The following is a 144,179-nucleotide window of genomic DNA, read 5'->3' as shown; positions in this document are numbered from 1 at the left end:
CATAAGGCAGCTCCCTAGGTTTTGGAATAGAGCTAAAAGACACACCCTTAACTTTTGGTTAACCAACACCCGGTGATTTTACAAACCAACCCATTAACGTCCCACATGCCAGCTAGCATGCTGATGGAAGACGCTAATGAGCAGGATGGAGCCATTTGGCGTGTTCTGCAGTGTGGATTGAGCCTCGCTGCGGCTCGTCCCCCCGGGGGCGACAAGATGTGTGTGGGGGGAGGGGGGTCTCACAGAGGTTCTTTACATGGTAGCAGGGGATGCCATGTGCACTACAATTCAGGTCACAGCGTTCCTCAACTTCTCACTATCAGAATCTACAGACGGATTTGAAGAGGAATTTCTGTGATTACTAACGGAAATGATTTCAGCCTATGAACAAATGCCAGTCTCAGCCTCAGACAGCACACCCACAGTCCAATTACTGACCGGTTGATGCATAAAACTGGCAAACACTAGAAGCAAATTTCAAATGAAATAAACAAATGAAGCAAATGAAATAAACTTTCATATATTTTAGATTCATTGCACACCAACTGAAATATTTCAGGTCTTTTATTGTTTTAATACTGATGATTTTTGCACACAGCTCATTAAAACCCAAAATTCCTGTCTCAAAAAATTAGCATATTTCATCCGACCAATAAAAGAAAAGTGTTTTTAATACAAAAAAGTCAACCTTCAAATAATTATGTTTAGTTGTGCACCCAATACTTGGTCGGGAATCCTTTTGCAGAAATGACTGCTTCAATGCGGCGTGGCATGGAGGCGATCAGCCTGTGGCACTGCTGAGGTGCTGGAGGCCCAGGATGCTTCGATAGCGGCCTTAAGCTCATCCAGAGTGTTGGGTCTTGAGTCTCTCAACTTTCTCTTCACAATATCCCACAGATTCTCTATGGGGTTCAGGTCAGGAGAGTTGGCAGGCCAATTGAGCACAGTAATACCATGGTCAGTAAACCATTTATCAGTGGTTTTGGCATTGTGAGCAGGTGCCAGGTCGTGCTGAAAAAACGAAATCTTCATCTCCATAAAGCTTTTCAGCAGATGGAAGCATTAAGTGCTCCAAAATCTCCTGATAGCGAGCTGTATTGACCCTGCCCTTGATAAAACACAGTGGACCAACACCAGCAGCTGACATGGCACCCCAGACCATCACTGACTGTGGGCACTTGACACTGGACTTCAGGCATTTTGGCATTTCCTTCTCCCCAGTCTTCCTCCAGACTCTGGCACCTTGATTTCCGAATGACATGCAAAATTTGCTTTCATCCGACAAAAAGTTCTTTAGACCACTGAGCAACAGTCCAGTGCTGCTTTCCTGTTGCCCAAAAGTGTCTTGACCTGGGGAATGCGGCTCCTGTAGCTCATTTCCTGCACACGCCTGTTCACGGTGGCTCTGGATGTTTCTACTCCAGACTCAGTCCACTACTTCCGCAGGTCCCCCAAGGTCTGGAATCGGTCCTTCTCCACAATCTTCCTCAGGTTCCGGTCACCTCTTCTCGTTGTGCAGCGTTTTTTGCCACACTTTTTCCTTCCCACAGACTTCCCACTGAGGTGCCTTGATACAGCACTCTGGGAACAGCCTACTCGTTCAGAAATTTCTTTCTGTGTCTTACCCTCTCGCTTGAGGGTGTCAATGATGGCCTTCTGGACAGCAGTCAGGTCGGCAGTCTTACCCATGATTGTGAGTAATGAACCAGGCTGGGAGTTTTTAAAAGCCTCAGGAATCTTTTGCAGGTGTTTAGAGTTAATTAGTTGATTCAGATGATTAGGGCCCGTATTTATCAAGCTTCTCAAAGTGCTATTTTAGTCTTAAGTGCTGAGAATTCATGACATTTACTCCTACTTTCAAACTTAAGTATAAAAGCAAGTTATCAAATTTCTTAAAGCTAAGAATCACTCTTACTCTCCCAGTTATTTAAGACAGCTCGAGAGGTCTCTCAAGTGGTTAGGAGTTGCCAGTAGGGGCTTGTGATGGCGCTATGGAGACAGAGACGTGCGCAAATCTTTCACTAGAGGGAGAATGTGTTCTAAATGTTTGACGACAAATAGTTAATCAAACAGTATCGTTTAGACAGAGCAGACATCATCTTTTTCAGCACTGGTTAATGTTGGGTTTTATAAAAAAAAAAATAAAAAAATAAAAAAAACACTGTTCGAGTAATTCAGCAAGCAGTAGCGATCGTTTCTCTCTCCTGCCATGTCGGTTTTCTTTTGGAATCCATGGTGGCTGATTATATGTATAAAAAAATCTAGGCTATATATAGGCAATTTAACAACAAACCAGTTTTAAAAAAAATAATTACATGGATGAAAACATTTTATCTTTCATTTAAAATGTGTATATTATAATGTATTCTCTTGAAAACTCTTTATTGTCAAATGTGTATTGAATATAAAATCCTCTTAGGAATTTCACCATTCAATGTGAATTTATCTTTATATTCTTAAATAAGGACATCTATTCAGTGATTGGTTCATGCCTATGACATCATCCAAAATTCCATTTGTGGCACAGCAAAGTGTCGTAAATCCACTCTAAGACTAGCACTTAAGATTTAGTCCTACACGTTACTTAAAGTATGATTGGGATGCTTGATAACTAACTTTTAAGCGCAGCTTTGAGCCAAGAATTTTTTTACTCTTAAGTCAATTCTTAGCAGTGTTCTTGTGAGTAATTCTAAGATGTTTGATAAATACGGGCCTAGGTTAATACCTAGTTTAGAGAACCTTTTCATGATATGCTATTTTTTTGAGACAGGAATTCATGAGCTGTATGCCAAAATCATCAGTATTAAAACAATAAAAGACCTGAAATATTTCAGTTGGTGTGCAGTGAATCTAAAATATATGAAAGTTTAATTTTTATCATTACATTATGGAAAATAATGAACTTTATCACAACATGCAAATTTTTTGAAAAGGACCTGTAATTGTTTTTAACTGTATTAAAGCAAAAAAATTCTAAGGCTGCACGATTAATCAAACCACATATGATTTGGCAAGGGCTGCAATTTTTTTTTTTTTGCGCAGCTTGTTAGTGAAGCATGGCTCTGGGATCAGCAGTAAATGGTGCTCCATCTGAAAGCTAGCGGGCACTCTTGGCCAGAAACTCTAAATATACCCCGCAGAAGTAGAATAACGCACGTCCAAGCGGCAACCTCCCGCAGTATCTCTTAAAGACAGATTTTTCATCGACTGGCCACTAGGGACAGGCTCCAGAAAGGAGCAGAGTATCACTTTACAGCAGGAAAAAAACATGTTTACAGCCTGGTACAAATTTTGGTTTTGGTCTTTACAGCTAATTCTGCCCTTCATGTCAACTGTGGGGGAAGTGATTTTTATTTAAAACTCAATAATTTACTTTATACAAAACCATAAAGTTCTGCATAATTAAGGGCGTGGCCACTTTAAGTGACAGGTGGATAGCTGTTTGTCTGCTGTCTGTTATTCATCACGTCACCTCAACTCTGCCCACGTCCTGCCTCTGCTCATTTTCTATTATCCGGGAGTGACGCATGATAACGTGCTGCTAATATGGCAACGGCCAGCTCGATCCTACTTTACGTTTCAGAACTGTTCTTCAGAATCCTTTGGGTGATAAGACACTAAAAAAAAGTGGACGTGTGTCTGTGACCTATAGTCCATGCACACGTCACTCCAGGAAATTTCTATAGGCAGATCTCTGTAGCTGAACAAAAACACAAGGTTAAAATGCTTTGATTGATTAAACATGACTAATAAACACCTGACTACAACAATATATGGTTTATCCTTCTTAAACTATCTTTATTTTAATGTTAATAAAGTTTATTAATACTTAATAAATAAATACTTAATACTTCAATGCTAATTGACGTAGCCTTTATCCCTGTATAAAATACTATGTTGTGTCCAATTAGCCAAATCTGGTTTAAAGGGGTGATGAAATGAGAAATCAACTTCCCCTTGAGCTTTTGATATATAAATAAGGTCATGGCCATATAAGATTATCCTGTGAATTCCAAAGCTGAAACCTTCCTTGTTAGTCAAAGACAAGCTTTTATAGACACCAGGCCCAGAAAACGATCATGTGCTTCATCCTGACGTCATCTAGTGGTCAAAACACTGTCTCTACAGAATCATAAGCACGTGTAATAAAGTAGCCACTCCCCCGACTCATCGGATCATGCTAGCCAGCAGCAATAAATACGTCGAAGAAGATAGCAAGATATTGTGGAAGAACAGTCCCTGCATAAGATTCCTTTGGAACATAATATTAGGAATGTTTGATACTACATTATTTTTAATGAAGTTCCAGCTGACGTGGGGAAGAACGTTTGTGTGTTCGCTTCATTTCACTACGGAATCGTTTGTAAACAAGTTGACTATCAGGGGCGGGGTTTGCAGACACAATGTTGTGCCTTCTTCTATATTGGTTCTGACAGGAATGGTGCAACAAACTTATGTGAGCAACATGTCTTTTTTATATGTAGGCTTATAGTAGTCCTGTGTGTGTGCGTGTGTGTGTGTGTGTGTGTGTGTGTACACGCTTATATTCACAGATTGTGTGGGTCATGTAATACAGAAATAATATTCCAATCAATCGTGGGTGGATGAGAAATAAATCATTGTGCTTGTTAAATAAAGACGTTTACGAGCCCGTTTTACAACGGTTACAAATCATCCCGGTTGCCGCTTTCAAAACAATCACTCCCTAATGTGAACTCAACTGAGAACATTTACATTTAATCATTTAGCAGACGCTTTTATCCAAAGCGACTTAACAAAAAAAGGGGAGAGCAATAGAAGCAACGAAACAATGGCCAACAACCTGTAAGAGCTGTAAGTGAAATAACACTGGAGTGGAGCTGAAGCTCATTAAATATGCAAATCTTATCCAATCCTAGCCGTGGGCGTTTACTTCCAAGTCTCCAGTGCGGCACGCCCATCAAAACCCAGCGTTTTGGAAAGAGCCTCAAAACCACTGTAGAAAATAGCCTATTACTTATTAGCTATGATGTTTTTGGATATAAAAACCACACAAACGTATTCCAGACAAGAATACTTTTTGTGTGCAAAAAACAAACAAAATCGACATGTCAGTGTTATTTCACTTTGGTCTAGTTTATTCTTGGTTTTGTGACTGTGTGTTCTGTGTGATCCCGCCCACTGCTAATTTACCCAATAGTATTTTGACTCTTGGCAAAAAACAGCGTATTGCAGCAGCCATGGAAGCCAGCAAACAAAGAGTCTCATTCTCTCAAAAAGAGAGTCTCACTCTACTCAACCTAAAAAGCCTCAGCGTTAATCTAAAATTCTCTGTGACCAGAGGCGTATTAAAACGCAGATACACTAGCTGACCAACTTACACTCACCTAAAGGATTATTAGGAACACCTGTTAAATTTCTCATTAATGCAATTATCTAATCAACCAATCACATGGCAGTTGCATCAATGCATTTAGGAGTGTGGTCCTGGTCAAGACAATCTCCTGAACTCCAAACTGAATGTCAGAATGGGAAAGAAAGATGATTTAAGCAATTTAGAGCATGGCATGGTTGTTGGTCCCAGACGAGCCGGTCTGAGTATTTCACAGTCTGCTCAATTACTGGGATTTTCATGCACAACCATTTCTAGGGTTTACAAAGAATGGTGAAAAGGGAAAAACATCCAGTATGCGGCAGTCCTGTGGGCTAAAATGCCTTGTTAATGCTAGAGGTCAGAGGAGAATGGGCCGACTGATTCAAGCTGATAGAAGAGCAACTTTGACTCAAATAACCACTCGTTACAACCGAGGTATGCAGCAAAGTATTTGTCATGCCCCAACACGAACAACCTTGAGGCGGATGAGCTACAACAGCAGAAGACCCCACCGGGTACCACTCATCTCCACTACAAATAGGAAAAAACAGGATACAATTTGCACAATTTCACCAAAATTGGACAGTTAAAGACTGGAAAAATGTTGCCTGTTCTGATGAGTCTCGATTTCTGTTGAGACATTCAGATGGTAAGGTCAGAATTTGGCGTAAACAGAATGAGAACATGGATCCATCATGCTTTGTTACCACTGTGCAGGCTGGTGGTGGTGGTGTAATGGTGTGGGGGATGTTTTCTTGGCACACTTTAGGCCACTTAGTGCCAATTTGTCATTGTTTAAATACCACTGCCTACCTGAGCATTGTTTCTGACCATGTCCATCCCTTTATGATCACCATATACTCATCCTCTGATGGCTACGTCCAGGAGGATAATGCACCATGTCACAAAGCTCAAATCATTTCAAATTGGTTTCTTGAACATGACAATGAGTTCACTGTACTAAAATGGCCCCCACAGTCACCAGATCTCAACCCAATAGAGCATCTTTGGGATGTGGTGGAACGGGAGCTTCGTGCCCTGGATGTGCATCCAACAAATCTCCATCAACTGCAAGATGCTATCCTATCAATATGGGCCAACATTTCTAAAGCTTTCAGCACCTTGTTGAATCAATGCCACGTAGAATTAAGACAGTTCTGAAGTTGAAAGGGGTCAAACACAGTATCAGTATGGTGTTCTAATAATCTTTTAGGTGAGTGTATAGTGTAAGGCTGGCCGCTTTCTACTGTCAATCATCCTCATTTCAAAAGTCTGGAGACAGTGAGAAAAAGACAGAAAGAATATACATAGGCAAATATAGATGATTGTGGGAAGTATTCACCAACTTGAGTGCACTTACTTTCACAGTGTGATACAGGCCTCGTTCTTACCCATAGGCCTCTGCGATCCCAGGGCAACCCCCTGGATAATAACACAACAAATCTGCAACAACTGCTCTCTCCATGCAATCTATCTCCAGTCAAATCTCTTCAACATCCTGTCTCTCATTCTTTCAGCCTCTTTCATACCCTATGAACACATCCCTTGGCACACTCTCACTTTCAGCTACTAAAACTCTCCCTTGCTCTCCATCTCTCTCTTTCTGGATTTGTTTCAATTTCTTTGTGGCTCATCCAGTGAGATGACAGGAAGTTGGCAAACACTTCTACAAAGGACTTTTTCCATCTCTTCATTCTCCCAGGATTCCCTTATCTGGCTTACAGCCACTGTTGTGTATTTGCGTTTATGCCTCTTTAAAAAAGGAACATCCCGTGGCCTGACCGCCATGGTTATGCTGAGATTTATGGTGCAACAACCAGAGTTAAAAATCTCATTTATGTCCAGTCAACCAGTTAACCTGCTTGTTCTCCATCACCACCTTTTACTAGACTAAGTCTAGTTCCAGAACCATCATGCTAAAAACTTTGTAACCAATGCAAAAAGAGTTTTTTTATTGAAATTGAGCAGCAGAAATTGCTCATTAAGAACGTCCACAAAATCAGAAACCACATCAACAACACCAAAAACTTTTCCCAGCCATCGTGGCAAGGAGGAAGTATGACGGATAAGCTATTGTTAATCCTAAAGACCAGAAGAACTAATGAAAAAGGTATAATGTGGTAAAGTCAAATCGTGTGCTATTACTGTCTGAGAGTAGCACCTTCTGCTCTGCAGAACCTTCAGAACCTTGCAGATCGTACCTGATCCAGCTAATCAAAGATTATCTGAGAACTACAGGTATGTGTGTTGGATCAGGGATCGTGGCCCTCGAGAAACGGAGTTTCATACCCCTGGTCTAGAAAAAAAAAAAACAATGCATATTATGATGATATGACCCCTTTAAATAACACAAACGAAGGCATGGCCTTGTGGACCAGCAATGAGAATGTGATCAGGCTTTGAGTCACATGACACGGGCAGCAGCTCTGCACATTCACTGTTCAGTATAAGTAACAGTCAGGGGCCAACAAGCCGCCGTGTTGTTGTGTAACTCTACACCGGCCGTTTGCACACTACTCTAGAAAAGATCAGAGGCCTCGTGACTGCATCCACACTGATACTACCCAACCATCACCCTCCCTTACATGACATCAGCACTCCGCATCTCTGTCGCTCTCTCGAAACTATGAATGGTGGATGTGTGTGTTTAAGAGGGAGGGATCAAGTGACTCACCTAAAACACACACACACACCAGCACCGAGGTGGCAGTCCGCTTTACGTCTGTGACTCATGTTTACTTCACTTATTGCACGGAATCGGCCCTATTTCCATGCTGCAGTGTTAATATTTACCTAATGATAGAAGCCTGTCTCCACGCCATAACAAAAAGAAATCCAGGGGCTAAAGATGCTACACGCTCGCTCATGTTTCCTGTTTGAATCATAGAGTTTGTGCATACATTCATTGCATAATGCTAGCAAATCACTAGCTGGGAGAAATCTGAGAAGTCCTGAGCCATAATAAGCCTTTGAAAACATTAGCTTGTTTTAAGAGGCGTTAAGAAATTGCAAATAGAAACAAAAATTTTCAACTATTCACAGACTTAAAGCTGATCAACTTTCCCCTGGTTTCACAGACAAGGCTTAAACCTAGTGTAACGCATTACAAGTAATTAATTGACATAATCAGGTTACTTTTTCAAGTAACTAGTAAAGTAAAATTACTTTTAAATTTACAACAAAATATTTAACAAAGTAAATATACTTACTTTAAAAAAAAATGTAATGGAAGTAACTTTATTTTACCAATTATTGACACAAATATACTTTAAATACTTAATCTCAATCTATTAAGCATTGACTTTGCTACCGACCTTCAATGATCCAATAAGCAAAACATGACTTTGATAAACATCACATTGAACTTTCCTGCATCTTATTCTTCTGTAATTCAGAATCGCACCACTGCGAGGTTTGTTTGAGCTGCACCCTTTACTGTACAGGTGTGAATTTGGATTTCCTTTAGCCTGAGGCTTATTTATTTCACTTATGGTGTGAAAATGCCTTTACATTAGCCAAAAATAAACTTTTTGTTATTAAAAACAAACAAGAAAGCCCAGCCCATGCAGCCCAGAGGAGAAAAGTAATGTAATGCATTAGCCTACTTTACATAAAAAGTAACTAAAGTCCAGCACTGGTCATACAAATCAAAAAATACTATTACAAATGCTTGACTCTCCTCTTTTTTGTTTCCTATTTATTTGAACTATTTAGTTTATATATGCATCATAAAATAATACAAAACCATATTGGCTTGCCTGCTGAAAGCCAAACATTCTATAAACATGAAACCAGACCTTTCTAAACATAAAACAAGAGACATGAAACAATACAATCCCAGAGCTAAGAATGAAGCAGTTTTGGTTGCACAGCAGGTTTTCAAACAGAACATTTTGAGAACAATAGTGGTTACTGGTTGTAAATCATGATTTTTATTCTATTGACACAACATTTTTAGTGAAAAGATGTACACATCTAATGTTACTCTGACAAAAGGTAGGAGAAGAAGATACAAAAGCCAATAATTTAATTTTGCAATGTTATTTATATATATATATATATATATATATATATATATATATATATATATATATATATATATATATATATATATGCTATATCTGTGAATGTTGTTACTAAACTATTACTCATGCAGTCTAAATGGGCCTTTATACATTATTATATTTATTTTAGTCCCTTACAAGGTCGTCAAAATATCCCTGGCATCAAGAAGTTTGAACCCCATGCTGTACTGAACCATTTCCTCACTTCCAGGAGCTAAACATCAGCAAATGTGAGCGAGAACACATTTCCGACAAAATCCAACCACTAAAGGAATATAATAGTATTTCACTATTGCAATTATAGTGTAAACAACTTTAAATGATCCATGTTTCACAACTGAGAACGGCATTCGATGGGTTTGTAAGTCAGTGGACAGCGCCGTCGTGCTGAAATCTCTGGCGCCGCAGCTTCAACGCTCGGGTCAAAACAACATTAGATATTCACATCGATTAAACCGCAATAGCGTGCTATTGTAGCCTACCATGAAGCTGTCATTATGAAGTGTACACTTGTATAAGGCAAAATGGCGCATAATACAATCCCAGAGCTGAGAATGAAGCAGAGGCCTGATCTCCACATGACTAATAAACACAAGTGTGATTCTGACTGAAAATTACCACCAAATTTGCTCTGTGTGTTAAATCAAACGAATATCGTTCATTCCTTCAGCTCGAGCTAGATTTCCCTCTCGCATATAGGATCCATAAAGCTCTTACTTCAACATGGACTGCTCCTTCTCCTCCTCTTTCTTCTGCCTGTCCATGACACCGAGGATGATCTTCCTCTCCTCCTCGGTGAGGTGGCTCAGGTCCGGCATCTCCGGCAGGACAGGCCCGCTGCGGAGCCCGGCTGGAGCAGACATCTTTACACGCCGATGCTGGAGAAGATCAATAACCAGACTTAATCCATGATGAATGCAAGGTCTGTTTGATCAATCATCATCATTTTGGTTGCTCAGGAATCAAAGCATTATAACCCGCCAAAGCAGCATCTCTGATGGCCGTTATGATGTTTTACAACACTATAAAAGAGGTTAAGTTATTATACAACTATTGAAATGATAACAATGCAAGCTCATGGACTAGATATAAGGTGGATTCTACAGCATTAGATCAATCAATGCAGGAATGGATAACCTACAGATGGTCCTTTTAAAATGACTATTGAAATGAACAATCCTGATTAATATCCTCCTCTTGCTCAATACAGAAATGAATAAAGCAACGATGCATTGTGAATAAAATAGCCAATCTCAGATGTTATTCCAGATCTGTGAGGATGTGAAAGCGCCTCTTGCCTTTTATTTGGCCATCATCCTGTTCAATCCTGTCTAGCCCATCGCTGTCATCGTCCTGGAAAAGTTCTTTTGCATCTCATAATAAATGTTTTTTTCCCTTTGGTGTCCCTCTGCTCCGGTGCCTCGCTTTCCTCCAGGTTTGGTAATTCTTGAAGATATCTTAAATACACAAAAATGGATGCAGCGACAGAGGATCCCAATTGGAAGAGTGTGGGCGGAGCAAAGCCGCCCGGCAAGGAGGAGAATCCACCAATCGTGCTATGGCGAAGGCTTCCGTGTTAATATTCATGAGGCGGCGTTCGCTTTTGGAATTAAACGACTCGACGTCAGCACGGACTATTTGATTTTTTTTTTTTTTAAATTCGCCATTGGAACGGATGCACTAAACGTCAGCGTTACATAGCCTAATTAATATTCAGGATCCAAGCCTTTTTCTAATTCAATGCTAGGAAAACAGGCAGGCTATTTGTAGATTATCAAGTTTCCCATGATAAATAATGAACACTACAACTTTCCCTGGGATTTAATAAACCTTCTAGAATACCCTTGAATATAGAGTGAAAAAAAAACAAATAAAGCGTTTCATTTCCCATGTAGGCCTACAAACTGCCATGTGTAAAATGCATTAAAATGAAATCCACCAAAATATGTTTATCCAGATAAATCCTTTCCCAGCATTTTGTTATTCGGGAAACAAAACAACACCATTGGAAGATAAGGACTCATCGTCCGCATGACCCAATGAATATTGAAGTATCGAGACTTGACCACTGGAAGGTCATGACGACACAACGTCAGTATGACATAATGAATATTCATGCAACCTTTGCCATAGTAGGACTCGCAATTTCATTGACAGCCAGTCGAAAATCATAGTGAAAAAACGGACTGGAATCTTCATTCGAGCAGGATTAGCCATGAGTTCTAAAAAATAACCTCAGAGGTGCTCCTTGCAATATGTGCAATAAATTCGCATATTATTGTTGTATACTTGTAAGCTGTAACCTACTACAAGTATAGACTAATAATGTGGGAATTTATTACAACATTCATTTATTAATACTACGTCCTTTTAAGAGCTGATAATGCTTAATTACATTTTTAGCAAAAAAATATACTACTTCAATTTAGAGGCAAATAAAACACCAATTCCTTTCATCTTAATATTTATGTTTTAATTATTAAATTAAAAATTAAATATAAATGTTATTAATTAAATATTAATGAGGTGATTCCTGATTCCAAATGAGATGATACATGTTTTACTACAGCAAAATTTAGCATGGCCATCAATATCATATCAAAATTTACTAGATTAATTATTGAATGTTTAGATCATTAGTCAACATTTAAACATAAACATTTTGATTTAAAAAAAAAAAGTGTCTGATGAAGAACCACTTGGCTCGAAACATCACCTGTGGTGATACCACAAAATAAATATTTTTTCTATTTTTGGAGATTTATTTATTTTTTGTGGTTGATCATAATTTAACTTTTTTGCACATGAATCTTTGTGAAGCATAAAATTGATACATCAGGTATGGATTTGTTCAACATTTTATAATGTTAATGAGTTATAACCCATTACCCAGTTCATCATTCAGACTGTATATTATTCCATAGCCTCTATTTCTCAGATCCTTTGGCTTGCACTGACTGTAAAGGTTTTTAAATGACAGTAGATTGAGATAATAGGATTATAGACTAAAAAGGTGAAGAGTATCCTATATCTCATTAGAGCATTAAGTGTTTTAGCCCAGGATGAGAAAAACAGCACTGGTTTACATTGGCAAACAATTGTACATGACACAAACACCATAAAACATCAGGATTGCATTTAAAGGCATTATGTAAACTTGTGCGAACTGAACTGACACACAAGTGATTCTTAACAATACTCACCAATCTTACCTTAGCAACTACTGAAGTACACCATCAGATTTCTGCTTCTTTCAAAGGCATTTCAAATCAATAAGAACACCAAGAAGGTAACTTTGCTCCAAGGTAAATTTATGTTCATTAATATACATACTGATAATAGTAGAACGTGATGTAAACACATTTAAAACAGTCCTGTTCTCATTTACACCAATGCAAACTGAAAAAATGAATATTCACAGATGAAGACATTTTATTGTTCATATTCAACCAATTATAAAGAGCAATTCTAGTATGATTTCCATGCTCAGGGTGCCCATGTAAAATTCTTAAGAAATATACAGCAGTATGCTGAAAGTTCTTTTACATACCAAAAAAAAGTTTTAGTATGGAAGTAAAAGAGTGGAAAAAGAATGGAATATTCTGGATCATGTCCATGTGTGAAGAACAGAAACCCCTCCATCTACAGCACCTCTTGAATTCGTCTCTTACTCCACAACAGCCACCACATGTTTCGCCTTTTCTGTCGGCTGAGGAACAGATCCTGGCTTGCTGTGTTTGAGGACATTTTGTTCCCTAAAAACAAACACACAGAAGCAAAAGACAATCAGAATGCTGATCGAACTTAAACATAAGCTAATTTCTTTTCGCTGACAGTACTATGGAGAGAAACGGCAAAATATTTAAGTTGAAGTGTTATTTTTTTCTATGTTTTTCCAAACAAGCGACAGTGAATATGTTGAATTTGTTATGCAATGTATTGCAAATGAGTTTACGGTTGCTGCAAATGACAAAATGTTTGTTTTTGAGTGAATTATACCTTTAACTCGGTTCTCTCAAAACCTGGATCAATGATTGTTCAAGATAATCATCAGCACTGAAAATGTCTTAACATTTGGTGAAGGAAACTTACTTCCTGCGCCGGGCTTCTTTCATTTCCCGCTGCTCTCTCTTCTGTTTCAGGACGTCTCTGGGTAGGTGGCGGTGACGGGCGATGCGTCTCACCTGTGGGTGGTGCTGAAATTTCTCTATCAGCTTCTTGCTGTAGTTTGCGGCAGCTTTTTCTCGGGCGGAGAGCTGTGAACAATGAGACTTGTGTCAATGGTCAAGCCTAGCGTCTTTGTGTATTAAAGGGTTAGTTCACCCAAAAATGAAATTGATGTTATTAACGACTACCCTATTTTAGTCGCAGAGCATATGCAGTCAATGCCCACTTTACTGTCCATGTCCAGAAAGGGAATAAAAACATCATCAGATTAGTCCATATGAGACATCAGTTGGTTGATTAGAATCTCTTGAAGCATCGAAAATACATTTGGGTCCAAAAATATCAAAAACTATGAATTTATTCAACATTGTCCTCTCTTCCGTGCTGCTCCAAAAAGATTCAAACGGTTAATGAATCAGTGAATCGATCAATGCTTCGGGTCGCCAATGTCACGTGATTTCAGCAGTTTGGCGGTTTGACGTGATCCGAACTGCTGAAATCACGTGACATTGGCGACCCGAATCATTGATCGATTCACACCGTTTGAATCTTTTTGGAGGAACGCGGAAGAGAAGACAATGCTGAATAAAATCATAGTTTTTTATATTTTTGATGCTTCAAGAGATTCTAATCAACCAACTGATGTCACATATGGACTACTCTGATGATGTTTTCATTCCCTTTCTGGACATGGACAGTAAAGTGGGCATTGACTGCATATGCTCTGGGACTTAAATATAAAATATCTTAAACTGTGTTCCGATGATGAACGGCGTTCTTACAGGTGTGGAACGACATTAGGGTGAGTCATTAATGACATCAATTTCATTTTTGGGTGAACTAAGCCTTTAATGTATACATTTCTTAGGAATACACTTCATTAACAACTTTAAAGGGTAATTTTGCCCAAAAATGTAAATACTGTTATGAATTACTCACCCTCATGTTGTTCCAAACCTGTAAGAGTTTTCTGTCTCTCCATTGACAACTACACAACTACCATTTTGACCCTTCAAAGCGTTAATAAAGATACGTAAAACAAATCCATATGAATTGAGCGGGTTAGTCCAAATTTTCTGAAGAGACTCAATCGTTTTATATAATTAACAGATTTAATTTAGCAAGAACAAACCTAATTTGCTCTTGCAGAAGCTCAAACATGATGCATACCAAGAATGAACCTCATTAGTTCTTGCTGAAGCTCAAACGTGATGCCTAACATGAGAACGAACGTCATTGGTTCTTGCTGAAGCTCAAACGTGATCCGTAACATGAGAAATAACCTCATTGGTTCTTGCTGAAGCTCAAACGTGATGCGTAACATGAGAAAGAACCTCATTGGTTCTTGCTGAAGCTCAAACGTGATGCGTAACATGAGAACGAACTTCATTGGTTCTTGCTGAAGCTCAAACGTGATGCGTAACATGAGAACGAACCTCATTGGTTCTTGCACGTCAAGTGAACATGCTTAAGCCTCCGTTTACCACAACTGATGTGCGAGTTGATGAATGTTTATATGTTAATAAAAGCCTAAAATAAATATGTTCATCATATAACGCAATCGAGTCTCTTCAGAAAATTTGGTTCAGTTCATATGGATTAGTTTTACGATCTCTCTATGAAGTGTTAAAGAGTTGCGTAGATGTCAATGGAGGGACAAAAAGCATTCAGATTTCATCATAAAGATCTTCATTTGTGTTGCGAAGATGAATGCAAGTATTATGGGTTTGGAACGACATGAGGGCAAGTAATGATGACAGAATTTCCTTTTTGGGTGAACTATCCCAATAGTAGTGGCAGCAGAAACATGCAACATCTTGAAAAGGCTTTTTTATTTGGTAATCAACATAACGCAGCACATTTTTCAGTAGAAGAAATGAACTGAAGCGCTCATCTATCTCTCTATCATAAAATTTCCATGGCTCGCGGGCTTTGGCGCGTCTCACTCCACACCCCTCCGAGGGCTTTTATTCTAATTAAAAGCAATGATTTTCTCAAATTCAATTTGTTTAGGGCAATCTAATAGCTGCTGATGCCATCAGAGCACTCGGGGGGGAAATCTGAAGGCCTGTTAACTCTTATTTACGAACTTCTTGACAGTGCTCACATGAGAGGGAAAAAACAAACATGACTCTGCTGTTTCCATGGAGACATCCCATAATGGAGCTATTGTGTTTGCAGTCGTAAAAACCAAGAAGGTAATTTGCATTTAAGCCATCAGGTCCCTCAGGAATTTCTATGAGAATATTTTGATTCATTAGTAAAATAACATTACTTGAAGAGACAGACATTAATTACACCCATTCAAACATGTGAAATTTAAATAAGTTGTTTCTAAAATTGCTAACAAGTTGCAACCCAAGGACTGAACACTTATCCAACAACTTTTAATGCAATGCAGTGTTATCGCTACCTAAACACTATTAAAAACATTTTTGTTCATTAAAATATTTTTTTTTAAATAGACAATTATTTCAGTTTGTTGAAGTTTAAAGGTGCACTATGTAACTTTTCCGTCCGCTAATGATCTTCTATTCAAAACAAAGGTGTAGCTTGATGACACCAAGTTTGAGTGCAGAATCTTTAGACATGTGGTATTTTCCTCGCAGTCGGTGGAAAATATTCGGGATAGGACTCTGGCAGTTATCATGTTCATGGATGCGGTTATTAACGTGAATGTAGTGTGAAGCAGAGCAGGACTGAGCGTTGTGGAGCTGAGCACGGCTGCCGGAGAGATTGTTACACAACACACGGCTCGCAAGCAGCGGGACTTCTATTGTGAAGGGACACAGTCGCCGGTGCCATTTCCATTTTTCCGGTCATGAGTATAAGGTAGTGCAGCTCTGTTTATCATATCAGATACATTTAAGTGTCTAAAATGATGTTATGATGTTACTCTGTGTGTTCACTCAGCAGCTGCTGTGACACGTGTTTCTTTGTGACACAAAGAAAACCGAGGGTAACGCGGATCTGATGCCACTGACAGGCGACTCCCTCAGACATCCCGGTTCCTTGGTTAAAATAGCAATTTTCTCACGATTTACAAATAGTTGGAAACATTTGGGATTGTAAGACTTCACCTGAACAAAATATACATCATTGGCCTGGTTGTTTTTGGATATTTTACTGCACAAATCCTAAAAAGTGCACCTTAAAGTACTAAATTTACTAACCGAAATAAAACTAAACTAGAAAAAAAAAGACTAACTCAAGAAAAAAAACGAATAGAAAATATAAACGATAATCCAATTACTAAAAATTATAATAGTGTATAAATATTACTAAAATAATCTGATTTTTTTCACATTATAATAAGAATTTAGAGCTAAACAAGTAATTAACTGTTATGTTAAGCCACACTAGAAAAATTCCAATGATCCTGAAAATGTGCTTCACTATTTTATATAAATTGCATAAATTATATAAAATGCAACACTTGTTTTTCCCCCATTTCCATGAGCTGAACTCAAAGATCTAAGACTTTCTATGTACACAAAAGGCCTATTTCTCTCAAAGATCGTTCACAAATCTGTCTAAATCTGTGTTAGTGAGCACTTCTCCTTTGCCGAAATAATCCATCCACCTCACAGTTGTGGCTCATCAAGATGCTGATTAGACAGCATGATTATTGCACAGGTGTGCCTTAGACTGGCCACAATAAAAGGCCACTCTCATAAAAATATATAATTAAACGTATGTATTTGGCAGACACTTATCCTAAGTGACTTATGCTGCATTCAAGGTATACATTTTATCCTACATTTTATCAGTTAATGCATTCCCTGGGAATCAAACCCATGACCTCGGCATAGCTGGAGCTATACTCTACCGTTTCAGCTACATGAATGCTTAATTAATTAAAAATGAAAAGCAATTCAGCAGAAGCTTTCATATAAAATATATAACATTACAAGTGGATTTAAGAGATTAAATAAAAGGCAGTAAAACATGGCCCCTTTAATTGAAACAACAGGCATAAGTGTGCAAAAATATGATGCTGTGAATGTAAAAAGCCACTTATAGAGGGTCTACCTCACGTACAGTGAATTTATATTAATATAGTAAAACAGGCACTCGATCAGATGGCAAAGAGAAACAAAAACAAACTAAACCCAGCTCCAAAGAGCTTCTTCCAGACAGCAGAGTCTTGATTCAGCATCTGTTCCTTTAATTAAATACTCTCATGTGTCTGATAGTTTAATGTCTTCATTATTTTTCCTGCATTAAGTGATTGGCTGATTCAAACTGCTGATAACTGCATTGAGTGTCTGATCTCTTTAAGTGAAACGCATCATGATAAATCTCTCTCTTAAAGTCCGGTGGGAGCCAAAAACTTGCCAACGCTGGACTGCATGAGGGAATCAGATGAACTAGAGCTGATAGGAGATGATGGGGAGAAGAAACTATGTTCACCTGGAGCAAAACCAACCTCTGCCTCAGCAGATCAAAAGCCTTGCTTCCAAGCTAAGGTTATTTAAAGGGATTTGATTTTGACCACATTTCTAACAATTATTTCCTCCCTGACTTGAATTGGAGCTCCTTAACACAGTGTCTTATTTTAAAGCAACTTTCAAGATCAGATACCATTAAAAGGTTAAAAAAAATGTTTCAGTCAAACAGCCTAGCACTAATCTATAGTATTTTTTTGACAGAGAGGAAGTGTTAAATGTCTCAATCAAACCAACATCTATGAACATGTGCGGATTTCCTTGTAAGCAGACTTCACTTTATGAAATAGGTGTAGGCACTTTGGGGCACTCTATTACAAGAGTTGCTTTGACAAGAGACATAAAACTCTAGAGCTTTTTCCTGGCCAGGTTTCAGACCGTGGCAACACTGCCATAGAAGTGCTTAATGAAAGTGATTTGTGGGTGTAATTCATTTTAAGTGCTTTGTGGGGTGACCACAGGGCCAAATGTGGCCCATATGAACCACCTGAGTGCATTTGCAACAAGTTAACACACTCACAAAGCTCTACAATCAAGGATGGAACCTGAAGTCAGCGAGTTAAAACTCATTTTGGATGGGTAATGCATATAAAATGGGATCAGGCACTCACCAATCCGAGTTTCTCTGAGGCGTTGGCCTTCCACAGCCGAATGTTCATTTCGTCAGAACCACTCATGATGTATTTGTTGTCAGCCGACCACCTCACACTGATGACATGCTGCATACGTTTGGTGTGGTACACCTCCCTGAGGATTGTGGGAAATTACACAATGCCAGAATATACAATAATAATAATAATAATAAATAAATTATAATATATATACATATATATTTTTTTTTTAATCGTTTGACAGCCCATATTTTATTTATTTATATATATATATATATATATATATATATATATATATATATATATATATATATATATATATATATATATATATATAAGGGCTGTCAAGCGATTTAAAGAAAATCAAATTAATTACAAATGATTCACACATCAAATTTGGCTAAAAATTACTCCCAAAAGATAATTTAAAGTAGCCTAGAAATCTAGATGGACCCTAGTGGCAGCAAATGTATTTTGCAGCCAGGGTTGTCTAGCAACTCTCCATTGGCTTGCAAGCTGGAAAAAACAAACTCTAGCCAATCACATCGTGTATAGACTCGGTGGGTGGGCTTAACATAATGATGGCAAATTTGTGAATTCCACATGAAATCCCTGCTACTTCCCTGCTAACAAAGAACGGCACTTAAGTCATTCTTAAAAAAGGAAGATGCGTTCTGAGTTTTGCAAACCTATCAACTAGCGCAGCTGATGGGAAAACGTATGGGACTCCGCCACAATCCGCTTGTGATTGTTGTCTCACCACTGATAGCACTCTGGCTGTTTATAGCACACTAGCGCTATCCTACTGCGTGCAGAGGGAGTTTGAAAGACAACCGTTTATCCTGCCCTCAGATTGAGCCCTGCCAATGGCCTGTTCCCAGACACAACATCTTGATATGGCTCTGGCTTATTTCAAGTCATTATTGTACAAAAAAACTAAAATAGACATTTATAAAAGTAGATTCAGAAAGATATATTTTTGGCTGACCTATACCTTTATTGTTTGTTTTTATTAATATGGACATATTCAATTATTTTTGGATGAAATAATACAGTCAATAAGTAACAAAAACTGCCATTTGGTGGCGGTAAATGTCTAAGGGAGTAAGTAATTCGGTCTATTCATTCAAATGGCTAATTAATTCAGGACATGAGTGAAGTAAATGGCAATATATCCATAAAGACAACACAATATTAAAGGTGCACCATGTAACTATTCTGTTCGCTTTTAAAGAAATCAATTTCTAAACACTTGATGAGCAAACAGCAAGTTGGGAACTACAGCCATTTCCTCCAGACTTGCTGACATCAGCAGCTCCGATATTTACATAAACCCCTCCTCCGAGAATATTAAATAAGGGGGGCGTGGCCATTTTTTATTGCTGTGGAGAATAGTAGGCTGCAGTGCGCTAGGCTGTTAGCGAATCACAACACAGCTGGGCTAGCTAACCAATCTGAGCCAATTGCGTATTCTTGAGGGACTGGCTTCATAAAACCAGGAAACTATCAGACCGTTTTTACAAGCAGAGAGTACAATAAAGTTAAAATGTATGAAAAATAATGCAATTTTTTAAAAACGAAGGATGAACATGTTATAGTGCACCCCACAAACACAGTCAGCCTTTGAAAGAATGTGTTTTACTACACCTTTAAAATAGCAATTTTCTCACAATTAACAAATTGTTGGAAACATTTGGGATATTGTAAATACTCAATTGAACAAAATATATGACACTGGCCTGGTGGTTTTTGTGTATTTTACAGCAAATATGTTGCATAGTGCACCTTTAACTTATTTATTTTATTAAACTGGTGTATAAGATCAGTATCGTATTTGCACTCATCGTGCTATTCTGGACTGAGATTTTTTTTTAAAATAAATTCACACTAGCAGTTTAGTTTCAAACGGGGCACGGTTTATTCTTTTTTTGGGGTGGCGCAAACACCAGTAAATAGACAAGCACAACTTTAGTAAATCACCTTGCATGATTTATTTAAATACCCTCACTCCATAAATGCTGCGCCTGAAAGGGAACTCCTACAAATACATATGCAATAAGGTCAGCTGCAAAAATATATATATTTTTTTTAATGACAAAAGTGGGTTTGCGTTGGCACAAGCTGTTAGAAAATCTGGCCCATATTTTTTTGCTCACCAGCCACTGGGGCTAGTGGTTTTCCAAATTTACTAGCCACTCAGCATTTTCACTGGTCACAATTTTGACATCAACACCATAAGAGAAAACTGACATATATATTTTAAATATCATCTCATAGTTGATGAGCATTAGATATTTCAGTAAGAAATTTTTGCAGTGTTGTTGTTGAAAAGCTCAATTTTGTTCAACTACAAAATACAAAACTATGTCATTTTGCATCATAAGCAAATGTATATTGATTTAAGGATGTTCAGATATTTTACGGGGAAATAAAAACACGCATTGGATTTTTTTTTGCCACTTGAATTTAAGACTTTCTGCTGTGATTTAGGAATTTTTAAGGCGATAATTTGAGGAACACTGAAGAATCTGTGACTATATTTTGACATGAAAGTAAATACTACTAGATCACTTTCTCCAGACATTAAAGATCTCCTTGGCCTTTCCACACCACACTCACCTACTGTGGCCTTTCTCTTTCTGAAAGATGCGGACAGTTTTGTCAAAGCTTGCTGATACAAACTCCCTTCCTGTAGGTGAAAAGTCCACATCCAGCACAGCCGATACATGATCCATGTGCACAGTCACAGGATTATCCAGATGCCTTATGTCATAAGTATAAAGGCTGTGGAAGAAACAGAAAAAGGTGACATGATTTATTTACTCTGACTGAATTTTTCATGTAAAGGTTTACGCTAAAATGAACTCACTTGTAATCTTCATTGGCACATGTAAAATAATACGCTTCCATTGGGTTCCAGCAAAGTGTGTTACTTCTCAATTGCATGATAACCTGAAACAGTGGAATTTCATTGCAGTCAAATGAAACTATTCAGACACGCGGGTAAAAAAAGTAAAGGCCATTACAAACCGCAAGCTTGAGTGGCACGCGAGCAGCGCATATTTTCAGCATCCATGTTAATAAATGAGTGCATTAACAATGGGAACAGGAGCGCTGCGTGAGCATCAAACATGAGCGTCACGTGAGCAACAGTGAAACGGGAATTTCGGTGCAGATTCTATATTTGCTGCGTTGCTCACACTCAATTAAAATGAAAGCACATTTTTTAAGGACAAAATAAATATGATTTTTCACATAAAGTGCTCAATGCACAGAATAAGCATGTCTAGTGTGTTTTAACAAGAACTGGAGTATGTCAGAAAAGAAAATGAAAAAGAAAATCTTTATAGAACACTTACTCATTTAAACTTGTTTTTAATTATTCTGTTTGGGTGAAAGTATGGTGTATTATAAAAAACTAAATGTAAACTAGCCAGAAATTATGATATATAAACTTTCTTTTAGTTTATCATGTAATACACAGAGCGGTATATAGGCTCTAGCACTACCCAAATCAACCCAGAGTTTGCGTGGTTCTTTTCCTGCTGAGTTTGCGGCCTTTTAAACAGATGACAAAAACACACTGTTTACCCCATTCATGTGCAGCAATGGATGACACGAGGCTGAACATGGAGGTTGAGAAACACAAAATGCTTTATGATCCTAAAAATAAATGCTATAAGGATATATATTTCAAGGTATAAGCCGGGGTTGCTTCTATTTCTGCAGATGGCAAGTCATCAAATTTATTTTTAACTATAATCCATTTCATTGGACTTTAGGACAACTTTAGGAAAGTTGACTACTAAATATTTTTTTCTGGCATCTCCTCAAAACATATCATCATTCACCACATATAACAATGTATTGAGTATTTTATGAAGCTCTGAATAGCTTTGGAGTCGCTGCTGTGACGCTGTACAAATGCTTCCAGTGTGAATACTCTCGCAAGTTTGCAGCTGCAGTGACGATGTCGTTCTGCTGATGCGAAGCTCAAGCTTGTGGTGTGAAATGGCCCTAAAAGCTGCGGTTGAAAACGAAAAATATTGCAGACCTTTCTGAGTGGTGCAGATTCTCTGGTGTCATACAAGACGATACTTCTGTCTGATGCACAGCTGGCAAGAAGTTCGGTCTGCAAAGGACAACAGGACAATTTACTAGTGACAAAACTATAAGTTAAAGAAGTGACATTTAGTGTTTAAACTACTCAATTACTTCCTTAACCCCCACTTGGATAGATTCTTGGGATTAAGGGAATCGACATTGGTTCATAAAAATGAGAATCGATTAAAGAAATCAATATTTTGTACCCAAAATACTCTGGACCTAGTAAAAAAATAAAAGCTCCCTATTTTGCCTCATATAACAGAGAGCTTGAGATTATAGTGGTACTCATCAACCCCATGGTGGTCACCACCATTGTAAAGCTGCTTTGAAACAGTACATTATGAATTTCCACAGATTTAAACTGAAATTTGAATTTGTTGATCACCTCCACAGGGTTATAGCGTACGCAGTTGAAGCTGTCCACACCCCAGCTGAAGGAGCGGATGGGACTGCTTCTCTGCTCATCCCAGATATCCACAGTCTGCCCGCAGGTTGCAAACGTGCCCTCCCTATGATGGTGGTCAATGCCAGTGAACACCGCCTGCGAAACACATCAGGCATGTTAGTAGCTGAAAACATGAGCTGGCCACCTAAAGTAAAGAACTCTAAAAGAATGAGCATATGAAAAAGTATGACTAAAACAATTTTATTTAGTGGAAAACATTGAGAGAAATCATATCTTAACTATCTACTGATAATATCTTGTATACATTATATAAGCCTTTCTGCATAGTAACATACACATAATTAGGGATGCAAATATAAAGTATTATCGGTATCAGCAAAAAAAAATTATCGGTGCATCTATTATTATTTTTTTAAATAAATTATAGTCATACACTTATAGCCCATGAGATATGCAAGCTGAAACTGTACCTTCCCCAGTATTGTGTTTATCGGTTCCTCCCGAACTCCATATCCTGGTGCTTCCATGTTCCACTGTTTGATGGTCTTGTCATCTCCTACCTATTTCACAGAATAACATAACTACACATTCATTTACTAACTGGATTGTCGTCATCTATATTAATTCCTCAACAGGAAGAATATGGAGCCTGCAGGGTTAAAATACCGTGAAAAAGGAGGTGCCACAAAAGCGGGAGCACATTCCTCGTACAAATCCTTCATGAGCCTGGACTGTCCTCAAACACTCCCGCTTAGGAAGGTTCCACACTTTCACCTATCAGAAAAGAATCATAAATCCACACTGATTCATTCATCCTGAATCTAAACGGTCATTTGCACACTTTTGATTTACTGGGCAAAGTAACTGCAAAATGTAAGCTCATTTACGTGCTCCTGGTCTTGTTGTTTACTGTATTATTGAATGTTGGGCTGTTCTTGTATGGTAAATGGAAACATCTTGATAGAACATGCTCAATAAAAGAGCTCCAGAAAGAGTCTTAATACTTAAATACCCAGGTAAAAGCCTTACCTCCCCATCACATGCACCAGACAGGACTGTTGAAAGGCTTTTGGCGTGTTTGACGATGCAGCTGATGCCATCTCTGTGCCCATCTAGTGAAGCCACAAAAGGTTTGGCAAACACCCTCTCAAGTTTAGTGGCATTCAGTGCTCTGGTATATTCCCTGGGCACCTCAAAAGGATGCAGAGTCGGGTCATAGTTCCTAGGCACTAGATAGGGAATACTACAGTTAGTTGACTTCCTAATACGCCAGCTTCATATAATTACTTCATGTTTACATACCTTTCTGTATATCTCTGGTTGTCTCGCGAACATAATCGTCCGGGTTTCTACAAAGCACTTTAACTTTCATCCCACCGGATTATAAAATTAAACACCCAAAATCTTGATCAAATCGCGTTCAGAGAAAAGTAGGACCATGTGTTTGTATGACGTAGCGCGCATTAATGTGACGCATTAAACATCCGGGTACTGCGAAAATAGAAAGATACTTTTTTTTAAAGTACTTTTGTAATTTTTTTTAAATAAACATTTGATTTTCATTATTGTTTATTGATGCACTATAGTAAATAAAAATAATTACACATTTATTATTAAAAAATATCGGTCACCCAAACGGCGTGTCACGTGGAACACGTTGTTTTTCTAAGCGCTGTTACATGATTGACCAAACACAGCCGTTATATATATATATATAACATGCGTTTTTAAGAGTCAGTTTTACATTTGTTTGTATCTGAAATAACTCATTTTGAAAGGTAATGAATGATTACGCTTAGCAAAATGAAACGAATCGTTCTGCGACTCAAATGAGGGATGGCCTTTTTGCCAGTAGTATATTTTTGAGTCACCATGCGCCCTCTAGAGGCAAATAGCTTATGTCTCATTGGGTTCAGTAGAGCTCCCTTCTCATTAAAGGATATTACGTTTTGATATATGAATTAACAAATAAACGAAGTTATCGCCTTTTCGTTGGATTCCTGCATATTACTGTAATGTTTGCGCAGTTGCTGAGGCGATCACGTGTTCCATCCATAGGTTATATCACGCGTTTCATGAGTGTGTGAGGAGAGTCTGACGCGTGTTTTCATCATGGAGATTCTGGGCAGCACTTTTGATGATTCTGTGTTTGAGGAATCACGGAATAGGGTCTCAGCTGCTCTGCCCACATACGAGCCCAAACTCTGCGAACCTCTGGTGGGTATCACACTGAACAAATTTAGGAGACTGTTGATAGCATGGTACAGAAATGGGACATATAAGTTACCCCGCTGTTTACATGGCATGCTACTTTCACTTCAAGTTACTTGAGTTGAAACTAAGTATTGGTAACGTTACCATGTTAGTATAGTATTAGACACAAAGAATTTTGGTCACCGTATTCCTAAATTAAAGATGTGCTGATGTTAATGTAACGTACTATATAACATTAGTTATAATTATATATGATTTATCATGATAATTACCGTATCATTATACCATATAATTATGCAGGTGTTTTTGCGGGGTTCACACGGTCATGGAGTACCTGGGAATGCCAGGAAATGCAAGGTGTGTGTGTGTATTATATATATATATAATGTATATGTGGAAAAATTAAGAGACCATATTCATTTTTATTTATAGTACCAGTCAAAGGTTTGGAAAGGCCTTATGCTATTCAAGTCTGCATTTATTTGATTAAAAATACGGGGGGGGGGGGGGCATAATATTGTCAAATATTACAATTCAAAATAATTGTTTTCTATTTTAATATATTTTATTTCTGTGTTGCAAAGCTGAATTTTCATTACTCTAGTGTCACATGATCCTTCAGAAATCATTTGCTGATTTATTATAAAATGTTGGAAACAGTTGTGATGCTTTTTCTTTTATAACCTATGATACTTTTTTAGGATTCTTTGATGAATAAAACATTTTAAAAAAAAGAACAGCATTTATTTAAAATAGAAATCTTTTGTAACAATATACACTACCGTTGAAAAGTTTGGGGTCAGTGATTGTTTTCTTTCTTTTTTGAAAGAAAATAATACTTTCATTCAGCAAGGATGTGTTAAATTGATAAAAAGTGACAGTAAAGATGTATATTGTTAGAAAATATATCTATTTTGAATAAATGCTGTTCTTTTTAACTTTTTATTCATCAATGAATCCTAAAAAAATATCACATTCAAGCATTGATTATAACTTGGTAATAACAGATCATATTAGAAAGATTTCTGAAGGGTCATTTGACACTGAAAATAAATTTTGCATCACAGAAATAAATAAATCATATTTTAAAGCTCATTAAAATATTATATTGTAATAATGTTTCACAGTATTGCTGTTTTTTTCTATATTTTTGATCAAATAAATGCAGGCTTGAAGAGACTTCTTTCAAAATCATAAAAAGTAGTAATATTTCCAAACTTTTGACCGGTACTGTATATATCCTAGCATTTCCTAGCCTTCCCATACCCCTTACATCATAAATAAAATCCTTATCAGATAATCAGAAAGTTCCTTTTCAGGTATTAAATAAAAAACAACTTCTGGTAGGTCACGTTTTTCTTTGTTTTATTGTATCTAGTGGTTTTGTGCAAATGGAAATGTTGAGGATGCATTAGAAGAACAAAAATCTCTCAAGTTTCGAGGTGATCTGGCCTACAGGAGGAAACAGTACCAGGTATAAAGAGCTAAATTCAGCATTTTCTTTCAATGTTATCTGATTCATAAGTTCATTTGTCAGCTGTGTCAATGACAGGCGGCTCTGGATGAGTATGTGTCCTGCCTCTCTCTGGTACCTGAAGGAAACACGTCAGTGAAGAGAGATGTGCTGGAAGGGATCGCACGATGCTGCTGTCATCTGGGGAAAAAAGAAGAGGCTCTAAATGCCTGCGAGAAATTGGTAAATATATTCTATCACTAACTCCAATTTCTGTTTATCCCTTTGCTGATTTAGGATGTTCACACTTCCCTGTCTTTTTTTAAGCTGCCAGCGTCTCTGTTTTATATTATAATCCTACGGAGTAAACTTTTTTGGCAACGTCTTTTTCAGAAACTCAGAGCATCTTTAAGTTGAATAAGTTCAACTTTTTTTTTGGGCTGGGGAACGGCCTATGTCAAAGCACCTTTACAGCTGACCAATGATAAGCCAGTAGCGAGACCAGTCGTTTCCATAAAAAAGAAAATAAATGGACAAGGTTCCTGTAGAATGACTTTTATTTAGTCTAAATATGCCGCAAACTGATCATCATCTAACCGGAGCTCCTTGACTAAATTATTGCAAGCACCATACCCCTTTCCTTCCCCATATAATGTTGTGCACCCATAAACACTGTTGTGAATGACATTCTCCTCCGTTAACTTCACTTGACATTGATCTCCGCACATCTTCCTCTTTTATTGACAGAGGTCAGAAGTATCCAACACCTGTCACCTCACCTGCGTCCTTCAGCTGGAACGGAGTATTCATGATCACTACAGGGAGCTGAAGAACAGCATCTCCAGCCTGCAGCAGCTGGTCTGCCTTCATCCGTATCATCCGTGGCACTGGCTGAATCTGGCCATGAGCTTTCAGAGACTCCTGGAGTCTGATAGCGGTCCAGAGAAATCCAGCACTGAGGAAGAACACAAACAGCAACGGGGGAAAAAGAGCATTTTAGCACTAAAGACCATCATGTGCTTGATTAGAACAAGGTATGTCAACCACTAGAGAACTGGCTATTTATTTATTAACTTTGATGATAACAGATGAACGAATTCACTGCTGAGATTGTTCATCTTGTGATTTGCTTCAGGCTGCTAATTGAAATCCTGCGGATTCAGCAGTTCTCATTCGTACTGGAGAACAGCCAGAAGGCTCTACAAGACATTGAGGAAGCTCTACATGCTCTGCAGCCAACGGAGAAAATGATTCAAACAATCTCTGAGGTCAGGCAACTATGCAACTATAACCACTTTAAAGGGCAATTCCGGCAAATTTTTAAGTTGATCTTGATCATTTTATCTTTGCGAGTAGGGCTGGGTTTCGATTCAAATTTCAAGAATCGATTCGATTACGATTCTCAAGATCTTGATCGATTATCATTATTCGATCCGATCCGATCTTTGAGCTTGAGCATTTTTTTCAGCTGTTACCTGAATGTTACAGGACTGTAGTTATGCAACCTATAGATACTATTATTATAGACATTCAACTGCAAATTAATGGAGTATTGATGGTTGTAAAGAACAACTGTGCGCTGTCCAGCAGCCCGAGTTTACTTGTCTACCTTACTCTAGTATTCTCTGTCCGCCGCGGTAACGAGAGAAGAGGAAGAGTGAGGGAAAACTCGGTCTGTCCGCGGCGCTTCTTCAGCATGGCGGCGCGGTATAGTGACGAGAGCTTTGGCTTGAGTTTGTTTACCTACTCTAGTATTCTCTGTCCGCGGCGGTTCTGGAGTTTTCAAAGCTGCCATGTTCATTGTTTTAATGCCCTTCCACCTCACGCGCATGCGTGAATTCAATGACGCGGCAAATTAATATTCACGGAGAAAATGTAGGCCTATTAAATCGATCCTCTGAGTTACGGATCGATCTTTAGAAATGAATCACTTCACTTTATTAATTAATCACATCACTTTAGAAAATCGATTCAGAATTGGTGAATCGATTTTTTTCAACACAGCCCTATTTGTGAGTACATTCTATAGAACCGGATTGGTCCTTGCAACACGGAGTTATTACAGTTAATGCCCAGAGCCCCCCCTCAGCTAAAACGGCAGCTTTGGGGGCATACACGTAAAGGGTGTCTTTGTGCCTCTTAACAGACACCAAATGCAATATAAATGTCTGTCCAACATGAACAGGACCTTTACATGACAACGAGATGCGTTTAGCCACTTAGCCATTGTTTAAATTCACCTAAACAGTGTGTTAGACGGCTGGCTGTCTCGTGCTGAAGTCCAGTGGGAACTCAGTGGTAGCTGGAAAAAAGGCACATAGTCCAGTTGGGAAGAGCGTCGTGTGTATGAAGAGAGCTCTGCTCATCTGCTCGGCGGTTCTCTGTATCGAACGTTTCCCAAAGAAACGGTTTTCGATTCTGTAGTGCTGATCCGAGAACTGCTGCTCGTTCAGTTACACACACGTGCTCAGTATGTTCATCAGATCTCTCAGCAAAACGTGTCTCAGTTCAGTGAACGGTTGGAGTTATAACATCTACTTCAAGACATTCGTTTATTTATATTCGGAGGGACTGTCACTCATGTCAGAAAGTGAGTAACTAAAGTAACTTGTGTTATCAGCCCTGATCATGAATGAATCATGAATTATTCAGTCCGATTTGGTGAACTGGTTCAACCGGTTCACTAAAAAGAACCGATTAAAAAGAATGATTCGTTCGTGAACCGGACATCACTAGAGTGATGATCCGATCGGGCTCACAAGTGAAGAAGAAATGGTTCACGTTTGTGCCTTTCCGAATTGTGGCAACAGAATGCGAAAATTAGCAGCGAACACTTTAACAAGGATGACTAACTTATACAGACACAACACAGCGGGGCCGAATGAAGAAAAATACCATTCTGTGGTTGAAGACGGGTGCAACCACTGTGGAGGTAATGTAAACTTTATTTATCCTTCCATTTGGGCACACACAGCTTGAGGAAAGATGTACAGTAATGAAACAATCATGCTTTACACACAAGACTCTCTTCCCAACTGGACTGCCTTTTTTTCCGGCTACCACTGAGTTCCCACAGGACTTCAGCGCGAGACACAGCTAGCCATCTAACACACTGTTTAGGTGAATTTAAACAAAGGCTAAGCGGCTAAACGCATGTCGTTGTCATGTAAAGGCCCTGTTCATGTTGGACAGACATTTTAATTGCATTTTGTGTCTGTTAAGAGGCACAAAGACATCCTTTACATCTATGCCCCCATAACTGCCATTTTAGCTGAGTGGGGGCTCTGGGCATTAAAGGGTCATGAAACCCCCCTGCTGCAGCTGTGTTTTTTCACACCTTCGATTTGAAAAAGCTTGTTAAAAGGGGAGTGGTCGACTGTGAAAAGGTGGGATGGTATTGTGTGGAAAGAGGGAATGTTTGCATAAATAGGGGAGTGTCTGTCAGTAGGTGCTGAGCGGTTCTGAGACATGTTCTTGGTTCACGTTGGCATTGTTTACCACAGAGAGATTAAAGGGTCATGAAACCCCCCTGCTGCAGCTGTGTTTTTTCACACCTTCGATTTGAAAAAGCTTGTTAAAAGGGGAGTGGTCGACTGTGAAAAGGTGGGATGGTATTGTGTGGAAAGAGGGAATGTTTGCATAAATAGGGGAGTGTCTGTCAGTAGGTGCTGAGCGGTTCTGAGACATGTTCTTGGTTCACGTTGGCATTGTTTACCACAGAGAGATTAAATGAGGATGTACAGCGAATGAGAGAGCTATGAGTGGCGTGCAGCAGAGATCGCAAATCATTCAGCTCTTCAAAGTTCAAACCAGCATAATTCAGTGAGAAATGAAAACAAATGTTATTCTGCATGACGAAATATTTTGCAAACGTGATAAAACTATATTTGTCCAAATATGCACGCTGTTTGGCAAGATGAACAACGCGCCGACTTGATAAGAGAACGTGAACCACCCAACATGCGATGTGATAAGAGATGTGTAATTCTAGATCGGGGTAAAAGCGAAGAGGTTTGAGACTAGTCTCGACCGCGCATTGCCGTGACGATCCGCGCTGTCTATCACTCGGCAGCTAAATCTATATTTGTCCAAATATGCATCACACTGTTTCACTAAGAGCCCGAACAAATGCGGTTTAGTGCATGGCTGTGACGACAAATAAAACGGAGAGGACGTGGCTTTTGTTTATTAGCCTACAGATTACAGATTGGTTATTTTGCACTCCTGACATAGATAATCAACGCTTGCAGGTTCGGCGTGCGATTCCTCAGGTGAATTTTACTTTACCGAGCCTTTGTAGCAAAGGCTTCCACAGACGGCGCCGGTTACAGCTCGCTCGGCGCCCTTTACGTTACTTCGTATCAGCACAACGCCTAGCTTTCCTCCGTGACTTTTCCGCACGCTGCTTTCAAAACTTCCCCACCATATCTCTACAATAATGATGTAAGACGAGCCTGACAGAAGTGACTGTCTCATGCATATTAACTAAATTATCTTGTATGCATACTACAGCGCAGGGATTGGACTGAATGAGCTTTATGTCATGAATATATATCGAGAATTCCTCAGAGCGGTCGACGTCAGCATGTGCCCAGCTGCCCATACTTGGGCCGAAAAGGCCGTGCCGACGTCAGCATTTGTGACGTTGCTCCGACTAAACTTTTCAAACCGGAAGACAGAAATCGCTCTGAAAAATGCAAAAATAACTATTTTCACATATGCATACCATTAATGAGTACCCTTAGTGTTTTCAATGATGTGCAGCCTATACATATCTGTTTACATCTCAAAAAAAGTGTTTTGGGGTTTCATGACCCTTTAACTGTAATAACTCCGTGTTGCAAGCACCAATCCGGTTCGTTTTTTTTTTTTTCTATAGACTGTACTCACAAAGGTATAATGATCGAGATAAACTTAAAAATTCCCCGGAGTTGTCCTTTAAAAGGTAGGGTAGGCAATTGCTGAAAGGCTAGCATTAGCAAGTTAGCTTTAAAAACATAAGATCCCACCATCACTTCAGAGCATCTCCAAAGCCACGCATGAAGGCACTCAGCAGTTTGCAATGCATCATATGAGACCGGTTAAATGTCCTCATGTCCTAAAAGCACATAACATTGTAATAATAATGAACATAAACAACTTAGAGCTCTTACTAGTACCAGCTGACTGCTGCAGATTCAGTTTGGCATTGATAGTGTTGCCAGAGAAATGCATAAATCAGCTTAGAGTAGAGCGTTATGTTTTTTCTGTATCTTAATTACAGTTACAACATGGCGTGAACGCAGCATAAGCTGGTTGTTTTGGTTCGGGAGCTAGTGTAAAAGGTGGTTGCTGTTTCAGTCGCAGTGCTTGTCTGTGCAAAGGTATGGAAATACATAAGTTGACAGGCAGGTATGACATTTGTATGGAATTTGGTCCTCAGACTTCCACAGAAGATGTATGGACATGTTTTAATATTTAGACCACTTCTATTAGGCTATTGATTGCTATCAGGATGGGAAAAGAGTTAAAAGAAGTATAACAAGAAGTGTTTACGAGTACCTATAGATTAGTATTGCATCCTTCATATCTCCGAAAAGTATTTAGTTTTATCATATTTATAAAAGAAATATAGGCTGTACCGAGTCTTTCTGGAAAAAAACGAGCGCCTGGAGGCGTATCGTGTGGGCGGAGCTAAAGAATGATGAGCGCGCACAAAGCAGTGACGTCCTCAAGCGTGGAGAAACCCATGGCTATCGATCTCAGCTAATACAGATATGATCCAGAATCAGATCCGGAGGCTGAAATAAATTGAACAGGAGAAACGGCAACAGCAGGACGTCCGTCTCTGTGGTATGTACTGTATTTAGAGGCCTGTCAACATTTGTGTGTGTTTACTCGCAGTTTATGAGGACATGATTCGGTTTATGGACTATTATATGCGACTAAACCTTCGCAGTAGCAAGCAAAACGGTTTTGCACGTCAGACTAGTGTAACGTTATACATAGAATAACAATGGAGTCCGTTAGCGCATCTGAATGATGAAGCACGCGATCGTGTCGTTCACTGATGTTTACTCACGCGACGATAGCCAACAGACATTTGAAGCCGTTTTACTCACCGACTGCTTCCAAAGCAGGACCGAACCTTCATCGCTGGGACCGCTCCATCAAAAACACACTTCTTTGGTATGATTTCATGAAGTCCTGTGACAGCAGTGAACGGTGGAGATCCACTTTGCGACGCGACTGAAGCGATGCTTTGAAGCTTCCCGTCATTTCTGCGTTTAAATCGGTTCAAATGCAGCGCTGCCTTCCCGGAATGCTGTGCTGAAGCGTTGAAGTCGCTTGATGTCACCCATAGGAATAAAGTGGAGCGCGGCGCGGACTATAACCGACATAAGTGTTCACGGACGACTGGATCTGCAGCTGAGAGCAGTGTTTACGGCCGTGCATTTCCTCTCTCGCTCTAGTCACGCGCGCACCCTACCGGGAGAAGAGCCCGTACGGCCCATACAAGGACCTTCCGCTCTATCGACGTCAAGCCGACCCATACTCGAAAAAAACTCTCCGAAACTTGTGAGAAACCGGAAGGAGTATTTTTGACACAGAAATACTCCATCAAACGCCCAACATTAGTTTTTGAAACTTTGTCTATGTTTAGGATGGGAATCCAAGTCTTTAACAGTGTAAAAAGCTCAGTATGCATGAAACAGCATTTCACCCCCCTTTAAACATTTTAGTGACAGTGACAATATAAAAGTCAAATATTTAACCTTTTTTATTCAGTTATTTAATTTACCAAGCAATATGATGTATACATAATGTAAGATTTTAAGAAGGTGTTACTTATTCCTAAAATCTTTGTTTTGAACATCCACATTAGAACTGATTTTATTTGTTCTGATTAATAACTAGGTGATGGCAGAAGACCTCAATCCGGAGAGAATGAGGGAGGAAAGCCAAGATGGAGAGAGTTTATCGGGCCTTTATATTAAAGACTTTGATGACAGGTGGTGGAACAAACTCCACACTAAACTGCAGGAGGAGACGGCAGCTTGATCCACACACAGAAAGCTGGAGGAGAAATATGAATTATATGGATATTGTGACTGTACTTGTATAAATGTCTTTTATTGCAGTTGAATGCTTTTACAGTTACAAAGAACAATAAAGTTGAAATTCTTTAAATAAAGTTGCTACATCTGCTCATTCAAGGAATAAGCATATATTTATTTACAGCATCACTGTTTACTAAAACTAAGCATCACTATAACCTTCTCTAGCTCCAGTGGGAAGCTTCAGGAACATCTCTGTTGATGTGATTGCCCTGTTTTGGGCACCAGTGTTGGCTTCTCATATTATAATCTTTGAAGAGGTGGGGCTGACAAGCAATGGGATGATGGATTGTGTTCCTCCGGGGAAGCCATTGAAATCTTTTTGGTCCAGTGACGCCTGGATAGCTGATCTGTTTGACCAGGACAGGAGGTGTCTGGAAACTTGGCATACCCGGCTTGCACCACTTCTGTTGGTGGTGGTCGGCAGCATTCCTGTGAAACCCTGCTGGCCACGTTGGGATCTGGAGTCTCTCAAAGGGTAGGTGGAGATCAGCAGGATTTGATGTGTGCCAGAAATATCCTGGCACTGGCTTAGAAAGTGCGTAGAGTCTGCGAAACTCCAGGTCGAAAGGTTTAACCCCGCTGCCTTTGAAGAGTACGGCCAAGCTTCTGTGCACCTGCCAGGACAGCCAGGTGAGACTGTCACAGGGTTAAAGAGGAATCAGTGAAAGAACTCACAACCAAGAGAGGTAAAGGTGAAGTTTCTGCATCACTAGCAGCACTAAATGGAGGGGCAATCGAGATAAATGCTGGTTTACACCTGGTAGGCTGATATTAAGAAGTGTTTCGGTCAGTCGGATTACAAGTGGACAATGCTAAATACAGGTGTAAACGGGGCCTAAAACGTTTTGCGCTTGTCCACTTTTGTCCGTAGGCAGTCAAAATGCATTTGACCGGATGGTTTTCATAGTGTTAACACTCATGTGATCGAATGCATTCAAAACAGCCACAAAAGACTGCCTACTGACCTAATGTATAATAATTGTGGGAAGCTCGCTAAATAGCTATAATACACATTGTTGGCTGGAGACCCAATTTTGGTTTGAATATGAAACGCGTACCAAGCACACAATTCTCTCACCATTCCTGATTTATAACACACACACACACACACACACACAGCGTTCGGCTAGTTTTGCGGATTAAAGCGTGAGGTGTAAACGGCCCAACCCAAGTTTGAGGTAGCCTACACGCTATTTGGCAGACGTGAGTATTTGCAATTATTATTTTTATTTTATTTTTGCATTATTTTTTTCATTTGTGTTTGATGCTGCTTGTGGTGCAGAAATTGACCACGTCTAGCTGTAACTCTAAATGTTGTGATTGGAAAGTTAAGAGCTGCTACTCAAAAGAAAAAAAAATCTATATTGTATCATAATTCAAGGGAACGTGTTTATGCTATGAAGGACTCGTCATTTTATTTCACTTATAATGTTTTGGACTAATGAATTTCTAAAAGTACAAATATTACTGTATTATTCTCTCAATTATAAAAAAAAAAAACAGCATGTAATTATAACTAGATTAAAGTTGCAAACTAATCTAGATGATACCTGTACGAGCCGACCAGCACTTTTGTGCAGTCCACAATGATGAACTTCTCTCTCATCTGTCCAGTGAACTTTCTGCCCGATTTGGCACAATATGTCTCACCTTGAACGCTTCGAATAGACATTCTCTGTATGAGGAGATGAAGACAAAGAGTTAAAAATACATGCAAACACACTAAATACAAGGAACTCATCCACTTGTTTATTTTCGCAGAACTGATAGAAATGTTGCGTATTTTCAAATAACATTTTGTGGTATATACAACAGCAAATATAAGGGCTCTGAATAGAATATAATCACTTACAGAAAGGTGTGACTTGTTGATTTTTACAGTTTCACACATGTCCTGAAACAGCTGAATATTGGTGTGGTCCAGGAGGAGATAGACGTACACATTGCGCTTTCTTGTTGCCTCCAGTATGTCACAGAAAATCTCCACATCGCTGAATGTGTCCATAACGATCGCCAAAACCTTAAATAGGCGTAATTTAGGCAGCATATATTACATTGTAATAGTGTGTTTTTAGACTTTTGCATAGTAAACAAAAAAAAAAAAGATATAACATAGGGCCTGAAAAAAGGATACAACATAGGGCCTGTTTTTTCCTTTTTCTTCAACAGATTAAAAGTGGTGCTCTAGCTTTAGAATTTATGTCAGCTTAAAAACTTTCAAGGGTTCTAACAATTGAACAGTTACAAATGCATTATTATTAACAATTTAACAAACTAATTAACATTTATTTGAAAAGTCTCATTTGTGTTAAAAGAAAATTGTGCCATTTTCTACAGATAAAAACAACCATCAAGATTAGATCATTTATAATACATTTATTAAAGGGTTTAGGTCACCCCAAAAAAGAAAATTGTCATTAATTACATACCCTCATTTCTTTCCAAAGCCATAAGAATTTTTTTCATATTTGTAACACAAAGAAAGATTTTTTATTTTTTTTATTTTTGTGAAATCTGAGAGCAGTCCTCAGTCCTTCTATTGACAGCTGCCACTTTCAAGACATCATTAAAGTAATTAATGTTACTTCAGTGGTTAAACCTCTATTTTATTAAGTGCTTTTGCACAAAGAAAGAAAATGAATTTAACAATATGTACAAAATATCAATCTCAAACGCACGTTCACGCAAAGTCTGCTCTCATGTCATCACAACATGCATGAACGCGCTGTGCTCTTCTTGTGAATGCGCGTTAGAGATAGTGGTAAATTATATAATTTTTTTGCACAAAGCACACGGCATTTCATAAAACTAAGGATAAACCATTAGAGTCACATGGATAACTTTAATGATGTCTTTCAGGGCTTGAAAGTGGTTGTTGCATAGCTGTCAAAGGAGGGACAGAAAGCTCTCAGATTTCATCAAAAAGATCTTCATTTGTGTTCTGAAAATAAATGAAAGTCCTACGAGTTTGTAACAACATGAAGGTGAGCAAATTGTGACAATTTTCAGTGTTGGGGGAACTAACTCTTTAATAAAAACCTTAATATGATGGAGAATAGTCAGTGAAACATGGAAACAAAAAAACATGCAGTTTGTGCCATTAATACACAAAAATAAAAGGTTTTTAAGTGTTTGCACTGTGCCTCTTCCTTGCATCACAAAATTAATATTTAAAACAATAATGGCAGTATACAATCTAAAAATGTTGCTATCAAATGATAGGTTCTTACGGTAGTTGCTTGCCTGATGAGTTCCCGCAGCAGGTCTTTCATGGATGAGGATTTCGCTGACTGGAAGAACACTTCCACACTAGGAATCCCTTGCAGATGGTAACTCCAGTCAGCCACCGGCCAGCCGTAATCAAGAACTGGAGGTTCACTCTCTGTGACTGCAGGAAAGTATGTCTCAGAAGAAACCGATGGAGAACTGGACATCTCTTCATCCCTGTCTGCCTCTTCGTCATCATTGAGAGGCTTTGTAATGTTGTTTAAGATGTACGTTTTCTCCTCCGCAGACAGGAAGTTTGCTTCATTCTCTTTGATCAGCACTTCCTGGTATCCCTCAAGCCCTTTGTCCAGGAGAGCATCCATAGCCAGTCGTGTGCTTTCATTGTGACTCAGATCCAGTGAAGACACCTGAGCGTTTGGGTTTCTCATCTCCTGAACTCTTCTTCTCATTTTTCCCATCAGCTTCGACTTCAGGTAGCACCGCACAGACAATCCATTACTTTCAAGGTTCATGTTGATCGCATACGAGTCCTCGACTGACAGTTGACTGGTTGACTCTTGCCCACTCAGCTTTACTTTTCATTGTCATCGACTTTTTCACTTCTAGTCATCATTCATGCTTCGCAAAGCCAGGCGTTCGTCCATTCAGGTGATCATCAAATGTTCACAAAATATTCTGCGAGACATTCATGCACAGTGCGTCTTTTTATCAGCAGTGTAGGCATTTCATGGCACAATGAGCGTTTCTGAACCAATTTGTCATGTTTTCATGATCTGTGAGCTTAAATGTGAACGTTAGTGCTGCCCTAAGGCTCTGTGGAAAATAGTTTGTGGCTCCTCCTCAGATTAAAGGGAGCAGGTAGCCGCATTCACAGATGGCTTTACCCGCCGGCATTAGTGGGTGGGGTCGTGTGGTTAGCAGGTGAGTTGTTGAGTGAATAATGAGAATGAAGTTCCTGTTTCCCATCACAGAAATGAAATGGCGTGAGTGGCAGGGATGGAGATACGTCTGTCAAATTCACTTCACCCTTGCTTCACTAGACTTGAGGAACCAACAGTCCTGTTCTTGTTTTCTTGACTCACCTTGTTTTCATGTAACTGCGTAATGGCTTTGTAGAGCACTTGTTATATTGAAAATTCAGTTTTGGTTATTTAAGAGGTAATTCTAAACCTCAAACACCAAGTATAAAACTTCAGCATACATTTTCCCGCAATATTTGTGCTACATACATAAATAAATGATACCGCAAAACATTGTGGCTTATTGAAGAAAGAGGCATTATTACTTTCTGATCACAATTGCAGTTAAATGGATAGTTCACCCAAAAATGAAAATGTGATGTTTATCTGCTTACCCCCAGGGTATCCAAGATGTAGGTGTGTTTGTTTCTTCAGTAGAACACAAATGAAGATTTTTAACTCCAACCGTTGCCGTATAATGCATATCAGTGAGGTGCTTTCTCATTGCCACTATGAGATTAAAAAACACATAGACACACGAATCTATATTAAGCCCTGTTGCGACACATTGAGGTCTTAAATGCTGTTGCTGTTTCATGCATACTGAGCTTTTTACACTGTTAAAGACTTGGATTCCCATCCTAAACATAGACAAAGTTTCAAAAACTAATGTTGGACGTTTGATGGAGTATTTCTGTGTCAAAAATACTCCTTCCGGTTTCTCACAAGTTTCGGAGAGTTTTTTTCGAGTATGGGTCGGCTTGACGTCCACCGGGCGGAATGTCCTTGTATGGGCCGTACGGGCTCTTCTCCCGGAAGGGTGCGCGCAACTGAGGCGAGAGAGCAAATGCACGCCCCATAAACACTGCTCTCAGCTGCAGATCCAGTCGTCCGTGAACACTTCTGTCACGCCGTGCTTCACTTTATTCCTATGGGTGACATCAAGCGACTTCAACGCTACAGCACTGCATTCCGGGAAGGCAGCGCTGCATTTGAACCGATTTGAACGCAGAAATGACGGGAAGCTTCACAACATCACGCTTCAGTCGCGTCACAAAAGTGGATCTCCAGTGAACTGCTGTCACTGGACTTCACGAAATCAACAGTTACCAAAGAAGTGTGTTTTTGACGGAGTGGTCCCAGTGATAAAGGTTCACGGTCGTGCTTTGGAAACAGGCGGTGAGTAAAACTGCTTCAAATGTCTGTGTTGTTGGCTATCATCGCGTAAGTAAACATCAGTAACGACACGATCGTGTATAACGTTAGTTAATTTATCAATAGAGCATGCGATCTATGGTGTGTGTTTAAATCCATTTGTTTAGCTGACCACTATAGGTGTCAGTTTGATTATTGTAAAACCACCCAAACATAAACCTAGCGTTCTCACAAAGCGTGCTTCGTCATTCAGATGCGCTTACGGTTACTCCATTGTTGTTCTATATATAACGTTACACTATTCTGACGTGCAAAACCGTTTTGCTTGCTACTTCTAAGGTTTAGTTGCATACAATAGTCCATAAACCGAATCATGTCCTCATAAACTGCGAGTAAACACACAAATGTTGTCAGGCCACTAAATACAGTACATACCACAGAGACGGACGTCCTGCTGTTGTTGCTTCTCCTGTTCAATTTATTTCAGCCTCCGGATCTGATTCTGGATCATATCTGTATTAGTTGAAACGCTGATTGATAGCGTTTTCTTCTCCACGCTTGAGGATGTCACCGCTTTGTGCGCACTCGTCATCCTTTAGCTCCGCCCACACGATACGCCTCCAGCCGCTCGTTTTTTTCCGGAAAGACTCGGTACAGCCTATCTTTCTTTTATAAATATAATAAAACTAAAGACTTTTCGGAGATATGAAGGATGCAATACTACTCTATTGGTACTCAAGATTGACATGAGATTGAGTGTTTTTTTACCTCATATCAGACGAATCTCATCCAGTATTGCCAATGCCATTACTTTTGCTGAAGGTCAAAATAATGGCACGATCATGGATATGTGTACATAGATGCCTCATTCGACCGATCTGTGCATGCACTAATGAGGAGTCTATATAAATATATATCTATGATTGTGCCTGGTTTTTGACCTTCTTCGGCGGAAGTAATAGTGTTGGGAATCTCTATTATATGAGATTTGTCTGATATGAGGTAAAAAAACATAAATACTGTTCAGTATAAACATAAATATGGATTCATATGTACAGGTGCTGGTAATATAATTAAAATATCATCAAAAAGTTGATTTATTTCACTAATTCCATTCCAAAAGTAACATTTTCTATATTATAATCATTTATTACACACAGACTGATATATTTCAAATGTTTATTTCTTTTAATTTTGATGATTATAACTGACAACTAAGAAAAATCCCAAATTCAGTATCTCAGAAAATTAGAATATTAAGACCAATACAAAGAAAGGATTTTTAGAAATATTGGCCAACTGAAAACTATGAACATGAAAAGTATGAGCATGTCAATACTCAGTTGGGGCTCCTTTTGCCTGAATTACTGTCGCAATGCGGTGTGGCATGGAGTCGATCAGTCTGTGGCTCTGCTCAGGTGTTATGAGAGCCCAGGTTGCTCTGAAAGTGGCCATCAGCTTTTCTGCATTGTTGGGTCTGGCATATCGCATCTTCCTCTACACAATGTCGATAGATTTTCTATGGGGTTAAGGTCCGGCAAGTTTGCTGGCCAATTAAGAACAGGGATACCATGGTCCTTAAACCAGGTACTGGTTGCTTTGGCACAGTGTGTAGGTGCCAAGTCCTGTTGGAAAATGAAATCTGCATCTCCATAAAGTGGGTCAGCAGCAGGAAGCATGAAGTGCTCTAAAACTTCCTGGTATACAGCTGTGTTGACCTTGGACCTCAGAAAACACAGTGGACCAACACTAGCAGATGACATGGCACCCCAAACCATCACTGACTGTGGAAACTTTACACTGGACCTCAAGCAATGTGGATTATGTGCCTCTCCCATGTTCCTCCAGTCTCTGGGACCTTGAGTTCCAAAGGAAATGCAAAAGTTACTTTCATCAGAGAACATAACTTTGGACCATTCATCAGCAGTCCAGTCCTGCATCCAAGCCTTACATCACCAAGTACAACTCATAGTGTCAGATGCAGTGGTGTAAAGCATACTCTGGTTTCGGCGGTTGCCAGGAGAACGGTACTTGCCTGCATTGTGCAAGTGTAAAGTTTGGTGGAGGGGTTATGGTGTGGGGTTGTTTTTCAGGAGTTGGGCTTGCCCCCTTAGTTCCAGTGAAAGTAACTCTTAATGCTTCAGCATACCAAGACATTTTGGAATATTTCATGCTCCCAACATTGTGGGAACAGTTTGGGGATGGCCCCTTCCTGTCCAACATGATTTCACACAAGTGCAAAAAGCAAGGTCCATAAAGACATGGGTGAGCGAGTTTGGTGTGGAGGAACTTGACTGGCCTGACATAAACCCAATAGAACACCTTTGGGATCAGGATCATCTCAGAGCTGAGACTGTGAGCCAGGCCTTCTTGTCCAACATCAGTACCTGACCTCACCAATGTGCTCCTAGAAGAATGGCCAAAAATTCTTCCATAAAGAAATTTAACCATAAACACACTCCTAAACCTTGTGAAAAGCCTTCTTAGAAGAGTTGAAGCTGTTATAGCTTCAAAGAGTGGGCAAACTCCATATTAAACCCTACAGATTAAGAATGGGATGTCATTAAAGTTCATGCGCATGTAAAGGGAAGTGTCCCAAAACTTCTGCCAATATTGTGTATCTATTGTCCAGAATATCAGAGACAGGTTTTAAGTGGGCTTTTACATGGTTCTACAAAACTGAACATTTAAAACCAATGTCATAAATAGGGAAGAAAAGAAAATCCCATACAATATAAAAGCTTGCAAAAAGTTACAATATTTACAACCTCACCTAAATGCATAAAATAGTGCATTTTTTTTTGCAAATCTGGTAGTGTGCAGGATTTTGTTGATAAAAAATATATAAATTAATACATGTAAATATATATATTTAAAATATATTCCTAAATAAAAAAATTTGGAAGATATGACAAGCCCGAAAATTAAAAAGTAAAAAATATAAAAATATTAATTAACAGCACATGCAAAAAAACAAACAAAAAAACACTTTAGTTGCATCTGACAATGGTGGTTCTCAAATAGGGTTTAAATATGTGATGAGTAGTTAAACAAAAAGAAAAACCTCCCTAATAATATATTCCTGAGTATAGAAATATATATATAGAGCTCTTTTTTAATCTTTTTTTTAAAATTATTATTATAATTAATTATTTACATGAACTTGCAAGAATCCGATCTTTTCCAGAAAACATCTCCGTTCAGTTGCTTTGATACATATCTGGCAAGAGCGACTTTCTTATGACTTGGAAAGGCTGAATTCAATGTCTCTTTTAGTTTGGGTAAGTCCAGGGTTTCTGGATGGTGAGCAGACACCAAAAACAAGCTCTGCTGGAGACCCAGTTTACCCAAGACTCCCTCAGCCCACTGCCTCAACTCTACGACAGACTTTTCCTCAATCAAGTCCGCCATGGAGACCACCAGGTAGCACTCTTTCCCCAGGGAGGACGCTTGCTGCAACAACTGTATGGCACCCAATCTAAGCCTTAAAGGAGACACCAGTATGTATACATCACACAAAGTGAGCACAGATGCTACAGGTTGGGCTTCAGAAGCATTGGACACAGAGGACAGGCTGTCAATATCACTTATTTTTCTAAGCCCAGGAAGGTCCCAAAGACGGATGTTGGGGGACTCAGGGTAGGGATACTCCACGGCCTCTTTGGTGATTTCAATGACACCGGTTGAGGCAGCTCGTTCATCACCGTTCTCCAGGCCCAAGAGGGCATTGACCAGGCTGGAGCTGCCGCAGCCAGTCTCACCCAGCACACCGATATCCAGACGGAAGTGATCGAGAGCTGCAAGGATTGACTGAAGCTTGGATGGATTGTCTGTGAGATCTCTTGGCTGTGAAAGCTTGGAGATCTGGTCAAGATCATCCTGGTTTATCTTCCTGGACTTCAAAGCAGTATAAACTACAATCCTGAGAAACAAATGCAGTGAATTTTTTAGATCAATGTAGATACCTCCTATTCTGGTCAGACAGAGCAAGAGAATTTGTTAGATAATGTAAATATATATGAACAATTCATTTGCATGCAAGTTCCGGCTGTTTTATGACAACTAACAAAAGTAAGCTAGTGGAACAATACAGATTTCCTAATGAAGATGGTTGAGTGAGGTAACTGGTAATTAAGCAAGTTAATCAGCCTAGTAAGGGCACAAGCACACCAGCAGCCCATGTTTGAGATGCACGTCCTGATTTTAACCAACAAAACACGTTGACCCCAGAACTTAGGACGTGTGTAACCAGCAATGGAAGTCCTGTCTGTGAGGTTCAAATGGAAATCAATTTGTGTCACATGACAACATTTTAACATTTCATATTAAACACAAGGAAGTGACTTACTGTGTGTCATCTGTCAGAAATTTTGGAACCCGAAGTTCCTTAGTAATCGCCACCAGAAACTGACTAAAAGCTTTCCTCCGAAGCTCAGGTAGGGCTTCAGCAAGCACCTCTGCAATATCCTTCATCTTCACTAACTCTGGATCTTGGGTAGCAGAAGGGCTCTGGCTATCTGTTGAATCAGCCATCTCTCCATATGCTTCTTTCATTCTCTTCTGCAACTCCAGTTTGCGAGCTCTCATCCGTTCCCAGGCACAGGTCATGCATGGCCCTGTAGGCTTCTCCTCGACCACATCCCAGTCATGCTCAGCTTGAACCAGAAAAAAAGACTGATCTCTGTCATGCAATTCCATTTTGAGCCACATGTGGTCCTCCTTGTGCCGTTCTGTAGTGAGAACCACCAGAACATCATAGCATGTTGAGTCATACTGCTGGTTGGTCTGCTTTATAATGGAATTTGAAGTTGGATGTCCCTGCACAGTCCATACACGAACATTCGGGATTTGACGGTGTAAAACCACAGAGTTGAAATCAGGATAGCCACTCCCTATATATTCTTTATGCTCCGATATCCGTACATGTTTCCTCCTGCTGCTCTGGCGATTAGTAATTAACTTAGAATTTATACTATGTTCCTCATCTTCACTTTCATCTTCTTCCCAGTCTTCTTCATCGTCTTCATCGGTTTCTTCTTCCTCTTCATCATCAGATTCCCATTCTTCTTCTTCAATTTCCTCATCCGGCCCACAGATTGCAGAAGCCAGCTGAGCATTCGCCTCCTGGGTTCCTCCGGTCACAGCTATATCTAAAGGAAAACGCTCAAATAGTTGTAGAGCTGACACCAGCCTATTTTCGAATCCAGGAGCCCTGAAGGAAAACCTCCATGGGGCAAGCAAATATTTCACTTTTTCATTTGGAAGTTTTTCTTCCATCTTCAATTTTGCCCTGAAACAAACAAAACAATAAAATAAAAAATCATAAAAAAGCAATCATTAGCTAGACGTTGTACCTACTGCGAACACCATTGGTATAAAGTCGAGGTGGGGATCTTTTGGTACCTTTCTGAGGTCACGATTCAATAAAAAACTGTGAATAAAATTAATTAAATATATGCACAGATTCAATTGTAGTGTATTGTTTTTTGTTACTTTTCCAATTTGACTAAGCTAGACAGTTTAACAGAATCTTGAAGAAAAAAAATCCACTTAATCCACTGAATTAAATTATTATTATTATTTCCATTTTAGACAACCCAGTATTATTATTAAGCTGACTGCAATAATTATTACATGTCTAATAAAGCAAGGCGGGCAATTTTATTTTAATTTTTTTAATATACAAAATAGGAACAAAGAAGCAAATGACAAATAGGACAAATACAATAGATTTAAAAAAAAAAAAAAAGTTTTTCAAGTACAGTAGCCTAGGTTTAGCATGGTACTACAGTAGAAAATACTACATCAATTGAATAATAAAATGTAAAAAATAAAACTACAGTATCCACTGTATGAATTAAATATAAATGTATTTATAGTAAAGATACGAAAAAGTTCTAAGAATAGATCCACAGATCTGATATACTGTTACACATCTGGTTTTCTCCTAAACCATTGTGTTATTTTCCCCACTCCCCTAGTAAATAGCCCTAATGAATGAATTTGACAAATAGAGTTCACAGATAAAATATGGTCAACAGAACATAATACAGTATTCAACTCACCTGTTCTCGAACAATAAAAGAGCTGCAGAAGTGTGTCCTCAGTCCTTAAGTCCTATGGATGAGTGTGTTTGTAGGACAGTCAGCTGTGCTAAAGTCAACACTTTGTTTGACAAGCTTTCAAGACGACATTGTAAACAGTTCTCAGGGCGTTTAAGTTTGGTTTACTTAATCTTGGTATACTTAACTTCTGTTAACCCATTTATTCCCAGTTTCTCCATACAATTTTGTGAAATTCTGACTGATTTTTCAGTTTGAAACCTAGCTATTTTCTGTTCTGACTGAAACCTAGCATATACAGAGCAATGTTTAGGAGAGATAGAGTTCACAACCCCACCACCGAATTTGAAGTCTTTATAACTCTAAGCATTGTATTTCTCCCCTAAAGCTAAACATTACATTTTTGTGGAAAATGTGAGTGATGATTTCTATGGTAATGTTGCCACCATAATAGGTACATATTATGGGGAACATGACTGTAAAATAAAGTGCTATACCATGTTTTTAAGCACATTTCTAAAAAGTGTTTTAAACATTTTAGCATATTGTTAGCCAAATGTATGTGTTTTTAGTGTTTCAGTATGTTGCTAACTTGCTATGAGGAAGTTCTGGATGGTTGCTAATTGGCCCAAGTCAAACAGGACGATTATCAAGTCTTAATCATGCTTTCGTCCATTAGATGACTCGGGTTTGTTCAATGCTAAGTATGAGAAATAATTGCAGCGACGCTTACCCAAGTCAGTACTATTAATAAAAAGAAAAATATGGCGGTACTACTTACTGTGTGAATGCATATTATATGCTGATGTATGGTGTGAGGGGGTGGAAGTAGCCAGCAGGGGTCAGCATTTCTCCCTGAGCGCAAGAGCAACTTGTAATGTAAATTTAGATGTAATACAAAAATAACACTTCAATGTACACACATTTTTAATTTTCTAATTGAAAAAAAAAACTTCAAATATATTTTAAAATATATTTATTTAAAAAATAGAATATCCTCCTGGGACTAAGTAATCGCCTTTGTCCACTGTAGTGGACATATTTTAGTAAATGTGTCTGATACGTCAGTTTTAAATCTGGATGTCCTGTAAAGAGCACATTCAGGGCTTTTCAGAGATACTAAATGTTTGAAGATTTCACCGGTACGACAACAAAACTCATTGGTGTTTAAAAATTACTGACATTAATTTAGTGATCAAATTTAGCACTCTTGTGAAAATATAATAATATTTTGTAATCATTTAAATCAAATGAATGTATAAATTATAAAAAAATTGACATCTCATTAAAACGTTATGGGGGTTCTAATCAAAATATGACTCTGAATCAAAACAGGGCATTGATTTCATACATGTCCACTATGCTGAACACCAGGACTTAAATCTGGAGACACAAGTGAATAGGGAAAGAAATTACTTATCAATATTAGATATTATTATGAAAATGTCACCAATATTACTCCCGTTATTACACTTTTTCATTACATGTTTCTTCAAGAACACATTAATATGCAAATTAGATGCAGTGTATAGATATATTGAATGGGAATATCTATGTATGGCCATTTTACCCATATTGTATAAACTAAAATGGTATGTCAATTAATTCCATCATATTTTTTCATAACTTTAAACAAGGAAATCCTAAAAAAAAAAAATCCTGAAATGTGTTGGTGAATGAAAAAATTCCCATTGTTTTTGCCTAGTCATTTCATGAAACCACTTATGAGGACATAGCATAACATATGAATATTATAAGATATCATTTTTCAAAAAAAGTTCTCCCTATTTGTTTCTTATGCTCTAAAACAATGTAATGATATGAAATACAGTAGATAGATAAAATAGATCCACATACTGATCTGGATAGAAATATTTATCTCTACAGGCTTTTTTAATTTAAATCCTACTTTGATTAGCTTGGACTATTATTTTTGTATTCAATGAAATACCCTTTATCCAAAGTGCACCAACGCAGCACTATTTGCATGCTTTTATTCACATGCAAATGTAGATGTTTTTGGAAGACGACGCTCCTGAATTCATTTCATAATCATTTCAATCAAATTACAATTGGAATAACTGAAAGTACTTGGTGATGAAAACACAGGGAGTGACGTTGCCCATCCCACCTCATGAGTTCTGTACAACAGATGATAAACAGGTTTGACGTCATGAAAGTGTCCACAAAAGTAAATGAAGCGAATACTTGCAGGTAGAGGGAAAGCAGGTGCAATCTCAGACTAGAACAGGTGGGTCACTGAACAGCTACTTCTATACTTTCTATTGGTTTAGTTTTAATGTTGTATTAGTCCGCTTTTGCTTAAATGTTTGTTTGAGATTTATTATCTGTCATTTATTATCAATTATATAGTCCATAATCAACTGACTTAAAACCTTTTTTTTAATCTAAATATTGCTTTTGTAGTAGTTTTCGTTAAGTAGCAAAATGTTTATGAAAAAGCTTTTTAGATACCGATATGTATCATGGTATTACCACGGTATTCTTGGAAATAGCATTTAAATAGCAGGGTATATATATTAATATGTTGCCATGGTATTTGATACCATAACTTTACTGTGGTACATCCAAAATATATTATTTAATAATCTAATTATGCACAAATACGTATGAACTATTTAGCTAAAGTTCTATAGAACTTTAAATTCCCCTGATATTCTTGTGCTGGATGTCCATCCTGACCATTATGTTATTTTTCTTCAGGAGAGAAACAGAAAGCTACAGCCATGGGAGCAGGTGTTGTGACATGTTTGATGATCGTAGTCATTATCTTAAATGCATTCGCTGCTGTAAGTCTGATTTAAGACAATAAAAAGAATATGTTAATGTTGTGAAATATCTTGCTCCTCATACTTATAAGTATTTTTCTCTTTAGGCAGCTGGACTGGCATTATTCGCAGTGGCCATTTGGGTAGCGGTGGATGGGTATAAACTCTACCCCATATCTGGGGTTTCAGGAAAAGATGACATCTTTGCTGCTGCCTGGATTGCCATTTTTACAGGCTTCGCCTTCTTCCTCACATGCATGTTTGGCATCTTCGCTGCCCTGAAAAGGAGCCGTGCGCTCATAATGGTGGTAGGTTTTAAACAGCAATCCTACCATTTTACATAAGAGATGATCATTATTATTCAATATCACCTTCAGTGAAACAACCAAATTTAGAAGGAAATACTAATTTTGCTTTTTTACCAAATGCTGTTACATTTCATCCTCCCACAGTACCTGATCATAATGTTCATCATCTTTCTGTTCGAATGCGCTTCCGCCATCACAGCAGCAACCAACCGAGATTATGTGAGTAGAGTCACCAGCCTTTCTGTAATGTTAAAATAAAATAAAAATCAATCATAAAATCATTTACACATCAGAGATGAGGCACAGTGGGCCCACAGGGACCGAGGTTCGATTCTGGTCTGGGATGTGTCCCATTCCTGCGCTATACACTTTCTTTCTTTTTTGCCCTATACACATTCTTGCTCTATACACTTTTCTGTTGTTGGTATACCGTACATAACTCTAAAATACCATTAAAAGCTTCTCATGATGTTGATCAAATCTGATTCAGGTTCATAATGAAGAGAAAGTTTTACATTTTAAAATCCTCTTTCCTTTATTGTAGCTGGTTGGGAACAGCAACCTTGTAAAGAAACAGATGCTGCAATACTACGCAGACAACAGCACACAAGGGAAGCAGATTACGCAGACATGGAACAGAGTGATGGAACAGGTAAGCAGAACACCTGTGATGACCTCTTGACTTTACAATGAACACAATCACCTTTCAGCTGTCAAAGGGTGGTGGCATCGCACATACTCGCTTAATATTAGGGAAGGAAAATGTTGAATCATCTTCAACCCAAACCTGACACAACATGTCTTTCTGTTGCCTCTCAAATGAAATCGCGATAGCGGAGAAACCAGTTTTATCCTTGCACAAACCTGTAAGAATACCTTGCAAAATACTGATAATCCTGTTGATGGATTGCTGCTGGCTTCATATAAATCAGCAAATCATACACTGACCTAGGCTACAGCGATTTTACCACAAAAAAGTGGTGATGATTCATGATTCACTCTCAGGAAAAAGGTAAACAAAAAAAACTGTCTGTCAAAAGTAAAGGGATTTTCTTAATCACTGACTCACTTTACGTTGATCCAAACATGTATGAGTTAACACAAAAGAATATTATGGAAGTCAATACCATCAACTGACTGGTTAACATTCTTTAAAATACATTATTTTGTGTTCAACAAAAGAAAGAAACTCATACAGGTTTGGAACAACATGACTAAAGGATGATGATCATTTTCATTGGATGAACGCTTTAAAAGGGAACATAGGTGTAAAGATACAGATGTGTTGGCCTACCTTTTAAAAGGGACGGGTCGGGTACCACTCTAGTAACAGCGTTTGTACCTTCCCTACCTTTAACATTCAAACTTCATTTAAGTCACTTTCAAACCAAAGCAGAGGATTCATGTGAAAAAACATAAACGCAATGCAAAAACGTAACGAAAAATTCCTGACTGGATTTCGCCCCCGCGAAAATTCGCTGAACAACTAATAAATATCACCCACCTTTGAACACTTACACACACACAACACAACTAACTTCTAGATTACACCCTTTTTTTTATTTAAAAAAAAAAAAATCTTTCCTCCTCTATTTCTCCTTTCTTCTTCCCTTTTCTGTTTTTTGCTAATCTGAGCGGTATACAAATCTTGGTATTTGGGGCACTTTTTGTGTTTCTTTGCCTCTTTTTGACGGATCGCTTCCTGTTCTCCTGAGTTGTAAGTCGCTTTAGATAAAAGCGTCTGCAAAATGCATAAATGTAAATGTAAATGTAGATTAAGGGTTAGTTAATCAAAAATAAAAATTTGCCCATGATTTATTCACCCTCAGCCAGGTGTATAGGCCTATGACATTCTTCTTTCAGACAGATAAAATCAGAGTTTAACATTAAAAATGTCCTGGTCTTCCGTTTTAAGGTTTTTGAAGTCCATAAAAGTGCATCTATCCATCATATAACTGCTCCACACGGCTCAAGTGGGTTTATAACGGCTCAAGTGGGTTTATAGTGGGTTTATGGGTTTATAAATGCTATCTGAAGCGAAGCGATGCATTTAAAAAAATATCCGTAAAGGAAATTATCTAGCTTCTGGTCGATCACCTTCTGTAGGCTATTCAACTTATGGAAAAAGTGTAACACCTCTCACAGGTCAAAATGCTTACGCTACATCTGACGGGCATGACTGGTGTGTAATATCCTTAGACGTAGCTTAAGCGTCAAATATGGATATTTTTCTTACACAAACACATCGATTCCCTTCAGAAAAGGCCTTTATTAACTCCTCTGAGGTGTGTGGAGCAGTTATATGATGGACAGATGCACTTTTATGAAGCAACAGTCTCTACTATTATAAAGCTAGGAAGAGCCAACAAATTTTTATATAACTCATTTTTTTATATGATTGTATTTGTCTGAAAGAAGAAAGGCATATACCTAGGATGATTTGATGGTGAGCAAATCATGGGGTAATTTTCATTTTTGGGTGAACTAACCTTTTAATCTTGAATTCAACTGGTGCACGTGACAGGTGTTTTTTCTCTCGACTAGACTGAGGTTGATTAATTAATTTTTCTCCGGTGTTAAGGCCGAGTGCTGTGGAACAGACGGTCCAAAGGACTGGTTAGATTATGCCTCTACCTTCAAACAAAATTTTGGCCAAACATCCATTTGGCCCATCAACTGCTGCAAGAGACGGAGTGATTTTGAGGTGGATGATCGAGAAGGCTGTAGTGTTGGCAAGAGCAGTGCCATGTTCACAAAGGTAACATCCTTTACTGAACACAACAGCAACAAACTTATGACCTGCAGGAAATAAAGTTACAACTTTCATTGACAGTGGTTCTCAACTAGTCACGACAAAATGTGGTCTTGTTCTGATAAAAAAATAAAAATGCAAAGGAATGTAAATAACTAATTAATTGCATAATTTTGACAGTCTAATAAAGAGATTTATAAAAATGACAAACTTATAAATAATTCAGCATGATGTTGGGCTTATTTAGATCATGGCAAGGCTAATAAATGTAATGTTTTGTTTCTAGGAAAAAAAAGACTTGCTACTGACATATTTATGGAAATTTTTTGTTCTTTATGTTTTCTACATCTCTCAGATTCTTTGGCAAACATTTAGATGCCTCATTTTATTTTAGGCCTATTCAGTGGTGCTTCTATGTCAATGATTTAGTTTTTTCTTGGATATTTCAGGGGTGCTTCCAGTACATTGAATCTGTGTTAAGCCGTTACACCTGGGCTGTGAGCTGGTACGGTTTCTCTGTTCTCATGCTTGTGGTAAGTCATAAAGTATAATCATGACCTCTATACATACACACAGTTCAGACATGTTCTTGTGTTCTGTGCTTTTTGGTCTTCAGGTGCATTTTTAAAGTTAAAACTGCTTTAAAATTTGTGACATCACAAGATAATGAAAACCAAAGTCAAAATCGAATGTTCAATGATACGGAAATAAAGACTATATTGAGGTTTAAAGACTTTTATGTATGATTTACCATTTATTTTTACAATTATCTTAATTTGAGTGCTTTAATACCGATACATGCATTTATTGATACAGGCTTTATTACTATATATCATACACTATATTGCCAAAAGTATTGGGACACCCCTCCAAATCATTTCCATTCTCCAAACCAATCACTTCCATGGCCAAAGGTGTATGAAATCTAGCAACTAGGCATGCAGTTCATTTGTGAAATTTCCTCACTACAAAATATTCTATGGTCAACTGTTAGTGGTATTATAACAAAGCGGAAGCTATTTGGAACAACAGCAACTCAGTCAAAAAAGTGGTAGGCTACGTAAAAAAAAAAAAAAAAAACAGAGCAGGGTCAGCGCATGCTGAGGTGCACAGTGCGCAGAAGTCGCCCATTTTCTGCAGTCAAGAGCTACAGACCTCCACACTTTGTGTGTTCTTCAGATTAGCTCAAGAACAGAGCATAGAGAGCTTCATGAAATGGGTTTCCATGGCCGAGCAGCTGCATCCAAGTCTCACATCACCAAGTGCAATGTGAAGCGTTTGGATACAGTGGTGTAAAGCACGACAACACTGGACTCTATAGTCTGGCAATCCAATGGACGAGTCTGGGTTTGGCGGTTGCCATTAGAACGGTACTTGCCTGACCGCATTGTGCCAAGTGTAAAGTTTGTTGGAGTGGGGATTATGGTGTAAGGGTTGTTAATCAGAGTTCGGGCATGGCCCCTTACTTCCAGTGAAAGTAACACTTAATGCTTCAGCATACCAATACATTTTGGACAATTTCATGCTCCCAACTTTGTGGGAACCGTTTTGGGATGGCACCTTCCTATTCCAACATGACTGGACACTAGTGCGCAAAGCAAGGTCCATAAAGACATGAATGAGCCAGTTTGGTGTGAGGGGAACTTGACTGGACTACCCAGAGTCTACAAATCAACCCATTAGAAAACTTTGGGATGAATTAGAGCAGACTGAGCCAGGCCTTCTCGTCCAACATCAGTGCCTGACTTCACAAATGTGCTTCTAGAAGAATGGTCAAACATTTCCATAAACATACTCCTAAACCTTTTGGAAAGCCTACCCAGAAGTGTTGAAGCTGTTATAGCTGCAAAGGGTGGGCAAACTCCATAAGAAACCCTACGGATTAAGAATAGGATGTCATTAAAGTGCATGTGCATGTTAAGGCAGGCATCCCAAAACTTCTGGCTAAATAGTGTATTTTGGTTACTTATTCTGCCCTAGAGGGGAAAAAAAAATCAGTTGTATCGTACTGGATATTCACTCTTCTAATGCACTTCTGATCTGTCCTACAGTTTTTCACATTAGTGATCGCCATGATCTACTACATGCAGCTGGACTAATAGTCCGGACTCCGCAAGACACATTTGCCGCACAGGGGCTTCCACTCGTGGCGTCACAGAAAAATACAGATGATTGCAGATTGCACATAATAAATACAAGTCAAATTGTCCTGCAGCATAACACACTTAATCTAAACAACTATAAACAGCTTTTCTTGTTGATTTGTTTTATTGTACATTTAAGTGTATTTGTTACGCAAGGGATGTTCCAGGATTAAATTGCTCTTGATGAAAAGCACTCATAGAATAATAAATTGCACTAATGTTACATTTTTACTGGTGAGCAGTATAATTGTATTGTTTTTAGGGGTTAACTCAATTTTGTTTTTCTATAATTGTCTATGTAAGTGATTTCATTATTGATGAGTAGTTATTATGGGATTGTTTAAATATTTATCAACATTGATCAAATGGGGATCTTCAAATGATTGTATAAATTAATCTTTTTTCCTTTATGCCAAAGTCTACACTTATATATTTTTTCTACATGAATATTTAATGTAAAATTTTGCATTTTACCAATGAATAGGACATTTGTTTTGTATTTTACTGCACATATGTTTTTAAAATGTACTTAATGTTTCTGTTTATAAAATAAATATGTAACTGCTGGTGACACTTCGTGTGTCATTCACTGTCTGTAGTTGGAAAAAGGCAAATGATCACCGCAAAAACTGTCACAGGTTGCATGCAGGTACATGCCCTGGAAAATAAACAATCCTTAAGAAAGCAAGAATGAAAAGACAACAAAAGGCCTGACGGCTCTCCACCCTGAACCACCCAAACCGTTATTACTCAGGCTAATTATCTGATGCCAATAGTTTGTACATGTATCCACAAAGAACAGAGGAGGGAATGTTAGCTTGCATATGTCTGCTTTAATTTATACTCAACTGGGAGTGTCGCCTGATACTCAAAAACAGACTGGTTTTGCAGGATCTCCATTCAGGAAAGTCCTCAACTTCTCTCATATTACCACCTACAAAGAAGCTACCATCTCAGAGGGTGGAGACTGCAGTGCTGCAAGCCCTACGAATAAAAATACATCTCAAAATAACACAAAATCTAGAAAGAACACGTCTTTTAATAGTAAACGCAAACTTTTAGCCTCGGGAGCATCCAGATCTGATTCAACAATAGGACATGACGTTATTTTGATGTCATCACAATGTTACATAGCAAGTTTTTTTACATTTTTTTAAACATTGCAATTAGTACCAGGATCACTAAAAAAATGATTAATTCAAAAACTTTTTCCTGCATTCCAATGAGATTCTAGGTAATATGAGTATTTAAATAACGCCCATCATTAAGTTACCTCGTCTGACTGGTGTACAAAAATATTCTGACAAATAATCACCAAACTACAGGTTGTTTCATCAATGACGGTGTCCAAGGTTTTAATTCACATATTTGAAAATTATACAAAATAGGATGAACTGCCTTTAGCAAAGTGCTGAAGGCTGAAGGGGACATTGTTGGACATGTATATACCCTCAAAGCCACATGCATGACCTCTCTCACTGGAAGATACACGCTCACAGGTCTGCTGACATACATAGGTAGCATTAATATTTTTAGTGTTTTTTTTAAGGAACATATCCCCCTTGGTTATTCACTGCATAGATATGTATTAAAACAATAGAGTTAACAGACATGCAAACACACCGTGTCACTCGCTCACTCATACACGCACACTCTCATTTAAACCTTGTATACTCAGGACTTACTCGTGTGAGCTTTGGAAAGCTGTAAATAGTAGCAACTGGGCTCAGGTTTGTATCTAACTCTTCAACATTTGCTTTCATAACGAAGGATTATTTCAAAGATTATCAATTATTTAACAGAAGGCACCAATTACTATACAAATCTACCTGTCAAATTTTAGAAGAATTCCCAGGAAAACTTAAAGATATAGTACTAACTGAAAAAAACCCCCACTGGAACAGTACTGAGCCCAGAATGTGGTATCCGAAAAAACATCTAATTTTATAGTCATCTAAGACTAGTGTTTCAGTGTTTTGCGGTGAATAGTACCAGTTATTCTACGTTGCTAGGTTGGGATTCCTCGCAGAAACCCAGGGATGTCTGGGAGTGATACAGGGTGACGTGACCTACCTGAAATACTTGCTTTGGATTAGAACACCAATATTGATACAAAATCATCTGACACATTACTTGCGAATGCACAGTACAGTACCTCACAGAAATATGCACTCTCAATTGCGCACCCTTCCCAAAAATATCAGCAATGACTGTTCCTTTTTATGTGCTTATGTCAGACACTCTGGGCAAGACACACTCATTCATATTCACACACAGACTTAAAAGAAATTAAAACAACAAAAAGGTCACAAAGTCCTAAACTTTACATTCTTTGAAACAAATTCAAGAAAGGCAAAATAAAACTTTCACAATAACTTTTCCAATGAAAACTTACAATAACTTAGAAACATCAAAAACAAAAAAGCAATTAAAAAATGGAAATATCACATTGCTGCCAAAAATTAAGATAACAAAAACGAACCATCTTCATAAAGTTTCATAAAACCACTAGCATATCTTGAGGTTATTTTTTATCGTACTTTGAGAAGGAAGAAAGACATATTAAGCTTGTGCCCCAGTACAGAATGATCTAGTGTCAAAAAGAACCTTAAACCAAAAGCAGAAAAACAAAAATTAGCCACTGAGCAATGTCCTGTCAGAGGAATAGCAGCTATGCACCTCTCTGACTCCCTCTGCTGGACAGCACAGTGTGTTCTGGAATGTTTTCATATCTAAGCCACTTTATGGTTCACTTCTTTGATCCTTTCTGCTTTATGTCTTATTCTCGTACACTTTTTCCACTTCAATATCGCAGGACAACAGTGGGGTCTTTCTGAGACAGACACACTAGTAAAGACATACCCCGCTAAATTTTGTTTCTGTATACTCGGTCTCCCCTTGGGGAGGTTAACACTTTCTCTTTCACAACATGTTAACTTGTACAGGAAACATAAAAGTCTAGTGCTTATACTGGTCTACGTCATCTCATTTTAAGTCTAAAGACTTTTTGTGGCAGTTGTGCTCTTTAGCAATAACTCCGGGTCTGGCCTTCAGTTCGGATTGTCCAATTGGGTCCCGGCAGGCTTCCCTGCCGGTTTAAGCCTCTCTGATTCCGCAACCCCGGAGGTCGGAGAGAAGGATCCAGGACAACATCTCGTCGTGGTGTGTTGGGATATTGGGGAAGCACTGACCCTGACTGGTATGGGTATTGGTTAAATTGGTTGGCCATTGTCTGGGGCCCATATCCTCTTGTTGATCCAAGAGCTAAGTTTGAAAAGGCCACTGTAGGTGGAGTGCATGTGTGTGAAGCTTCTGGGAGGCCTTGAGGGCCCCAATTGGGGTATGGTGGGTCCTGATAATATGGTCTTGGTGGGTAAGGATTAACAGTTGTGCTTTCTCCTTGGGAAACTGGGACAAAGTCTTGGCTTCTGTAAAACTTAAGGACTTGGTCGCCAGATGGCATGACGTCAAAAGCTTGTCTATACTGGACTCCAGACGATCTTCGCAAGGGGTCTTGACGTTGGAAAGGTCCAGATCCCTCTCTAGGTGGCACTTGACCTTCAAAGCGCCCTCGAGAGGGTCCGGGAGTGTAGACATTGTATGCAGGTGGTGGTTGCTGCGGCTGCTGGCTAGGGTAGGGATTTGGAGGGTGCTCGATGTGCGGAGAAGAGGACAAAGGTGGTGGCATAGAAGGACTCTCTCTTTCATCCTCTGCAAGCTTTTCAATTAACAAGGAGGCAATTTCCTTCCCAGTTAGGACATTAACAGGCTCTGAACTGGTACTTTGAGGATCTGAGCGGCTGCGGAAATGCATGGCAGTAGAGGCTGACGCTGCTAAATTGATCTCTTTGAAATCTGAGGATACGTCGTTCTGGGCAAGGTTGTCGAAGCTACTGGTGGGACTTTCATGCTCTGAAAGTTTTTGCTTGTCATCCGATTGAGACTGTGAAGGTGGTTCCAGTGTTTCAGATGCTTGAGGATCATTTTCATCAAGATTTGTGGTGGCCCAGCCCTTTGAATTAATCCCAGATCCTGGTGGGTTTGTGAAAGGATAGTTGACGTAGATGGGCTCAGGCAGCTCTTTCGTGACTCCTTGCACCTGGGAAGCCTGAGGTGGTTTCAATACAGAATGCTGATGCTGATTCAGTGGTAAGTCTTCTGGCCTGGAAGCCTCAAAGTACCGGTAACACACCTTTCCATTTTCAAAGTAGGGGTGAAGTTGGGAGGAAGTGTGGTCTGAAGGTGAACGCTGGGAGCGGTGCAAGTTACGTTGGTGAACGGACAGAGGCATCATGCCCACAGAGGAGCTCACTCCAGCAGACGCAGGTAAGGGATGCACTTCACTGCGGGACAACCTGACAGATGATGATGTCTGTCGCTGAGGACGAGGGTGGGGAGGATGTCCTGATGATCCGTCCTGGGAGCGATGGTGAGAATGAGAATGGGAAAAAGAGAAAGAATGAGAATGTGCTGCGGCCCAAGCTCGTGTGGCCTCAGATGACCACAGCTGGGGAGCCCTGGTGCCCACAGGGCCTTGGGAGTTGTAGGGAGGAGGGTAACCCCTGGAAATAGGCCTTTGATTGGCTGGGTCAGTAAGACGGAGGTTTCCCTCCAGATCCAGCTTCATATTCTGATAGCTGTGGCGTGCATAGCTGGGTGGCACTTGTGGATGCTCAGGTGCCCCAATCTCGTAGTAGAAGTTCTCCATCTTGGATGGGTCTTCGGAGGGGACAACTGTTCTGATCTGAGTGGACTGAGTTTGTTGCTGCTGTTGTTGGGGAAGGTGTGCAACCTGGACAGCTTGGCTGGCCATTCTGGCTGCATGATAGCGAGACAGCATGTCAGAGGTACTGCTTATGCGTTCAGAGAAAGCTCTGGAAAGTGGCGTGTTCCCTTGTGGAGGTCCTGCCAAGCGTCGAATGCGACTGGCATCCAAGGATCGACGCATGTAATCATGCCGGTCAGTCTGAGAGAGTGGAGGCCTCAAGGGAGCAAGATCAGGGGGCTTGGGTGGCACTTTAGGGCGAGTGGGCTGGAAGGCTCGTACCTGGGCCAGTGGAGAGCTCTCTGATTTGGAGTGCAGAAGCTGAGTGTGTGGCTGGGATGCAGGCTTGGACTGGCCACTGGATTTCTCCTGCTGAAGCTGTGGAGCAGAAAACTGCCGCCCATATGCAGGGGGTTTTCTCTGAGAAGGGATGGCTTCACTGGAGGGTGGGCTAGATTTTGAGGGTTGTGCTGAAGAAGTTGGCTCTTCATTCTTGTAAATGGGGCTTGGGCTTTGCTCATTGTCCTCAGAGGAACTGGCAGCTGACAACTCAGAATTGGATGTCCCAGAATCAGAGACTGAGGTGTCAGAAGAGAGTGTTCCAGAGTCCTGACCAGGTGGTGACCGTGGCTCTGTATCATGTGATTTGTCTGCAGGCTTTTCAACAGCAGTTCCACCATCATCGTCACCCTCAGTCTTCCACACAGAAAAGGGGCGCACTGTGGAGTAGATCTGATTAGGATCAGAGGACAGCAGAACTCCTGCATCAGCAGAGAGGGACCTCTGAAAGCGGACGTCTGTCTCAGGGGAGGTTCCACTCTGACGGGGACGGTATGGAGGAGAGGCACCTTGCCGCAGGGCCTTGTTGGCACTTTCAGCCAGAGCCAGAGCCATGAGGCGTGCAGGGTTCTTGGGGGGAGGAGGAGGGGGCTGCTGTGATGGAAGGGGAACACCAGTGGGACCCAAGATACCTGAAAAAATAAGGAGAATAAGGAATTGAGAAATAAGTAGTTACTTTAATCAATGATCTATTTTAACATTAAAACAGAGGTTCCCAAATGTGGTGCGCACAAGAAAATAATTATGGCAGAAAGTTCTCATTATAAATGTACAGAAATTGGATAAAACCTACACAGCATATGTTAGAATATTGGCTGAAATTGAACATTAAATTTAAAGCAATTACTTATTGATTGACTGTTTTTTTTTTTAAACACACAAATTATAGCACTACATTTTTCAAACTTGTCCCATCTGCCTAATTCTTTAAGAATGTGAATATGGCTTTAGATATTACCATATTTTAATAAAAAAATTAGTGCCTGAACAGTTTGGGAACCACTGCATTATGCCATAATCAGAGTGTGTACTCACTAGGACCCTTGTTCTTGGCGATGGGGCCCAACTTACTGTTGAGCTCTTGCTGGCAGCTCTCCGTGAGCTGAAAGTCACATGACCTAAGGAGCATAGATATCATCTGGGGTGGCTGAGATGGTCCACTGCTTGGAAGTCCAGGTTGCAATTCACCAGCTCGTCCACCAATCATTTCCAGAACCTTGAAAGTTAAAATGGTTTACTTATAGATCTCTGCGTGTTAAACTTGGATAGACGTCACCTCTAAAGGTATTTAGTCCAAACAATACCACATCACACAACAAATCAACAAATATTTTACGTTCAATTTTACCTTGGCAGGTACACTGATGGAGATTGGATCAGAGATGTCCATAGGGGGGGATTTAGGTGCTTTAGGTGAAAGTGCATTAACCACTTTACGTGTAAAGGAGCGCCTCTCCTGAGGGGGTTGAGATGGGGGTGCAGAGGCTGCTGGAGCCGGCGTCTGGCTATGGGATGGGCTTAGGTTTGACTCACCCTGCTGGGCTGTGCTTGCGGGAGCATTAGTGACTGCAGACGGCCTGTGCTGACAGAACACTTGCTGAGGAGGAGCTGCTGCAGCCAGGATCAAACTCCGACGGGCTGCGGCCTCTGATTGGTTCAGAACTGAGTCTGGATCTTCAGTGATTGAGCGCTGGCTACCAGAGCGGGTGTGGCCTTGATGGCTCAGACAACGGTACGGAGGGGGTGCAGCAGGAGGAGGGGACTCCCTGCCGCTAGGAGCGACAGCCGTGCTCCCTAACCCTATTGGCCCATCTTCCAGGAAGGTGGGGCTAAAGTCAATGACATCTTCTGCCATCCATGAGGTGGATGGTTCTTGGGAGAAATCAGGCAACATGTACACACCCTCCTCATCCTCTTCATCTTCATTTTCTTCCTCATCAGCATCACGCATTTCCTCAGGGAGCAGGCTGTCGTAAGAGCGGCTTGGATGGATTCTAGATGGGGAGTGCTGGGGAAGGAGTTGCGGATCAACAGAAGCAGCCAGAGAGAGACCATCACTGCTGGAGCGAGGTCTTCGCAAGCGTTGGATCTTTCCCTGACCTGAGAGAAAAACAGCATTACGTATCACTAAGATATATATATATATATACACACACACACACATATACATATAGTATTATGGTTCTCAAACACACACACACACACACACACACACACGTGCACGCACACACGCACACACACACACACACACACACACACACACACACACACACACACACACACACACACAATAAATATAATTATTTGATGAATACAAATTTCAAAAGTTTAGCATTTATTTATATATAGTATATAACAAAATTTTATAAGAATGAAAAATTATGTTATTTTTTTAAGAATGAAAATGTGTTATTTAATAATTTATTAAATATATATTTCCACATATATACTTATATACTTATACATACACACATTCCTTTCAAATTTTAACTCTTTCCCCGCCAGCATTTTTAAAAAATGTTGCCAGCCATACTGTATTTTTAATAATAATTTTCACTAGTTTCATCCCCCCAGAATATTTTGTTGCATGAATATCTGAGCATGCACTATATCAAAAGAAATAACAGACCTTTTATTAAATAACAGAAATAAAAAGTTCTAAAAAAAACCTTTTTATTCTAGCTTCAACTGCTTTTTTATTTTTTTTTATCAACACTTGGTACAAGTGAAAAAAAGCAAGATTGAGCAAAAAGCTAAGAAAAATCATGTTTTTGTAAAAAAAAAAAAAAAAAATGCTACATGCAGTTTAGATACAGAACTATGATCAAAACACAGACGGAGTAGATTGACACCCCTTATGCTTGCACAGTACTATAGCCTGTCCTGGGTCGACATTTCATTCAGTAACATTGAGCAGTTTTATTATTTAATATGATACTGCTTATTTCTGAATCTTCTTCGCATGCGTTTTGATTAGGAGATTCACTCTTTCCGAAGATGTGTAATAGCGCCACCCCCACCCCAACCATCCACCCACCTCACCACTGTTTAACAGTGAAAACACAGAAAGCCGGAAAATGAAGTTTTAGTGGGGAAGCATTTTCTCAAAAATGAAGTACATTTCCATCAATGGTGTTGAAAGAGTTAACGCATTGATCTGTTACGTCTTGTATTTTATTATATTGCTCCCTGGAAAGTGATTGGTCAACCAAGGCTTTAAACCGTTACCAAATGTCATTCATACCTGCTCCACTGTGCTGAGAGGACAGGGATTCCTCACTCTTTGCTGACCTGAGCGTCACACTGTCTACCCTGCAACCTAAAGCAGACATACAACACTAAAAACTGAGCATTTTTCCTCTGACATCAGGTAAATCTATTTAGGATAAAGTACAATCTGAAGAAATTAGCATGATGTGTCCTATACCTGCATGAGAGGTAGTGGGCTGGAACAGAGAGGTGATCCTGGTGGGTTTACGTCGACCTGCAGCTGCAGGTTTTCCGATGGCAAAAAACGTCTTCCAACTCCCACCTGCTGACTTTCGGACCTTCATCCCTCTTTTCCTCCTAAAAGATACAAGAAAAAAGTTAAATTATTTATATACTAACAAACAAACTTAAAGAACTTAATTTGTAGGTTAACCATTCCTTTACAAGTCATTGATTTGTGCAAAGAAACCCACTTGTCGGCAGGCAGGTCCAGTACAGTGTGAAACTGGCTGAGAGCGTGGTGATGAGGAGATCCCTGAAGGAGAAGAGGAGCTTGTGTGCGAGCCTGTGCTTCCTCCAGAGACAGAAGCCTGGTGGACACAAACGACTTGGGCCTGGTCAGAGACTGTCGTGCTGTGAAGTCAGAAAGAGGCAAAAAGAAGAAAAATAGATTCAGATGCAGATCCAGCAAGAAAAAGAACATATGCGAGGTAATGCAGCGAAGAGCACAGTGATGGACAACAAACAAACATGATACAATTCTATAGCAAACGACAAAACATCTAAGCATCAACAAAAAACATCAGCTGCTCCAACACTTCCATGGCCTGTACAGCTGTACTGCAACAAGCTTTTTAGAAGAAATATAAGGGCGAGCCAACAGACAAAATCTTGAGTAGTTAAGGCCAGAAACAAAAAGTCTACGCAAGTACACAAATGTACACTCTGCCGGTGCTTAGTAAAACCTAACATGCATTCTAGTGCATAACATGCATAATACCGTGTTGAGTCAGGTTAATGCGCGTTATAACGCCTCTTGTGGCGATGTTGAGAATGCAGTGGTAATTGCATTGCGTTATGATTTGTGCTCAGACACATTTCCAAATGCAACAACGTGTGAAACTGAGCTCGCATGGATAGAAGCACTTGTGTTTGTGTACTTGCATAGAGTTTTTTGGGCCTCAGCAAGCCTGTAAGGGACATCAGACGATTAGAGGAATCCAAAAACAAAGCCTGCAAAAGTATCTGACATACAGAAGAAAAAAATCTAAACAACACTTTACCTGCTGCCAATGTCTCAGAGTCGAGTCGAGTCCACACAAACAGATACTCTATAGCTCAAATTTTTAATATAGCATCCATCCCATTCACCCATCTTACCAAATTATTTTCCTTAATGTCCTACTTAACGAAAACCAAATTTACATGGTGGAAAAGATTAATAAGTAAGTAGTAGTACTACTTTGTTCTCCAACAAAATAAACAAATAAAATGTCAACATAGGGATTTATTGCATTATATCCATCTGTGTGCTGTACAACTTTAACATATCATTTACATAGGCAAAATATGTCTTAACAGCTGTCCTTAAACATAAACAATGGTCAAAAAAAATCCATCCATGTGGAAAATTACATTGCTAATGACAAACACTACCGTTCTAAAGTTTGAGGTTGGTAAGATTTTAGAAAGGAGAATTTATTCAGGATTCCTTGATGAATATAAAGTTAAAAGAACAGCATTTATATGAAACAGATGTCATTTAAACATGTTTAAATGCCTTTACTGCCACTTCTGAACAATTTAGTATCCTTGCCTAAAAAAGTATTAATCTTCTTTTTAAAAATAAATCCTACTGACCCCAAACTTTTGAACAGTAGTGTAAACACACAGTTGTGTTGAATCGGAACAAAATATATGTGAGCATAGATAGTAGCTTTTGGATCACTGCTAGAAAAAAAAAAATTACATTTCTAGCTGGTCATTTGCTGGTCTAGATGGTTGATCAGCTAGTCTACCTGCTTTGTATCTGTTAGTCCAGCTTGGACCATCAAAAAAACAGAAACCATACTTCAAGCTGAGACATTCTCACAGGACACATTCTGTTTCTTTTAGTGGACATCTATGTACAAATGTCCAATTGATTTTTCAGAAACAGTATATGGAAGGTAATACACCTATAAAATTGTTTTCTGAGTTAGCTTCAATATGTACTCAATATGTACTGTGTATAGCCTCTTAAGCTGGTTTGACCAGACTGTGATTTGTGTGTCCACTGTAGAGTCAGAGTCAGTCGATCTCATATCACTGAGAAGCGTCGTAGATCAGGGTCCAGATAAGAGGGGTCAGTCAAACAGGACTCCCCCCTCGCCTCCTGAAGACTAACCAGGCGTGTTCGGGGCAGGCGTGAGATCTTGTGCTCGGCCCCTCTTGTTGCTATGGAAACACACAGCTCGCTCTCAGTAAACCTCACTTTTACACATGGGCGAGTCAGGCCCCTGTAAATAAGTTCAACTGTGGTATGCTAGCCAAGTTCATCACAAGAGACTAATTTATTCGATCACATGTATAATAGGGCTGGGAGAGATTAAAAATTATCACGATGAAGGATATAAGATTTACATCTTGTCCTTGCCCTGCGGTTTGCAAATATGTGAACAATATGACGGAGATTTTAATTGGTTCTCTTTTGAACTTTCATCTAAAAAAATAAGTAAATAAATTAAATAAAAAGATTTGGAGTTAAAAATATTCAATTAAATATTATTGCAATTATAAATACTTCATATTTGTGGATGCAAATAAATTAAAAAAAAACTATTCTATTAATTTTGTTCAGATCTGTGTAAAAAAACAAGCCTAGATTATTTTAACTAGATTTTTATTTTATCAAAATTAATGCATTGAAGCATGCGATACATTTTTCCAACGCAATTTTAACGCAATTAACGCAGCATCCATTTTTCCCCTTCATCCTTTGGCCAGCCTTACAATATGATCACGCTCTTATTCATGCAAATCCTTTTAAGCCATTCAAGCAAGATAAGACACAAAAGAGAACGCAGTGCAGTACTGGGACACATCTGTGAATCTTCTGTCTGTGTGAATGCTGCATTAAAAAGTCTAAAAATGATTACAAATTATGAAATTACAACAATTTAAAAATGTATAAAGAAAACTTTAATGTTAGGTGCGATTATTCGTGATTAATTACAGAAAAATGTGTAATTAGTAAAAACAAATTTAATCGACTGACAACACTAATATGACCAATTAAATATTATGAATTATTTACATGTCAGCAGTGGCTGTTTGAAATTATGGTTCTTTTTGCATAAATAACATCACTATTTTAAGACATTCCAGCGCAAAATACACTGTTCATTAGTTTGGGGTCTGTGAACTTTTTAATGTTTTTGAAAGAAGTCTCTTATACTCACCAAGAATGCATTTATTTATAATCAAAAATACAGTAAAATAGTAACATTGTTATATATCTGTATGTAATATTACAAAAGTAATTTATAGCTTTATTAATTTATTTGTAAAAAATCAAGGTGACCCCAAACTTATGATCGATAGTGTAAATATAATGAAATAAACCATCAAAAGGCTAAAAATATTACAATAATACAACTAAATAGCACAATAATTTATTTAGTCATATCGCCCAGCCCTAATAAATTAATGTTCAATCTGTTACAGTTATTTAGTACTGTGTCATAAGGGATAAAAGAGAGAGAGATAGAAGAGATTAAGTCACAGGTCTGATTGCAGTATTAATGCATCGCTTTTATGGAGAAGAAAAAACAAAGAGCTGCATCTCAGAAGGGAAGAAAACTGGTCAAATTAACGGCTGGAGGCATCAGATGTCACTTTAAACCAAAGACTGGCAGAGGAAGTTAATAAACATTTGTCTTAGTCTGTGGCAATTCTGTAATGAAAACAAGCCAGAGGAAGCATTATGTCTAGCGCATTTCTTACTATATCGGTTTAAAAGACAACTCTGTTCCAAAACAAGGTACACAGACAAAATAAGCAGCATCCTTACTAAAGTTTGTCACTGAGCTCGTCACATTAGGGGATCGGTTTCACTTTGAAGGATACAACATAGCTGCCAAAAGAAAGCATATTTGAAGGCAGCAAAATTAAGCTGCATACCTTTTTGCCTTCGATGCCTTAAAATGCTGCTTAGGTAGGCAGCTCACGAAGCTTTGGAACAAAACCAACATCACCGCCTGTTTATTGAAAGTGCTGTTTGAAGCAGAGCATGTGAGCGAAGCGCCGTGACACTCCACTCAATATTTCGCTCTATGCCAGTGCGCTCTGCTCAATCGCTCACTGGTTAAACAATACCCGCCTAAATCCTGCTCCGACATCAAGCTTCTCTTTACTATACATCTTTTTGTTTGGAATGAATTTCTTGAATAAATGTTTTAATTACAGTAGTCCTATAGATAAGTTATGATATGTGTGGCTTTAAAGCAATATTGTATAAAGTGGAATAAATAAGCTTGATGTGACGAATTGCAGAGCTCGCGCAAACATATCCACATCACTATGATCAGATGCTTTCTCACCGCTGTTATTTTTGTTGTATGTTGATTTTTTTATTGAGAGGAATCTATCTAAATGGCGCTTTTATCAGTGTGGTCAACGTTGGGATGTTTGTTAACAGTATATTGCTGAGAATGCATTTCAAAATAATTTTTACCCCTAAGCAAATAATAAACAAGACCTTAGATGCGAGTATATCATTTACATTTACGCATTTGGCAGACGCTTTTATCCAAAGTGACTTACATTGCATTTTTAAGGAACACTTTTTACATTTTTGTCAATTCTTGCTTTCCCTGGGAATTGAACCCATGACCTTGGCATTACTAGTGCCACGCTCTACTGGTTGAGCTACAGGAAAGCTATAAGTATCAGAAAATATCAGAAAATGAATCTTTGCTTACTCGTTTTCTCCGCACTTCCTTTCAGTTCTTAATTTGAATTCCATAACCTTAGACCTACTGCTTATTTCACGTTCTCAAAACAGCAAAAAAGGGCATTCTGGGTTGAGTGAGCGACCCTGAGTAGAATCTTTAGGAATATTACCGCTCCACTCACATGCTCTGGTTTGAAGACATCGGACCGAATGGTTTACTGATTACATCTATAGTGGAAAACAAATTGTTGTTGTTTTCTGGTTCAACATACCTGCACTGAAACGTCCCACAGAAGTGAAAGAGTCACTGAACAGAACTTCCACATTGCTGAGCAGAAACTCCACGACCACGGACTGAATGCGCACTTCTTTAAACGGATCAGCGCCGCTTAAGCCTGCTGCCTCAATTTCTTTGGACCTGACACAGAACAACAGGGGATATTCTGATTTAGACAAGAGGTTTAATTTGAACCCTGAGTCTGTCGTACTAGTAAAAGCTACAACTAAAATCAGTGAGGACTTCAGTAATGAGTCATATAGATTCATAGAGTGTTCAGTTCAACTGTAAGATATTAGGACAAAAACAAAACATATTTTTGAACATCATTTTGATTGAGCAGGTTATTACCTGAGCAGGTTAGGGGCCCAGACGATGGCCAGATTCTTAATGTGCATGTTAGTCTCTCCACTGCAGGTGGCCAAATGGGCCAGGTGTCTGATGAGGTACTCCAAAGTGCTGAGACAAACACAAACAAATCACTTATTGTTAGAGAAAACAGCTCTTTCTGTCACACTTCATTTTCACATCAATGTCAAACAAACAGGTGACCCAACTTGATCCGTGTGTAGTAAGTATTGGGGTTACCGGTAGTGAGGAGGAGGAAGTTGCTGGATAACATCGTGCACTTTTACCATTCTCTCTTCATCGGTCATCTCTCCCATACATTCCTGGTCAGACAGGAAGATACAGCTTGCTTATTAACTTAACAGCATTACTGGAAGTTTGGTGTCTGTTAGATTTTTAAGAATGTTTTTTGAAACAAGTTCACCAAAGCTGCATTTATATTACAAAAATACAGTAATATTGTGAAATATGTCAATTTAAGGTTCTAATCCGCCCCTTTTCTCTCTCATTAAAATCAAATATATTCAATGACTGTACATTAAGAGCAGGGAGACATTTGTGTGCATTTTGTTTTGAGATTTCACTGGAAAGAATTGAGTTCACGCAATGGCATTAAGTGATAGATTGACTGACTTGTCTATGAAGACTGTGAACAAGCCAAAAGAGAACATAAACCCAGCCTAATTGGATTTGATTGGCCATCTCAATCATTTTGACACTGACGAGCGCTGTGACGAGATGAGACCTGAGGCAGACCAGACTAAAAATAACACACATACAGACTACTGCGTAATGGAGTGCAGGAAAGCAGTGCAAGACTTTCAAATATTCGGGGGGACAATTTGGACATTTCTAATTATTGAGGGGGGATTTGTCCCTCTTAATGTCTATGGTGGTTACGGCCTTGGAGTCCATTATACATTTTTGATACACAGCTCATTATTGTGCCCAATTGTTTCCAAGATTATAATCTGAAAACAAGTAAAATATCATCGGCCAGGAAAGGCTTTACAGTACTGTGATATTACCATGGTTAAGAGGTTTTGAAACCCTAATTTTGAAAAAAGCTCATGTTAAAGCGAGAATTACTTACAGCAAACTTGTCATATAGTTGGTACGTGAGCAGAGGATTGGGCAGCTCTCTGAAGTACAGTTTGCACAGCGAGCCAACGCAGTGAATATCCTGCATGTACACGTCTTTCGTCAGGTCCGGGACATTTTCACTGTCAAACTCATGCCTGATTGGGATGAGATGCAAGAGAAGAACATATGTCATGGTCATGCATATAAAGAAAACATGAATTACCCTTAAATTATTATTTAAGGATAATCATTTGTAATCGTTGTTTGTGATGACCTTTATATAAACTTCTAGAATAAATGATCTTGTGTACAAAATCCTGAATCAGAAATCTGGCATATGAACAGACACACACCTGAGTTTCTGTATGTTGGAGGACACACCAGAGTGTCTGTAGATGCCATCCACCACACCATGCTTCTCTATGAACTCTGAGCAGCTCTTTAGCACCTGCGGCACTGAAGTTTGACAGCAAAAAAATAAATCAGTATACATTTGAAATTACACTTTCACAGCAATGTTCCCATACATTTATTTCACAGCACAGAGGAAATGTTCTGTTTCTGTACCATCTAGACCAGAGTTGAGGAGATGCTCGCCGAGGTCGCAGCCGAACACCCGTTCTTTCAGGATTCCCCTTTGCTTTAGCTTTTGTTTGGTGGGTCTGGACTTCATGAAGGTGCGCAGGAAGCCCATCAGCTTGCCATGTTTCTTGGACACTGCCAAAAGGGGGCGACAGAGGTAATTAGAAATGTGGACAGCAGACTTTCACACACCACACCGCTCCCTAGTACACACACGCACTCAGCAGGGAATATCTGTAAAATGTGTTCATTTGGGATTCCCTTCAAACACAGACAACATTTGAGGTGCACAGATGAGGGGTTTTGAGTACGACATCATAATAATAAGAATAAAATCAAACTTCATTATGAAAAAACTATATCATACATCCAAGAATATTAATGCAAAATATATCAATATACATTATAATATATAGAAAACATTTCAATATACTCAAAACCTCTACATTTATTTTATAAATGACTTTTTCGATGTTTAATAAGTAAATAAATGGGAATGGGAATCTGAGGTGTATTATGAGGCTGAATAAAATGCTAAATCTACCATTCACCATGTTTATAGTTGCCAAACTTTATACAGTGCCGTAATGAACTTATACGCTCTCTATTATTCAGAATTGTATAAAAGTTGGCTGAAACCTGTGAACTTCCCAAAGCACTAACAGGTGACCGGTACGTACACAAGAGGTAAAAAAAAAAAAAACCTGACCCCTAGAGAAGAAAACTTCACCACAAACATTTGAAAAAGCCAACCAGTAAACTCTATTCTATGAAGTCTACAAATCCTGCAGGTTATGTCCCATTTGTATAGATCAGCCATATGTCTAAAAAACATAATCGCTGTGAGTAGGACTGTGAAGTATAGCTATAGATTAGTGGTTCTCACCATTTTTAAATTCATATTATAAAGCTGCTTATTTTCAAACTTTTTTTATTTACAGAAATTAGGAATGGGATGATTTTAAATTAAATTAAATAATTAATTGAATTCCATAATTTCAGTAGTTGAATGTTCTTTAGGGTTTACACTTTTTTGTTACCAATGAATTTAATTACTTTTCTAGTTTCTAGTTAGTGATAACAGTGTTAAAACTTGTTTTTCCTCCCTAATAGCAATTTATACATAAAAAAAAAAACTATATTCATTTATTTATAAAATACGGAGCCCTGCACGTGTCATGGGGGGAAAATATGCATATTGTAGCCACATGGCCCATGAACTACTATTAGATTAGCATCATTTATTAATTTATTATTTTATTTTAAGAAAATTTTGTGTAGACAATAAAATAATTTGTTCCCATGTTTCAGTAAATCGTGGCCATGTTGTAATAATTCATTTTCCTTGTTTTAATTCAATAAAACCGCTAGAACAACTTAGTTTAACATGGCCACGACTGATTTAAACAAGCAAATAAATAAAACGAGGCAGAAAGAATTAGTAAATCTCGACCACAATTTACTAAAATGAGAGAACAAATTCTTAATTTGTTTCCAAGATATATGTATATGTTTGTCTGTATGTCCTACTAAATAACTTATATTCATTATATTTATTAATTGCCATGAGTTTTCTTTTTAAAATTCCTTTTTATATATGATTTGAAGAACACTGGTGTTTAAGGAATGGCTTAAGTTGCTAACATCTAGCTGTTTTAGCTTTAAAATATTTTAAGCCATCTTACACCTCCTTAAGAACCACTGCTATAGACACTTCACAAGACTTAAAGGGTTGGTTCACCCAAAAATGAAAATTCAGTCATTAATTCGTTGTTGTTCGACACCTGTAAGACCTCCGTTAATCTTTAGAACACAAATGAAGATATTTTTGTTGAAATACGATGGCTCAGAAAGGCCTTCATTGACACCAATGTCATTTCCTCTCTCAAGACCCATAAAGGCACTAAAGACGACGTTACAAAGCCCATCTCACTACAGTGGCTCTACAATAATTTTATGAAGCAACAAGAATAGTTTTTGTGAGAACCACTGTAGTGTGATGGGCTTTGTAACGACGTCTTTAGTGCCTTTATGGGTCTTGAGAGAGGAAATGACAAACGGAGGTCTTACAGGTATCAAACTACATGAGGGTACTTAATTTGATAGAATTTTCATTTGAGGTCAATGACCTGGATGACACATAAATGTAGGATAAGAAAGTTAAAGGCAGGGTAGGCGATTTGTTCCAGAATATTTTTTGTTATGGTGGTTAAAAGTCTACACATTCTGATTCTCTTTACGTTCTCTTTACGATCATAAAATGTTAGTCGGTCCGAATGCAATGATATAATGTCCTATCTGCCTGTCAAAATTCATTATTATCAACTCGTTTAATGCTATTCAGAGTTAGACAGAAGTCAGTCACCAAGTACCGCAAACGAAACAGCAGCCAACTTTTACTTTTAGATTCTCCTGACCCAAAACAACCAGCTTATGCTGCGTTCATGCCATCACTACTATAATTTGGAAGCGATGGAAATCTGTGACATTATTCTTTGTGACTCGAATGTAAACATTTCAAATGGGAACACAATCAACAAAAAATGAATCTGCAGCAGTCCAGTGATACAGATCAGTGCTCTTTAAGTTATTCTAATGTTATTTGCTTTGAGACATGAGGTAGTTTAACACCGTCTCGTGACACTTTGTTTGCTCCCTGCTGTACATGTTAATGAGTTTTGAAGGAGCCCTGGCTTTGGAGATGCTCTAAAGGGAGAGTGGGATCTTATGCTTTCAAAGCTAGCTTGCTATTGCCAGCCTCTTCTGAAAATTGCCTACCATACCTTTAAATGAGTTACATGAGGGCCTTTGACATTTGTTATGCAAGTCATCATTAATGACATCTAAAAAGCAGCACTTTCAGAAACGTATCATCAACATGGCTTAACTAGGTGTGATGAGGACATCTCTAGGACATCTTGTGAGTAGTAAAACTACATTTTGTATTTGACTTATGATGTCCACTGCTTGTCGCAGGAATCTTGTTGCATCATGCCTGGTTAGGGCGCATTGTTAAAAAGTTCAATATGACATGGAGCAAGCACAGTCAAAATCAATCCTCATTGCCCACTAACACATTCTCATTTATACAACAAGCAGCCTGCAATTCTTCAACAGATACTAGAGGATGATGCCCACATGAATACTTTAATGAATTATACAACATTTTTGCTGTCTTTACCATCCAACACCCGAGCTCACCCTCTCCAAACCTCCCACACGTTCCCTGCCTGCCGTATAAACAACCGAGATCTCTATTACAAACCCCAGGTGTCTCAGAGGACAGAAGGCGTTAGAAAAAGACGGATACAAAAATGTTAGTTTAAGTAAATTCACTGAAGTTGTTACCAGCCAGGCTTAGGAACCAAGGATGAAGAACTGAGAGAAAAAGAAGGGAACACAATCGACAGAAACATCAAATGCATCTTTAGTGTTATTATAAACTAATAAATCACTGTTAAAGCATTTCATTAGAAGATGCTGCTGTCATGTACAGAAGACTAACCTAAATTTCTTTAGACATACATTTGTGACAAATAATAGCAGAGATGTCGTTTTGACTGCAGCGGCTTTCAAGGCAATTAAAAAAAACCTTAACAACAGCAGCAGTGTCACCAAAGGCTACAATATCACCTGTGCTAGAAAAGTAACCAAAGCATGTGTTTTATACAAAACAACTAGGGCTGGGCGAAATATCACCTTTTCATCATTAGTGGTTGACTGATGTAGGTTTTTCAAGGTGCCGATACCAATATTTAGAGGGTGGTTGATGTTCACTGCTGTTCAAAAGTTTGGGGGCAGTAATATAAATAATGAAAGAAATTAATTCTTTCATTCATCAAGGACCATTTAAACTGAACAAAGGTCCCAGTAAAGACATTTACAATGCTAGGTTTTTTCAAAGAATCCTGAAAAAAAGGGGGGAAAAGAAGGAAAAAACATCCCTTCCACAAAAATATTATGCAACTGTTTACAACATCGATAATGTATTTTGAACAAATCAGCATATTAGAATGAAGGATCATGTGACAGTGAAGACTGGGGTAATGATGCTGAAAATCTAACTTAGCCATCTCAGGAATACATTACATTGGGTTTACCGAAGCTTTTGACTGGTTGTGTATCTAGATCTTATACCATGTGGTTGTTGAATGCTTGATTCTGACAATAATTTCCAGTAAATGCACAGCTAAAGTAGTTTCTGGACTGCATTACAGTTCGATATAGATATACTTTGACAATATTATCCCGTAAATGCACAGCTAAAGTAGTTTCAGTAGTTTTTGGACTGCATTACGGTTCGATATAGATATACTTTACCAAATTATTTCAGTTATTTCAAAGATTCTTGCAGACTACCACATCAAAAGACAAAACAATAAAAACAAAAATGATTTTATTATCTATGTAAAGCATGCTCTATCCATGCTCTCTCCCTCTCATGCCCTGTCCCAAATGGTACATTTCCTGTGTAACTGTGTCCATTAAGTCCACAAGACTGTATAGTGACCCATTTGTCATTTTAGATTTCAGAAGATTGCTTACAAGTGGCCGATATTTCTCCCTTTTGCCGAGCCTGCACAGAAGTTCCACAGCAGACTTCTTCCCGACGGTCAAAGCGGCATCCCGAAAGTGTGGACTCGGAGGAAGATCGCAAGGGCTTAGAGTTCCATTTGGGAGAGGGCCTTAAAATGTATCTCATGCACAAAAACTTGTCAGGCCCATGACTTTCTCAATAAAACCATTTTGCCTCTGAAGAGCTACAGTATGTGACGTTTCTCAATAGCAGGGTTGCAATGTTGTTGTTTTTAAGTAATAAAACTTACAGCTTGGCTTTTAGTGGAGACGTTGCTAATGTCTCTCACTCTCTAACAACTACACATCACTAGATCAAGTCTACTATACTGTTTAATAGCAGTATAGGAGTATAGCAGGAGTATAGCAGTATTTACTCTTATACTGTTTACTAGCTCTAGGTTTGACCTTGTAATGTTTAATCAAAATGTCAAAACTGGACCTTCCAGTAAAACATCAGACTTTGCTCTAGTGATGTCTGCAGGATTGCAGGACGTTTCCAGTCACTTTAAGGTCCCATGGCATGAAATTTTCATTTTATGAGGTTTTTCAACATTAATATGAGTTCCCCTTGCCTGAATATTGTCCCTGAGTGGCTAGAAATTTTCAGTGTGAACCGAGTTCTAGCTGTCTTTCTCTGCCTTTGAGAAAATGAGAGCCCAGATGAGCTGATCTTGAATTCTCCTGTTATGTCGTAATAGTAGCTATGTGTAGCTAATCATTTAAGTTCACCCAGACTTTCTTTCTAAATCGTTTAATACTGTCCGTCCCACCGGCCATCTTGATGCATTAGTGAATCAAGCCAGTGACTAAAACGATCACCTTCACGTCGTTTCTGTTAGCAGCATGAAACAAATCTGTTATTTAAATGATTAAACCACAGAGAGCGATCACAGAACACTCTTTATACTGATCTGTCAAACACACGTATATCTGCAGTGCACACTTGTCCAAACTGCCGTTTGAATGACGCTGTCAACAGAAGCTCTTACTGTATTCATGTCAATTTCATGTTTGCTGTTAGTTGTAGTGAAAGCATTCTGTGAGAGAAATAACGTTGCAAAGTTCACTCGTGTTTATTCAGAGCTCTCAGATACAAACAAAATAAACTTGCTCTCAACATCTCGGTACAATGACAGTTCCTTAGCAATCTTTTCCCAGCTCTCCATCTCTGGACTGGCAGTGAGTGCTGCAGCTGCTACTCGCACCTGACTAAACCACGCCCCCTCCACCACATAATCTTATTTCAAATGCAAATATGTCAGCCAATCACAACAGTGGGTGACGTCTCTCAGCAGACACGCCCCTTGAAACAGAGCATTCAAGCCAGAGGCCTAATAGCAGTATAGAAAAAATGCATTTTATTTCTAAATTATGACTTTTTTAATGTAAAAACCATATTAAAAAATATAAGTAAACCTCAGGAAATATAAAATAAATAAAAAAATCCATACCATGGGACCTTTATATCCAGCACCTGCAAGCTCACATTCATCTGCCTCCACTTTTGAGTGCAATGTACATCTTAAAAATCCAATCAACAACCAAAGCATAGAACCAAGTCCCCGCTCTATTTCAATAGTCCCATACACTCAGATGAACGTCACAATAGAGAAGTCGCTACTTCCATGTCATTGCGTCTGTAATCTACTATGCCCAGCCCTAATTGCAACTACTAAAAAGTAAAAAAAATGACCATTAATATGAACATACCTGATGTTGGAGACGAAGGCCCAGTCGTGTTGGTAACACCAGGTTTGGAGTTCAACATATCCACCTCTGAAACAGAAGAACAGCCAATGTGTACTGAAGCATCGGTCAAGCAGCAAAAAGTAAAGATCAGAAATGACAAAACTTTTTCAGCAATTTTCTGGAAGTATAGTTTTCAATCAATTTTGCTAATAGACTAAGGGTGCTTTCACACCTGCCTCATTTAGTTTGGTTGAATCGTACTAGAGTTCGTTTCCCTCTTTGGTGCGGTTCATTTGGTCAGGTCTGAAAGCAGCAATCGCACTCGGGTGCGCACCAAAAGCGGACCAAACAAGCGTACCGAGACCTCCTTGAAGAGGTGGTCTCGGTACGCTTTCAAACGAACTCTGGAGCGGTTTGTTTGTGGTGAGAACGTGATCCGACCTCGAACAGAACCAACTGCAAAAGTACTGATCATTTTTGGACTGAGCCAGCTGCCGTAGTCGGCTGCGCTGACATTGTGTGCATGACATTATTACCTGATAGATCGTTGGCAATATTTTCAGGAAGATGAGCATGTCAAGAGTTAATAATTAATGCACGCCTCCTCTTGAAGTGATGAGCGATGCGCGTTCGCCGTCTGCAGTGCATTAGAACGTTGTTTTCACGTCGCATCCGTGCTTCATTATAGAAAGGTATTTGCATACTGTGGTAAATACACACAGTGTAGTAGATTATGGGCAGGGACAAAACTGGCCCGCGCAGTCGTCTCTCCATAGTGTTATTATAGTTTGCTGGCTTTGCCTCTTCTGCTGGAATTTTCCCACATGTAAATTCTGACCAATCAAAAAGCAGTTTAGGAAATACGCCATGGCCAATGAGTGATGTGGATGTTGTAACGTGCTTGCGTTTTGGTTCGTTTCAACTGGTTCGGACCAAAGTAATCAGTGTGGTGTGAAAAGGAACCAAAAAAGCTGAAAAATGCAACAATGTATAATTGTTTGCCCTTGGTTCGGACCAAATGAACCGAACTAGAGATGTGAAAGCACCCTAAATGGTATTTCTACTTCCAGTACCCTCCTGATATCTAGATAAAAGACAGTGTGCGTGGTACCTTGCTTACTGACGGAAGCACTGACTGACTGCTGCAACTTCTCATTGATTAATTCCACACATTCACTGGGAAAGAAGCCAACCTGAGAAAAAGAGGGGAACAATGGACTTAAGTTGACAGTGTTACTGAAGATGGCCCATATCAGGTCATGAGGTTTAGACAGGTACCTGGAATCCATGCTTTCCTCTCCACCACGTGGTGTCCTCTTTGGGCGGCATGTCAATCACAGACAAAATATCACCAACCTTTAGAAAGAGGAAGAAAGACACAACCAAGCGATTAACATGCAAACTGACACACACATTCAGTAAGAGTTATATGCTATATGCTTGTGCACTGAGAGTGTCAAAAAACTCGTTAAAGATATTTTAGGATGATGATTGAGTTGATATTTGTTTAAACCACAAAAATGTCAACAGCTACAATCATGTGTACTGTAGACAACACTCTCTTCATACATTTTAACAACATCTATTCAAAAGCACTGTTGCGTGCCGAAATACACTTTGACCCAAATTTTAAAAAGAGGAAGGGGAAAAAAACATATCGGTTCCTATATTGCACTTGAGAGCAGATAGAGAAAGAATCAAGCCTGAGAGGAGAGAAAACACAGAACAAATACAAAAAAGAAACTAAAAATGGAAAGTTTCTCCAGCCAAATGTTGATGTTCTCTTAAATAAAAGCCTTACCTAAATGTCTCAAATCCTAAAAAATAAAATAAAATAGGCAGATAGATACATACAGCATTACTAAGTAGTTGTTAAAATGCTTGAAGTTGTTGCTAGGGTGTTTCTGGGTGGCTGTTAAGTTGTTCTAGGTGGTTGTCTTTACTAGGTATTTTGCAAAAGAATTCAGAGCGGTTGCTAGGGCTTTCAACAGACAGATAAATACAGCATTACTAAAAAGCTGTTTTGACGCTTGCTAAAATGTTCAATAGACTTAAAGATTCCATATAGATATACAACAAGACAGATAGACTGCCAAGTGGTCGCTAGGGTGCTTGGCATGGTCGCTAAGGAGTTTCTAGGTGGCTACTAGTTTGTCCCGGGTGGTTGCTAACGCATTCCCATGTGGTTTAGGAGAAGTTGTTAGAGCACTGGTATGTGGTTATTGCTGTGTGGTGTATTTTAGAAAAATCATGGCATACATATGCTAAAGAATTGAAGAGTGACAGAAAGAAAAAGAGAGAGAGAAGGGACCTCAATATGTTCTAAGTTTGGGTCACCCCATTCTCTGGCCCAGAAAGAGACGCTGTAAATGGAGCAGTGTACAGGGAGGGGGGTGACAGGAATAGACCTGATGGATGAGGAAGAAAAGGAGGAAGAGCAAAGAGAACAAAACGATGTCCCAGGACCAGGCAGGCTGTGCATGCATGTGCAGAATAAGGACAGGACAAGAGAAAGAGAGAACTGTAACTGGGTACAAGGTCTTTTGGAAGAGTTTGGAGTTTATGATGTAGTTTGATGTACAACACTGAACGGAACAAGCAGCTAGTCGGCTGCAGCTTTGACGGAAAGAGATTTATTTGGGTGCAGTCGTGGCCTGATGGTTAGAGTCAGACTGGTAACCTGAAGATTGCAGGTTTAATTCTCATTACCAGCAGGAAAGGACTAAGGTGCCACCTGAGCAAGGCATCTAAACCCATAATCGCTCTGGGTGTGTGTCCACAGTTTGCAGTGTGTGTGTGTGTGTGTGTGTGTTTTCACTACTCCTAATGTGTGTACATTAACTTGGATGGGTTAAATGCAGAGGACAAATTCTCAGTATGGGTCACTTTCACTTTATTTAAAACATTGAATTCGTTCGTATCTCCCAAAGTAAGTGGTCTGAGTACCTCAATGGAGATCTCATCGCTAGCCTGGGCAGTGTAGCGCTTGATGACGTGAGCAGCAGCGATGGCGGGGACGTTTAAAGATGCTTCTTCTTTCAGCAGGAACCTGTTGCCATGGTTGTCAATCTGCAATGATTGTAAAAAGCTATTAGCTGTAATGCAGCAAGAAAAAAACAGCCATGTTTTACTAAATCAAAAATCTCATAAAATCAAATAAAGATTATTTAACGTAATTTCTGCGTTCAAATCAGTTCAAATGCAGCGCTGCCTTCCCGGAATGCTGTGCTGAAGCGTTGAAGTCGCTCGATGTCACCCATAGGAATAAAGTGGAGCGCGGCGCCACTGAAGTGTTGCACAGACGAGTAGATCTGCAGCTGAGAGCAGTGTTTATGGGCGTGCATTTCCTCTCTCGTTCTAATCACGCGCGCACGCACTCTTCCGGGAGAAGAGCCCGTACGGCCCATACAAGGACCTTCCGCTCTGTCGACGTCAAGCCGACCCATACTCGAAAAAAAACTCTCCGAAACTTGTGGAAAACCGGAAGGAGTATTTTTAACACAGAAACAACAACATTAGTTGTTAACATTACAACACTAACGTCCAACATTAGTTTTTGAAACTTTGTCTGTTTAGAATGGGAATCCAAGTCTTTAACAGTGTAAAAAGCTCAGTATGCATGAAACAGCATTTCACCCTCCCTTTAAACACATTATAAATGTTAGAAAAGTATTGCTGAAACACGTTACGAAGACATTAAACCAAGACAGTTAATGTTAAACATAAACATTAAAAGACGTTAAAGAGTTATCACTATTTGTGTTCAGGGTTTTTCGGGCGGTGCTAAAACGGTTGCTCGATTACGCACTGGAGCCACTGAGCCTGGCCCCTCCCCTAACTCTAGTGAACATTCACATCAGTCTGTGTGATTAGTTACAGTCTAATCAGTAGTTGAGTTACTGTAATTCACGTTAGTTACTATAGCCCACAGTTTACTAGCTAGTTATTACCTGGTTGCGAAAAAAAAGAGATGATATCAAGAGGTGGATTTATTTTGTGAAGAGCCACCTTGATGGAGAGCTGATCAAGGTGACCTACACCTGCCTAATATGCAGTGATCATGCAGAATGGGGTCAAGCCGACTATCTGCCCGCCTTCATCCTCCCATCCCGCCAACCACTGGTGCCATCGTTGGCAGTACGTGCCTACCAATGAGTGTTGTCTTGTGTGCTTACGGCAGCTTTACCCCTAGTGGGCGTAGTTTCAGCGCCAAAAGCAGGCATGCCCCCAGCTAGTTTCCAAGATTTTGATAAGCTCTTTTATTTTTTATCATTCATATTTGGCTGGATGGTTAAAGGGTTAGTTCACCCAAAAATGAAAATTCTGTCATGAATTACTTACCCTCATGTCATTCGACACCCGTAAGACCTTTGTTAATCTTCAAATGACAAATGAAGAAATTATTGTTGAAATCCAAAAGGCCTTCATTGACACCAATGTCATTTCCTCTCTCAAGACCCATAAAAGGCACTAATTTCGCATTACACACCCCATCTCACTGGGGTCGATGGACCGATTTCAAAACAAAGCTTTGAACCGTATTGATTCATGATTCGGATCATCAAAGTCACATGATTTCAGCAGTTTGACACACGAGCCGAATCATGAATCAATATGCTGATTCATAACGGTTCGAAGCTTTGTTTTGAAATCGGCCCATGTAAAAGTCGTTATTTCGTTTTTTTTGTGTGAACAAAAACTATTCTCATCACATAAAATGATTGTAGAGCCACTGTAGTGAGTTGGGCTTTGTAACGACGTCTTTAGTGCCTTTTATGGGTCTTGAGAGAGGAAATGACATTGGTGTCAATGAAGGCCTTTCTGAGCCATCGTATTTCAACAAAAATATCTTCACTTGTGTTCCGAAGATGAACGGCGGTCTTACGGGTGTCAAACGACATGAGGGTAAGTAATTAATGACAGAATTTTCATTTTTGAGTGAACCAACCCTTTAACACATTTTTTAGTGGTGTGAATAGAAGTCAATGGTCTACAATAATGCTTAGTTGCCAACATTCTTTAAAATATCTTTTGTGTTTCGCAGAAGAAAGACATGCAAACAGGTTTGGAATGACATGGTGAGTAAATGACAATTAAAATTTTTGGGTGAACTATATTTTTTTTATATACATTTCTTCTATATTTCAGTTCTTATCTATTCTAATATTTGTTTGCCATCTCATCTCTGTGTTTGTCTCTCACCTCCATCCAGGAGAGAACCGGCCCACAGTTCAGCTTATTGTCCACAATCATGGAGAGGCGGTTCAGATACTCCGACAACAGTGGTGTGAAGATCTGTGTGAACAGCATGCATGTTAAAACAGCAAATTCATTCAGTTGTCAAACACTACTCAAAGATATCACTGAAGAAGATTGAGTTAAAGCGATGTACCGGGTTCTATACAAGTTAAGCTCAAATTGACAATCTCAAGTAAAATCAGGTCAGTAAAATTTTAAGTTTTTACTCAGCAAGGAAGCTTTAAATGATCAAAAGTTACAGTAAAGACATTTACTGTATACGGTTTAAAAGATATTGTGGTGTCTTTCCCAGCACTGTCCCTAAGGGTCCGGACACCAACTTACATAACTGGCCGGACGACCTCAATACTGAGCAGCTAACTGTTATTGGTACAACATGAAGCTCCGCTGAAGCTAAATGAGATAAGAAGCATTAGCATCCAGTGTAGTCAAACTCACCTCCACCCGTTCTCCGATCTCACAGAGGGCGGGAAGGACCAAAAGCTGTGAGTAACGGCGGTCGTAAATGCACTGATGCAGGTGGGCGTCCAGCGTCCGGAACTCTTCGTATGAGCGCCGCACCATCCACGTCTTACCCTAGATTTCAGAGAAAGAGAGAGAGTAGGGGAAAGAGGGAGGGGGAAGTCAACAAACAAGATGCCAACAGAAGATAGGAAGACGCAAAACAAGGCGTAGTGCGCTGACTTCGGTCACGTTCAATTTGATCAGTTGTGTTTTTATCCGAGGCTGTAGCAGGAGGGGTTGTTTATTAATAGCATTGACTGGGGCATGTGTGCCCACTCACCTGGCAGGACACCTGCACGAGGAAAACCAGATCTTTGGCACTGCCTGAGGTCCAGCTGGCATCGTTCTGCTCGTTGGCAAACGTAAGCTGAAGGTGTAAAGAGCAGACATTAATTCATGAAGGTGTGAAAAAGTTCAAGCACACATAAACAAATGCTTAAAGCGAATGCTCATGATCCTGCATTATCGTGCACTACTGTAATCCAGACACTGAACAACCAGTATGTTTCCAGAATTTTTTATTTTGTGTTCACCTGACTCTTATCAGACATGTTTCTTGGAGATGGTGAATGTTTATCATCAACTGTGTACATCTCAGTGAGTGTTAATTCAGCATACACACCTGGATCCCACAGAATTATCCATTTATGTATGAGTTTCCAGGTTGCAAGTCTGATTTTAAGGCGCATTTGATTGCAGACTTTAAAGGGGGGTGAAATGCTGTTTCATGCATACTGAGCTTTTTACACTGTTAAAGACTTGGATTCCCATCCTAAACATAGACAAAGTTTCAAAAACTTCGGGAAGTTTCGGGAAACGGGAAGCTTCACAACATCACGCTTCAGTCACGTCGCAAAAGTGGATCTCCACGGTCACTGCTGTCACATGACTTCACCAAATCAACAGTTACCAAAGAAGTGTGTTTTTGACGGAGCGGTCCCAACGATAAAGATTCGCGGTCGTGGTTTAGAAGCAGACGGTGAGTAAAACTGCTTCAAATGTCTGTGTTGTTGGCTGTCATAGCGTAAGTAAACATCAGTAAACAACACGATCGTGTATAACGTTAGTTAATTTATCAATGGAGCATGCGATCTATGGTGTGTGTTTAAATCCATTTGTTTAGCTGACCACTATAGGTGTCAGTTTGATTATTGTAAAACCACCCAAACGTAAACCTAGTGTTCTCACAAAGCGTGCTTCATCATTCAGATGCGCTTACGGTTACTCCATTGTTGTTCTATGTATAACGTTACACTAGTCTGACATGCAAAACTGTTTTGCTTGCTACTGCTAAGGTTTAGTCGCATATAATGGTCCATAAACCGAATCATGTCCTCATAAACTGCGAGTAAACACAAATGTTGACAGGCCACTAAATACAGTACATACCACAGAGACGGACGTCCTGCTGTTGTTGCTTCTCCTGTTCAATTTATTTCAGCCTCCGGATCTGATTCTGGATCATATCTGTATTAGTTGAATCTGATTTAGGGTAGCGTTTTCTTCTCCACGCTTGAGGACGTCACCGATTTGTGCGCGCTCGTCATCTTTTAGCTCCGCCCACACGATACGCCTCCAACCTCTCGTTTTTTTTTCTTCCGGAAAGACTCGGTACAGCCTATCATTCTTTTATAAATATAATAAAACTAAAGACTTTTCGGAGATATGAAGGATGCCATACTACTCTATAGGTACTCAAGATTGACATGAGATTGACTGAAACTGAGTGCCCCTTCCCCCCCCCCCCCCCCCCCAAGTAGGGTGTCAGAAATTCCAAGTTCTGTGTAACCGCATAAATGTGTTTTGTTTTGAATTGCAGTGATTTTGTCATTTCACTATGTCTGCACATCTGTCTGGACAGATGAATTACTAGAAACTTGCCTGTTTAAGATCATGCTCAAACACATGATCATTTATGAGAAGCTGGGAACCTCCCATCACAATAAATCAGTCACCAAAATTATGTTTCATATCCCTGAAGCATGTGCAAACTTCCTCCTCGCTTTAGATAATGAGTGCGATCAGTGGCCCTGTTTACAAGTCAAGTCAAGTCAACTTAATTTATATAGCGCTTTTACAATTGTTTCAAAGCAGCTTCACAGTGTTAAACAGGAAAATATTGCAACAAATTTTGATTTGGCTGTACAGTCGCTCTGGAGAAAACTGATGTCATCAGCTCATTTCAATGTATCATATAGCGACAATGTGGGCAGATCAGTGATATAGTTAATATAGTTACTTTAGCAATTAATTTTATTTGGCTATTTAGTTGAAAACATAGATTTAAACAAAATGTTAGTGTCCCCAACTGAGCAAGCCAAGCCAAAGGCGACAGTGGCAAGAAACCAAAACTCCACCAGGGCATAATGGAGAAAAATAAACATTGGGAGAAACTGTAAGAAACTGTAAACTGACACCCGGTATTAAAGGGTTGGTTCAACCAAAAAGGAAAGTTCTGTCAATAATTACTTACCCTCATGTGGCTCGACACCCGTAAGACCACCATTCATCTTCGGAACACAAATGAAGATATTTTTGTTGAAATCCGATGGCTCAGAAAGGCCTTCATTGACACCAATGTAATTTCCTCTCTCAAGACCCATAAAGGCACTAAAGACGACGTTACAAAGCCCAACTCACTACAGTGGCTCTAGAATCGTTTTATGAAGCATCGAGAATAGTTTTTGTGTGCAAAAAAAACTAAATAACGACTTATATAGTGTTTAAATATAGTGGGCCGATTTTTAAAACAAAGTTTCGAACGTTTATGAATCAGCGTATTGATTCATGATTTGGCTCGCGTGTCAAACCGTCAAACTGCTGAAATCACGTGACATTGGGAATCCTGAATTAATACACTAATTCATAACCGTTCGAATCTTTGTTTTGAAATCGGCCCAACATTACATAAGTCGTTATTTATTTATTTTTGGCTTCATAAAACTATTGTAAAATCTCACTATCACTGTAATGAGTTGGGCTTTGTAACGACATCTTTAGTGCCTTTATGGGTCTTGAGAGAGGAACTGACATTGGTGTCAATGGAGGCCTTTGAGCCATCGGATTTCAACAAAAATATCTTCATTTGTGTTTAATCTTAATTTGGCTGAAGATGATCGAAAGACATTAGGGTAAGTCATTATTGACAGAATTTTCCTTTTTGGGTGAACTAACCCCTTAAGATGCATTTCGGTTGATCAGATCACAAGTAGTACAGGAGCAGACAGGCTTTTGTGGCTGATCAAACGCATTCAACCACATGAGCCTTTACACTATGAAAACAATCCGTATGAATGCGTTTTTGACTGCCTCTGGAAGTGGTCGAAAAGGGACAAGCTTAAAATGTTTTAGGCCGTTTACACCTGTATTTAGTGTCATCCTCTTGTGATCTGATCGATTAAAACGCATCTTAATAGCAGGTTTAAACAGGGCCAGTGAGATGTAAGTGGTCAAACCATTTTATTCAAAGGTACTTACTGTTCAAGAGTTTAGGGTCAATAAGATTTTTGCTTTGGTTGTATTCAGCTTTTTATTAATTATTTTCTATGCTTTTATTCAGTAGAGATAAATTCAATTATTTGATTCATCAAAAAAAAAAAAAAAGTTCACGATTTCCACAAAAATATTAAGTAGCACAACTGCTTTTTACAGTGATAAAAAATAACTGTTTTTGAGCACAGATACAGCATATTAGTATGATATCTGAAAGAACATGTGACACTGAAGACTGGAGTAATCATGCTGAAAATTCTGTTTTGCATCACAGGAATAAATTGTATTTTAAAATATATTTAAGTAGAAAACAGTTCTTCTGAATTGTAATAATATTTCACAATATTACTGTTTTTACAGTATTTTTGATCAAATAAATGCAGGCTTGGTGAGCATAAGAGACCTCTTTCAAAAAAAACTTTTTTAAACTTTTGACCGGTAGTATGCATGTAAAATATACGAATGATTACCGTATTCATATACCATGGAATTACATAGAAGAAACCATGGTGATAGTATGGTACATGGCCATTAATATCGTTTTACAATAACACAGAGGAGATGAGGAGAGGAAAGGCATTTTCTGCTTCAAAGGGTCACGTTAGAAAACATAAAGGTCTTTTATTTTTCTCTTTTCTTTAGGGGGTTTAAACACTAATGAGATGGACTCCCACTCCAGTCATGCTGTGTGGTCAGTGTGCTCCAGGTGCTCTCGAGTGTGTGCGTGCGTGCGTGTGTGTGTGTGTGTGTGTGTGTGTGTGTGTGTGTGTATACAGCACTCTGCCATTATAAACACAGGATGGGTATACAAGCAGCACAAACACAAAAAACAATGCCACAGGGACAGTGAAATGCATTTTGAGAATGGATGTCTATCATTGTGAATTGAAACCTTCTTCAACTGATCACAGATTTTAGACGGGCTTATATAAAGCACAGATCATTGTGTGACCGGCAGAAGAGCGCTGATATACTGCAGTGTATCTGTGAATCAAATAGAAGTAAATGTTTCCTCCTTCCTTTCAGAGTACACAAACACAAAATCTGGATGTGTGTGTGTGTGTGTGTGTGTGTGTGTGTGTGTGTCTGAAGGTCACAAAGCAAGGAGCTGTATCAGCCCTGGAGATATTCTGGCTGTGTGATATTCTGCTTGTTTCTTTATAATAACCCTAAATGTCCAACACTAACTGACGAATCCTGACAAACAGAACATGTACATCACTAAAACATTTTAATAGACATTTTCATTGATGTTCTTGGTGTTATTGTTCACTATTCTTTAGTGAATGCTATCTTCCTTTAAAATGTAATAGCCGAAACCTCTTTTCTAAACCACTTAAAATAATTAAATAATATTTTATATATGGAAGTAATAATGCCTTCATAGGAAGTATTTTAAGGCATAATAATTGTTCTCCTTACATGGTGGCTCTAAAACACCTTCTTTTAGGCAAAATAATAATAAGCGGATGCCGTATGTATACTTTGGGCCTTCCTGACACTAAAGTAGAGAGCTACAAAACCTCTGCTCAACATGTCAAGATCTTACCTCGATAGAACCGAAGTCCACATTTTCATAGTGAAAGTGGGCACAGTCAACAAGCTTGGGGAAGTGACCTTTCACAACAGAAAGCCTGGAACCACAAACAAAGAAGCAAATGGGTTAACATACACTCGTATACTTTCATCACAGAGAGCTGTGCTTGAAGCAGTAAGCTTAAAGTAATGAATTTAGAACGTTTTAACTTGTCTGCTAAATTAGTCATTATGGCAAGTGAAACCAAAACTACTGTTCAGTCTTAGGATTTTCACCAGGAAAACAAAACAAAGAAAATTGCCACAGACTTATCAATGCCCAGGTAAACAACACACACACTAGCACTGCGCTTCACACAGGAAAGTACTATGCACTTTTTCCTCAGATCTAGTTTGTATTTTCAAGTTACACAGAATGTAGAAGCTCACCATGGCAGTTTTCAATAAGGTACTCATGAACACCGCAGGGGAACTTTGCATCCCATTATCGGTCATTTCAAAAGGAAGCGACACCAAGTTCTTCCTGTTTTACAGTGTGTTCAGAGCTGGTGTGTGTTCAGTGTGACTCAGTTTCTGTGCTACAATCCTGACAGCAACACTATTAACTATTAAACTATAATATTTTCCATCTCTTTTGTGTCCAGAGTTTAAGGGTCAGGAATACCAGTTCAAGTGGGCGTGGTTACTAAGTGGGCACCTTAGTCTGGAAAACTGTTTTAATATAGGGACCTATGATTTCTGTGACAGAAATCAGACATTATTGTTGATTCCAGATTTAAAAATAAAATTTTACATAAAATGTGGAAACTGTCCAACATTTTATTGGATAAAACCATCATCAGATACACACAGAAACCTTAAGGTCTTCACTACAGCCTGACTAAATAAACCCAGGATCGTTTGATTTTGGTCCATTCACATTTCCATTAATTTTCTGGAATCTGTGTGCGCGTTCACACACATCCCATAAAGACGTGTAATTGATGTGATGTATAATGTCTCCGCAGTGTCTTAATTTGCTTATGATCTGCGATTTCTTTCTCTCTTATGCATTTTTCCCCCCGGATATTTTAAAATAGTAAATTATGCAGCACTGTTTCCAAAAAAATGTACATTTTCATTTGATTACATTTTAAAAGATTAAATAAATTGTCAACATTTTATGAATTCATTTGATAACTAATTTGATGATTACATTTGTATTAAAGCTACACTGTGTAACTTTTTTAGTTTATTCTTAGCTAAAAACACTTAGTTCTTTCAAAAATATATGTGCTCATTAATGTATATTTACTTCTTTCAAGTAATAAAGTATTCTCATAAGTTTATAATATGCCATTGAAAATACATACGGGTGAGGGTTTCGAATGCCGGTCGCCATGTTGCTCCTCCATCTTGAAAGTACATTAGCCAAAGAGGGACATACCCGTAAATTCAAGCTTCGCTTTTCGTGTTTTAACACTCGATGGCAGTCATGAACAAGGTCGAACTGGAAGCCATGTTAATCTTGGACTAAATCGGCCACCGTATGAGTTAAAACGAAATCGGGATTGAGAGGAACAGCAACTAATATTCACTGGATTGTCATATACCTTTTCACTGCTAGATGGGGGAAAATATCCCACAGTGTAGCTTTAAATAATAAAACAGAATCCAATAAAACTAAAAATTAAAATTCATAGGGAACTATTATTGTTAAATTGTAATAATTTAGTAAATTAAAGGTGCACTATGCAGCTTTTGTCCACTGGAGGGCGCCTATGCAAAACAAATGCGTAGTTTGATGACGCAAAGTGTGAGCGCTGCATCTTGGGAGATGTGGTCTTCTCATCACAGCCGGTGAAAAATAGGACTCGGGCAGAAATCACGTTCATGCATGCGGTTATTAACGTTACTGTAGTCTAAAGCAGAGCAGGACCGAGTGTTATGGACCTGAGCAAAGCTGCTGGAGCGATTGTTAAACAAATACCCGCCTTGTATTTGCCGGGCGCCTGCACAGATCCCCTCTTCCGGTTATGATTTTGAGGTAATGGAGCTCTGTTTATCATATTAGATACATTTAAGTGTGTTCAAAACGATGTTATGACTTTACTCCGTGCGTTCACTTGTTCACACTGCTAAGAGTAAAGCGCTCATGCCAAATAAAAGCCGAAACCGAGGGGAACGCAGATATGACGCAATTGACAGGCGACTCTCTCAAATGCAATGCTGCAACGTCCCGGTCCTTAGTTAAAATAGCAATTTTCTCACAATTTACAAATAGTTGGAAACATCTGGGATATTGTAGGTACTCAACTGAACAAAATATATAACACCGGCCTAGTGGTTTTTGGATATTTTACTGCAAAAATACTACATAGTTCACCTTTAAGTTATGAACTCAATTGATTAGACATCCTTTTTGATCATTACATTTCAAAAATTAAAAATAAACCACTGAAATGGAATCCAGAAAAATTAAATGGTAAACAGAATTTGGGGTAAAAAGAAAAACGATTTCATAGGGCCCTTTTTAATACCATTTGAACAAACTAAACTATGACATCAAAAAAGGTGAGTTCTACACTAAAATCTCTAGTTTAAAAACACCCTAAATGACTATACTGACGGAGGGTTGTGCCGTTTCTCACCTTTTGCTCATCTTCCCCTTCAAGTTGGCAGTGGTGCCCACTGATCTGGTCCCAGGCTCCCCAGAACTGTCCAGATTATCAGTGCTCCGAGCCTGGAGAAAGATGAAGGAGAACAGAAGAAATAAGTTTATGCTCTGATGGGTTTACAATTCATGCTACGTCACAAAGATCTCCATTTTGAGAGTCATAGAATGCATCATCTGAAGGACAGTTGACAGCGCACGTACTTTGGAGAAAATAGATTACAAAAGCCTTAAATCAACAGTGATCATACAGTGAAAGATTATTCTCTGAGGATTCACAAGGTCTCAAGCAAATCACTTTCATTTAAATGTTCAAATCACATTTAGAAAAGGGAGCAGCAAGCAGCTTGTGAAGTGACCCAGACAGTCGTCTGCTGACCTCTGGTCTGATTTGGGATAAAAGCCAAGCATTTACATGAAACACTTTAAAATGGGTGATCAATGTAGATTGGTATGGGTTTCACTTTACACTGTGTATTTACAGGACGTGACCATTGGTGTGACATGAGCTACAGTAAGTGGCCATTTTTCATTTCTATGTGGAGATGAGTAATACATTTGGGATTTACAGAGGTGCGCAGCAAGAAACAAAAGAGAAAAAAATAAGAATATCATGTAAATAAAAAACAAAAAATAAAGTTTTGGGGGGATTTTGCACACAAACATATTCTGGTCTCTTCATTAAATTAAGGTTGAACCACTGAAGTCACATGGGCCATTTTGACAATGTCTTTACTACCTTTCTGGGCCTTGAAAGTGGTAATTCAATTGCTGTCTATGGAGGGGTCAGAGAGCTCTAAGAGATTTCTTAAAAAATATCTTAATTTGTGTTCCGAAGATGTTTTCTGTGATGGGTAGGTTTAGGGGGTATAATATAAATATTTAATCTGCAGTATAAAATCATTAAAAGTTCCAATAAAATGAAATCACAACAAGAGTATCATGTGTGTGTATCATGTGCAGCTCTAAAAAGTTCAGAGAAGACACTTAGTGTTACAGTTCCAGGATTACAGTACAAGACAAGAGTTGAGTACACACCGGATGTTTCCTTTCAACCTTATTAGAGCTTTTTATGCTTGTCCTTGATGAATAAAAGCCCTGGCGAATTATGGCTCAGTCATGCAGATTCATTCTGATAACAACGGATGTGTCGGGATGACTGTTTGAGTTTCATCCACCTGACAGGCAGTTTCGATGGAAGCATTGCAACGGGAGCATTTGGTTGCGAGACAGCACTTCCCTGATCCCCTCGGGGAAGAACAGATCTCTGCAGTCTTCCTTTACACAACACCAAACAGTCACGGATGAGTTCAAGCACAGGAATGAGGGATGGCAAGAGTGGATTTGTCTACTGTTTTATCCAATGCATTCTTGTTTTCTTGCGCAAAATGGGCCAGCCATATTGATAAGCTAATGATTTTAGAGGCAGTAATCAAATTGATGTACTGTAAGCTTTATGCATGTGGCAGAACAGGAAAAAGGAGATGCTGGGCACTTCTGTCACACTTACCTTTATTGCTAGCTGTTCTCCCCTGGGCAAGAAACCTTTAGAGATGGTCAGTGGTGCATAAGCATATTTAGATTATTAAGGATTTAACCTATACTGTACAGTTTAAGCAAGCAGATGTGTGGGACTTAAAATCACTTGTAATCTATTCCCATATAACACTAATGATAATAATAAACCCCTAAGTATGTGTGCTTACTTCTATAACTATGCCGACTGCAAAAAGCAAAAGCACTGATGCCCTGTAAACAAATATTGTGTTTGAATTTGCATGCTGCATCTCTTATAGAGGACACAAGGAAGCAAAGCTAAAAAAAAAAACGCTGACGCTAAACCTCAAGATACAATCACTTCTGTCAACCTTTACCCGACTGCAAGCCCACACAGCAATTAATATTGTGTTTTGTTTATAAAAATATGTTACTTCAAAAACAAAACGCCATCTGAAACTAGACACACACACACACACACACACACACACACACACACACACACACACACACACACACACACACACACACACACACACACACACACACACACACACACACACACACACACACACACACACACACACACACACACACACACACACACACACACACACGTTGCAAGTTCTCCCACTTAGAAATCACGGAGGGGTCTGAAATTGTCATTGAAGGTGCATGTCCACTGTGAGAGACATAATCTAAAAATAAAAAAATCCAGAAAATCACAATATATGATTTTTTTTAACCTTTTTATTTGTATGATACAGCTGCAAATAAGTATTTGAACACCTGAGATAATCAATGTTAGTATTTGGTACAGTAGCCTTTGTTTGCAATTACAGAGGTCAAACATTTCCAGTAGTTTTTCACCAGGTTTGCACACACTCCAGGAGGGATTTTGGCCCACTCCTCCACACAGATTATCTCTAGGTCAGTCAGGTTTCTGGCCTGTTGCTGAGAAACACAGAGTTTGAGCTCCCTCCAAAGATTCTCTATTGGGTTTAGGTCTGGAGACTGGCTAGGCCACACCAGAACCTTGATATGCTTCTTACAGAGCCACTACTTGGTTATCCTGGCTGTGTGCTTCGGGCCATTGTAATGTTGGAAGACCCAGCCTCGACCCATCTTCAATGCTTCAAGGGAAGAAGGTTGTTCCCCAAAATCTCGCAATGCATGTCCCCGGTCATCCTCTCTTTAATACAGTGCAGACGCCCTGTCCCATGTGCAGAAAAACACCCCCAATGCATGATGCTTCTTGGGATGGTACTCATCATTCTTCTTCCTCCAAACACGTTTAGTGTAATTATGACCAAAAAGTTCTATTTTGGTCACATCTGACCACATGACTTTCTCTCATGACTCCTCTGAATCATCCAAATGGTCATTGGCAAACTTAAGACAGGCCTGGACATGTGCTAGTTTAAGCAGGGGAAACTTCCGTGCCATGCATGATTTCAAACCATGACGTCTTAGTGTATTACCAACAGTAACCTGGAACAGAACAGAAACGGTGGTCCCAGCTCTTTTGAGGTCATTGACCAGCTCCTCCTGTGTAGTTCTGGGCTGATTTCTCACCTTTCTTAGGATCATTGAGACCCCATGAGGTGAGATCTTGCATGGAGCCCCAGTCCGAGGGAGACTGACAGTCATGTTTAGCTTCTTCCATTTTCTAATGATTGCTTCAACAGTGGACCTTTTTAAAGGTCCCGTTCTTCGCGATTCCATCTTTCAAACTTTAGTTAGTGTGAAATGTTGCTGTTAGAGCATAAATAATACCTGTAAAATTATAAAGCTCAAAGTTCAATGCCAAGCGAGATATTTTAGTTAACAGAAGTTCCCTTTCAAAGCCTACAGCGAACGGCCGGTTTGGACTACAGCAGGAAGTGCAGGGATGTAATGACGTCACTAGAACCGTTTGTTGACTAACCCTCCGCCCACAAGAACACGCTAAATAGCGGGTGTGGTCTTGTTGCTCTCCCACGTGGAGAAGAGCGCATTCAGCATCTCCCCGTTATGGTGAGAGGCGGGACCTTTCCGGGCAAAGTGCGCTAAGCTGCTGTCCAATCACAACACGGGAAGCGCTGGCCCAATCAGAACTCGTTACGTGTTTCTGAAGGAGGGACTTCATAGAACAAGGAAATCATCAGGCCGTTTTTAGGACAGAGAAAACAGCGGTGTACAGATAAGTCAATTGTGTGAAAAATACGGGTTTTTTTACACGCGAAACATGAACTCATGTTATATCGCACACTGTAAACATAATCAAAGCTTCGAAAACACGCGAAGAACGGGACCTTTAACCAAGTTGCTTGGTAATTTCCCCGTAGCCCTTTCCAGCCTTGTGGAGGTGTACAATTTTGTCTCTAGTGTCTTTGGACAGCTCTTTGGTCTTGGCCATGTTAGTAGTTTGATTCTTACTGATTGTATGGGGTGGACAGGTGTCTTTATGTAACTAACAACCTCAAACGGGTGCATCTAATTTAGGATAATAAATGGAGTGGAGGTGGACATTTTAAAGGCAGACTAACAGGTCTTTGAGGGTCAGAATTCTAGCTGATAGACAGGTGTTCAAATACATATTTGCAGCTGTATCATACAAATAAATAGTTAAAAAATCATATATTGTGATTTCTGGATTTTTTTTTTTTTTTTTTTTAGATTATGTCACTCACAGTGGACATGCACCTACGATAACAATTTCAGACCCTGTCTGAGAACTTGCAATAGCAGGGTGTTCACATACTATACTATATTATATTTTATATATATATATATATATATATATATATATATATATATATATATATATATATATATATATATATATATATATATATATATATATATACATACATACATACATACATACATACATACATACATACATACATACATACATACATACATACATACATACACATACACATACACATACACATACACATACACATACACATACACACACACACACACACACACAAATAAACTATTTATTAACAGGTCAAACTAATCAAAACTTAAATGAAATTTAAAAATAAAACAAGTTCCAAAGAGAAAAAAAAAAATTACAAATTCAAAAAAAACCAAAAAAACAATTCAAATAAAAAAGGGTACTAGTACTCAAAGAGAAACGTAATGCTATTATTAAGTAGTACTAACCTTACTAGTACTTAATGTAAACTTGAATAAAATGAATATTAAACTAAAACTGTCTTTATTGTAATTTTATAGACAAATTAAAAATGTTGTAAGAATTACATCTAAGAGACTGAAATCAAAAATAATATAAAAAAGGTAATGTTTTAAAAAACTATAATAGCCCTGCTCCTGATGTTTTAAAATAAAGGCCCGGTTTCACAAACAGGGCTTCGATTAAGCCAGGATTAGGCCTTAGTTCAATTAGGATATTTAATTAGCTTTTATAGATGTGTCTTAGAAAAAAATATTACTGGTGTGCATCACAAAACCATGACCTTGACATACATGTCAGTGTAAGTTGCTTTTGGTTAAAACAGCTCAAACATGCATTTTAGTCTAGGACTAGACTTAAGCCTTGCCTGTGAAACCAGGGAAAATGTTCATTCCAATCCAACCTCGTCCCAACTCCCCACCTTTCCATTCAGCTTTGGACGGAGCACACATTCCTGAATCTGTTGATAACTCTGCCTTCACAGCACACGGCTTGAGGATCAGCTGAGATCTCAAAGGAGAGCTGTCGGCCAAATCAGTGACAGTCAGAAGAGCTGCCTGCCAAATGTCTATAAATCAGGGGAAATATATTGCACTTACACCGCTGTGCACAGCCCTGTCTAAGGAGGTTAACTGGAGTCACACTGATTGTGTGTCAGTCATTATTACACAAAGATGCACACCACGTTTCCTTTCTGTCCCTGATTGACAAAAGGGTTATCAAGATAGGCAACATTTCTGAAGTAAAAGCAGCATTTTTATACACTATCATGTATCTTGCTTAAAACTGACAACATTCACTGCCAAAATTATTTGTTCCATTGATTAATAATAATAATAAATCACAAATCTGAACATATACTGAAGGAAAATATGAATAATGCTTTTCACGAAAATGTTTGCCAGGAAGTTGCAATGCGGTTGCTGTACTGGATGGGTTTTTATTGGCCAAAGTCTCCAATATAATTTTGGCCTCTAGATATGGCTTAGAGTTAGTTGAAACCCAAAACATGAGGATAAGCAATGCTAATGGTGATGCTTGGCTAAGTTTCACTCAGAAATACGCCACATCACAGAGGCTAAATTTGTTGTAAATGCAGTTTTAAGTTTCGTTAAAGGTCTGGTCTGACATGCAAAGACAGAAAATAAAAGTGCATTACTGCAGAACAGTTTGGGGTCAGTACAAAAAAAAGAAAGAAAGAAATTAATACTTTTATTCAGCAAGGACGCATGAATTGATCAAGAGTGACTGTAAAGATACTTATAAATGTAACAGAAATTTCTGTTTCAGATAAAAGCTGTAATATCATGGTCTACACAAAAATGACCATGTGACCAAAGAGGGTTAATTACGCTGAATATTCAGCTTTGATCACAGGAATTATTTTTAAATATATAAATATATAGAAAACAGTCCATTGAAATTCACATTATTAAGGTACATCCTTAATACTGTGCAGTTCAATGGATTGTTTTCTATATTTGGACTGTATTTTGGTCAAATGAATGCAGCCTTGGTGAGCATAGGACTAAAAAATAAAAATCTTACCGAACCTAAACTTTTGAACAGTATTGTATATATACAGTAGAATAATATATTGTAACAACAGCTTAAAAACCTTCAGTTGCAAATTAAACTAATGAAAATCCAAATCGTATACTCCACAATAACAAAAAGATAAATATCTGTGTTGAATGCAGCTGGTAGATGCATCATTCAAACTCATTCAGTCCAAATTTCACTGCGCAGTGTGTGCTGAAACCACATGACTCGCCCATCCAGCTGTGAATGCTCCCGTTAACAGTGCTGAAAAAACTCAAATAAGCAGGGTGCTTTTATTCAGCCCACAATAAAGACTACATTTCAACTTTCAAGGCTACAAGTATTACTGCGTGTAGTGACAGTAAACGCAGCTGCTTTCAACCAAGGCCATGGTGATGTTATGCAAACACACACCTGTTGGACCCGCTGGAGGATTTACAGCAAACAACGCACCTGGCGGCTGGCATACGGGTTCACCTGAGATAAACCTGGGATGCAAACATGCTAATCTAGTGGATCTCTTCTCTGCTGTACAATTAAATAGGTTAAACTTGAACTTGTCTAGTTTCTACCACATACACCTCCTCAACCAGTCAATAAAGCCTGGATAAATGCTGGTCCATGCCGTCTCTCTTCTGGTAACCTCATACGTGTTCTCCATGACTGGTTTATGTTTCTCTGATAGAAACTGTTGGACACAACACAAGCTGCTCTTGACAGCTGCTTTAAATCTTAAACTTTAAAGACATAAAAACCATACACAAATCAGTAATCTATTACCCAGCCAACCAATTAAACCCTAAGCAAGCTAGGTAAATATTTCCACAGGATACTGAAACATCCTTTTTCATAATGTGGTTCATACCTTGAGCACTCTCTTCCTCTTGAACATTTCTGCGGTAGATACCTTGAGGCAGAAGTTTGAGGTTAGGTACTAGCCACACTTTAGCTGTCATCACCTCCCCTAGGTCATCGCTTCACCAATTCAGATGCATCCGTGTTCATTTTGGTCTCTAGCTTCACCAATTCAGATGCATCTGTGTTCATTCTGGTCTCTAATCTTGCTGTCGAACTCTCCACACGTGCCGATGGGTGGGCTTTCCTTCGCGATTCTCGAAAGCGTAAAAGTGCTCTCTTTTTATTTACATCCGCATCTATCTCGCCTTTCTTACCGTCTTGGACACACAAAAAAGCTCACATTCAGAGGCACCTGTTGAATATTTGATGTGGTGATCTGAACGCCAGGCCTCTGTGACTCCTCAGCTGTTCTCAGGAAGAGGAGGGCTGCTCGTATGACAGAGCATTTGCGCGGTTCTCTCCATTGGTTTTTGGACACGTTAAGGATGTTCAGGCAGCCTTATATAGGTGTGCCCTGACAGTTTAAAATAGGGGTACAACGAATCACAAAACTCGGAAAGGAACACGCCGTTTTTAGGTCAAAAATAGGATCAGCAAAAAATAAAGATAAATTAGGGGGGTGAAACAAATGTAACTTTACTTTTCATTTATTAATTTAAGAACACTTGAAATACTTTGGTACCACAGCAAAACAATTGCATGACTAATAAAGTTCAAACATTAAAGGCAAGCGAACCGTCAGTAATAAAATAGGAACAAAACAAAACTTACAAGCATAGATAAATACAATATACCAAATTTATAAATTAAGTTAGGTCTATCAGTAGTATTCAGGTTAGTGATTCTCTGATCAGGATTTTAGCATCCGATACAGACTACCGATTTCTTGTTATCATGATCGGCCAATACCGATCCGATCATTCAAGTTTTATATTGGTGATATGCAAGCTTCAAGGCATCAAGTGCATGGTTTCATTTGATAGTCAAAAATATCAATATTTCTCTTATGTATCCATAATGAAAGATCTAAAATGGTTCTAATGCTCATTTTCTGCAGTATTGATACACCAAAACCACCTGCGCGTAGTAAGCATTAATAAATGGCACTCTCATAAAGCCACCTCTCAAAAAGCTTGCAAGCGGGCTGCACGATTTGGGGAAAATATATAATTGCGATTATTCTGGATAAAATTGCGATTGCGATTTAAAATGCGATTATTGTTATTATAATTTTTTTTACAAATGTAAAGTGTGTGTATATAACATTTTGTGTTTTTATATTAATGTGACTAATAATAATTATTATGATTATTACTGCTAAAATATTTTAAAAAATAAGACGTATTACCATTACAATAACATTTTCATAATTACAAATAAAAAGAGTATGTCAGAATAAATATAACAATATAATACTAATACTAATTATTATTATTTTTGTAATATTTTACAGAAAATGTATTTAAAAAATTAAAAAATAAATAAAATAAAAGATATATGTGTGTGTGTGTGTGTGTGTGTGTGTGTGTGTGTGTGTGTGTGTGTGTTGTTTATCTGTGATTTCAATTTCTTAAAGTCTGTCTTTAATATGAAATATGAACCTCTTGTGCATCCACTGTGGGGGAAAAAACTCCTGAACATTGAAGAAAAACATATGTCCAATAAATTTATAATTTCTTAAGTTTATTAAGTTTTAAAATGTATTAAGTATAATTTTTTCTTATTATTGATTATCCAAAGTTTTTAATTCATACTGAAAGCTAGAGGGCACCCTTGAGCGGAAAACGCCACATTTGCCTCAGAAAAGTAATGAAGATAGAGACGCTTTGATTAAAGATGACGACAATAAACACGACTGCAGCAAAATGTGGTGTATTTGAGTTCTTCAAGCCGTCAAAGGTATTTTCATAGTAATAAAGTGTATTATAATGCAGTGCTGATTGAATACTATAAAATAACGCATCGTCTGCCTCACTCTGATGAGAAGCCACATCAGCTCACAAACACTCGACTGACGATATGAAGTGAGGTAAAACATGTTATTAAACGTTGTCTTTTGCTGAACAGGTTTATGAGCGCTTCACTAGTTTGTGAAGATGTTTGACTCGTGTTGCTTTTTCAAACGCACGTTATAAGCGACTCAAACTCACAGTCTTTCCGACGGAGCAGCGTTGATCACAGAGCCGCTCTTCGCTAACACACTGGGCATTTATTTATTTAATTTAAATCGCAGCCTTTGAGCTTTCATAATCGCACACAAACCAAATCGCGATTGCGGTTCGATTTCGATTAATCATGCAGCCCTACTCCAAATGTACTTCTTTTTCGTGGCTTATTGCTCTTAAAGTGTCAAAATATAGAAAAATGTATGTCAAAATGCCTGTCGCGAGTATTCAGGTAAATACCGTCAGGTTTGGAATATAATAGTTGAGAGAAAACATGTTGTGTAACAGTATATTGGATCTGTGCATAAGCTTTTAAAGTGAGAGCAGCCTAATAAATCTGCTGCAGTGAAAAGGTCATGTAAATCAAAGAAATTAACAAAAACTGCTCTTGACTAACTTTTGTAATTTTAGTTAAGCATTAAGGCCTGTGCACTCCAAGGACAAGAACTATAAAGATAGCGAAAAGATATAGTTCTAAAAATCATTCTCAATATTAAAGCTACACTGTGTGATATTTTCCCCCATCTACTGGTGAAAAGGTATATGACCATCCAGTGAATAATAGTTTCTGTTCCTCTCAATTCCAATTTCGTTTGAACTCCTACGGTGGCCGATATAGTCCAAGATTAACATGGCAAGCTAACGCGAAATGCGAAGCTTGAATTTACGGGTATGTCCCTCTTTGGCTAATGTACTTTCAAGATGGAGGGTCAACATGGCGACCGGCATTCAAACCTTCACCTGTATGTATTTTCAATGGCATATTATAATCTAACGAGAATATTTTATTACGTGAAAAAAGTAAATATACATTAATGAGCACATATATTTTTGAAAGAACTAAGTGTTTTTAACTAAGAATAAACTAAAAAAGTTACACAGTGTAGCTTTAATGAATAACGGAGATAGGGGTGTGTGATATATATATCGTCTGCGATAATATCGTAATTGTTGTTTGACAACATTTACGATACAGCGATTACAACAATCTGACATTATCGAGTATATCCCCATTATCCCTTGAGTATAAACTTTAGGAGTCAGCTGATCACCAGCACAATAACACACCAAGATAAAATATTGTCTAATTATCGTTATCGAGAAACTCACAGAAAATATCAAGATACCATTTTTTATCAATATCGCACACCCCTAAGCGGAATTCACACCACAGCTATAATGATAATGTCACAGAGAAGGGAAGGGGCCTTTAATCTATATTTAAGTTTTACAATTAAAACTTTCCAGTGTTATTTAACATTTTATTACTTTCATTTCTGACCTGAATACTGTTAGTATTCTATAGGACACAACTAAAAGAAATCTAATCTGAGCAGGGATATTTATACATTGCAACAAAAAAGTCTAGCTTCCTTATCACTCAGTCCATTCTGGTCATCCAGCAAACAATGGCTGGCTATACTGATGGTAAGCACAGTCTTTTGACCTGCTTTGCAAAATAAATGCATAGACTACTCACAAACAAGGGCTCTTTCAACTCAGTCAGAGGCAAGACACAGAAGGAAAGGCAAAAAAAATACGCACAGATCACGAAACATGCACACGCAAACAAAACATCACAACATGATGAGTCTCATTCACTAACCATACCCATGTATTTCTGAGTACAACCTTTGTTTAAGCAGTTATGTGGAAATTATATCCAATATATTATAAATAAAAGATTAGTTTATCACTTAAATGTATTTTTTTTGTGGGGGGGAAATTACATTCCAGAATAATAACCCTAAATCTAATTTCAAAGTTAGAATATGACCAAGTTCAACTAGTTAACCAGCTCAACTAGTTTTGAAATTTGATACACTAAAGATATGAAATCATATGCAGAGGCTGACATGTTTATATAGAAAACATGCCCATGTTTATACATGTATTATGTTAACCACTTCCTGTAGACACGCCCTCCCTAATTTAGGGTAATCTTTGCACTTTGAAATTCTTCGGAATGAAAAGTGCATTAAATAATTAAACCCATAAATTAAATCTATTATTATTATTAATCTGGAATTATCAAACAATAGAATTAGGGTTATAAGTAAGCAATTAAGAGTGAATGAGACTCAATAAAGCAAAAAAATGACATGCACTATAAGAGTTTAGGCAGGGATGGGTTCAAACCCTGTTATTCATCAAAATCATCTTAATACAGCATTTAATCATTTTACTATTTCTCTTGCTCAGTTCATAACATTGTACAAACAGAGTTGATCCCATCCTGTGCGTGAAGTGCGTTTGGCTGCAGAGCGGCACTTACCGGACATGTCTGCCAGGCTCATCGCTCTCACAAACATGGCGCATTTCCGAACCCACTGGGGTCCTGACACTTGACACAGAAAAGGAGAATAAAGGCCATTTAAAATGTAACCCATTAAACTGCACTATAAAAAAATCGCATTAACAGATGGACCTACCATAACCCAAACACTATGGATTATGAAAATGCATTAATGAGCCAGCATGATAACAAGATCAGCAAAATACAGTGAGGATGGGTTATATGAAAGAAAGACATCTGCTGAAATTAGCAACTAGTGCACAACTAGGAGTAATTCTCCAGTCTCCCAAGTACAGTTTTATTCACATCAAGTAGTTATCTTATCTTTTGATCATTTAAAATTACCACGATGATTTAATTATCCTGACATTTATACGTTTTGTGCACAAAAGACTTTAAGAAAGTCTTTGATTAACAATGAACTCCTGTAAAGATATGAAAGGCTGTGTGTTTTACAAGGTCAGCCTCATGTAGAGCTGAACTGCAGACAGCAGTAAACAAATGCAAAGAATCCATGAGACCTCCAGGCAGGAATTCTCTGGTATGGGGAGTATTCTGCAACCATGGCAACGAGTGATGTAGGAATGGAGTGTGTTTTTGTAGGGAGCATTTTTTGGCCCGTGTGAGGGGTGCACTAAGTTCAGCCAGTTAACAAAGACTTTAAGGCCAAAAAAAGGACTTTAACTCAAGTACACAAACATGAATGCTTGGCCAAGGCATTGCAGGCATGCCGTCCCGATGTACATAATGAACAAGCTTAATTGAGTTACTCTGGTGGCAACAAACCTCAGTATATCAGTTTAACTAACTTGAACTTGCTCAGCAAGAATATCTTGTGGCGGTCCACCATGATATTAGTTGACCTGAAAGAGAAAACTTTAGGAATTACTTTATGCTAATTCCCACTATAGTGCTTCTTTCTGCAATGCTGATCAGGCAATTCATGCTACAACAGTATGTGTGTTTTCTTTACCTATTTGTTTAGTGCACATTAAGGGAAAAAAGGAAGAAAAGGAAGAAAAAAGGGTGAGAGTATGCACTATATCAGTGGCTTAAGTTAACTCTAACCACACAATTGAAGAAATTTCCCATCATTAATGACACTGGCATTGACCGATATCCCCGTTTTTACTGTTACAGGGGAGGGGTGTTATTACACATCTTTAAACAAGCAATAGAAGCATTGCTTATGCGCATTGTAGCCTTTAAGAAAAATAGATCTTCTCAGCTATTTGTTCAAAATGTTGCTTTAAAAAAAATAATATTAAAACCCTATTCAAGTGTTGTTAAAAATGAATGCCTGAAGCTAGAATTAATGTTATATATAAAAATGTTATAGAATAAAATAACATATAGCAAAGGTTTTTCTTTCTTTTGATATATGTGCTTAAAATATTTAATAAATGTTCTTTTGATATGAATGTTTAATCAAACAACAACATTTTTAAGGCCATGAAAATTTTGTGAAAATGATCAAAAATGCTGGCGGTGGCAAGCAACTTAAAAAAATGCTGATGGGGAAAGAGTAAAAAAAAAAAATCACTTTTTAAATTGTATGTAACATTTACTCAATCTATTTTATCTATCTGTGCACACAGTGCACTTTACATTTTCAAGACTGATTTTACAGCTTGTACATCCAATTATCGACAAAGCAGAAATGGTTATCAGCTTCTGTGAATCTAAAAATTATATTTTAAATGAGATTATTAGTCATTGTTTGGCTTGGCTGATAATATGCTTTATCATTAGAAGAACCACTAAAACATCTAAAAATAAATAAATAAATAATAATAATAATATCCAAAACAAGTACAAAACCTCTGAAAATAAACCAGTTTTAAAATAAGAATACTGGCTTGGCTGACAAAGAAACACTCAAATTAAATACTTAAAAAAAGAATATTCAACTAAACAAACAAAAACAAAAAAAAGTTAAATAAATAATAGAGGTGTAACAATAAATCGCAATAAAAAAAAATGCAACATGTATCATGGACAATCTATATTATGTATAGTTCACCCAAAATGAGAATTACTGTGCACAGTTTTGGTCTCAGTACAACATTAAACTAGTACTATATAATTTAAATATAAAGTATAATATTGCAATGGGGGGATATTTGTGGGCCCTGAACTTATAATGCCAAATGTCTTTAGTCAAAAAGTGGCCAGTGAAAGAATCCTAGCATATTCGTCTAAAATAATTCTGTATTTTCAGCTTCAGAATCATGCATATTTTTATTCTGGTGTCACCATCAGCACAGTCATATTCATTTCCACCCCCATTGTGATCTCAAATGTAGCATTTAAATCAACAGTACATTTTTTGTTAACCTTTTACCATATGTCTTGGAGTATCGCTATATCATATCTTGAGTTCAGTGTCGTAATATGTACTGAATTGTGACATGAGGGTATCTTTTTACTCCAAGAAATAACAAAATCTCATTTTTGGTCATCCATCCAATCAAGTATATTATATATATATATATATATATATATATATATATATATATATATATATATATATATATATATATATATATATATATATATATATATATATATAATAAGAACAAAAAATATCCTACAAGACATTTCAGTATATCCAGTAGAATCTTGCTTGCCTGTTACATCATTCTGAAAAAGATTCTTATACATAATATTTTAAATAAAAGTTCCTATTGTTCCTATTGTAAACAGGGCCTAAATTAGCAACCCCACTATTTGCAAAGCTTTTATGCGTTCAAAAATAGGCTTTACCTCATGCCATTCAAACACAAATTCAAATAAAAACAGTGTGTATCATGGTACCAGTGAGTTTTTACCAAGAAGATGGTTGTGGGTCACCATAGTAAAGCTGCTGGCAATTGTCAGTTGTCATCTTAATGCGGCCGAACTGTGCTGATATAGAGAAGAACGAGAGAGGCTTATTATAGCGAAGTCGTGCTGTCAAAGTCTGTACCATCATGTGGGCAGCGTCTCTATAGTAACAGCGCTAGCTTTGACCATAGAGAAAGCTCAATACATGTGCGTGTGCGTGCGTGTGTGAACGGTGAAACCACATGGCTGTTAAATAAAGAAACTAGGATAGATGGGGAGAGAGAGAGAGAGAGAGAGAGAGAGAGAGAGAGAGAGGAGAGAGAGAGAGAGAGAGAGAGAGAGAGAGAGAGAGAGGAGAGAGAGAGAGAGAGAGAGAGAGAGAGAGAGAGAGAGAGAGAGAGAGAGAGAGAGAGAGAGAGAGAGAGAGAGAGAGAGAGAGAGAGAGAGAGAGAGAGATATATTCAAATGAACAGTGGGCTGTGTATGTGTAAGTGGTGATCCTAGGTAATAAGCACGCTAGAAACTAGCCGCAGCCCACACTGTGAAGTCCGCTTGTAGGTGCACTGGATAAAATGGGTCACACACTATTACTGTCACTTCCTCCTACAGTCTCTCTGTGCTGTCTGAGTAGTTTGCTGTACACACACAGACACGCGCACGTACACACTACCGCGCCATTTGACCTTAAGAGCAGGAGTGTAAATATTTGCTTTACACGGCATAACTGTTCTAACATTGATAAGAAACGTTTCTGGAGCAACAAATCAGCATTAGAATGATTTTTGATGGATCATGTGACACTGAAAACTGGACTAAATTGTTATAATATTTCAAAATAGTACGATATTCTGGCTTGTTTTATATATTAAACTGATTAATTAAAAATCTACATAGGTAAATATTTCTATATAATGTAGTTATATTGATGCAAATAAATTAAATTTAAATTGATTAAATATGATAATTTCTTCTGTTCTTCTATTCAATTTTTTTTTCTTTTTTGTTTTGCATTTGTACTTCACCATTTGAACGAATGGCTGTTAGGATGAAATTAGTGAAATTCTAAAAAATCAAGCAAATATCTTTGACTATTAATTTATCATCATCAATGCATTAAAATGCATTTTTTTCTGCAAGCCATATCGATCCTCCTCTACACGCTCTGATTAAGGACATGCCGCAGGTAAACAACATGGGTTTAGAGAGGTTGATAGTGGTAACAGAACTAATGACTTGGAAAACATGACCCTCAAACTGGAACTGGCCATTACGATCATTGTTTTTCGGGTGCTTGCTCGCAGCAGGTGTCCTGGATCTGACCTCAAAACAAGACAATAGGACAGCAGCCATTAAGTCACTCAAGCAGAAGAGGCTATACAGGCTATTGTCAATTGTCTTGGAGAGTCGACACCCCAAAACCCCACCTCCAAATCTCCAAGACTAAGCAGCTTTTTCCCAAGACCATTAAAAGACAGATTATAAGCGTAGTTTGTGGATCCCATTTCAGAAAAAGCCCAAGCGAGCACATTCCAGTAAGATGTTCTGACAAAAACACTCCCCTCAAAAAGTAGTACTGTGGTGCTAATACAGTGATGGTATCAGATGGCATAATATTGAATGAATATCATATGAATATACAACATGACCTAGACTCACTGCGTAGTGCGTACACCCGAATTACAGTCCTGAACTAAATTCTCTTTAGCGTCTTAACTGTCAAATACACAAAAGGTTTACATAAACAGAGCCATTTATATATTTAAGGTCCTGTTCTTCGCGATTCCATCTTTCAAACTTTAGTTTGTGTGAAATGTTGCTGTTAGAGCATAAATAATACCTGTAAAATTATAACACTCAAAGTTCAATGCCAAGTGAGATATTTTATTTAACAGAAGTTCCCTTTCAAAGCCTACAGCGAACGGCCGGTTTGGACTACACCCCTGCACTTCCTTCAGGAATGACGTCACTAGAACCGTTTGTTGACTAACCCTCCGCCCACAAGAACACGCAAAATAGCGGGCGTGGTTTTGTTGCTCTCCCACGTGGAGAAGAGCGCGCATTCAGCGCTTGCATCTCCCCGTTATGGTAAGAGGCGGGACCTTTCCGGGCAAAGTGCGCTAAGCTGCTGTCCAATCACAACACGGGAAGCGCTGGCCCAATCAGAACTCGTTACGTGTTTCTGAAGGAGGGACTTCATAGAACAAGGAAATCATCAGGCCGTTTTTAGGACAGAGAAAACAGTGGTGTACAAATAAGTAAATTGTGTGAAAAATACTGTTTTTTTACACGCGAAACATGAACTCATGTTATATCGCACACTGTAAACATAATCAAAGCTTCGAAAACACGCGAAAAAGGGGGCCTTTAAGTGAATGTAATCAGTTCGGATGTGTGTCAGCATATTTAATCCATGCAGTAGCTCTTAAAGTGACAGCAGCCTAAAATACCTGCTGCACTGTGTCCTTAATGTTAATCAAAGAACAAAAGACAACAGGGAAATAATTTACTGCTCTTGACTGAATAACTTTAGTAGCTTTAAGAATGTGTATATTTAATTCAGTTAAGTCTACGCAGTGTTTTATTTTGACATGTATATTTTATTTATTTAAATATTAATTTCTTACTTGAATGGTACTGTTACAATAAACATCTTGTCCGGCTATCACCAGACCAAGTTCCATCTTTTAGGATTAAATATTGGTCTGGGGAGTCTGCTCTGTATTTTCTACTACACAAGAGGCGTGATCAATGGGCATAGTTCAAATGACTCTGTACTAAATTGGATAGTCCTTCAACCAATCAGATCAACGATCCATCGGTTCTCTATCCGCCACTGTGTTAAACCTGACAATAGCACACCAGGTGTTTAAGCTGGCTTGTGATTGGTCGCCACAAATTTGTAACAGAAGCAGAATAAAACAGTGTACAGGTTCCCAGCCTGAGCTGCAGGGCAAAATCAAATTGCTTTACCCAGTCTAGTAAACATCTGCTGCAGCTTAAAATATTAATGCACTGTTTATGTAATTTATTATCTTATATTGTATTTGTTCTATTATGTCATTTGCATCTTTGTTCTTATTTTAAATAAAGATTTATATAAATACGATTCTGATTGTATAGCCCACCCCTACTTTGGCCTAAATGGTCTGTCATTCTTTTTCTTTTGTTACCTTATAAAGCTACATTTTTAAAATAGAGAAATTGGTGTGGCGGTACTGCTCAGTGACAGAGCAGAAACAGTCTTAACACCAATATGAAAAGGAATAATTATATGATTTTCTGTCTGGAAAAATTGTGATATTGTATTTTTGCCATATTGCCTAGCCCAAAATGGAACCTTTGAGAAGCAACTCAAATGTACTTTTGTGTTATTGGATAGGTAGGTGGATTTGGAAATGGGTGCGCATTCTGCACAAATATATCTACCAAGGTATAATGGTATAGGAGCATCTTAACCAATAACCGTGGGTTTAACTGAAAAACGGAGCAGAAGAATCCCAGACTGACTCTACAGGTGTGCAAGTGGGAATTGTGCTCTGAAATGACAGAAGGGGCAGGGGGAGGGTGCATACTGCTCAATGACTTCTCATCATCAAGATGTGAAAGAACGATTCCAAGATGCCAAACAGAGCTGAAACACAAAACTGACCGTTTGTACAAAACACAGAGAGAAATCCAAGATAACAGCAGAGCACTATTGATAAATAACATCAAGAATTACATTTTGCCAGTCTCAGATCTCGATTTTACAATTTCCTTGAAAGTGTTTTTGAGAAGTCCTTACATTTTGTAGTTAAATACCACTGTTTATCCCAACGTTTTCTATTTCAGGTAATATAGATTCAGATTGTCAGTCGCCTCAGTTTTAGCTCTCTTGCAGTCGAATGATTTCCAAATCTTTAATTAACGATCAAACTATCGTTCTAATCAAAAGAACCTTTTCTTCTGAAGCACTTATTAAGAACCACTGAACGCTGTAACAAATATACTGGAAAATCATAGATCGGAGTCTCAGAGGCTTAAAAATCCAAATTTGTATCATAAATTTGCTTATTAACGCATAGCCATTTCCTTCAGCACACAGATTTTACTTTGAACATAAAGTGGAGCATCAAGACAAATTTCTTCATGTCCCTTAAAAAAAAAAACGTGTCATTTTTTTGCTTTAAATAAAATGTTCGCAATTTCCCCAGACTATCAGCACAGACCTACGACTCATTTTTGGGTCGTGACCCATCAGTTGAAAACCACTTAATGAGGTTCAGTTCTTGATTTTTATTTTTTGCCATGTGGTAAGGAAACTTCCTCTCCATCCCTCACCTAATGTGGTCCTGTAAAATGTTCTTGTGTTCCACTCTTCCCCCAAGGCCCTTTAACCTCAGAACAAAGCAGCCTTGGCCTTCCCATTCACACATGGCTTCTAAGGGGCCCTGGACCCCCCTACTCCTTCCTCGGCCCCTTCTTAAAGATCCCACCCAACCCCCAGCACTCTAAAGGAACTCATTCATAGATCCACCGCTATCCACGTCTGTCCCCGCAAGTGCTGCACGCTCACCCGGGGAAGCAACTGCTCCAAAACCTCCATCTACACTTCCCTCAGACACTAGCATGGGGTAGAGCTCATGTGCCTGGGATGACAAGGGACAACTGGGAATTTGGTAAAAGCAAGGTCAAATTAATCATGGACATTCCTGGAGCAGATCTTAGAAACTCTGCTCCCACAGTCCACTGTGGCGTTGTAACCCCCCCTCCTCACGTTCTGTTCTGCTTTCTATGGAGAATCAGGAAGGCCCAGAAGCGCTGCCGGCATACTAAACATGCTCTCCCAGCTGGGGCCACGTGAGTGTAGGAGGAAGAAAAGACGACAAAAAAAATGAGGAAATGATGGAGAGAGTCTAGAAGAGAAGTCGTATTTGCAGTTAGACAAAGCGTTTGTCTGTTTGCATGAGCATATTGGAGTAAATAAGTGGCAGTAATGGAATAAAACTGTGAAACACTGAGTAAGGGCAGATCCGAATAGCAAGAAAGTTGACTACAGAAAAATAGTTGCAATTAAAATCCAGATTTTTGTCATAAGATTTAATTCTCATTTTTACCTAAAATATTAAACAAACCAACGTATATCTTTTGCAGTTTTAAAGTATTTAGTTGCTTTTTTTTTAAGCAAAAAGTAGGGGTGTCCATGGTTAACCGATTGACCGATTAACCGTTAAAAATTGCGTAACCGAGTGAAACATTTTGCTCGGTTAAGAGGCGTCAATGACGTGCCTTGAATTTAGTTGTAATATATGTTTGCACCCCTAGAGACCGCCAGAGCGCTCCCAGACATTTGTAATATCCACAAGAAGAAGTCATGACCAGCTTTCTAAGTGGGCAATGAAGCGGGCAAAGAAAGCGTGGGAGCACTTTTAAAAAGGAGAGTGACGGAGCAAAATGCAAGTATTGCAATGCAGTGCTTACCGCATTTTTCAGGCTATAAGTTGCTCCGGAGTTTGAGTCGCATCAGGCAAAATATGCGTCATGAAGAGGAAAATAACATACGTCGCACTGGACTAAAAGTCGCATTAGGGCAGAAGCAGAGCGGGAGCCGCGCGCGCTGTGCATAACGGAGCAGAAGAAAGAAAGTTTGAAGTGAGAAACTTGTGAATGACTAGAGAAAAGCAGACGTTACTTTAACTGTAACGTTAATGAAGAAAACAAAAAAGCTAATCGCGGACTGAAAGCAAGATGGCCAGAGCTGAAGGGACGAGTCCACAGATGCTTTCTCTGCCGGGAGAGGCTCCGCCGCGAGAGTCAAACGCTGTCTGTATGAATCATTCTCGGCTGCATATTTTACTAACGTTACATGCTCTAATCGTGCAGGTGCCCTCGCGGCCACTCGCATTGCTCGTGAACTGGAGCGCATCTCATCCTAATTTAACGAAACTCAGCGTACGCCTCGCAGACATGAAATAGATCTTAAGAAACTTGAAATGTCTTTTAACAATTTAAAACGAAAAGAAATAGGCTACTCTCTGATTATGTAATCCATGATGTGCATTTCTCTCTATAGGCGCGTTCACTACGGAGATGGCGGTCGTCAAATTAATAAACTAAAAATAACCCTGACGCACACTATGGTTAACCGAGTATTAACCGCTAAGGGCCTCGGTTAACGGTTAATGAAAAACTTGAAAACGTGCAGCCCTAGCAAAAAGTAACAAACTTATTCGATATTAATGTATTCGTTATTATTACTATTACTATAATTATATATTTTTTTTTTTTCAAAGTTCCATCAAGATTTGATTTATACATAATGCATTAGAAAGGACTTTATCCATCATTTGCTGAAAAACAAAAGACTAACTACATGACTATTAGTCAAATTAAATGGTAAATATGTCAAAATAAGTGAATAGTTTTATCTATCGTCTTTTCATTTTGACACCGATATTAATTTGCATTTCTTTTGTGAAACACAAAATGTGCTATTTTAGGCAGAATATTCAAGGCGCTTCATCAAAAGTTGGTGACAAAAAAATGTAACTTAAATACATCTTGACTGTATAAAATCAACATTCACTTCATTATTTTGGAAACAAGAAGCTCATAAGCTCGCTTACTCAGTCTAACTTCTCTTTTTTGCGTTTCGATGAAAAGGAAAATACAGGGTGAAACAACATGAAATGAGACCTATTTATTTTTGGGTGAAGTTATTAACTATTGTGCGAAATTAATGTCATGGTGTTAAACATCATTACACTCTGAAGTTACCACGTTTGCATCCACAAAGAGAGCTGCATACTGATGTATGCCATGCATGTAGCGGTGGGGATGGGCAAAGGCCATTTGTGTTGGCAAAGTTCCTCTGGGCACGAGTTCAAAGCAGCTGCTTTTACAGGACCTGCGACTGTTTTAGAGCTTTTACTTCATTCATTCAGAATAAAACATAGATAAATGAAGTGTAGCGAAGAATGCAAGACCTCTCCATGCCGAACGCAGAAGCGAATGCGCAGCTATGACGTGATGGGAAACTTGAAGGCTGAAATTTAAGACGGTGTTTGCAACTCACAATTTCCTTCATGTGCTAAACATACAGACCATAAATTTCAGCTCTGAGCAGTGTGACGAAAGGTTGAACCACAACATAAACCCACCGGAGGAAGTGCAACATACCACCACAGAGAAGAGTTTACATGAGCCGAGAGAGGGGAGATATTCCTCCATATTGTAGGCTAAATAACAGGGCTCGAAAATAAGGACTGCTCGATGGCCTGGGGCCAGCGTGAAAGACCCTCGGGACAGCTGACGTAATTGTCACTTGTGCGACTGGCCAGGGCTGTGTAAGAATTTCATATCTTGTCAATTTAAACATTCAAGCCATTTTTAACTATTCAGATTCAAGCACGGGACACAAAGAGCTGTGTCTGAGACAGCTATCCGTGCACTCACACAGAAAGCAAGTCATAAATACTGAAATGAGTTCTAATACTCTCTTGCATTTCATTGCACTTGAACAGAAAAATACAAACAAACAAAAATACGTCAAAATGCAGTGCATTCACGTAAACATTGCTGGCTATGTCTTAACAGAAAATGCATACAGCAGTACATTGGGCCTGTGTATTTGGCCCTAAAGTGACATTTAAATAGCCTAGAAATCTAGACGCACCCTAGCAGCAGCAAATTTAATCTGCCCGCGAGTGTCGTCTAGCAACTCTCAATACCCTTCTGAGCTGTATTCGCCTAACTCTTGCCGGCCCAATCACATCGTGTATAGAGTCGGTGGGCGGGGCCATAATGACGACGGACGAGTTGCGTTTGCGTGCTTCTAGTAAACACAAAAACTGGCGAACGGCGGTCTTTCGAATCAGCTTTGACCGCGACTCTGGAAGACTTGGAGTTAAGCTTTTCTCTGAGAAAAGAACAAAGCCTGAAAAGAACACTGAAGTCATTCTTAAGAAGAGAAGATGTGTTCAGAGTTTTCCCGACCGGATACGGCGAATGTTTAATCTGTCAACAAGCTCTGTTTCACCTTCGTTGCTCTGGTTGGTTGTAGCGCTATCCTATCGCGTGCAGAGAGAGTTTGAAAGACAACCGTTTATCCCGCCCCTCAGATTGAGCCCTGTCTATGGTGAGTTTCCAGACCAAACATCTTGATGTGGGTCTGGCTTGTCAGGCTAACATTTAAAGGGACCGTTCATGAAAATTCTGTCATCAATTAGCCTCATGTTGTTTCAAACAAGCAAGACTTTTGTACATCTTCATAACACAAATCAAAATATTTTTTATGAAATCTGAGAGCTTTCAGTGCCTCCAATGACAGTCTACGCAGCTACAACTTTGGCCTAGTCCACACGTACACGGGTATTTTTATTACCGGAGTTTTTCCTCCTCCGTTTTAAAAAACAATCGCGTCCACACAAGCACGGTTTTAAAAAAAAAATCTGTCCACATGAGAACGCAAAACTACGCTATGATTGGCTGCCTGATTTCCACATGGGTCCCATTCACTGCACCGATGCACATTGCACTGACTGAGGGATGCCATGGACTCAGTGACAGGTAACTGTATACACAGGTGCAGGGCCGAAGTGGACTGTATAGCTTCACACACTTGCTTTACTATTTTGTATTATTGCATTCTGGCGCCTTTGTTCGGCAATACAATGAAATAACTGAACATCTGTAGGATATACATGTGATAAGCGCTGTTAGTGGAGTCCACCGCATAGAATCGACTCACGTAAACCAAAAGGAGATGTGGAAAATCTGACGTCAAACAAAGGAGAGAACGGCGCGCACTTCAATTTAAAAAAACGAAATCTCCGGTTTCACCATCTACACGACAACGCTGTAACCAGAGTTTCTAAAAATCTTCACCCTGGCCGGAGTTTTCAAAAAAGTCCGGTTTTAGTAACCGGATACAGCGTTTGCGTGTGGACGAACAGCCAAACCGCGTAGAAAAAGCTGCGGTTTTGAAAATACCCGTGTTCGTGTGGACAGGGCCTTTGGCACTTTAAAAAGCTCAAAGGGATTATGAATTGAGCTGTTTAGTCCACATTTTCCGAAAAGACGTGATCACTTTACAGGGCTCTAGACTCAACCTTCCCACTGGTCGCTCTGGTGTGACAAACTTTCTCAGTTGGTTGCACCCTTGTTTTTATATTAATCATAATGAACTTGCATGTTGATGAATCGTTCTCTTGATTAATATATGTTGCTTTGTCATTGACGTAAAGATTGACGTCACTAAAAGCTTAATGTGCGCTAAATAGTTTAATCTGAACATTGCTTCCAACAAGCATAAATTTAAAAGAAAACATTACTGAAATATTATCACACATAACATGTATAACAACTGTATTGCCATGAGTGTTATTTTATTAAAGTAATATTTCCATGTCACACCACAGCGACAATAGTAATAGTACTGTATGGCAGCATTATATTTTGTTTTCCTTTTTTATTCAAAACTTGCTGGCTATGTCATCAACTACCTGATATTATGATTCTCAAATACATACATGAACATGTTTTGTTGAAAAATATAAAATGACCTGTCAGTGGATCTATAATGTGTGATGGAGATCGCCATGTTAGTTTGCGCCGCAGTTATAATAAGATTTGTTCACTTGACACAAAAAGATTTTGGAATAAGATGGCTAACTGTATTGTTTAGTCCACTGTCTATAATAGCCTAATTTAGAGATCACTATTTTTTTTAACCGACAACTTTGATCGGTTAACGTTGATACGGTCAACCATCGGTCAAACGGTCATCGGTTAACATCCCTAGACCAATTTGCAGCTTATTAGGTCAATTGACAACATCATTGGGTTTAAAAGGAGCCTCTTAGAGTGGCAGTGTCTCTCAGAAGTCAAGATGGACAGAGGATCACCAATTCCCCCAATGCTGCGGCGAAAAATAGTGGAGCAATATCAGAAAGGAGTTTCTTAGAGAAAATTGAAGAGTTTGAAGTTATCATCATCTACAAAGCATAATATCAAGATTCAGATAATCTAACAATCTCTATGCATAAGGGTCAATGCCGGAAAACCATACTGGATGCCTGTGATCTATCACATACAGGAATGCAACTGTAATGGAAATCACAACATGGGCTCAGGAATACTTCCAGAAAACATTGCCAGTGAACACAATCCATCGTGCCATTCGCCATTGCCGGCTAAAATTCTATAGGTCAAAAAGAAGCCATATCTAAACATGATCCAGAAGCACAGGCGTTTTCCCTGGCCCAAGACTCATTTAAAACTGACTGTGGCAAAGTGGAAAACTGTTCTGTGGTCAGACAAACCAAAATTTGAAGTTCTTTTTGAAAAACTGGGACACTATGTTATCAGGACTAAAGAGGACAAGGACAACCCAAGTTGTTATTAGCACTCGGTTCAAAAAAGTACATCTCTGATGGTATGGGGTTGCATGAGTGTGTGTGACATGCATGGGCAGCTTGCACATCTGGAAAGGCACCATCAATGCTAAAAGATGTATCCAAGTAAGAGAACAATATGCTCCCATTCAAACGTTATCTCTTTCAGGGAATACCTTGCATTTTCCATCACAATGCCAGACCACATACTGCATCAATTACAACATCATGGCTGTGTAGATGAAGGATCCGGGTACTGAGATGGCCAGCCTGCAGTCCAGACCTTTCACCCTTAGAAAACAATTGGCGCATAATAAAGAGGAAGATGCGACAAAGAAGACCCAAGACAGTTGAGCAACTAGAAGCCTGTAATAAACAAGAATGGGACAACATTCATATTCCTAAACTCGAGCAACTTGTATCCTCATTCCCCAGACGTTTGCAGACTGCTATAAAAAGAAGAGGGGATGCCACACATTTGAAAGTTCCCCATCAATGCATTCTGTTTTGTGTGTTCTGTAGTGTTCTGTAGCAGGGATGGAAATTAGCACTCGCCACCAGCCAAATGCGGGTGATTTTGAGTTGTGGCGGGTAAACTCGCTTCACCTACCGGCCACCGTGGCGGGTAAATAAAAATAGCATACTGTTTCCCCTCTTTGTAAACTTTGTTCAATGCATGCGAGTGCGGCCGTACGTCCGAATATGATATATCGTTTTCGCCGTCATTACCCGGATGTAGTGCCAGAAGACGCGAATACGAACTTGCGCGCGCTGAAAGAAGATCCGTCACTGCGCATCATCCGAGAACAAGCACTCGTCTCACAGCGCGCAAATATTGAGTTCTCTTTCAAGTCTTGCGCTTAAATGGACAAACTCACACAAAAAGTATGTCAACATGTCCATCTTGATTAGTATCCAAGCAGACATAGTCTGAATATGCCTCAAGTGAACGTTATACAGTCGAGAAAGAAGGGCATATCCCTAGCCTTTACTGCTGTCTGTTTAATGTCAAACAAAATTATATCACTCACTGCTCTTGAATAGCTTTTGTAAGTTTAATAAGAATTCATCTTTAATTTAAACAGTTCAAATATGCAGTTATTTTTACATTTGATTACTTTATTTAATTTCTGTACCTTTCTGCAAGCCATTAGGCCTGTACATTAGCTATTATTAAATGTACACATGAGTGAGGTCAAGTTAAACATTTTAGTTTGAATTTTATTTTATACTGTGGATTGTTGCAATGTGCTAAATAAATATTTGCATAATTTGTAATTGATTTATTATTTGAAACTTTAATTCATGCAATCGCAATGCCTTGATTTTTAGTAAAGTTGCACAGTCACAGCATTAGCCATAAATGCAATGGTACTAATAGTTGGCATAATTTCTTTTGGTGTTTCGGTCAATAATTTTTATTTCTGTGCATCCCTACTGACATTGTACTGCTCGGTGTGTCGTCAACACGCTTCAGAAGATGCCAAAACTAATAGTTTCATTGTTTGGACTAAAAACCTAAAACTGGAAGCCATAAAAGATCACGAATCATCCAAATGCCACATCCAGGTAAAAAAAAAAAAAGCGCACAGAGCACAGAGCCCTACTCATTTAATGAAATGTATATCAGTTCATGGTTTGTGTGTGTATAAGAGAGATAGAGAAAATGTAAACAAGAAAATGGCTGGTAAAAACATGGAGTGGCTGGTAGATTTTGAAATTCACCAGCTACAGTGGCCGGTGGACAAAAAAGTTAATTTCCATCCCTGTTCTGTAGTGTCCCAACTTTTTTGGAATCAGGTTTTTACAGGTGATAGTATTGCATTGTTACAGATTATTATTGATCATGTGTACATGTCTAACAGAACGTACCTTAACATGCTGTCACTGGCTGCAGAATCCCTTATTTGTTGGTTCATTGCGATTCAGGACGAGAACAGATCAGATCGTACATCTAATGTTATGGGCCAGGGGGCTCGCATGATCGCCCAAATCTGTTTTTCAGATGGGCTACCAAAACCTAAGCACATTGGTTGAGTGAAATAACATTCCATCTTGATCTACATTGTTCACTCTATTGACTTAATATTTGAAGAGCACGACTTAAATATTTGACTTTAATATTTTTTATGAATTGTGGGTGGATGAGAAATAAATAATTTTGTTTGTTTAATAAATACGTTTTGAGAGCCCTGTCAGAGAATTTTTCCGGTTCCCGCTTTCAAAACAACCCCTCCCGTGAACTGACAAGGGAGCTAAAGCTCATTAAATATGCAAATCTTCTCCAATTCTAGCCGTGGGCGTTTACTTCCAAGTCTCCAGTGTGGCACGCCCAACAAAACTGAGTATTTATTGAGAGCAGAGGTGGAAAGAGTAACAGAATATTCTACTCAAGTTAAAGTACTGGTCTAAAAATCAAGCGGCAACCTCCCGCGATCTCTCTTGAAGCCAATACGGAAGTAATGTAAACTGCAATTCCTCAACTGGCCACTAGGGACAGGCTCCAGAAGGGAGCAGAATCTCATTGAGCCCCATGTTAAAATTCTCAACTTTAAAGCAGAAAAAAACATGTTTACAGTCTGGTACAAATTGTGGTTTTGGCTTATAAGGCTAATTTTGATCTTCATGACAACTCTGAGGGGGGTGAATTTTTTTATAACTCATTCGTTTACGTTATATAAAGCCTTAAGGTTCTGCATAATTAAGGGCGTGGTTACAGGTGGATAGCCATTTATCCGCCGTCTATAGTTATTGCGTCACCTCAGCTCCGCGCACATCCCGCCTTTTTGCCCATTTTCTGTTATCCGGGAGTGACACGCGATGACTCGCTCACAAGATGGCAACGCCCAGCTCGGCCATACTTTAAGCTTCAGAACGGCTTATCGGAATCCTATGGGTGACGTCACGGACACTACGTCCATATTTTTTTACAGTCTATGCTAAAAATGTACTCAAGTTAAAGTAAAAAGTAGCTCATTTAAAATGTACTCAGAGTAAAATGTACTTAGTTACTTTTTTTAACAGTGGGGGTGGGGGACTCTCCCCTGTAGTGTTGTGAAATAATGAGATTTTCACAATATGACAACTATCTCAGAAAACATCACGGTATTACACTATTATTTAATAAATAAACTGTACCTATTTTTCAATTATGGTTATTATCACTAGTTAAAATGATGTTAAATGTATGAAGATGATTGGTCTTTTTTGGGGGGTTGAACAAATGCTTTATTATAACAAACTTAAAACCATTTGTTTGTTTTGACCTCAGTTGACCTCAGACAACAGTATCCATTTTTTTAAAGCCAGTTCAATTCCAAAACAATATTTAAAACATCACAGATAACGTAATGTTTAAGGAAGCAAGGCATAAAAACAAGGATATAGTAACAATGCAGAACTGGCCCCATAATCACCAGCTACGAAAATCACACACCATCCTTCTTGAAGACAAGAATATAACGGTGAAAGACATCTTCATCCTCAATACTTTATGAAATTCAGTGAGAAAATCTAAAGATGTGTTCCAGTCTCCAGAATGAGGCTCACACGTGGTCTCAGAGAAATGTGGGCTGACAGGGCAGAATGATTCTAGTGGCTGAACTGTGACTGTCTCATTTGCCCCGGGGGCATCAGAGCTCATATCTAACTTAAGCATGGGAAAGAGGTCACTGGCACAGCTGTGTCTGCTCAAGGTTCATGAAATAAGTATTAAATAAGCAATACCAAAGAAATTTTTACCACAAATTTAGTTTAATGTTCTTTCATGACCAAAAAAAATCATAATTGTCAAAATGACTTATTAATAGTTCTCATTTCTTGATAATTATAACAGATATTATTTGTAAAAAATAAATAATAATAAATCTATCTGACTGACTTTATTTTTGAGAAAAGCACAATCTAGATTCTATATTGTCACAATATGAGAAATGATTTGTGCACTTTTTAGTTTAGTGCATCCACATCTCCACAGAAACTACAAAAAAAATAAAAATTATATTTTGAAATGGACGCCAACTGTGCATTAAGTTAAGCTTAAACCTCTACAAAGAAAGTTTGACAAAATCTGTGATCTGGGAATATTGTGATTTTGGCTGCTATTCGGCCATATTTCGATTAATGACATTGGTCAAATGTATCCAATTGGCCAGTCATCATAGTTGGTTAATTTCCAGTCATCATACTTAGTTGGTTAATTTCCACAATCTAATGAAAACCACTTATTACGCATGATTTCTATTGTGACCTCTTTTTTTGCAAAAACTGTAGGAATATATTTGAAAAGATTCAGGCAATTTTATGCATGTCTGAAAAAATGGTGTTTTCTAAGAGATTCACAATTTTACCATATTGTTATTTAGTCATACAACATAGTGTTTGCTCGTAAAACTGCACTAGGTTTTAGTACATGCTTAGCAGTTTGCAGAGAATCTGCGAAAGACTTGTAAAATCCTGGCAGAACTCCAGTACATCTAAAACACCATCAAACAAGCACCATTTCAAACACTAAGTTCACTTTGTTCCTTTGTCTCTTTTGTTAAGATCTAAAGTTTTCTTTGAGCCGGACATCAACTTGAGGCAAGAGCAACGAAAAGTACAGAATCGCTGCACACTGTGCACAGAATAAAGACAAGAGAAATACAAAGCTACATCTATGACATCAGAGGCACGCTGAAGCAAAGATGAATACAGCATTTTGACGATGCAGAATAACTATAAGCCTGCTGCAGGGCTCAATAATGATGCAAATGTAATATTAGTTCCCCATTTAAAGCACACAGAAGCTTTAAAGGAGAAGTAAAGTAAAAAATAAAATTTAAAAAAAAAAGATGTTTAGCAGAAGGTTCAGGCTGCTATTTGCCATACAATGAAATCATACAGAAACCAGTCACTTTCAAGGGGGGATATTTAGTGAATAAGGACTTTTTGAAATAGGCTTGTGCGGATGGAAGATAATGGCTGACCGACATCATGATGGACAGCATACCATCGTGATGCCATGCCCTCCCCTTTTGCGAGGCTTGCTAGTGCGACACCCTAATCCTAGTCTCTTCCATAATTCACCTAAAAACGTTGCAAGGGTTGTTCTGTAAATTAAATTGAGAAAATAACTAAAGCATAGGCCTGTTGAGATAGTCAATAAATCAATTAATCGCACGATAAACAAGATGTGAGCTCAATAATTTTTCCGGCCGCGACAAGTTCCACTTGCATGCTTGTTTTCTTCATCTCTCGTTGACTGCGCTTGAGCGTCTCGTCCGTTGATGAGGTGTTTATACTCGACATGCAGACGGGGTGCTGGTGTGATGAAACGTCATGCTCGGCCAGATTCGCCTAAACTCGTGCTTCTTCAGTTGAGGAGCCGCACGCAGTTACAAAATTTGATGTGCACAGCACCAAGCGAAATGGGGTCTCGCACACTCCTCGTTGACGTCATTTTTGCCGCGCGGACACGTCGAGTATAAACGTGGCTTAAAGCTACACTGAAGTTGGCAGTTTGATAAATGCAAGTTAATTATTCAGTTCAATCTTTGTGTGCTAAAAAGGCACATAAGTTTCTGTAGAGGTGGCAATACACAGTCTCCTTTTGTTTGCATGTCATAAGTTTCTTCTCTCTTGCTCTCTTGATCAAAATCTCACCTAGCTTTCCTCAGAGATGGTCAAGTCAAGTTTGTGCATGATTACAAGATATAAAATGTTCTTTAATACTGTATCCTAAATTGTTAATAATTAAGTTGTATATCATATGCTGAATTAATTTCTGGATTGTTAACGATTAAAACAAAAAAAACTAAAACCAGGACCATACAGAACCGAACCGTGGGTTTTGTGAACAGCAGTTTTCATCCATTTTATTTATTGTTTTTGGTTGTTTTGTTCATTTATTGTGGATATTTAAAATGTTTTCCGTTTTCAGTGTTAAATAGTCTTTAGAAATAAAAGTTTATTGATCTTTGAAAAAATGTACCTGCATTATTATGCCATTATCATTATTTGAGATGAAAATGGTCTCCGAATGACAATATTACCGTTTATCGCAATAATTTCTTGGCCAATTTATCGTCCAGCAAAATTTGTTATCGTGACAGACCTACTAATGCATACATGCAATTTTAAATACTGTAATGCCAGAGATGTGACGTGTTAAGGCCTGTTCACACCGGGCCGATTTTTGCATGCGTTAATCTCCGACGTTTAACACCTTGTGACTAAACAAAGGGCTTCAATGTGAGTGTGCACACCAACGCAGAAAAACGGCAGGCGTAAAAGAGACATTTTTAAAAAGACGCCTTGGGTTCGTTTTTTTTTTTTTTTTTGACGCGCCACGTTCAAAACTTGCTGACTAATGAGATCGATGCTTTTGTTCATGTGCCTGGAGCTGCTGAAGTGACAAGAAAGCAAAACTTGGTGGCGCTTAAGCACAAACCGGCCTTGTGGAGCACACATTGATAAGATGAAATAGTAGTAAGTAGACAGAGAAGAAGATGAGTTGCTAATATCTGTCACTGTGACACCGCTGCTTGCTAGAAAAAAAGTGTGTGAATGATTTTGGCAAGCACGTAAATACTGTCTCTCTTCTTCTTCTGTGTAACATGCGAGTGTCAGAAGCGTCGTAGCACCACCTTGTGTAGCGGGAGCGCCATCTACTGAACGTGCACGTTCATCGTCAGTGAAAAAAAAAAAAAAAAAAAAAAAACGTGCCGAAAAACGTCTCGAAAAATGCTGGTGAAAAACGTTCGCGATATTCATTCCGGTTTGTACAGGCCTTTTTTATCTGTGAAAATATCATGCCAGTCAGGCTACACAAATATTCAACTTGACATTGTCTTAGACTGTGCATTTAACTTAGAATATTAAATTTTGCACAAGAAACCAGCCCTTATTAATGAACTATTATAGCAGCCAAATATAGTCTCTCAGGAAATCTTGCTCATTGTCACATAGCTCTTCTGTGGCTACTGTACTGAAGCAGCAGATTAAGATAAACCAAGACTTCAGCGAATGTTCAATAACTTTTGTCTATTTAATAATTTCAAAGACAATTTGCCAAATCAAATTAAAGAACGAAGGTGATTCTGATAACTCAAATTTATTAACACAGAAGAACAAGAAAACAGGAACAACACTCAGACCGAAATTTGACTTATAATTAGCAGCACAATTAACTTTTTGTCGTGCAAAGCATTGCATAGAAATGATAGTTTTTAAGTAGAAAATAGTATTTATGTAATGAGATGTATTAAAAGTTAATATATATATTTCTTAAGTGAAAGGAAGCTACTTTCTTTTTCCCCTCACATGCAACCTATTGCATAGCGTGGATTAGTCATTAGTTGGTTTAGTAAAATAAAGAAATTATAGTTTAAGTAGAAAATAGTATTTATGTAAAAAGATATAGTAAAATATGCCTGCCCACCCCCCACGGCTACAATATCATTGCCCATTGTGATGTTTTACTTTAAACATTATCAATTGCCAATTTAGAGGACCTAGCCCAAACCTGTTGAAATTTCAGTCTGTTCTGCACACAAAGCTATTGTATGACTTTAGCAGATTTAGATGGTGTTATTTATTAGGGGTGCGATGAGATTGGCCCATATTGATAGGATAGTAGGGCTGCACGATTTGGGGAAAATATATAATTGCGATTACTCTGGGTAAAACTGTGATTGCTATTTAAAATGCAATTATTGTTATTATTATTTTTTACAAATGAAAAGTGTGTGTATATAACTGTGTTTTTATATTAACATGACTATTAATAATTATTTATTATTACTGCTAAAAATATTTAAAAATAAATAAATATTACCATTACAATAACATTTTCATAATTACAAATAAAAAAAGAGTATGTCAGAACAAATCTAACAATATAATACTAATTATTATTGTAATATTTTATAGAAAACTTACTTTAAAAAAATAAAATAAAAAAAACTGCTGGGTTATCTATTAATATGCAGACAGCCTATGACTAAAAAAAACATTAGAAAGGTCTAAGCCTAAGGAGTTATTGTAAAAAAATAAATAAATAAAAAATAAAGATTATATATATGTTTGTGTGTGTTGTTTATCTGTGATATCAATTTCTTAAAGTCTGTCTTTAATATGAAATATGAACCTCTTGTGCATCCACTGTGAGGGGAAAAAACTCCTGTACATTGAAGAAAAATATGGATTGTCCAATAAATGTATAATTTTTTAAGTTTAATAAGTTTTAAAATGTATTAAGTATTCTTTTCTTATTATTGATTACCCAAAAGTTTAATTCATACTGAAAGGTAGAGGGCACCCTCGAGCTTAAAACGCCACATTTGCCTCAGAGAAGTAATTGACGTTAGTTTTCAGGAAATCCATGATGTTGAAAGCACTACGAGATCTTTTACAAATGGATTATTGCCTTTACCGGCTTTTAAAAATTGTTATGGACAGAGATCTTTTTTTCTTGTGCTAACTAAAATCTGGAATGAGATCCCACAGCACATCAGGACTATCACATCAAGAAGACTATTTAAAAAAACATTTGCTCAATATTTAATGGAGAGGTATATCTGTGATCATTGAGATGGTTCTATAGCCCCCCTGTCGCCCATATCTTGGTAATGTGTGTCTGTTGTTGTCTTAAGATGTCAAGTGTATGAGCTTTGTTGTGAATGTGGTTGTTATGTTCTGCAGAGCAGGAACCTGCTGAAAATCAGTTGTATACTGAGCCAGGCCCGATTGTCCTTAATCTTTTCCTGTTTTAAAAATAAAAAATAAAAAAAATAAAATAAATAAAAAAATAAATAAAATATGGTGTATTTGAGTTCTTCAAGCCGTCAAGGGTATTTTCATAATAATAAAGTGTATAATGCAGTGCTGATTGACATAGAATACTATAAAATAATGCATCGTCTGCCTCACTCTGATGAGAAGCCGCATCAGCTCACAAACACTCGACTGACGATATGAAGTGAGGTAAAGCATGTTATTAAACGTTGTCTTTTGTTGAACAGGTTTATGAACGCTTCACTAGTTTGTGAAGATGTTTGACTCGTGTTGCTTTTTCAAACGCACGTTATAAGCGACTCAAACTCGCAGTCTTTCCGACGGAGCAGCGTTACTCCTGATTACAGAGCCGCTCTTCGCTAACACACTGGGCATTTATTTATTTAATTAATTAAGATCGCAGCCTTTGAGCTTTCATAATCGCACACAAGCCAAATCGCGATTGCAGTTCGATTTCAATTAATCATGCAGCCCTATAGGATAGCATCTTGCAGTTGAGGGAGATTTGTGGGATGCACATCCAGGGCACGAAGCTCCCGTTCCACCACATCCCAAAGATGCTCTATTGGGTTGAGATCTGGTGACTGTGGGGGCCATTTTAGTACAGTGAACTCATTGTCATGTTCAAGAAACCAATTTGAAATTATTCGAGCTGTGACATGGTGAATAATCCTCCTGGACGTAGCCATCAGAGGATGGGCACATGGTGATCATAAAGGGATGTACATGGTCAAAAACAATGCTCAGGTAGGCCGTGGCATTTAAACAATACCTAATTGGCACTAAGGGGCCTAAAGTGTGCCAAGAAAACATCCCCCACACCATTACACCACCGCCACCAGCCTGCACAGTGGTAAGGCATGATGGATCCTGTTCTCATTCTGTTTATACCCAATTCTGACTCATCAGACCAGGCAACATTTTTCCAGTCTTCAATTGTCCAATTTTGGTAAGCTTGTGGAAATTGTAGCCTCTTTTTCCTATTTGTAGTGGAGATGAGTGGTACCCGGCCTCATCTGCCTCAAGGTTGTGCATGTTGTGGCTTCACAAATGCTGCTACCACGGTTGCAACGAGTGGTTATTTTAGTTAAAGTTGCTCTTCTATCAACTTGAATCAGTCAGCCCATTCTCCTCTGACCACTAGCATCAACAAGGCATTTTCGCCCACAGGACTGCTGCATTCTGGATGTTTTTTCCCTTTTGACGCCCTTCTTTGTTAACCCTAGAAATGGTTGTGCGTGAAAATCCTGGGATGGGACTGGGCAGTAACTGAGCAGATTGTTAAATACTCAGACCAGCCCGTCTGACACCAACAACCATGCCTTAAATTGCTTCAATCACCTTGCTTTCCCATTCTGACATTCAGTTTGGAGTTCAGGAGATTGTCTTGACCAGGACCACACCCCTAAATGTGATGAAGCATGTTCCAAGTGATTGGTTGATTAGATAATTGCATTAATAAAAAATTGAACAAGTCTTCAGGTGATTGTACAATAAGTCTCCCAATATCAAAGCTATATTGCCTGGGTTGAGTAGTTGTAAGCACCTCTTAACTCTGGTTTCTGTTTGCACTTGAATATTAATAGAGTTTAATCAGATTTGATTATGGTTGCGCTTATTTGCATTAAATAAGAATAAGAAAAACTCATGTGTGTTATTTATACTGTTTTTAATTCTATGTTCAGTTTGTTGATTTCAATTAGGTCGTCACACACAGCCTCAATCAGAAGTTCTGGAAGCCCATAATTCATGTACAGTAAGGTCTGAAGAGACTCATACAGTACAGAAGCCAATCAGTTGAGTTTGTGGAAAAAAACGTTTTTCCGGTGTGTGAGTATTGTTGTCTTTCAATGCATTTGATAGTCATACTCAAAATGCACCTGCAGACTATATTTCCAGTCATTAATTTTGTCATTGAGTATTTCTTATAAATACGGTGCAAAAATCTTGTCTCGTTCTCGTGAACCCAATCTTGTGTCTCGTCTTGTGAGCTAAGTATCTTGTCACACCCCTATTATTTATGATATAGACTTTCAATATACATTTTGTACTTTATGGTGGTATTTTTTACTAGCCAAGTTTACATTCAAAGATTTTTTTTTAACAACATCTTATCCCCAGCTCTACCCCTGTGTACATAATCTGCCAGCAATACAACAGCAAATTGTGAGCGAATCCGTAAATTAACCTATAAATATGTAATCCAAGTGATGCAACTGTAAAACGCAGGAATACAGAAAGCACTAGATAGATGTGCAACCTTTTCATACAAGGAGAAAAGAGCAGTTGGACGATGTGACGCGACTCGAACGGTAAACAGGAAATGGATGAGATAATGATGAAAATAAAGATTGGCGGGCATTATGCAGGCCTAGCCTTTCTCGCAGCCCTCTCTCTTTAACATACAGGAGATCTTTATATAATTGCAGCAGCCCAAGTGGCAGTGAAGGATGGAGGCGCAGGTTGCGTAACACAGCGGTCTCTGATGCAAACAGCATGTTCTCTGAGGTTATGAGCATGTGATGCTCTATTCATGTCTCCGTGTGGGGCTGTATTTGCATATTGATAGGCTCCTTTTAATTTGCATCCTTCCTTTATGGTTCCAAATGGGCTTTTGCTATTGAAAGATCAAATAGATTTTTTTCACAACAGTGTTATATGAATTTCTTTCTTCTGTTGAACACAAAGGAAGATATTTTGAAGAATGTTGGTAACCAGACAGTTGATGCTAGCCATTTGACTTTACACAGTATTTTTTTCCTACTATGGAAGTCAGTGAGGCCACATCAACTGTCGTTACCAACATTCTCCAAAATATCTTCCTTTGTGTTCAACAACAACAAAAAGAAATTCATACAGGATTGAAACAACATGAGGGTGAGTAAATGATGACAATTTTCATTTTTGGGTGACTCTCTTTAATATTTACTTGTTCCAAACCTAAGTGCTATATATATAATATATATATATATATATATATATAATATTATTTTCTTTGGAACACAAAGAAAATATTTGAAGAACATTAATCCAGCACTTTTTCCAAAAACCAACATTTAAGTTGTCAAGCTCCAAAAACAATACACTTAGTCTAGCAGCTATATGACTCAAGCGCAATATTACAAGCCTTTCATCACATGAAAAAGAGTTGTGTTAAGATTCCAGACGTCTAATGTCATAAGGAACACAAGATTAAATAATGTGAACTGTCATTTTTGAGTGAACTGCTCCCCAAAGTTTGCAATGGTAACCTTAATTTAATATCCAAGCTTTCATCTATTATATAAAGTAAATGTATTTTGGAATGCAGTCTATGCCCTTTTAAATATTTACGAGTAAAATGTGCATGGTCTCCAAGATAGTCCACATGGGCTGTGCCAAGCTCTACCTAGATATTTAACATTATGGAAGAACTTTAGACCACATTAGTCAAACTGTATTGATTTCTACTGCACTCACTGCCAAACGATTGCCAGTGTCAAGAAAATTCAATCAACGCAGTCATAAGAATGAAAAATAATGTCCTTCTGACAAGCAAATATCCATCGTAAATCTTGCAGACAGGAACGTCCGCGGACACACTGCCAAGTTCCCACACAGACTCTCCACCAGACCAGGATGCTGTGGCGGTAATTAAACACCTTGATCGCCAACTGCCTCATCACACCCAGTTTCTCACTCGCTCTAGTCATGCGTTTTCTCTGTATGCTTTTCCAAATCTGACCATGCCCTCTAATCCCAACCTTAACAAACCACTGACATCAAATCAACAAAGAGGAATTCACTTCTATGGACTTAAAAACTAGGGTGATATGGCCAAAAAAAAAAAAAATATTATCTTGTTATTGTTTTATAAAGGAAAATTATATCACTCAGCCCTACTTAAAACTTCAAGTAAATTTTTTCTTGTAATGAAAGGGACCGTGACTGTCAAGCAAGATTTACATTTTAGTCTTACATTAAATTTTACTCTTTATGACTTTATGAATCTTGGGGGGAAAAATAGAAAGAAAATAGCACTCAAGTTACATGAATTGCTTGACAGCCACTGATGCCCATCCACTTCCTCTATTTTCTTTGAATATTCTTCTCCTTTGGTGTTCCACAGCAGAAAGAAAGTCATAATGGTTTGGAAAAAACATGAGAGTAAACAGTGACAAAATTTACAGATGAAAAACGATCAGTTTAAGCAAATAGATTCAAGCAACAGAAGAAACTCCACAGCTAAAAAGACAAAACAAAGTTGGGTAGTTTGTGGTTTAGGAGTCGTTTACAAGGCTGTTTTCAACTAAAAACGGGAAAATGTTGTTTTGGCCATTCATTTACGTAACGACCGTGTTTTGGGGACCTAAAAAAGAGTTTCAAAGTGCAAGTTTTATTGTCTCTTTGTAAACTACAAAAACGCTAATTTATGAAAAAGGTGATGCTATGTGCATGCGTATTGTGTGTTTAGAAGACTGATTTAACTTTTATCGGCCGATATGAACTTGTCAGATATATCACCATCTGCGTTTATGCCGCAGATATGCCACCTATATGAACACATGCCCATACATCTCACAGCACGTGAATAAATGCCTGTCTTGTATCATCATAAACATAGTCAGTTATGTCTTAAAGGTGCCCAAGAATGAGTTGAAACAATATGGTAAATTGTTCTCTGATATCTACATAGAGGGTATGTGGCTTATTTCAGGGCAAAAATTGTCCAGATAAAGTTTTACAGGTCCATTTACAACCCTATAAATTGTCCCTAATGCTCTGTTTTTGCCTTTTTTGGAATCATGAATATTAATGTTGAGCTCTGCTCTGATTGGCTTATTTCAGCAGCTCACAGCATACAGCTGCAGTTCAGTTGTTCAGCGAAGCAGCTCGTGAGTCCTGACCGTCCTGACAGAACACAGACCGACTGAATGACAGTTAAAGCAGAACATCTCAAATGGAAATTGCTACAATGCTAAAATGCAGCTTACTTGTTTATTGGTGTTTTCAGATCATCCGCGCGCGAGAGAGCTCGCATGCATATGGTTGCCAGATTGCAAATATTTAGATAAAACACGGGATAGTATACATGTTCTTTTTACATAAAAAGCTCTGATTGGGGAATTAAAATTACTGAAATCTGGCAATCGCAAGCACGAGCGCACTTCTTTCACCCCTACAAAACCAAAGCCAGTATACTATCCGGTGTTTTGGTTATATATGGTACTTGCAGTTTGTATAACCAAACAGTCCATGACTGTTGACATTTTTTGTCTGTGGGAAGGGTATGAAAAGTCCTCACGTTCCCTGTACAGCCTGGAACATGACATTTGTTTTCATGAGAGCTGCCGTTTTCGCTATCCGAGTGTCGTTTGTTTATCTGCGGTCCCGATGATTCGGCTCCGTCAGTTCCGCCTGACAATGGACATGTTCAGACAGATGCAAATATTTGGGGCGTACATATAAATGATCGCCAGCGATTGCGTCACAGTTGCCGTTATGTTGAGAATCACTTATTTTTCTGTGGTGTTTTTCATGAATGAGATTTACATAAGAAGTAGGACGAAATGGTGTTTGAGACTCACAGTATGTGATGTCCATGTACTGAACTCGTATTATTTCACTATGGCAAGGTTAATTACATTTTTCATTCTAGGGCACCTTTAAGTAAATAAAAACTGAATTTCGCAAAATCACAAAATTGAGCAAAAAGTTGAGACTTCATCCAGATGTGATTCAGAATGATGAAAACACAGATGGAGTAGAGTCCATCAACACCCTTAAAGCTTTACAGTCCTGTAGCTTGTCCTGGGTCGACATTTTATTCAATAACATAACCGTTTTGATAATTATGATGTTTAATATTGATGATCACGTTATTTTACATGCAATTGCTTATGAGATCGCTCGTCTCTGCTTCTTCTTCACCTCTGTTTATCAGGAGATTCTGTACTCATTCAGGAGATGCGTAATAGCGCCCCCTATGATATAACGAAAAGCCTGAAAATGGCAGGAAAGCAGATTTTTTTTGTTGCATAAAAGACGAGATAACAAAAGAGAAAAACAAAATCCCTCACTGCTTTTGACTGAATACATTTAATAAGGGTTAAGCTATTACACAGTGAAGACCATGTAGGAAGTGATATTTTACTTTTGATTACCATTTCTGTAGCCTACCTGAAAATCGAGTTAAGAGCTACATGAAAAACCTGAAGAACTGTTTTTCATTTGTATGTTTGGTCTGTTGTGTACAATGTACATACTGAATTATACATACAGGACCAGTCAAAGGTTTGGACACACCAATGGGGAAATGTGTCCAAACTTTTGACTGGTACTGTACTAGAATATACAAAATATCAGCTGGTACATTTCAGACTTTTTTTACTCCATATTATCGGTGTATCGGCATCTTCCCCCAAAAACACATATTGGACGTGCCCTAGATGCATAGTGTTTCTTTACAACTGACATCGCCAACTACCAGCACGGCATGAATAATACACCGTTTTCGTAGATCTGTGTGAACGGGGATAATTTTCACAACATTGTCATCTGTAGGCGAAAAACACAATTTTAGTATATAGTTGTGTGTAAACATACCACTAGTGAATGTAATCATCCCACCTTTTAAACATGTCAAAATTTCCCTTATTGCAACTCTTTGTCATGATGCACAAACTACAAAGAAGTGTAGCTATGTCATTGCATTTCCATTGATGACTGGTCTTAGCCAATGTTGACTAAGCATTAACAGACCAGCGCTTTCCCAAGAAGTCAAGCCATATGCATGAACAAACGGGGTGTGTTTGGAAGTTAGTTAGTCTTCAGGAGAACCAGCAGGTCGAATGCTTTTAAACAAACGGTAACGTTAATCAGATATACAACACTCTAGACGACTCAAATACCCTTTGTATTAGAATGTCTAAATGCATGTATCCTGCCACCTGAAATATTCAAGAGGGGACAAGGAGTTTCAGGACATGTCTTTGTTAGATCAGGATGGTCTCTGAGAAGCAAAACAAAAGATGAAGCATATGCCATTTGAAGCGGTTATTGATGATGAGCACATCACAATGGCAGATAAATTAAATTATGCCCTGTAAAGAAGCTGTACTCCCAATGGAATAATGCTGGCTGGGTGGGAATGGTAAACAGGGAGGGGCTCAACCCCCCCAAAAAAACAGTGAACCACTTTCAACCAACATCAGATGAGGGACAAAAGCAGTTTGTCAGATGCAGTGTGTTGCTGATGCTGATCTTGTAACTAATGGCAACAACTGCATCAGTACAACGAACTCTATCAGTATAAAGTGGAGGCAGTTGAAATTATGTGCGGTGGGAAACCAATAAACATTGAGGTTGATTGTGAAGGTTTTAATACAGAAATAGAACTTACCACCATCCCTATCTCCGGCTTAGGCGGGAGGGACCAGCAGGGCTCCGTGTTTGGATAAGTTCCTTCCCACATCAACGGTTTTCCTTACATCCTGGGTTTATTTCGCAATAGTGTGTTAACGTTAATAGCCTGGGTCGCGCGGAAGCAAACGCCAGAGACTGAGAGCCGTTAGAGCGAAGAACCACAATAAAGAACCAAAGGAGGAAGATGAGAAGGAAGATATGTCCAGCGCGTCCTCAAACAACTCCACAAATCCCGCACAGATACATATTGTCACTACTGTGACATCCAAACACAATTTACTCAGAGAGGAGAGTCAAATCGAGCAGATTCCCCGGAACAGCAGCATCGTCCCCGCGTGTTCTCCCGCCCATCTCGTCTCTCTGCTCGCTGGGAGAACTGAGGGGTTCTTCGCCGCTCCCAAAACAACCTACGGGCGCCCTTGCTTCACTCAAACGCGACCGATGGCACGTTTTACGAGCTATATAGTTGCATTACAAAATATTTTGAATCTTGTGCAGATGTGCCCGCTGGATGTGATAGCAGCGCTGTATTGTTGTATAAAGTAAAACTTTAAGAAAGACAATAACGCTGTCACCCCCCATTATTCCAGAATGGAATGCTCCACTGAGGTGGCCAGTTGGACAAAAGGAAGCCTGGAGCGCGCCGCTGATCAATGGGCGGAGGCGCGCGATTGTCAGCCAGTAGAATTAACAAAATAATGAAGGTACGAATTTAAACCGCCAATAATGTGGATAAACAGGATTGATGGCCTAATGTACATAAAGTGCAATTCGCACATGTCAATAGTATAATGGTTTTCTTATAAGTAGCTTGTTTAAAAAAAAAAATAGTAGCTACCATAAAATACCATAATAGCCTAAATAAATACGGTAATCATTCACTACTCATGCACAACTATTACTATGTATTCAAATAATCCTACGCTATTATTTGTAGTTCCTTGGAATAGCATAGCTATCGTACATGGATATGCTAATCAAAAAGTATAACCTTTTTAGTCAGTCAAGTATTTAGGTGTCAGTCAGTCTCACAAATTGACTGGGGAATTTACCAAACTTTGATATACATTTTATATTGCGTCATACTTTCAACATGGCACGTAGTATTAATTTATCACTGGGTTCCATGGAAAAGCTGTAGAATATGATTCAGTACTAGGACATTATCATCTGATACCATCATGCACCACAGAAATTTTAAGGAACAGTTTTTTTTCCTTATATTTTGAGCTTTTATATAACACACCACTTTATTCGTAGGAGCAAATCTAAAAGATGCGCAAACACAGTCTGTAAAACCTCAACATGAATTAGTCAAGAGAAACTACACAAGCAAATATGAAATGTTAACAGATAGACAAGGAAATGCCTTTCATAAATAAACAGACTTGTATGTGGAAGAGAGACGGTACAAACAGAACAAGTGTATTTTTAAACAGGCTCCTGAAAAAAACCAGACATCATTAAACGTAACCTGAAAAGCTGTGCTGATTTTGATTAAGAGTTCAAAACACTTACATGTGGCTCTACGGTGCATTGTCTCCTGGTGTTGTGATGTGTGTGTGTGTATTCTCGGTTGTTTGTCAGACAGGTTGATGCACGAGCCATTTCTGCTTTTTTCAGCCCAGCTTTAGGAAACGAGTCTTTTAGAAACGCATGCAAGTGGGCGTTTACGATTAGAAAGAAACCCATTTGGTTTGCCATCAACAGTGACTATGAGAGCTTAAATAATTAATAAATTAAATTATTATCATCACGTGTTTACATTATAATTATTATTAAGGTTTGCAAGAGGTTCAAAGAAATATGCATCATTCATAACTTTGGGATGCCATCTGGTGGTTGCGTTCAGAATCATCAGTCGAGGCATTCCAGTTTTGACGAACAGGTTAGAATTGTAACTAAAGAAACTCCTCCATTTATTGAAAATCTTTTTTACACATATTACTTCAAATGTCCAACAAATACAATGGCCCACCTGAACTTTAAAGTTGGTTACTTGTGACATTTTTGGAAAATAAAAATAAAATGAGGAAGAAAACAACAAAACCAACATTTTCAACATCCAAACCGGTTCCATAACCACAGTTTAAAAATCTCTCTCGAAGCATTCTGGCCAAGTAAAAGATTTTACAGCATGCAGTGAGAGAGGGGGGGGGGGAGAGGTCAGTGTGTGATAATACACATGGAAATAAATGTACATTTAAAAGTTATAAGGGCCATATGGAAAGTTGACGTTTGTTTATTTGCAACTAATGGAAGAGTGTGGATGACCTCTAATCATTATATATGTCCTGGGTCACATAAATCAAGTCCAGTTTCGGTACAGATGGATTATCTCAGTCCCAACTTCTTTTTCTCCTTCTGTTTCTTACGCACAACCTCCAGATTGCGGTCCTTCCATGAACTCTTTCTCAGTTTGATGGGTCTGCTGCCCACATACCTCCCTAAAAACAGACAACGGAGAGTGAATTTTCCAGATCCAGACAAGCTGGACAGAGATCTGACCCAAGTTTAAGTCGACACCACACTTTCACAAAAAAAAAAAAAAAGTCCTGAAGATAATATCAAATGCGTTTAGTGGGATGCTTGCTATGTCATTTTTTCTTTCTATATTTTGTTGTCAAATAAACAGTTTTTTTTTTTTTTTTACAGAAGTCTCTTATGCTCACCAAAACTGCATTTATTACATAGAAAATACAGTAAAAACAGTAATATTTCAAATACTTATTACAATTTAAAAGTTTTGTTTTTTTATTGTGATACATTTTAAAATGTATTTTATTTATTTGATGCAAAGCTGAATTTTCAGCATTATTACTCCAGTCTTCAGACCCATGACCCCCAAATCATTCTAATATGCTGACTTAGTGCTCAAGAAACATGTTGATTTATTGATCATTGATTGATCGTTATTATTATCAATGTTGAAAACTGTTGTGCTACTTAAAGGTGCAGTGTAAATTTTAGTGGCATCTTTCGGAGCACAGAGATACTACAGTGGCCGACACACCACAAAGACGTCATCATCTGAGACAGCAGAGAATAGCTAGCGATATGTAGAGCAGTTTGTCTGTTTAGGGCTACTGTAGAAACATGATGGGCAAAATGGCGACTTCACTGTAAGAAGACCCACTGAAAACATAGTTATGTACATTATATTGCATTTCTGTCAATATGTCCTCATAAATACTATACACTTTTTTGTGGAGACTAATTTTTTTCAGGTTCTTTGATAAATAGAAAGTTCAAAAGAGCAGCAACTTTTGCAACATTACAGCATCATTTTGTAACATCAGGGACTTTAAAGGGTTAGTCCACCCAAAAATGAAAATTATTTCATTAATTACTCACCCTCATGTAGTTGGACACAAGACCCATAAAAGGCACTATAGACTTTGTTACAAAGTCCACCTTACTAGTGGCTGTACAATAATTTTACCAAGCCACGAGAATAGTTTTTGTGCACACAAAAAATCAAGATAATGACTTTATCCGCCAAGATATTGTCTTCCGTGTAGGTCTCTGACGTGAACTCACCTGGAACTCCTCCTCTTCCGGGTCATGTATTGAACGGTGGAGCTGCGTCATATTCTCGCGCATGCGTCAAGTTCACATCAATAACTTAGTGGATAAAATTGTTATTTAGATTTTTGTGTGCACAATAACTATTCGTCGCATTGTAAAATTATTGTACAGCCACTGTAGTGAGATGGACTTTGTAATTTTGTCTTTAGTGCCTTTATGGGTCTTGTGAGTGGGTCAGTGGGAATGTACTGAATGCCAATGGAGGCCTTTCTGAAGCCTTTCTCAGCCAACAGCTTTCAGCAAAAATATAATTTGTGTTCCGAAGATAAACAAAGGTGTTACGGGTGTCCAACGACATGAGTGAGTAATTAATGAAATAATTTTCATTTTTGGGTGAACTAATCCTTTAAGCAATAGCTGCTGATGAAACAGCAACAGCCACTGGAAGTAAACTCTTAAAGCTAAACACCAGAACGCTGTTGCTCATCCATCCACAGCTGTTGCTTAAAGTCCCTTTTGGTCAATTTAATGCATCCTTACCTAAAAATAGATTTATTTCAAATATAAAATTAGGAAAAATATGAACCCAAAATATTAAACAGTTATGTATATGCAAATTAAATGATTTGTATTTGTCTGCATTATATTATTATCCTTGTTAACTCACCGTTCATTTCTCTCATGGCGCGCACATAATCATTGGGATCTTTAAAACTCACGAAGCCATAACCCTTTGTTTTCCCAGTGCGTTTGTCTCGAACAACCTTCGCCTTCAGGAAAGATGGATAACGGCTAAATGCTCTCGCCAGAATGTCATCGTTCACCTCATTCCCCAGATCTCCACAAAATATCCGGAAATCATCTGAGAGGACAAGAACACATGTACATTTTAATTTCTTTATGTCTAGCTTTTTTTTAAAAGAGAAGGTTGTATTGTCTAAATGTTCAAACACCTGTTTCCCACTCTAATAGGCTGGTGTCCTCCCATGTGACACCAGCTGCAACCCGGATGCATTTCTTCTGCTTTTCCTGTTTCCCTTTCTTCTTATCTTCTGTGCTGGTATCAGCAGGCTATGCATATGTAAATAAGAATAATTAGAACAATATTCATATCACAAATTCCTCTACCACAAGTTAACACTTCATTCCTATGACTAACTACTACATCAGCACTTTTTATCAATTTGTTTTCCTCATTTTGATTAAATCGTGTGCACAATATAATAATTAATTCCCTTGATTTACTAAATCATCCTCAAGTTGAAATAATTAGTTTTATATTAAAATATTAAGAATTCGTTCCCTCGTTTTAGTAAAATGTAGCCATGTTGAATTTATTTGCTCCCTTGTTTTGATTTCACTAAAACAAGGAAACTAATTAATTCAACATGGCTACATTTTACTAAAACGGGGGAACAAATTCTTAATTCAAGGCCACAATATATACATTTTTGTCCGCATGTAATGTTTGGGGCTGAGTACTAAAATGATTAAATTAATGATTGCTAAACTTAAATAAAAAATGTAAGAACTATTTTAAAAAAGAAAAGAAAAGCTCATTCAAAATTAGCTTTTCATTTTAAAAAGTGTGTTTAAAAACAAAAAATATCTGATCTTATGATTATTTTGAGGGTTTTGTATCTGTACTTTTATCTCTTATTCTCAAGACAAATTGAGGCCACAAAAGTAGGCCTGCACCTGACCGTTCTAATACATTTTGAGTGTTTCTGTTTCATTGTCCAACCCCTGTAAGTATAAAATGTCTTGAGCAGATTTAATAGATTAATATTTAACCTCCACATGTGTAGGCTCAGGCTCTGGCATGCTCGGCCCGATCTTGCTGTCATCGGTGACCGCCTCCTTCTTTAATTCCAGGAGCCCAGCTGCCTTGACTGCAGCCTGCTGCTCCGCCACCAATGCTGACAACTCCTCCTGAGAAAACGAGCCGAGAGAAGGTTTAGATAATTATTACAAGCAGTACAAAAGGAAACAAGAGGGGATTTCATTTTCTCACTTACTAGTTTTTATAATGAATTATGTGCTGCTTTGATATTAAATGCTGTGGAAACAGTGAATAGGTCCTACAGGGTTCCCACACCACCTGACCAATCAATTTCAGATGCATATCCAGATATGGAAACCACAATTTGTAAACCTTTCCTGCAATTCCCAAGTTTTCCATGAGCACGGGCATAAAACATATGCAGAAAGAGAAAGGAAGAATAGAGCTTGTTTTATCACATGTAATGTCACTGGAATATTTCATATTTCTCATAATGAATTAGTTGAACCCTTTTATATGTGGCTTATTAAATCTAAGCATAGAACTGGTTTTACAGCTGTAATAAAATAGTAAAGTTTATAATAAAAAACAAAAAATAATTATTCGTTTAAAAAAAACCCTATCAGTTGTAGTTGATGCTCATATATACTTTTCAGCCTCAGTCACCATTTATTATTAACCACATTTAACACTAATACCAATAAATACCAATTGTATAAGGGACGCAAAATATATCGGCCACCATATCAGTATCGGCTGATATATGTTAATTTTTATGGTTATCGTTATCGGTATTATAAGAAAATGTGGAGTTTAATACGATATATACTCAGCTTTAGACTCTTTAGATGCGCGCTGTTCGCCATGATGTTTTTGAAAAGCTTGAAATATGATTGAAATCACTTCAAAAAAGGAAAATACAATTAAGTTCAACATGTGCAGTGCAAGTCTGTCATATAGGCTACATAAAATTATAATGAGAACATTATAATAACTGTGCTTTTAATGGTGAGACATTTTTTTTGTAATTAGGCTCTCAAAAACTATATAAAATTTGGATATAGATTAATCGACCAATATATTGGTTATCAGACAAAATTTTCATATCAGTGCATCCCTAAATGATATCATTGATAATCATATTATTTATTACTTTCCAAAGTCATGGAAACCCTGTAAATACCAATGAATCTCAAAATATTTCTTATATAATCTTAATATAAGTTTTCCAGGCCTGGCAAAGTAATGAAAACTGTATAAAATCTTTAGGAGCCAGAGGTGGTCTGTGTGGTGTTTTTAAAAGGGCTCTAGACTCTAGAATTTGGTCACAATCTTTTTTTAAATATTAATCATAATGGATGTTGGATGTTGATGAATCGTTCCCTTGATGTAAAGATTAACATCACTGAAAACTTGATGTTGGTTCTAACAAGCATACATTTAAAAGAAAACATTAATAAAAAAATGATCACACAACATAAATAACAAAAGTATTATTACCATGGGTATTATTATTTTATTAAAGTCATTGTCCATGACCTTCACGTGACACTGCAGCCACAATATGTAGCAGGCAGATGTATCGCTTTTATTTAATTTTTCTTTTTTTATTCAAAATATTCACAAACTTGCTGGCTGTCATCAACTACCTGATATTTAAATTCTCAAATACATGTAACGTGAACGTGTTTTGTTGTTGAAAAATATGATCATGTTAGTTGATCTATAATGCGTGATGGGCGTCGCCATGTTAGTTTGCACCGCAGCTCAGGGAATTGGATCTGTCAGATTTACAACACGTCAATTCATCAACTTCTCCTGAAATACATGAAAGTAGGTGGCCGGTAAAGTGGGGGAAGAATAGAATAAACGTTTTAGTTACTTACACAATGTGTATCTGATATGAATACATCATGTTGTCAATGAATTGTTATTGCTGCTTCCATAGACATCACTAAAAGCCAAAGCGTAAAAGCATTATGCACTCGCACCAATGCGACTATATAAAATTTTAACTCGCACATTATCAAACAATGATCAGATTTGTGGCCATTTTGGTCTCAGTCTAGAGCCCTGTTTAATATACTTTAAATCAAACCATTAACAAATTCATAAGTCCATTGCTGGGTATTTTCTCCATAAAACTGCAGGGTACCAAAGGCCGCCCCCAATTCCTATCATCAAAAAAATGTAGTAATCAAACTCCTTTAATCCTATTATTACTTCTAAAGATGCTGGTTATTACATGTTTGACAACGTAGTCAAGTCTAAGGCTAATCATATCAATAACCATCATGTGTAGACTTTTAATCAAATTCTGAATGGATTATATTTGAAATAGAAATTATATATGCCTAGAAAGCACGCAAAGACATCTCTCTTTACAATCACTAAAAAGCTGTTACTCATCTTAGTTCGCAATCTCAAAGCTCCATTATAATCATTAAAGTTGTCTAAACTGCACAAAGAATCTCCTATTTACATCACGTCTACCCTTTGTTTGAGTATTCACAACCATGCAGAACAAAACTCTGTCGTTGTAAATAAATTTAACACCCCAGATTGGTCACTGCATTCAAGAGATTAATAAACATGTCTATAATTGTCTTCATGTCTCACCACAGCAAAAACACAAAAAACAGTAGATAGAACCATCTGATTTTCTTCAGCACAATATGATATTACAGTATCGACTGAGGGTCGTCTTGATTACGTTTGAGGGTCCTGAGCCTGCACAATTTGCTTTTACTCTGCTGAATCAGTTTCTGGTTTAAACATATATATCTGAATTCAACCAATATTTCCACTTGCCATTGTGTAGCAATTTTACAGTTCAACAAGTGGATCAGGGAGCCCAAGCTGGTGTGAGTGAGTGGAGGTAGAGAGTAATTTGCATATTCATAGTTCTGTGTCATTAATGAAGCAAGGGTGTCGTTACGTTCTAGCTATTTTAAGGCATGAAGAAATTACTTTTACAGGTTTCACAATGTCGTTTTGATTATCAAATATGTTTTTAAAGGGATACAATTATTGACTGCAAGGGGACTTAAAAGGTCATGAACCTATTTTAGTGGATATATTTTTTCTACTTGTGCTCAGGTCTAAAATATTTCATCAGCTAGAAATGACACCTTGTAAGTGTGATCTGTATAAAATGTATAGAAACCAAACTTTCAGGCAAATCAGTGAAACTAGCATATAGCCTTTCTGTGAAACAGGACAGTCAAGTGTGTTGATACTTTACCATGCGTGCTTGTTTCAGGCTCTTGAAGTCGATTCTTTTAGGGGCAGGGGGTGCTGTGTAAACAGTGGGGGCCGCCTGTATAACACTGGGGGTGACCTTCGCAGGGGCTTGAGACATGGGCCGCGGTGGTGCCTGAGGCATAGGGTTCATGTTTCCAACCTGCCATTAATTGAGAAAAACATCAGTGATACTGGCATTGCCATTTTTACAGTCCAAAGCAACCTTGACAATACCCTGACAGCTGTTTACAATTCAGAAAATACCCACTGGTGGCATTGGCCCCATGGGTGGTCCAACTGGACCCATGGGGGGCTGAGGAGGTCCTGGCATAGGTGGAGCCATCATCATTGGTGGAGGAGGTGGAGGTCTGGGAAGAGGAGGTGCTATCATGCCCTGAGGAGGTGGACCACGCATCATTGGCATTCTCTGACCCGCTGTGAAAAAATGTATATGTTTAAGATATATTGAATAGATAATTATATTTTAGGCTCTATAGTGTTAAAATGGTAAAATTCAGATGGCCAGCATGTTCCTTAGGGTTGGGCATCATTTTGATTTAAACAAATATTGAGCAATTTAGCAATTACTTTTAAAATTATCTCATAAATATTTGCTAACTCAATGTATTTTTTTACAATGGGGTAATTGTGTTCCAATAGCTTACACACAGCACAAGGAAGCTGGATTTCGAATGGTAAATTAAATTTAAAAAGACGAGTAAACAGTAATAAAATAAGAACTAATAAACAGATTACAAACAATAGCACAAATAAATACAATAGAATAAAAGATACAAATGAAATAGCTTTATTTTTCAGGTCTAACATTCAGGTAAGAAACTGAATGTAAAAAAAATGCAAAGTAATTACATTTAAAACAACATTGGATAATGTTCTTTGTAAAAAATTAAATAGCCTACAGATAAAACCATTAAAGTTACACAAGTTGATCAGTCAAGAGCAGTGTGATCGTTTGTCTTTCTGTAGTTTGAATAACAAATAACTGCTGTCCCTTTAAGACCTGACACACTCATGGATCCTAAACACTGTTCCTGTTACTCGTTCTTCCTGAACTGTTTACAACTGTGTTCACGTTAATACTCTTCCAGATGTGCACTGATAATTTTGTTGAATTTATTTGACCAATAATAAGCTGGAAAAAGCAGCAAATGTTTGCACTTGCATGTCAGAGGCGGCTTTATTACGGTGTGTGTGTTTGCGTTTCAGGTGTCAGCGCGAAATCTGTGGGGATTAGTAGAATTGTTCAATCCCGCGAGAAATTCAGAACGATCACACACTAACACTAACACGCTGTCATGAGGAAAAATCCAGCAGAATGCGCATTCGCCATGTTCAGAGGTTAACCAGACTGAATGAGAATATGCGGGTGCATGTCAACTCGCTGTCGGTTGGAGGAGAGCGCAGCTGGTATCGATACTGTAGAAACTGAGAATCGTATCGTTTCATATATTCCAGTATCGATACATATCAAAATATCGATATTTTTGACAACACTAGTTTGATATCATAAGCATATCTTAAAAATACTGGAAAATACAGTTAGCTGAGGCAGGGAAAGTGTATTATCCAATGCCCCCTAAACATGAGAGATGCTTTATATTAAGGGCTTAAAAATAACTCATAATAAATAGTTAACGCATATAATTAAAAGTGGCTTGCCCTGTCAGATGCAATATGCTGACAGATACTTGCACTGTTTAATGCATTTGAGATGTGATGTTTTCCTTAGTGCATAACTTACACTTCACAGGTATATTCTCCATCTGTGAATTTAAGAAAGTCATGCAAATATTAAAAATGTTCTGTCAAGAGCGGACAAGCCATGTGCAAGCGAGTCTCCAATAAACTTCACAGACTTCAGTGAATGAGACGTGTGTGCATGTGCGCCAAAAAAGAGACGAAGCGCAATAGAATAGGAGAACAGTAATTCTGACTAAAATATACATTTTGTAATGCTGTTACAATGTTAGAATGTAACGTGATTCATATGTGATATATACACAATAATGGGAATCCTGATTACCTGGTCTCTGTAAGACGTGCGGGACAAATGCTGGACGCATCATTGGAGGAGGGGCTACTGCCGGCATAGCTACAAATAAAAATCAGATGATTGTCAGCTGATTTTTATATATGACTTTAACTTAAATGTATAATGAGAGTATGAAATAGTTGTACCAGGACCAACAAATGTAGGCGGCGGACCAACAAAAGTAGCAGCTCTAGCATCCAAACTCTGCTGGACCTAAAAAATAAAAAAAGATATATATAAAATGACTAGCTTGATAGAGAGTTCAGATTTTAAGGAAACTCATAACTATAATTGTGTGTGATATATATATATATATATATATATATATATATATATATATATATATATATATATATATATATATATATATATATATATATATAAAACAATTATAATAATAGTTTAAAATGTTATATAGTTAAAGGTGCACTATGCAACTTTACGTCCACTAGAGGTCGCCTATTCAAAACAAATGCGTAGTTTGATGACGCAGAGTTTGAGCACAGCATCTTGGGACATGTGGTCTTCACCACACAGCCGGTGGAAAATAGGACTCGGGCAGTAATCATGTTCATGGATGCGGTTATTAACGTTACTGTAGTGTGAAGCAGAGCAGGACCGAGTGTTGTGGAGCTGAGCACAGCCGCTGGAGCGATTGTTACACAAAAACCCGCTTCACGGGCACCGGGACTTTTATCATGATGGGACGGGACACATTTGCCGGGCGCCTGCACTGATCCGCTCTTCCGGTTATGATTATGAGGTAATGCAGCTCTGTTTATCATATTAGATACATTTAAGTGTGTTGAAAATTATGTTATAACGTTACTCTGTGCGTTCACTTGTTCACACTGCTAAGAGTAAAGCGCTCCTGCCAAATAAAACCCGAAACCGAGGGTAGCGCAGATATGACGCAATTGAGAGGTGACTTCCTCAGATCCTATGCTGAAACGTCCCGGTCCTTTGTTAAAATAGCAATTTTCTTACAATTTACAAATAGTTGGAAACATTTGAGATATGGTAGGTACTCTACTAAACAAAATATATAAAACCCACCTAGTGGTTTTTGGATATTTTACAGCAAAAATACTACATAGTGCACCTTTAATGTTTACTTTTTCTTTTCGCTTATTATAACAATATATAATACAATTATTTGTAATTAAAGGGGGGGTGAAACACTCAGTTTCAGTCAGTGTCATGTCAATCTTGAGTACCTATAGAGTAGCATTGCATCCTGCATATCTCCGAAAAGTTTTTATTTTTTTAATAATTATATAAGAAAGATGCGCTGTTCCGAGTCTTTCCGAAAAAAGCCGAGCGGGTGGGGGCGTGTCGTGTGAGCGGAGCTAAATAATGACGTGTGCAGCAGTGCGCTGTGTGTTGAGTCGAGCGTCATCCCTAACAGCGGAAAAAAACTTTATTCAAAATAAAAATATGGCTTTTAATCAGATACAGCCATACATCTATGATCCGGAATCAGACCCAGATGCTGCAGTTGAACAGGAGCAGCAGCAAAAACGACTAGAGCAGGACGTCTGTATGAGGTAAGTTACAAGTTATACACTAACTATATAATATGCTTAGCGGCTTGTGTTATTTACATATTTATACTTGAATTATATCGTCGTATTTTTGTCTTTGAAGGTGTACATGTGGGAAGTGCAGTTGTGCACGTGTGTTTGTGTGTTTACGCGTGGTTTGTGTAGACAGTAAGCGGACTAAAAGCAGTCTCACTCACCCTTCTAACGTTGGGACTGCTCCATCCTTCAGCATTAGGCGATTGGGAAAATTCGGCGTCGAGCTGGGCCTTGTGAAACAGTCGGCACCGAAATGCAGCGAACAGATATAAACATTCGCGCAACTCAGTTGCTGATCCGGAAAAGCAAATTACATCCACTGTTGCCTTAACGCGGGGTTTTTGGCGAATCTGTGCAGGACTGTCTTGGTCTGGCAACCAAAAACCCACTTTTTTGGTGACATTGTTATGTGCTATGTGTAATTGTCACCTGTCCAGCATCCTACAAGCCCCGCTTTGATGGGCGTAGGCTGTTGCTTTCGCTCTCTCCCTCGCTCTCTCTCACGCGCTTCCGGTAGAATTGTCCGTAAGGCCCATACAAGGAAATTCCGCCCCCATTAACGTCAATGGGGACGCATGATCTCAAAAAACTTGCCGAAACTTATGACTAACCGGAAGTAGTATTTTTGACAAAGAAATACTCCCATCAAACGTCCACCTTAACTTTTGAAACTTTGTCTATGTTTAGTATGGGATTCCAAGTCTTTAACAGTGTAAAAAGATCAGTATGCATGAAACAGCATTTCACCCCCCCTTTAAGAGATAAATTAATAAATCAGAAAGAAAATTCTGCATACAAAAATATACAATATAAAATATTTTTTAAATAATTAATACCTCTCGGTAGGTGTTTGTGCCAATGATGGGCCTGACCATGGGTACGGCTGACATTGCCAGAGCAACTGGAACAGCTTCAACCACTGTAGATGCCACAGGTCCTCCCAACACTTCCTGCTCGAACCTACAGGTAAGAGCAACAACATCAGCATACATATCAGAAATGCCTTATTTTACACACTTCAAACACACAAATGAACAGCTGAAACAGAACAGGAGAGAAATGCTCACAGTGCCATCTCCGCCTCCATCTCCTTCAGGCGCTCTTCTCCAGATTTTAACGCCATACTGACCGTCTTCTGCACACAAAAAGAGAAAGAAAGAAAAAAAACGTTAAAATTTTTTCAAAAGCGATGTCTCAAAAAACAGTAAGCTGCGTTTCTAGCATTTTTGGGCATCCCAAACACTTTTGTTCACTGCACATTTGATACCTCAAAATAGCTATGATGCTTATAAAGAAGCAAACCCATGCACTCCAAACATGCACACACTTGAACGTCTAACTAGGCAGCTCACTAAGTTGAGACACAACCAGTGTTTGTCTATTAAACAAAATAATAAATACAGAGTACAAAATGCATAAATAAAACAATTAGATACCATCTTTGGTAAACTGAGCTTAACTGTCCATCTTACATTAATACAGCAAAAATGCTGTTTGAATTATTAGTAATTGTTTGAGCAATAATGTTCAGATGCCACATGATTCTGTTTTTAAGCTACAAACTGAATTAAACTTCATCTAAAGCTCCGCGAAGTCAACTATTCTCGACTAAATACATACTCGCCGTGCTATCTGTCCTTGTGGAGAGATTCAAGACAATATTCAGGAATAAAACAATAAAACAGATGAACGGATATGGATCATTTGTTTTCCTCAACGACACCGCTTGTCTGGGCGCAGAGGAATTACGTCACAACAGTCATTCGGTCCTTCCTCGAAGCAGCGCGCAGGAAAATGAGATCATGGCTGTGTCCGAAATCGCCCCAATACCCTCATTCCATAAATGAGTCCATTATAAATCCCATCAGAACAGAAGTTTAAACACTGAAACGTTTCTCCGCGTATTAATCTTGTGAAAAAACACAAAATTTCGCTTATTTTCCATAAGCAGTCTCACGCAAAGCATGATGGAAACTAGAATTATGCCTGCTGCGCTCATTCAATTTAATTAAAGGGATAGTTCACCTAAAAATGAAAATCCTGTCATTATTCATTCACCCTCAGTTACTCCAAACCTGTATAAATGTATTTCGTGTGCTGAACACAAATTAAGGTATTTGGAAGAATATTTGTAACCAAACAGATCTTGGCAGAAGTAGGCGAGATCTGCTTAGTTACATTCTTTCAAATATAATGTCATTTGTGTTGAGCTGAACAAAGAAATGTATACAGGTTTTGAACAACTTAAGTGTGACTAAATGATGACAGAATTTTCTTTTTTTGGGTGAACTATCCCTTCAAGTTCATCTCATTATATGTCAAATATATGTTGTTAGGTTCACTTAACTTTTTTTCTTTAAAAACAAAAACAAAAGAACCTTTAGTGATGTTTGAGTGAAAAAAAACTTTCAGTTGGTTAATTTTACTTTTTGCGTTGACATGATTATCTTAAAAAAATGTAATGAGGCTTGTTTTGCCTTGACAGGAGGGGGCGCTAT

The 144,179-nt window shown here is 38.4% G+C and overlaps 8 protein-coding genes and 1 non-coding gene across 43 annotated transcripts in view; 2 read left to right on the top strand and 7 right to left on the bottom strand.

The window, feature by feature from the left end:
- The window catches only part of rims2a (regulating synaptic membrane exocytosis 2a), a 307,760-nt gene extending 296,832 nt beyond the window's left edge, over nt 1-10,928 (bottom strand). For 7 of the 30 annotated variants that reach the window (XM_067448028.1, XM_067448022.1, XM_067448025.1 and 4 more), the window contains exons 1-2: nt 10,716-10,927; nt 10,135-10,295 (exon numbers count right to left, since the gene is read on the bottom strand). In XM_067448028.1, the coding sequence (XP_067304129.1) occupies nt 10,135-10,280 (146 nt within the window). In that variant the 5' untranslated portion in view covers nt 10,281-10,295; nt 10,716-10,927. Of the gene's footprint in view, nt 1-10,134; nt 10,296-10,715 lie in introns of all 30 variants that reach the window. The other 23 variants (XM_067448031.1, XM_067448020.1, XM_067448021.1 and 20 more) reach the window with 5 other exon arrangements.
- A 1,621-nt stretch (nt 10,929-12,549) lies between these two features.
- dcaf13 (ddb1 and cul4 associated factor 13) lies at nt 12,550-24,619 on the bottom strand. The gene is made up of 11 exons (XM_067449544.1): nt 24,459-24,619; nt 24,186-24,385; nt 23,823-23,930; nt 23,627-23,716; nt 23,136-23,291; nt 22,698-22,775; nt 21,513-21,595; nt 21,263-21,427; nt 18,644-18,779; nt 13,510-13,673; nt 12,550-13,172 (listed from the first exon to the last, which is right to left on the bottom strand). Exons 1-11 carry the CDS (start codon nt 24,526-24,528, stop codon nt 13,085-13,087), a joined length of 1,338 nt encoding a protein of 445 aa, XP_067305645.1. The 5' UTR covers nt 24,529-24,619; the 3' UTR covers nt 12,550-13,084.
- A 426-nt stretch (nt 24,620-25,045) lies between these two features.
- On the top strand, nt 25,046-34,014 carry zgc:101716 (uncharacterized protein LOC492784 homolog). Of its 2 annotated transcripts, XM_067448013.1 has the most exons (7): nt 25,046-25,373; nt 25,671-25,727; nt 26,749-26,844; nt 26,923-27,066; nt 27,571-27,857; nt 27,959-28,091; nt 33,721-34,014. In XM_067448013.1, the coding sequence occupies exons 1-7, from the start codon at nt 25,269-25,271 to the stop codon at nt 33,862-33,864; spliced, it is 966 nt and encodes a 321-aa protein (XP_067304114.1). In that variant the 5' UTR covers nt 25,046-25,268; the 3' UTR covers nt 33,865-34,014. The 2 variants fall into 2 exon arrangements, with proteins under 2 accessions (XP_067304114.1, XP_067304116.1); XM_067448015.1 differs by lacking the exon at nt 25,671-25,727.
- A 38-nt stretch (nt 34,015-34,052) lies between these two features.
- On the bottom strand, nt 34,053-37,851 carry LOC137082677 (protein FAM83A). The gene is made up of 4 exons (XM_067448012.1): nt 37,154-37,851; nt 35,776-35,943; nt 35,474-35,598; nt 34,053-34,559 (listed from the first exon to the last, which is right to left on the bottom strand). The coding sequence occupies exons 1-4, from the start codon at nt 37,661-37,663 to the stop codon at nt 34,085-34,087; spliced, it is 1,278 nt and encodes a 425-aa protein (XP_067304113.1). The 5' UTR covers nt 37,664-37,851; the 3' UTR covers nt 34,053-34,084.
- Nucleotides 37,852-42,418: 4,567 nt separating this feature from the next.
- Nucleotides 42,419-45,701, bottom strand: zmp:0000000951 (uncharacterized). The gene is made up of 3 exons (XM_067449443.1): nt 45,331-45,701; nt 43,614-44,555; nt 42,419-43,187 (listed from the first exon to the last, which is right to left on the bottom strand). Exons 2-3 carry the CDS (start codon nt 44,540-44,542, stop codon nt 42,419-42,421), a joined length of 1,698 nt encoding a protein of 565 aa, XP_067305544.1. The 5' UTR covers nt 44,543-44,555; nt 45,331-45,701.
- Nucleotides 45,702-47,160: 1,459 nt separating this feature from the next.
- upk1a (uroplakin 1a) lies at nt 47,161-54,279 on the top strand. The gene is made up of 8 exons (XM_067448011.1): nt 47,161-47,578; nt 48,052-48,137; nt 48,224-48,424; nt 48,569-48,643; nt 48,969-49,076; nt 51,006-51,182; nt 51,626-51,709; nt 53,228-54,279. The coding sequence occupies exons 2-8, from the start codon at nt 48,075-48,077 to the stop codon at nt 53,273-53,275; spliced, it is 756 nt and encodes a 251-aa protein (XP_067304112.1). The 5' UTR covers nt 47,161-47,578; nt 48,052-48,074; the 3' UTR covers nt 53,276-54,279.
- A 367-nt stretch (nt 54,280-54,646) lies between these two features.
- arhgap33 (Rho GTPase activating protein 33) lies at nt 54,647-131,223 on the bottom strand. 3 transcript variants are annotated; one of them, XM_067448004.1, is made up of 24 exons: nt 131,013-131,223; nt 100,096-100,164; nt 90,079-90,113; nt 88,546-88,637; nt 85,929-86,013; nt 81,168-81,254; nt 80,822-80,959; nt 80,327-80,419; nt 78,071-78,193; nt 76,403-76,480; nt 76,236-76,317; nt 75,146-75,211; nt 68,843-68,992; nt 68,629-68,731; nt 68,286-68,430; nt 67,433-67,515; nt 67,196-67,303; nt 66,840-66,985; nt 62,108-62,267; nt 61,852-61,991; nt 61,669-61,743; nt 59,773-60,524; nt 59,460-59,640; nt 54,647-59,056 (listed from the first exon to the last, which is right to left on the bottom strand). In XM_067448004.1, exons 1-24 carry the CDS (start codon nt 131,029-131,031, stop codon nt 56,346-56,348), a joined length of 5,721 nt encoding a protein of 1,906 aa, XP_067304105.1. In that variant the 5' UTR covers nt 131,032-131,223; the 3' UTR covers nt 54,647-56,345. The 3 variants fall into 3 exon arrangements, with proteins under 3 accessions (XP_067304105.1, XP_067304103.1, XP_067304104.1); XM_067448002.1 differs by lacking the exons at nt 90,079-90,113; nt 100,096-100,164; XM_067448003.1 differs by lacking the exons at nt 90,079-90,113; nt 100,096-100,164 and having other exon boundaries at nt 59,496-59,640.
- On the bottom strand, nt 66,480-66,554 carry trnat-agu (transfer RNA threonine (anticodon AGU)). Its single transcript has one exon. It is a non-coding gene; the product is annotated as a tRNA-Thr (tRNA).
- A 497-nt stretch (nt 131,224-131,720) lies between the features above and the next one.
- Nucleotides 131,721-143,485, bottom strand: rbm42 (RNA binding motif protein 42). Of its 3 annotated transcripts, none has more exons than XM_067448010.1 (11): nt 143,302-143,485; nt 142,749-142,816; nt 142,518-142,641; nt 140,254-140,314; nt 140,093-140,161; nt 138,317-138,483; nt 138,050-138,208; nt 134,817-134,954; nt 133,976-134,093; nt 133,690-133,884; nt 131,721-131,941 (listed from the first exon to the last, which is right to left on the bottom strand). In XM_067448010.1, exons 2-11 carry the CDS (start codon nt 142,802-142,804, stop codon nt 131,829-131,831), a joined length of 1,200 nt encoding a protein of 399 aa, XP_067304111.1. In that variant the 5' UTR covers nt 142,805-142,816; nt 143,302-143,485; the 3' UTR covers nt 131,721-131,828. The 3 variants fall into 3 exon arrangements, with proteins under 3 accessions (XP_067304111.1, XP_067304110.1, XP_067304109.1); XM_067448009.1 differs by having other exon boundaries at nt 140,248-140,314; nt 143,306-143,483; XM_067448008.1 differs by having other exon boundaries at nt 140,248-140,314; nt 143,302-143,482.
- Nucleotides 143,486-144,179: the final 694 nt, after the last annotated feature.

This window comes from Pseudorasbora parva, chromosome 7 (genome assembly GCF_024679245.1).
Source record: "Pseudorasbora parva isolate DD20220531a chromosome 7, ASM2467924v1, whole genome shotgun sequence".
Classification (NCBI taxonomy): Eukaryota; Metazoa; Chordata; class Actinopteri; order Cypriniformes; family Gobionidae; genus Pseudorasbora; species Pseudorasbora parva.
The sequence above is the reverse complement of the archived record's forward strand: the minus strand, read 5'-3'. Positions and strand labels throughout refer to the sequence as shown.

Excerpts from the sequence above, each read along its gene's own strand:
- upk1a (XM_067448011.1), top strand. The coding sequence starts at position 48,075 with ATGGGAGCAGGTGTTGTGACATGTTTGATGATCGTAGTCATTATCTTA. Across the intron at positions 48,138-48,223 it reads TCTTAAATGCATTCGCTGCT|GCAGCTGGACTGGCATTATT; the intron begins GTAAGTCTGATT and ends TTTTCTCTTTAG. Across the intron at positions 51,710-53,227 it reads TCTCTGTTCTCATGCTTGTG|TTTTTCACATTAGTGATCGC; the intron begins GTAAGTCATAAA and ends TCTGTCCTACAG.
- zgc:101716 (XM_067448013.1), top strand. The coding sequence starts at position 25,269 with ATGGAGATTCTGGGCAGCACTTTTGATGATTCTGTGTTTGAGGAATCA. Across the intron at positions 25,728-26,748 it reads GGAATGCCAGGAAATGCAAG|TGGTTTTGTGCAAATGGAAA; the intron begins GTGTGTGTGTGT and ends TATTGTATCTAG. Across the intron at positions 27,067-27,570 it reads TAAATGCCTGCGAGAAATTG|AGGTCAGAAGTATCCAACAC; the intron begins GTAAATATATTC and ends TTTTATTGACAG.
- LOC137082677 (XM_067448012.1), bottom strand. The coding sequence starts at position 37,663 with ATGAACCTTGAAAGTAATGGATTGTCTGTGCGGTGCTACCTGAAGTCG. Across the intron at positions 35,944-37,153 it reads TCATCAGGCAAGCAACTACC|GTTTTGGCGATCGTTATGGA; the intron begins GTAAGAACCTAT and ends CGCCTATTTAAG. Across the intron at positions 35,599-35,775 it reads TCAACAAGTCACACCTTTCT|AGAATGTCTATTCGAAGCGT; the intron begins GTAAGTGATTAT and ends CTCCTCATACAG.
- zmp:0000000951 (XM_067449443.1), bottom strand. The coding sequence starts at position 44,542 with ATGGAAGAAAAACTTCCAAATGAAAAAGTGAAATATTTGCTTGCCCCA. Across the intron at positions 43,188-43,613 it reads TTTCTGACAGATGACACACA|GATTGTAGTTTATACTGCTT; the intron begins GTAAGTCACTTC and ends TTTGTTTCTCAG.
- arhgap33 (XM_067448002.1), bottom strand. The coding sequence starts at position 131,198 with ATGGCAAACCAAATGGGTTTCTTTCTAATCGTAAACGCCCACTTGCAT. Across the intron at positions 76,318-76,402 it reads GAGGAAAGCATGGATTCCAG|GTTGGCTTCTTTCCCAGTGA; the intron begins GTACCTGTCTAA and ends TCTTTTTCTCAG. Across the intron at positions 59,641-59,772 it reads CCATCAGTGTACCTGCCAAG|GTTCTGGAAATGATTGGTGG; the intron begins GTAAAATTGAAC and ends TTAACTTTCAAG.
- dcaf13 (XM_067449544.1), bottom strand. The coding sequence starts at position 24,528 with ATGAAAGTTAAAGTGCTTTGTAGAAACCCGGACGATTATGTTCGCGAG. Across the intron at positions 24,386-24,458 it reads AACCAGAGATATACAGAAAG|TGCCTAGGAACTATGACCCG; the intron begins GTATGTAAACAT and ends TTCCCTATCTAG. Across the intron at positions 23,292-23,626 it reads TAAACACAATACTGGGGAAG|GCGGTGTTCACTGGCATTGA; the intron begins GTACAGTTTCAG and ends TGTGTTTCGCAG.
- rbm42 (XM_067448009.1), bottom strand. The coding sequence starts at position 142,804 with ATGGCGTTAAAATCTGGAGAAGAGCGCCTGAAGGAGATGGAGGCGGAG. Across the intron at positions 140,315-142,517 it reads GCACAAACACCTACCGAGAG|GTCCAGCAGAGTTTGGATGC; the intron begins GTATTAATTATT and ends TTTATTTTTTAG. Across the intron at positions 133,885-133,975 it reads CCTATTAGAGTGGGAAACAG|ATGATTTCCGGATATTTTGT; the intron begins GTGTTTGAACAT and ends TTGTCCTCTCAG.